Below are 144179 nucleotides of genomic sequence, written 5' to 3'. Positions count from 1 at the left end.
ACCGTATTTTTTTTAAATGTTACCAAATGTATTAAAAATAATTAACAGAAATACATTACTTACATAAGTATTCAGACCCTTTGCTTTGAGACTCGAAGCAGGTGCATCCTGTTTCCATTGATCATCCTTTAGATGTTTCTACAACTTGATTGGAGTCCACCTGTGGTCAATTAAATTGATTGGACATGATTTGGAAAAGCACACACCTGTCTATATAAGGTCCCACAGTTGACAGTACATATCAGAGCAAAATCCAAGCCATGAGGTCAAAGGAATTGTATGTAGAGCTCCAAGAAAGGATTGTGTCGAGGCACAGATCTGGGGAAGGGTAACAAAACATTTCTGCAGCATTGATGGTCCCCAAGAACACAGTGGTCTCCATCATTAAATGGAAAAAGTTTGGAACCACCAAGGCTCTTCCTAGAGCTGTCCACTCAGCCAAACTGAGCAATCGGGGGAGAAGGGCCTTAATCAGGCAGGTGACCAAGAACCCAATGGTCACTCTGACAGAGCTCTAGAGTTCCTTTGTGGAGATGGGAGAAACTTCCAGAAGGGCAACCATCTCTGCAGCACTCACCAATCAGGCCTTTATAGTAGAATGGCCAGATGGAAGCAACTCCTCCTAAAAGGCACATGACATCCCGCCAAAAGGCACCTAAAGGACTCACAGACCATGAGAAACAAGATTCTCTGGTGTGATGAAACCAAGACTGAACTCTTTGGCCTGAATGCCAATCGTCACGTCTGGAGGAAACCTGGCACCATCCCCACGGTGAGCCATGGTGGTGGCAGCACCATGCTGTGGGGATGTTTTCAGTGGCAGGGACTAGAAGACTAGTCAGGGTCGAGGCAAAGATGAACGGAGCAACGTACAGTGAGATCCTTTATGAAAACCTGCTCCAGAGCGCTCAGGACAACGACCCTAAGAACACAGCCAAGACAAGGCAGGAGTGGCTTCGGTACAAGCTTGTTGCATCATACCCAAGAAGACTTGATTCTGTAATTGCTGCCAAAGGTGCATCAACAAAGTACTGAGTAAACGGTCTGAATACTTATGTAAATGTGATATTTCCATTTTTGTAATAAATTTGCAAAAATTTGGAAAAAACATATTTTTGCTGTGTCATTGTGGGGTATTGTGTGTAGATTGATGAGGGAAATAGTGATTGAATCCATTTTAGAATACAGCTGTAACGTTACAACATTTAGAAGAAGTCAAGGGGTCTGAATACTTTCCAAAGGCACTGTATATTATATTCAATAACATCAGCCCAGTTCACAATTATAAAAGGAAACAATTGGGAGGGGTTGAGATTAAAATCAGATTGAAAATGTGAGTTGAGGGGTTGTAAGGAGGTCGTTCGATCTAACACGCACACACAATAAGAATTGACTGGAAAACGCTTCAATATTAGCAAAATGATAAACTGAATTCTAAATTCTTATCAAAACATCATTAGACATGTAAATAATGTCATCTAAAATAAAAATACCAAAATACACAGTTATTTTCGGAAAATTCTGTCAAATGAATTCTGCCATATTAAAAATATAGATTTTTCTTTTTTCCAAAGTAGAATCCACATAAGTACTATAAAGAAGATTTACCATAAGTTCATTGTTGTATCATTTAGTTTTTAGAATTTTGTTTTTAAAAACACATTTTGTTATATTTACAGTGGGGCAAAAAAGTATTTAGTCAGCCACCAATTGTGCAAGTTCTCCCACTTAAAAAGATGAGAGAGGCCTGTAAAAAAAATCCAGGAAATCACATTGTAGGATTTTTAATGAATTTATTTGCAAATTATGGTGGAAAATAAGTATTTGGTCAATAACAAAAGTTTATCTCAATACTTTGTTACATACCCTTTGTTGGCAATGACAGAGGTCAAACGGTGGCAAATAAGTATTTGGTCACCTACAAACAAGCAAGATTTCTGGCTCTCACAGACCTGTAACTTCTTATTTAAGATGAATACACACCAGTTCAGCACAGTTCACAGTTCTACCAAGTATTTATGCCATTGACAGACATTTATGAGCTGTTTTTACTGCAACTAAGCATACATCTAAGGCAATTTAGATTTTTTTATGCGATCATACTTAGTTATAACCAAAGGTGAGTACATAACATGCTCTATCTTTGCAGGTGATCTGTCTATCAGGTAGAGATCACTCCAACAGACCCCCCCCCCCCCCCCCCCCCCACACCCTCTGAGGATATGTAGAACTTAATAATATGTCTCCAAAGAAACCAGGATTCAAATAAATACGTTTTTAGATTTGCCCAAGAATAACTCGTTTTCCGAGAATACACATCGATACAGGTCTCTGTGTAGATTCAGAGCGCATTCGAGTTCTGTATTGCAGTTCTATCAATTATACAGTATATACCATTGGAAGACTTCATATACCATTGTCAGTTTTTAATATGCACAAAAATACAATAATCTTGGTTTTGTACACGATATATGGTATAGAAAAGTACATTCTTAGATGAGTACATGGGGAGCTACATCACTGCAGATGATTTAGTTGTTTTTGGCTGGGGTCGAAATTACCCCAAAATACTTGCCTTTTTTTAAAGTCCATATTGATACAGAAACACTAACCAATGATATTGATGTATTAAAAAAAAACATTGATTGACAAAGTCATGAAACATTTGAAGAATTTAATAAACTAACTTTGGGCTAAGCTAAAAAAATATTGATAGTAGTTTGAGTAGTTTGAGGGTTAACCACAGCACAATAGTCACGCTTGGGCAGTATTGCTTTCTGACTGGCAGTTTGCCAATTCATATCATATACTTTCTTCATGTGGTCAATTTGTGTGTTACACATGGGGTCCAAACATTTAAAAAAGACCCGTGTGAAAGTTATACATGTAGTTTTATGGCCCCTGGTGCCCTCTAGTAGTTGAATTATCTTAATAAAAATAGTGTAATAAGTCTGTTACATTAGCTTTCAATAATCATAGATTTCCCAAAAGCTGAAAACCCTTCAACCAGAAAAAAAATGCCTTTTGTTTTAACCAATATTCAAGCAGACTTCAATTCAAGCAGTTTTTATTTTTCTCACAAAAACTCTACTTCTCCTCCTCCTCCTCCTCCTCCTCCTCCTCCTCCCCCTCCTCTTTCTTCTCCTCATCCTTCTTCTCCTCTGCCTCCCCTTCCTTTTTCTCCTCCTCCTCTCCCTTTTTCTCCTCCTCCCCTCCCTCCTTCTCCTCCTCCCCTCCCTCCTTCTCCTCCTCATCTAGGTCCTCCTCTGCTACAACCTCTCCAGTCAGCCTCTCTATCTCAGCGATGCGTTCCCTCGTTGCCCTCTGGCTGGTGCTGTAGTCTCCCAGCAGCTTCTTCAGCTTGGTCTGCATCAACTCCAGGTTGCTGTACATGCGGTTCACCTTAAATAAAAATAATAATAATAAAATGTCACATTTAGAATGCACTTTACATTGTACAACATTTTTAAAGTCCTACAGTTTGTGCATTAAAATACTAAAAACAAGAAACAGATAACTGTACAAAAAGGCAGTTATGCAAAGGAAATGTATTTTAAGGCAAGTTTTAAAAAGTTCCAACCTTTTCCTCGATTTCTGTGGTTTCGGGGATAATTTTGGAAGGGTCCAGTTCCAGCAGGCCGTCCTTCAGCAGGATCTGACGACCTTTCTCCTCCAGCATGCCCTTGGCTTCCGGGTACTCGGTCAATGACTCCATCAGGTCATCCTTGGACAGGCAGAAGAGATCTGAGTAGCCAATGCTGCGGATGTTGGCCGTCCTCCGGTTCCCTGCCTTAGAACCCTTTATCGCTAGGATACTAATCTCCCCAAAGTAGCTGCCGTCTCCCAGCACGCAGAACTGCTTGATGCCATCGTCAGCCACCACCGCCAGCTTGCCCTCCTTGACAATATACATCTCACGGCCGATGTCACCCTTCTTACAGATGTAGTCGCCAGGGCTGAAGACCTGAGGCTGCAACTTGAGCACCAGCTCAATAAGCAGGCCTGCTTCGCAGTCAGCGAAGATGCGGACCTTCTTGAGAGTATCCAGGTGGACGTTAATGGCGATTTCGGCCCTGAGCTTGTCGGGCAGGTACCGCAGCGTCTCCCTTTCGTCCTGAGCCTTGTCGTTGGTCCACAGGTAGTCGAACCACGTGATGACTCGCAGCTCCAGTTCCTTGTCCACCTTCCACTTCTGTAGAGGTGTTATAGGGAGAAATTGACTCGTATTCATGATATATAAGACCTACCGTTGTGACGCACCACTTGCCCTTCCAACCCCACAATGGGCGTTAACATAATTTCTATAAAGTGTAATAGTGCACAAAAATTTGAGTCAACAAATCCTCAGTACTTTGATGGCTCCTTTACGAACCCCACACACGCACCTGCATGTACTGCTTGATGTTGTCGATGCGTGCCTGAAACTCGACCCGCGCGGCGCTGATGTTGGAGATCATGGAGCTGATGTTGCCCACCAGGGTGGCGAAGATAAGCACACCCACAAGGAAGTCCAGCACATGGAAGAAGAACTCTGAGTCCAGCTCCGGTGATGGCGTCTCGCCGATGGTGGTCAGCGTCAGCGTGGACCAGTAGAGGCTGAAGGAGTACTTCCTCCCCAGTTCCCCGAACTCTGGCTCTTCTGGGTCATTCAGGTCCGGGTAGACCCAGGGGTCAGAGCCGAAGCCGATGGACTAGATTAATTGATTAATTGATTACTCGATTTTTGTATAATAAATGTACACCATAAAAGCACAAAGAAATGAAAGCATTAAACAAGTACTATTGGGCATAGGACAAAACAGGTCTAAGACATGCATATGAAAAGCAGATATCGACATCACAATAAATACATCCAGCAGCTGAGAAACTCAAAGACCTTAGAGAAGGAGTAGTAGAGGCAGGCGTTCCAGTGGATGATGATGATGATGTACATGACCAGGTTGGAGATGCGGAAGAGGTTGGTGTAGTTGGTCTTGGTCTCGGTGCGGGTGAAGAACTCCATCATACGCGTGATTCGGAGGAGCTTGTTGAGGCGGATCTCGGGGTAGTTGATCCCCAGGTAGATGTAAAACACATCGGTGGGCAACATGGAGACGGCGTCCAGCTTGAACTGGAGGCTGCTGATATAACGCTCCAACAGCAGCTTCTTGTCTTTGACCAGCAGGCCTTGCTCCAGGTAGGCTGAGAAAATATATTGGAAGAAATAATCAAAGTAGCATGCGTAATAATAGAACTGTGACATGTGATGTATCAATTTGAAAGAGCGGACATAAAACATTAAATGAAAGGAAATTAAAATGCACGCGCACACACACACACACACACACACACACACACACACACACACACACACACACACACACACACCTGTCCTGGTCCTGAAGGCCATGTCAGCCAGGTAGAGGACATCAGAGATGTAATCCAGAATCATCCAGGTGACTAGGTGATTATGCTGCAGCTCCTCAAAGCAGGCCCTGACACACAGGACACAGAGCAGAGAAAACTGTTAGATGCTCAACCATGCTTTAATACAAGCATCTCTTAAACAAAATGTGACAGTCTTTAAAAGGAAATGCACTTGGTACTTGGAGTGGGAATTTACTTGCAGGTGAGTAAGAAGATAATGTGAAGTTACACAAAAGAAGAATTTACTGGAAAAGCTATTTTTGTCTTACACTTTGTTTATATAAAGTACCAGTCAAAATGTTGGACACATCTACTCATTCAAGGGTTTTTCTTTATTTTTACCATTTTCTACATTGTAGAATAATAGTGAAGACATCAAAATGATGAAATAACACATTTGGAATCATGTAGTAACCAAAACAGTGTTAAACAAATCAAAATATATTTTATATTTGAGATTCTTCAAAGTAGCCACCCTTTGCCTTGATGACAGCTTTGCACACTCTTGGCATTCTCTCAACCAGCTTCATGAGGTAGTCACCTGGAATGGATTTCACAGGTGTGCCTTGTTAAAAGTTAATTTGAGGAATTTCTTTCCTTCTTAATTAACGGATTTGAGCATATCAGTTGCGGTGTGACAAGGTAGGGGAGATATACAGAAGATAACCCTATTTGGTAAAAGACCAAGTCCATATTATGGCAAGAATAACTCAAATAATCAAAGGGAAATGACAGTCCATCATTACTTTAAGACATGAAGATCAGTCAATGCGGAAAATGTAAAGAACTTTTAAAGTTTCTTCAAGTGCAGTCACAAAAACCTTCAAGCGCTATGATGAAACTGGCTCTCATGAGGACCACCACAGAGTTACCTGTGCTGCAGAGGATAAGTTCATTAGAGTTAACTGCACATCACACCAAATAAATGCTTCACAGAGTTCAAGTAACAGACATATCACAACATCAACTGTTCAGAGGAGACTGTGTGAATCAGACCTTCATGGTCGAATTTCTGCAAAAAAACTACTACTAAAGGACACCAAAAAGAAGAAGAAACTTGCTTGGGCCAAGAAACATGAGTAATGGAAATTAGACCGGTGTAAATCTGTCCTTTGGGCCAAATTTGAGATTTTTGGTTCCAAACACTGTGTCTTTGTGAGACGCAGAGTAGGTGATCTATGCATGTGTGGTTCCTGCCATGAAGCATTGAGGAGGATGTCTGATGGTGTGGGGGTGCTTTGCTGGTGACACTGTCAGTGATTTATTTACAACTCAAGTCACACTTAACCAGCATGGCTACCACAGCATTCTTCAGCGATACACCATCCCATCTGGTTTGCGCTTAGTGGGACTATCATTTGTTTTTCAACAGGACAATGACCCAACACACCTCTAGGCTGTGACACTGACAGTGTCACCAGCAAAGCACCCCCACACCATCAGACATCCTCCTCAATGCTTGACAGTATTCTGAGAGAGCGAATTTCCCGAGACCAAGATTTACTGGCCAATGAGTGGCCATTTCCGATTACCAAGCGCTGTTCTCTTGGTTTTCTGTGCTGTAGTGGGCCCAGAAACCAAACCACTCCTGTCCCACTTCAACTCCTTGGCAACGGGCGGCAGGTAGCCTAGTGGTTAGAGCGTTGGACTAGTAACCGAAAGGTTGCAAGTTCAAACCCCCGAGCTGACAAGGTACAAATCTGTCGTTCTGCCCCTGAACAGGCAGTTAACCCACTGTTCCTAGGCCGTCATTGAAAATAAGAATTTGTTCTTAACTGACTTGCCTGGTTAAATAAAGGTAAAATAAAAATAAACCTCATTAATAGCATCGATGGTGTCTCTTTGCGTTTGCAGGACTGCATCTGTGAGGACAAGGCCTCTGGAGGGTTGTGACGCACGAGGTGCATTGGAGACACTGAGCCTGGGGGCACTCAGCTCCTGCTCAGCTGCAGCACCACCGAACACACAGTGACAATTTTTTTTTTGAAAATGTCACAATTGTTTGTGGAAATAAATGTTTAAACACCAACTTCAATGCATTTGGTTTACTCTATTCAAATAAAAAAATACTAATTGCATACCTGGCTCATCCGGTGCATCTTGCCATGTCCCCCTCCACCTCCGTCACTACTCCACTCAGGAGGGATTCCCCTATAATACTGGCAAGTCGCTCATTTAGGGGGTTGAGCTCCTGTGTCCCCTTTCCCTCACCTGTGGCACAAACACTTTGTCTGTGTAAGGCCTTTTGGCCTCCACTTTTATGTCGGACCACTTCTTATTTCTGAGAGGGTCTGACCTTCTGAGCCAGCAACGTTCATAACGCCCGCCACATGCTACCACTCTAACGCATTTTTGGCATTTGTAATGGCCACACCAAACAATGTATTTTTTCTTCACAACAACTTCCCCTACAAGAACTTCCATTTCACACTGGGTGAAATATATATTTTTTGCCTTTCTGTCGGGATTTGCCGTCATTGTCGTCATGCAGTCAGTATGGAAGAATATTAATTAGGGGTGTTTCACTGACTATTTATAGGCAACTATAAAAAGGGTGGGACAAGACGCTCGCCCACGTGCGCCAAATTTCGAGTTGATTGTGATTTATAAAGGGAAACCGGCGTGGGACGTGCGCGTGCACTGTCCCACGTGCGTGTGCACTATATTTTTGTGCATTTTTGTGCACTTTCTGTGTTTCGTCCATACGCCATCTTTTGATGTGAAACCTACGCATAGTTTCATAAATGAGGCCCCTGGCCTCCACAATCACCACACCTCAAGCCAATTGAGATGGTTTGGAATGATTTGGATCGCAGAGTGATACAAACGCAGCTCAGCATATGTGGGAACTCCTTCAAGACTGTTGGAAAAGCATTCCAAGAGAAGCTGGTTGAGAGAATGCCAAGAGTGTGCAAAGCTGTCATCAACTACTACTTTGAAAAATCTCAAATATGAAATATATTTCAATTTGTTTAACACTTTTTTGGTTACTACATTATTTCATATGTGTTATTTCATGGTGTTGATGTCTTCATTATTATTCTAAAATGTAGAACATAGTAAAAATAAAGAAAAACCCTTGAATGAGTAGGTGTGTCCAAACATTTGACTGGTACTGTATAAAAGGGGAAACTTTGTAAAAAAAAGAAAAATAATAACTTGTTTTATAGCCTCAGAATCCATTCCATGCCACTAACTAACCATATATTTTAAACAAACTACATATTTTAAACAGTAGATTTTTACCTGGCTATTATCATGGTCCAATTGTACATGACTGGTATTGTGATAATGAACAGCCAGTTGTAGTACAGACTGCCAGCTGGATTAATGAAAAACCCTTCTTTGGGCCTGCAAGGAAAGGAAGATGGAGAATTGATTACTTAATACATTATACTTAATAATAATAATATACTTCATATTTAATTTAAACATCGTCATATACAGATATCAATGCTGATATCAGTATATCGCTTCGGGTGAGATATTGCTATCATACACACCCCTCCTTTTTCTCTTTCTCCTTTTTCTCCTTTTCCTCTTTTTCCTTTTTTTCTTTTTCCTCCTTTTCTTTCTCCTCCTTTTCTTTCTCCTCCTTTTCTTTCTCCTCCTTTTCTTTCTCCTCCTGCTCTTTCTGCTTCATCTTTTCTTTCTTTTTCCTGAGAAAACAAATACAAGTTTTTGAAGCTTTTCTGCATGTAACCTCTCTTCTATCTAACTATGCAGCATTCATGGAAAAGAGGGACAAAATAGGTGTTTACTCTTTTTTCTCTTTCTTTTCTTTCTTCTCCTTTTTCTTCTTTTTCTTCTCCTCCCTGGGGTAAAAGGACACATCTTATGACACACACACACACACACACACACACACTGAGAGTTGCCATGGCAGCCGTAATGGCTAGCAGACTGTGCTGCTGTCTCTGTAAATAATTTCTGATACATTGTAACAGGCAGGAGATCCAAAAGGGTGGGCTTATTTCAGGCAAAGTGAGGGCTGCCCTTGGGGCCACCTGCTGTGGGGCCAATGTGGAGCCGATAAGCAAAGGCGCATATGTCCAATGTAGGTAGCCTATGCGGAGACAATTTTTTCACCCACATTGGTCCCACATCGTGCCATTGTGGACATTTGCTAGGTAGCTACTAGCTAGCAAACTGACTAAGTAGCAGTGTTGTATTTTTAAATGCCGTGGGTTGAGGTTGAGGAGAAGTCCGAAGCGGAAGGACAATTGAGATGGCTTGCGGTGATGGCAGAGGCTTGAGGACTGTAATAGCCTACTTTGCACTACTGATAAGGGGTGAGCTTTCTGACCCCAGCGACATCACCCAGGTGGGTGCTACTTTTTGGTAGTGGAGGTCAAGTGGCTACGCCCCCCCCCCCAGGCTGTGACTGCCATGCTTCACCCCTGTGACTGTGATGCTGCCTCCCACCACTCAGGAGGACATTTGACGCTACCAAAACTAACTGCTTCAGCTCCCATCCTGACTTCGGGGAGGCAGCCTAGTGGTTAGAACGTTGGACTATTAACCAAAAGGTTGCAAGCTCAAATCCCAGAGCTGACAAGGTAAAAATCTGTCTTTCTGACCCTGAACAAGGCAGTTAACCCACTGTTCCTAGGCTGTCATTGTAAATAAGAATTGGTTCTTTACTGACTTGCCTAGTTAAATAAAGGTAAAATAACAAATAAAGTTCCTGATTTGTTTTACTGTTTTTGCTTACTCGTATGTGCTGTGTATGAATTTAGCTTTTAGTTGCCATTTATGGCCAACATGTAATGAAATAAAACTACTACTACCACCACTACACACACACAACACACAAACACACACACAGTATATGTGGACGGACTCACTCCTCATTGTTGTTACTGTTGTTCACATTGAACAGACGCCCTGGGCCAGGAGAGGTTTTATCTCTGGAAACAACAAACAATATTTAAAATACAGCCAATAAAAACACGGCGACATCAATAAAGTTCTGTAGCAAACTACAATTGGACCAACAGGTCCAGTTTTACAGAAGTTGGAAGTTTACATACACTTCGGTTGGAGTCATTGAAACCTGTTTTTCAACCACTCCACAAATGTCTTGTTAACAAACTATAGTTTTGGCAAGTCGGTTAGGACATCTACTTTGTGCATGGCACAAGTAATTTTTCCAACAATTGTTTACAGACAGATAATTTCACTTATAATTCACTGTATCACAATTCCAGTGGGTCAGAAATGTACATACATTAAGCTGACTGTGCCTTTAAACAGCTTGGAAAATTCCAGAAAATTATGTCATGGCTTTATGTCAGAAGCTTCTTATAGGCTAATTGACATCCTTTGAGTCAATTTGGAGGTGTACCTGTGGATGTATTTCAAGGCCTACCTTCAAACTCAGTGCCTCTTTGCTTGACATCATGGGAAAATCAATAGAAATTAGCCAAGACCTCAGAAAATAAGAATTGTAGACATCCACAAGTCTGGTTCATCTTTGGGAGCAATTTCCAAATGCCTGAAGGTGCCATGTTCATCTGTACAAACAACAGAATGCAAGTATAAAAACCATTGGACCAAACAGCCGTCATACTGCTCAGGAAGGAGACGCGTTCTGTCTACCAGAGATGAACATACTTTAGTGCGAAAAGTGTAAATCAATCCCAGAACAACAGCAAAGGATCTTGTGAAGATGCTGGAGGAAACAGGTACAAAAGTATCTAGATCCACAGTAAAATGAGTCCTATATCAACATAACCTGAGAGGCCGCTCAGCAAAGAAGAAGCCACTGCTCCAAAACCTCCATAAAAAAAACAGACTACGGTTTGCAACTGCACATGGGGACAAAGATTGTACTTTTTGGAGAAATGTCCTCTGGTCTGATGAAACAAAAATATAACTGTTTGGCCATAATGACCATCGTTGTGTTTGGAGGAAAAAGGTGGAGGCTGGCAAGCCGAAGAACACCATCCCAACCGTGAAGCACGGGGGTGGCAGCATCATGTTGTGGTGGTGCTTTGCTGCAACTTCACAAAATAGATGGCATCATGAGGACGGAAAATTATGTGGATATATTGAAGCAACGTCTCAAGACATCAGTCAGGAAGTTAAAGCTTGGTCGCAAATGGGTCTTCCAAATGGAAAATGACCCAAAGCATACTTCCAAAGTTGTGGCAAAATGGCTTAAGGACAACAAATTCAAGGTATTGGAGTGGCCATCACAAAGTCACAAACTGAAAAAGCGTGTGCGAGCAAGGAGGCCTTCAAACCTGACTCAGTTACACCAGCTCTGTCAGGAGGAATGGGCCAACATTCACCCAATTTATTGTGGGAAGCTTGTGGATGTCTACCCAAAACATTTGACCCAAGTTAAACAATTTAAAGGAAATGCTACCAAATACTAATTGAGTGTATGCAAACTTTTGACCCACTGGGAATTTGATGAAATAAATACAAGCTGAAATAAATCATTCTCTTTACTATTATTCTGACATTTTACATTCTTAAAATAAGGTGGTGAAATTTATCTTATCTTTATCTTTTATGTATCTTAATTAACTGACCCAAGACAGGGAATTTTTTACGAGGATTAAATGTCAGGAATTGTGAAAAACTGAGATTAAATGTATTTGGCTAAGGTGTATGTAAACTTCCGACTTCAACTGTATGTATTGTTTACATTTCATCCTCACTGTCCTCCTCTGTGTCTGTGGCCATGTTTGGAGAAATGCGAGGCGCAACCGCCAGGAACGGACGAGTGCTTGATGTGCTGATCATGGCAGCCAATCTGGGTAGCCTGTCAAACACAAAGCAAATGGAGACATATTGTCCTTATGCCAAAAACACAAATGTTCTTGCATTGTGAAACTGCATGTTTAGATATAATGAATGTATTCAATACAACAGGGTTTACATAATGACAACAAAGTAGATTAAAAAATATATTTTGTGAATTACAGAGGCATACTCAACATCCATATATTACTGCTAATGTTGTTATGGTTTTATCTTGACAGCAGACGGAAAAAAATATCACAATTACAAGGACCACAACTTTGTTTACTGAATAAAATACTACATTCAGTTTCATGTAGCCTTACCTTTACCTCTAGTCAGCATAGTGCACTGTCCATAGTCATCACAGACCTCAAGATAAGCAGTCCTAGAGTTCCCACTCCACACTGACACTTAATCCAAGTGTAATGTAAGTATAGATGAACAGCCTTTCAGGTTATATATCACACCGATATACAGCTAATTTGATGAATGGATACAAAATAAGCATGGGTGCAGTAGTGGTGTCATTGAGTCCTCCTGACTGACCCTGAGTGGGATTTGAGGATTATGGAGCTGGATGAAAGTGGCTGTGGTGGCAAAGTCTCAGGGCGGTCACCCTCCTCCACTCCCTTTCTATGTTTAGGGCCCTTTGCGGCACCACTCCAGAATGAATGCATTTCTTTTGATAATAAATAGTAAAATACATCAAGTTGCCTCATCCATCCAACAATACACAAAAAACAGAAATTGATCTTCCCTTTCACAGCTTCTCACGCTGTCATAACGAAACATCAAGTGGGGGTGTGACGCTTTGAAACTCTGGGATTGCTGCTGATACACACGGGCCATCTCAATAGTCTAAAGTGGCTTCCTATCCCCGCCCTATTTCCTTTGTCTGAAAACACAGAGGGTAAATCTGCGTGTCGGATACCGTTGAGGAGCCTGTGCTTTTCACTCTCCCAGTTCATTTTAGGGCAGATGAAGGAAAGGAGTTAAGAGGAGGACACAAAAGTAATGAGATTAAACCACAGTCTTTACAAATGATATAAAACAGACAGTTGGGTTGCTTTTGCATGCCTGCTACTATACAACACCTGTGTGTTGGTTAGCTCACCTTGAGTCCCTGAACAGTGGGGAACAGACAGTGGAGTAGGATTTAGTCTCAGGAGGGGCCGGCTTTAACCCTCTCTCCTGCTCTGCCAGCACTTTCTATTCTATCCCCCTGATCCTATTAAAACAAGCCAGCTGGGTAGAAGTTGCCTTCAACCACAGATCTAGGATCAGATGACTCGTCCTTAAATTCTAACATACACTGAGTGCACAAAACATTAGGAACACCTTCCTAATATTACATTTCACCCCCTTTTGCCCCCAGAACAACCTCAATTAGCCGGTGCATGGACTGCAAGATTGTTACAGGGATGCTGTACAGGGATGCTGGCCCATGCTGACTCAATGCTTCCCACAGTTGTGTCAAGTTGGCTATGTGTCCTTTGGGCGGTGGACCATTCTTGATACACAGGAAAATGTGGAGTGTGGAAAGACCCAGCAGTGTTGCAGTTCTTGACACAATCAAACCGGTGCGCCTGGCACCTACTAGCATACACAGTTCAAATGTTGTCTTGCCCATTCACCCTCTGAATGGCACACATACACAATCCATGTCTCAATTTTCTCAAGGCTTGAAAATCCTTCTTTAACCTGTCTCCTCTATACTGATTGAAGTGGATTTAATAGGTGACATCAATAAGGGATCATATATTTCACCTGGATTCACCTGGTCAATCAATGTAATGGAAAGAGCGAGTGTTCCTAATTTTTGTACACAAATTATAAGGGGTTGAAAATACATATAATCCTGGGTGAGTTTTTATGGGCATCCTCTGAGTACCTGTGGATGTGTACTAATCATCCACTGTGGCCCTAGGACTCCTCTCGGTGGTCGTATTGGAGATTGATTTCCCTGTTTATTGACAGCAGGGTATTACAAAGGGCCGGGATTAAATACGATTAACAGTAAATCCACGTTAAATAGATCATGATTTGTAAATGCCATAATTTATTTATTTGTTTAGGTACAGTGCCTTGCGAAAGTATTCGGCCCCCTTGAACTTTGCGAGCTTTTGCCACATTTCAGGCTTCAAACATAAAGATATAAAACTGTATTTTTTTGTGAAGAATCAACAACAAGTGGGACACAATCATGAAGTGGAACGACATTTATTGGATATTTCAAACTTTTTTAACAAATCAAAAACGGAAAAATTGGGCGTGCAAAATTATTCAGCCCCCTTAAGTTAATACTTTGTAGCGCCACCTTTTGCTGCGATTACAGCTGTAAGTCGCTTGGGGTATGTCTCTATCAGTTTTGCACATCGAGAGACTGACATTTTTTCCCATTCCTCCTTGCAAAACAGCTCGAGCTCAGTGAGGTTGGATGGAGAGCATTTGTGAACAGCAGTTTTCAGTTCTTTCCACAGATTCTCGATTGGATTCAGGTCTTCCTCCCAACCCGCCCAGACCAAAAGTTTGGACACACCTAATCATTGAAGCGTTTTTCTTTATTTTTACTATTTTCTACATTGTAGAATAATAGTTAAGATCTCAAAACTATTAATTAACACATATGGAATCATGTAGTAACCAGAAAAGTGTTAAACAAATTTAAATATATTTTATAAAAGTAGCCACAGCTTTGCACACTCTTGGCATTCTCTCAACCAGCTTCACCTGAAATGCTTTTCCAACAGTCTTGAAGGAGTTCCCACATATGCATAGCACTTGTTGGCTGCTTTTCCTTCACTCTGTGGTCCAACACATACCAAACCATCTCAATTGCGTTGAGGTCGGGTGATTGTGGCGGCCAGCACTGATGCAGCACTCCATCACTCTCCTTCTTGGTCAAATAACCCTTACACAGCCTAGAGGTGTGTTGGGTCATTGTCCTGTTGAAAAACAAATGATAGTCCCACTAAGGGCAAACCAGATGGGATGGCGTATTTCTGCAGAATGCTGTGGTAGCCATGCTGGTTAAGTGTGCCTTGAATTCTAAATAAATCACTGACAGTGTCACCAGCAAAGCACCCCCTTACCATCACACCTCTTTCTCCATGCTTCACGGTGGGAACTACACATGCAGAGATCATTCGTTCACTTACTCTGCGTCTCACAAAGACCCAGTGGTTGGAACCAAAAATCTCAAATTTGCCATCTGTTTTGTCACCAAAGCCCCATATACCACCCACCACTGCGACCTGTATGCTCTCGTTGGCTCCAGGTCATCTATAAGTCTTTGCTAGGTAGAGCCCCGCCTTATCTCACCTCACTGGTCACCATAGCAACACCCATGAGTAGCACACTCTCCAGCAGGTGTAGTTCACTGGTCATCCCCAAAGCCAACACTTCCTTTAGCTGCCTTTCCTTCCAGTTCTCTGCTGCCAATGACTTGAACGAATTCCTCTCTAACTTTAATCATCAACTGTCAGAGCAGCTTACCTGTACCTTTTCACAGCCAATCTGGAAATAGCACACCCAACTACCTCATCCCCATATTGTTATTTATCCTCTTGCTCTTTTGCACCCCAGTATCTACTTGCACATCATCATCTGCACATCTATCACTCCAGTGTTAATGCTAAATTGTCATTATTTTGCCTCTATGGCCTATTTATTGCCAAACTTCCCTACTCTTATACATTTGCACACACTGTACATAGATTTTTCTATTGTGTTATTGACTGTACGTTTGTTTATGTGTAACTCTGTGTTGTTTTTGTCACACTGCTTTGCTTTATCTTGGCCAGGTCGCAGTTGTAAATGAGAACATGTTCTCAACTGGCCTACCTGGTTAAATAAAGGTGAAATAAAAATGAAATCAAATATAAATTAAATACAAAATTGAATTAAAGTAATGATGGACTGTCATTTCTCTTTGCTTATTTGAGCTGTTCTTGCCAGGAAGGAGCTAGTACGATGTACATTACTGTCGGTTTTAGATTTTAGTGATGTTATATATATGCAGGCCTCAGCCACTACCCTGAGAGCACTTGATTTAGTGTATCATGCAGCCCTCAGGTTCATTACAAATCAGAAACGTCTAACACATCATTCTGATCTCTACAGTGCTGTTGGCTGGTCGTCATTGACCTTGCGTAGGCTTAAACACTGGTATACACTGATTTACAAGGCCATATTGGGTCAAATTCTATCTCTGTTATTTTTTTGCCAGGTACGTAAATAAATATTCATTACGGTCCCATTCTGATTTGCTTCTAACAGTACCAAAAATTAGAACAGGTCATGGTAGAAATAGTTTTAGTTACTTCGCACCGTGGTCCTGGAATTCTCTCCTGAACATTTTAAAATGTGATGATCTAGTTTCGTTGGTGGAGTTTCAACACTTGATCGATGTTTATATCATAGAAGAGTGTAATTGTTTTTAGGCCAGCTGTTTTTAGTCAAGAAGTTTGTGTTTTTAATGTAATATGTAATTGTTGTACTGTATGTGTGTTTATAGTTTGGTTTAATGTTGTGTTAGTGTATGTAAGTTGTTTTGTCTGAAACGTTGTTCCCCCTGCTGCTATTGGACCAGGTCTCTCTTGGAAAAGAGATATTATCTCAATGAGAAAAAACCTGTATAAATAAAGGTAAAATAAAACATAAAAATAATATGGACTTGGTATTTTACCAAATAGGGCTATCTTCTGTATACCACCCCTACCTTGTCACATCTCAACTGGTATGCTAAAACGCATTAAGAAGGAAAGAAATTCCACAAATGAACTTTTATCAATGCACACCTGTTAATCGAAATGCATTCCAGGTGACTACCTACCTTGTCACAACACAACTGATTGGTTCAAACACATTAAGAAGGAAAGAAATTCCACAAATGTAACCGACCAGCTCAAATCAGTCTTATGTAGCAAAATTTGAAATGGTGATTTTTACATTGGATAAAAGTAGAGACTACATAAGCTACAAAATGGCATATCATACACTGCATTTTTTTGAGGAACAATGGGAAAGTAATTCTGCTTTGATCAACTTGTAAACTCACTTTTGAGAAAATGGCCTTTGAATGTTTTGGTACGTACTGGAGAGCTCTACTTTGTCTACACCCATTCAGCATTGTTCACACCCTCTTAAAAGCCAGCCCCACCCATCTCTTTAAGGATTCACATGTGAGGTCATGTGCTAAACAGTGAGTAGTGTAGCAAAGATTAAGAGTGGTAAAAGTGGTAAAAGTAGAAGCCTACAAGGACAAATTCCAGGGAAACAGAAAGTGTCCAGATACATTTTTAAATAAATATTAGATGACGCTTACCCAGACACACTTGTCTAAATTGATCGGTCATGTGAAAGAAATGCTAAAAACCCTAGCCACATCTAGCCAAGTGGATTAGTCTTTACAGAAGGTGTAATTGGTACAGCCCAATGGTTACTTGCATAGTAGCAATATCAGAAATAGATAGTGTCAATATAAATCAAATAATATACAGTATGTACAATAACAATATCAATAACAATAGCAGTGGTAGATGAGGAAGTTATATGCATACAATCAGGGATAAAGTGGCTGAGCAGCAGGATAAAAAAAAATGTAGCAGCAACGTGTGTTCGAGAGTCATTTGAATAGAGGCACTGCAGATAGTGCTGACTGGTCCGTCCAAGCCACGCATGAACAAGGGAACCTATATTTGGAGAGCCTGTTTCTGTCCTCCCCTTGACTTTGGTGCAGGGCATGTGATGTCCATAGCCTCTACGTCGCAAAACTCCCTGATCTTCTCTAAAACACACGTTTGTCTAGCTGTGTCCAGTCCAGGTGGTGCTTCTACAGGCAGACCATCTATGGGAGCAATGAAGTCAGCGCTGCGCAGCACCTGAAACCTGGTCCCGACTGAGTATGAACACTTCTCAAAAACACCAGGCTCTAGAGCATCGAAGCTGTAAAACAGGAAATAACAAAAAAAATTGAGAAGACATTACAACCTTGCACAACATCAATTCACCTCCCAAGTTTAGATAAGAAGGATGACCCCATACAATGCAAGTAAAATGATATTTACCTTATGTGCACTGCTTGAACTGTGGCACTGGCCTGAAGTACGGAGTCAGGTGTTGTTGACAGCCGTACCATCTTCCAGTCCAACAAGCTGTGGGATGGTGACCCCTGTCACAGTGCTGTCTTTCACAATCTCAGACAAAGTGTTCACTCTGGTCTTTCTGATGCACTGCTTGATGAGGCTGAAGCACCAGTCGGGGGTGTGGCCTGTGATCAGGAAGTGAAGGCCCAGATTGTAGTGGAGCACGTGCACGGTCCGCCAGGCACAATACCCGAGCACAAACTTGTTCTTGTTTTAGCCACTGCAGTTGCGAGAGTTAAAAAATCGATGGAACCTGGCTGCATAGGGTCAGAACGATAGTGCACCTGCAAACAACAAAATAACATTAAGTTAATGGAAAGAAAATGTAACAGGTGAAAGGTAATATCATTTTTTAATACATCATTATCAAGTAAGTTTCAATTACCTACAAATGTGCAGAGCAGCAGCACTGCATACAGACACATCATCTTGGAAACTGGAAGTTAATAACACCGAGCCCGGCTACACGTACCTCTGGAAAATATAAAATTATGTGAGATCAATAAAAGTAGAGCCAATCATGCTGGAGGTCAATTAAATAATCAAAATATGTTGTTTATGCTTTACATACCAAGTGTTGTCATCGATTCCTTGTAGAGACGCCACAATGCCACCAAAGGGTTTGTGTCCTGGGTGGTGTCCTCGTAACACTATTGCATTATTGTCTACGTAGTTGTTGATGAAATTCACAACTCGCTGCAAGTCCTCATGCTTCAGGTGTAACCTGTGCTTGCTTGGGCCAGCTCTCTTTTTGATGGGAGGCATTAGACCATTCTCCTTGTATGACTGGTGGAGGAGAGTCAGGCGTGTTCTACTGATGCTGAAAGCCAAATTCCAGATACAAATATTTTGGCATTATTATACAATAGATAGCCGTAATCACTGTCAGACACACCTGGCTAACTCGATGGGTCATGTAATCATCTGGCGAAGTGGAGTCTGTTGTTAGACATGCTAGCTAAACAACTAACCATAATCCTAATCCATAGAGTACTAGCAATACAAACCGATTGTCATAGCTAGTTAAAGTTAAGCAAATAGGTTCAATGTTAGCTAGTTAGCTAGCTAACATTAGGCTATAACTAGCAGAAACGTATAATATATGTAACTGTAGCTAGACTCTTACCCATAAGCATGGATGAATGCTTCACGGCAGACTGCAACCCCTTTCATTATATAAAATGTCCTGTGTCATTTCCGTTTTGTATGTACAGCTTGCTTGGCCCATTGTTGTGTCAAGTCACTCTGGTTGACACTGACCGTGTGCAATGCCATAAGAATCATCTTAAACTTTAGCCCCCACCCAAACTCTGACCATTTTACTCGTCCTAGCAGAGCTGGTTAGGCTGTTTTCATGTTATCCAGATCGTTGGTGACTGTAACTGTGCTCCTGGCAACAATTTCATTATGCTTTCTTGCTGAATGTTTACTGACACCGGTCATATTCAACTGGTGTTGAGCGTTTGTAAATTCATCAGTTATCCTGGGCTCTGGTACACTCAGACGAGAGCCCCTCTGAAACAGTTGTTGCAGTGACGTTCTATTGAAATGGATACTTGCACACTGGAGTCTTTTGAAACGTTTTAATACTGATACATAAAAAAAGCTGCGTTAGACAGGATTACTCTACACATACTGACCAGCTCAATTAGACAGAAAAGTGCTATATGGCAGGACAATCGCCATCGCCCAATCTTGCTGCTTTCTCTTCCTTAACTCCGTCTAATCCAGAAGTTCTGTGCATCCATGAATCCATGTCCACCGAATCTGTTAACTTTTCATCTGAACTATCTGTTGCGATCAGGAGAGCGGGCCATCAGTTATTGCTTACAGTTATTACTGCAGAGCGTGGCTTAAAGTGCACGCTTCAAACCTATTGTGTAATGTAAATGGTCAATGATCACGGCCCTACAGATCATCACAGGCCAATCATGCCATCGATATATGGTCAATATGTAATAAAGTTACATGTACAGTCGTGGCCAAAAGTTTTGAGATGACACAAATATACATTTTCACAAAGTTTGCTGCTTCAGTGTCTTTAGATATTTTTTGTCAGATGTTACTATGGAATACTGAAGTATAATTACAAGCATTTCATAAGGGTCAAAGGCTTTAATTGACAATTACATGAAGTTGATGCAAGAGTCAATATTTCCAGGATTCTGGGCCACATCCTGACTGATGGCAGCCCATTCTTGCATAATCAATGCTTGGAGTTTGCCAGAATTTGTGGGTTTTTGTTTGTCCACCCACCTCTTGAGGATTGACCACAAGTTCTCAATGGGATTAAGGTCTGGGGAGTTTCCTGGCCATGGACCCAAAATATTGATTGACTTATGGCAAAGTGCTCCATCATGCTGGAAAGGCATTGTTCGCCAACAAACTGCTCCTGTATGGTTGTGAGAAGTTGCTTTCGGAGCATGTGTTGGTACCATTCTTTATTCATGGCTGTGTTCTTAAATTGTGAGTGAGCCCACTCCATTGGCTGAGAAGCAACCCCACAAATGAATGGTCTCAGGATGCTTTACTGTTGGCATGACACAGGACTGATGGTAGTGCTCACCTTGTCTTCTCCGGACAAGATTTTTTCTGGATGCCCCAAACAATCGGAAAGGTGATTCATCAGAGAAAATGATTTTACCCCAGTCCTCAGCAGTCCAATCCCTGTACCTTTTGCAGAAAATCAGTCTGTCCCTGATGTTTATCCTGGAGAGAAGTGGCTTCTTTGCTGCCCTTCTTGACACCAGGCCATCCTCCAAAAGTCTTCACCTCACTCACACCTGCTTGCTGCCATTCCTGAGCAAGCTCTGTACTGGTGGTGCCCCGGTCCCGCAAAGAAATGATGACGGCACGTGTTTCCTTGCAGGTAACCATGGTTGACAGAGGAAGAACAATGATTCCAAGCACCACCCTCCTTTTGAAGCTTCCAGTCTGTTATTCGAACTCAATCAGCATGACAGAGTGATCTCCAGCCTTGTCCTCGTCAACACTCACACCTGTGTTAATGATAGAATCACTGGCATGATGTCAGCTGGTCCTTTTGTGGCAGGGCTGAAATGCAGTGGAAATGTTTTCTGGGTATTCAGTTCATTTGCATGGCAAAGAGGGACTTTGTAATTAATTGCAATTCATCTGATCACTCTTCATAACATTCTGGAGCATATACAAATTGCCATCATACAAACTGAGGCAGCAGCTCTGGACTGGGAATCGTTGCCGGAAGCTCTGGACTGGGGACCGTCGCCGGAAGCTCTGAACTGGGGACCGTCGCCTGAAGCTCTGGACTGGGGAGGCACACTGGAGGCCTGATGCGTGGGGCCGGCACAGGTGGCACCGGGCTGGTGACATGCACTTCAGGACGGGTGCAGGGAGCAGGCACAGGACGTACTGGGCTGTGAAGGTGCACTGGAGACCTGGTGCGTATAGCCGGCATCAAATATACCGGAACTTTAACACACTTCATACAGTGAGTACGAGGAGTTGGCACAGGACGTACTGGGCTGTGAAGGCGTACTAGAGACTTGATGCTTAGAGCTGGCACAGATGTTGCCAGGATGAGAACACGCTCTTCAAGGCAAGTGTGGAGAGCTAGCAGGACGTACAGGGCTGGGAAGGCGTACTGGAGACCTGGTGCGTGGAGCCGGCACAACTTTTAACAGACTGATAGCACGCTCCTCTGGACGAGTACGGAGAGCTGACTCAGGTGGCATTAAACCGATAACACGCTCCTTAGGGCAAATGCCGTACATCCTCCAGCAATTCAATAACTCTCTCATTTCTCTCTCCTCCAAATTCTCCCTCAACTCACTGGCGGTCTCTGATTTTCGGGCTGTTTTTTGGGCTTTCTATGTGGCCGGGAACCCCGGTGTCATCGCTGTTCTCCATCATAACCTTCCGTCTGCCGCTCCTGCCAAGGAAGGCAATCCTGTCCTGCCACGATTTCCTCCCAAGTCCAGAATCCCTTCCCATCCAGGATCTCATCCCAAGTCCAGGATACACTCTCCTCCTGGGCACGCTGCTTGGTCCTGTTGTGGTGGGATATTCTGTCATGTCCGTGTGGAGAGACGGACCAAGGCGGTTGAGGTACACATCTTTATTTCTAAGTGAAACTTAAGCAAGACAAAACAATAAAGAAACAACGAAACGTGACTAAGTGGTGCACATGCACAAAACACAAAACAATATCCCACAAACACAAGTGGGAAAAACAGCGATTACCAGCTGCCTCTAGTTGGGAATCATACAAATCACCAACATAGAAATAATAACCTAGAACCCCACATAGAAATAATAAACTAGAATACCCCCCAGTCACGCCTTGACCTACTTCACCATAGAGAAACAATGGCTCTCTATGGTCAGGGTGTGACAATCAGTCAATTTCAAGCCTTATTCATACAGTTTTGTTGAATAGGAAATACATCATAAAATATTTAATTTTCATATTTGTACTTTTGCGCTTGAGGTTGTGTCCTCAAAAATTACATTTTCGATTACATTTAGTTACATGTAACTGGTTAATGAGGCAATACAAATGTGATGTAACTAAAATAAAAGAGCATTTACTTGACTACAATGGCCAACTGTTTTTGTGATTTTGACAATAACTAGACTAAATGTTTGAATCAAAATGTTTTCCACATCCTTTCAATGAAATGAAGTTGAACCAACATGGAATAGACGTCTGTGCCCAGTGGGTAACATTTAATAATATTTTTGTCAAAATTACTCATTTAAAATGATTATTTTTTAACGAATGCCAAAATTAAAAGTGCAATATTGGAACTATTTCATATAACTCTTGACAGAGAATTTTCTCAGAAATATCCACTGGGATGCAGACACCATTCAAATGTGTGCAGACTCTTAACAACTTCAGCTTCAAGCACAAAGTTATTTCATACATCTGTGACCAAGAAAATGTGATCTTATTTCAATTCGATTAAATTAAATTATTTAGTATTTTTTCATGTTGAGAGTTCTAAATCCAGCTGAAAATATAACAGTGAGATGGCGTGAGATGGGGAGAGCAGGGAGAGCAGTGAGATTGCGTTTTCTGGCACGATAAGACACGGGACCTATGACATACACAGAGTGCATAGTACACCAAAACGTAAGTCGGAACCAGTCCAGAACCACTTAAAGTCCCCCATATTGGGGACTTAACATCTAAGAGGATGTCTTATAGGTTTAACATCTAAACCTGTTATATTAAATGAAGTGCCCTGTAATGTGAACCACATGGAAAATTTGATAAATCTCATTTCCTCTGTCCTGTTTATAGGACTTCTAGCAAGATTTTAACTCACATAACCCCAACATGTTTATACGTTTTCACCATCATTGTAAAGCCATAGTTATTTTGTTGCTTTGACAAAGCCATTTCTCAAGATTATTCTTTAGTTAAAGTGATTACTTAATTTACATCTCCCTAATTTTAAGGTCAACTCTATTACGTGAACTGAACTCTCATTTTATTATGGTGCAACTATTGCTTTTCAAAAGAAACATATTGAACATATTGAAACATATTGAAACATATTGAATAGTCAAATTATAGTGTAAGAGCCGGTGAGCTGGTTCTACTCTTTTTGGCAATTTTCTGGTGTTTTGTAGTGAAAACTGAGCACATCGAGCATAACACGTCAACCCTGTTAGATAGGAACATTTTGTTATTTACAACTTCAACAACAACAAAAAAGATGGCATTCAATTGCCACTCCCTGTTACACAGAACAAGCTTTCCTTCCCCCTGTCCACAAAGGGACTTATGGCTGATTCAAGATTAAATCCTCTACCTTGTTACTATCAACCATGTTACTTTAATTGGCCCCTAATTGACAGCTAATATAGTCTTTCTTTCTCTCTCTTGAGATGGGAAAACATGTTTTATGAAGTTGACGTTAGACAGACCAAGTACTCTTTAAGACAAAGTTAAAATTAGGTGAAATAAATAGACTACCGAATAAATAAATAAATTACAATACCCAAAAGGCCTTGTTTTTGTTTTTTGGGGAGGGTGCCCTTTTTTCACTTTGAGCACCTGCCCCCTCAACTGGTAGTTGGTATAAGCTAAAGTGAGTTTGTGTAAAGACACAATCTAGGATATAATTGATACATCTACCTAGGCTGACACTATTTGTTCATCCACATGTGGAATTTGAATTCCGTTGTTAATGTTGTCGGAAACCTTCCATACATCTGCAATGAGTACTTGTTTAATAACCTCTACTGGATTGGGCTCCCTAATCGGGACAGTTGTTGCTCAATATGCGATAATGTGACTTGAATGAAGTTGTAAACAACAGCCTACTTCCCAGGACATAGACATGTCTTATATTGGCAGAAAGCTTAAATGATTGTTAATCTAACTGCAGTGTCCAATTTATAGTAGCTATTACAGTGAAATGTAGGAACAGTCTGACCCTACTGCTGTCTCTGGCTCCACACCCGCCCGGCCCCGGCCATCTAGATGTGTGAAGGTTAGTGTCTTTTCTGTAGGGAAGCTAATGATCCATGATGTATGACATTCCTGGGAGTACTGTACACTTTAATTTTGTATTACGATAGCATTTTTGTATGTTCTCTGTAGTTGTGTAATTGAAAATGTATCAATTTACTCATTAGGCACATTTGGGCAAACTCGTGAAGGACACCTGGCAGACTTGATACAAAATATTGTGTAGTGATGTAATTCTTCAATAGACCAGTCTGAAACGTTCTACACACACTTATAACACACACCTATAATCTACACTGTTTGGCCTTTCCCTTGCATTTCAAAGATGATGTAAAAAAAAATTACATTGTTGACCAGTTTATAATAGGAATGAGGCACCTCAGAAGTTGGTGGTATATGGCCAATATACTACGGTTAAGGGCTATGTCCTAAGAACAGCCCTTAGCCGTGTGTCAAATCGGAGGGCATGTTGTCCAGTCCTCTGGCAGTCTCTATGGGGGTGCCTCAGGGTTAAATTCTCGGGCCGACTCTTTTCTCTGTATATATCAATGATGTTGCTCTTGCTGCGGGCGATTCCCTGATCCACCTCTACGCAGACGACACCATTCTGTATACTTCTGGCCCTTCCTTGGACACTGTGCTATCTAACCTCCAAACGAGCTTCAATGCCATACAACACTCCTTCCGTGGCCTCCAACTGCTCTTAAACGCTAGTAAAACCAAATGCATGCTTTTCAAATGTTCGCTGCCTGCACCCGCACACCCGACTAGCATCACCATCCTGGATGGTTCCGACCTAGAATATGTGGACATCTATAAGTACCTCGGTGTCTGGCGGTAATTAGCTCACCCAATTTACCTACCTCATTCCCATACTGTTTTTATTTATTTACTTTTCTGCTCTTTTGCACACCAGTATCTCTACCTGCACATGACCATCTGATCATTTATCACTCCAGTGTTAATCTGCTAAATTGTAATTATTCGCCTCTAATTATTCGCCCAGCTCCTCATACCTTTTGCACACAATGTATATAGACTCTTTTTTTTTCCTACTGTGTATTGACTTGTTTATTGTTTACTCCATGTGTAACTCTGTGTTGTTGTCTGTTCACACTGCTATGCTTTATCTTGTCCAGGTCACAGTTGTAAATGAGACCATATACCACACCTCCTCTGCCTTATTTCTTAATCACAGCAGTCAAAACAAGTTCAATCGACATCCATCGACGGAAAATGATCTGGAGAGTTTAATAAGGGCGAGTTATCTTTTCTCTTGCGACATATTCCTAAACTCGCAATAATTATTATATTGATGGAATATCGAATTTTGCTTCTTAGCCTACGTTGTTAAAAATGACTTATTCCTTATTGCTATATTATTCATATATTCCTTCTTAATTTGCTCGATAACATTATGGAGATGGGTTTCATGGAAAATATGTCAAATCCCCTGTTCCTTTTTGGGCTAGTTTTCAGGCCTCGTGGGTGTGTTTTCAGGGGATATTGGGATAGAAATGTTAGCTTGACCTGGCAACCCTGGTGGCTCCTCCTGCAGGCAGAAGCTACGGTTACTGACGTGTAGTAATGGCTCCCTTTTGAGTTGCGTGTGTCATCTCACAGTCAAGAACAGGGAAGGCTTCAATTTGATTGTTTGTTAGTAGGCCTAAGAGGCAGATGTATGCAGCAGAACTTCAACCACAGTTAATGACTAGTTTCAACAGCATAGCTAACAAGCTAGCTAGCTAACTAGCTGATTTACATCATCTACCTACATTCACTATGATAGCTGATAGCCCACCCCTCTTTGCCCTCTGAGCAGTAAACTATAAGCTTGCTTACAGTCGTATTTTGCAGAAAATAAAGCCCTATGCTAAACAAATACATTTTGAAAATTGGCTACAGGAGCATTAGATAATTAGCTATGAAGGTAAGAAATGTACATTACCACTATAATCTATTTGTTCATCCTCATGTGGAATTAGAATTCTGTTGTTGATGTCTTTGGAAAACCTTCCATGCCTCTGCAATTAGCCTTTGTTTAACATCCCTAAATCACACTTCTTTCATAATTCAGTTATATATTTCATAAGTTATATTCATTATTAATACATTTCTTCCAAGATTAGTGAAAATGAAAACAGTCCGGTTTATTAAACGATTCTCTTGTTTGATTTGAAATGGTAAAACATTGTATCAGGAATGAAGAGAGAGATCAGCCGGGCAAAGGGTTAATTTTGTTCCAGAGCACATGCTGTACATAAAAGTACTGGGTGGAGAGGAGCATGTCAACTAAAGTTGATAGATGTATTGGACTGTATGTTGCGCACATGAGCAAACTATGTCAAACTCTTTAGAAATGTGTCTTTATTTTTAGTTGATAATGCTGTTTAAACCACAGACAACATCAGAGGACGTACCCACACTCTCACAAGCACACACAGACAGGTGAGTTGAGATTTACAAGTACCGATTATTTTTACTGTGTTCATTCTTCTGTAGTTTCCTGTTTTTTATCTACAGTACTTATGTTTCCCTCACTTTGGTAATTTAGCAAGTTTATGCTGACTTTTATCACAACTTTATTCAAGCTGATGGGACTAAAACTATTGAGAGCTGACTCCTTCCAGGAAATGATTTACAGTTTCACTTTCTCTGTCTAGATATGGCTTCATCCAGCAGTCTCCTGTCTGAAGAGCAGTTCCTGTGCTCGATCTGCCTGGATGTGTTCAAAGAGCCAGTATCCACTTCATGTGGACACAACTTCTGCATTGCCTGTGTCACAAAGTATTGGGATAGCAATGACCTGTGTCAATGTCCACTGTGTAAGGAGACATTCTACACACGACCAGAGCTTCGTGTCAACACAGCGTTCAGAGAGGTTGTAGAACATTTTAAAAGGATGACAGACGAAGGTAAAGATTGCCCTGCCAATCCCGGAAAAGTGGCCTGTGATGTCTGCACTGGGACAAGGCTCAAGGCCCTTGCAAAGAGAGTGATAGCAGACAGCATGCAGGTATTCACTGCTCTGGTTCGATCCATTGAGAAAAGCCAGGTTGAGGTCAGTGATGTGATTGAGAAGAAGCAGAAAGCAGCTGAGAGGCAGGCTGAAGGGCTCATTAAAGAGCTGGAGCATGAAATCACTGAGCTGAAGAGGAGAAGCACTGAGCTGGAGCAACTCTCTCACACTGAGGACCACCTCCAACTTCTCCAGAGCTTCACATCTCTAGTGTGCACCCCTCCATCCACCAAGGACTGGTCTGAGATCAGTGTTCACAGTGATTTGTGTGTGGGGACTGTGAGGACAGCTGTGTCTCAGCTGGAGGAAATGCTGAATAAAGAGATGGAGAAGCTGTTGCCTGAAGTCAAACTGAAGAGGATTCAGCAGTATGCGGGGGATGTGACTCTGGACCCTGACACAGCACATCCCAATCTCATCCTGTCTGAGGATGGGAAACAAGTGAGATGTGGAGAAACAGTACGGAATCTACCGGACAATCCAAAAAGGTTTGATCGTTTTGCCATTGTCCTTGGAAAGGATTGCTTCTCCTCAGGGAGATTTTACTATGAGGTGATGGTTAAGGGGAAGACTAAGTGGACTTTAGGAGTGGCCAGAGAGTCCATAGACAGGAAGAGGAATATCTCACTGAGCCCTGAGGATGGACTCTGGACCGTGTTGCTAAGGGATGGAAATGTGCACAAAGCCAGTACCTATCCCCCTTTCCTCCTGTCCCTGAAAGAGAAGCCCCAGAAGGTGGGGGTGTTTGTGGACTATGAGGAGGGTCAGGTCTCTTTTTATGATGTGGAGGCCAGGTCTCATATCTACTCTTTCACTGGCTGCACCTTTACTGAGAAACTATATCCATTATTCAGCCCCTGCAATCATGCTGGTGGTAAAAACCTAGCCCCTCTCATCATCTCTTCTGTCAACCACACAGACTGATTAAACAATGGAGTTTTCCACAAGTCATTTGCAATTTATATCTACAAATCATTACATGTATAAATATATTTACAAATATATTTAGTCAGGTTGACATGTCATATGATTAGAATGTCCATGGAAGTCCTTTGAAATTGTATTATCAAAAAAATGGAAACTGGTGTCACGTTCTGACCTTTATTTCCTTTGTTTTGTCATTATTTAATATGGTCAGGGCGTGAGTTGGGGTGGGCAGTCTATGTTTGTTTTTCTATGATTTGGGTATTTCTATTTTTTCGGCCTAGTATGGTTCTCAATCAGAGGCAGGTGTCATTAGTTGTCTCTGATTGAGAATCATACTTAGGTAGCCTGGGTTTCACTGTGTGTTTGTGGGTGATTGTTCCTGTCTCTGTGTTTGCACCAGATAGGGCTGTTTTGGGTTTTCACATTTCTTGTTTTGTTAGTTTGTTCATGTGTAGAGTCTTTATTAAAGAACCATGAATAGAAACCACGCTGCATTTTGGTCCGCCTCTCCTTCAACTCAAGAAAACCGTTACAACTGGAAACTGTGTACATCTTAATATAAATAATTGCATTTGCTGAAAATTAATATTATCAACTGGAATGACCTTAAATAATAAGTAAAAATGTAAAATAAATGGTTGTTTTTTAATTATTCATATCCTTTATCTCTAATGCTGAACTGCCCTTGAGCAAGGCAACAACAACAGCTCCCAGGGCTCTGATGAAGTGGACATCGATTAAGGCAGCCCCCAACATCGCTTTGATTCAAAGGGGTTGTGTTAAATGAGGAAGACACATTTCGGTTGAAAGCATTCAGTTGTGCAACTGACTAGGTATCCCCTTTCCCCTTCATTGACATTGACTATCCCACAAAGTGATACTCGTTTTCTCAACCTCTTATTCTCTCTTTAAGTGAATCTGATAAAGCAAAGCACATTCTTAGCCTTTGAACTGGTTTTGGAGGTAGGTGAATGAGATAAAGAACGCACTGATACTTTATAAACAAATAAGATAAAAGTCATACTCAGCCTTTGAGCCGGTTCCACAGTTTTGGATGTAGATGAGAACAATAAACAACATACCTTCCCTTGGATCTGTGGATCTAAGACAGTGAATATAATAAAGGACACACTTTTCCTTTGAGCTGGCTGTGGATGTAGGTTATTGTGATAAAGGACTCCGCGCTGGTTGTGGATCTAAGACAGTGAATATAATAAAGGACACACTTTTCCTTTGAGCTGGCTGTGGATGTAGGTTATTGTGATAAAGGACTCCGCGCTGGTTGTTGGTTTAGGACAGTGAATAATGATCAAATGAGTCATTTTCCTTTGAGGTGGTTGTGGATGTAGGTGAGGATGAGGGAGTCATCTCCACCAGGGTGGTGATGAAGGAGCCTTTGGCCCCGGGGCCCAGGTGGTAGGGGCCCAGATGCAGCATAGACGACAGGATGGGGGACAGTTGCAGCTGAAAAGAAGAGGAAAAGAAGAATTAGAAATAGTATAAGTGGTACGAGACAGACCTGCGTTCAACTAGTATTTGTTTTCTGGGTGGGTTAAATGCGGAAGACACATTCCAGCAGGTATATCAGGTATATCTCTCTAGTCACCCCCAAAACCAATTATTTCTTTGGCCGCCTCTCCTTCCAGTTCTCTGCTGCCAATGACTGGAACGAACTACAAAAATCTCTGAAACTGGAAACACTTATCTCCCTCACTAGCTTTAAGCACCAACTGTCAGAGCAGCTCACAGATTACTGCACCTGTACATAGCCCACCTATAATTTAGCCCAAACAACTTTCTCTTTCCCAACTGTATTTAATTTTTATTTATTTATTTATTTTGCTCCTTTGCACCCCATTATTTTTATTTCTACTTTGCACATTCTTCCATTGCAAAACTACCATTCCAGTGTTTAACTTGCTATATTGTATTTACTTTGCCATCATGGCCTTTTTTGCCTTTACCTCCCTTCTCACCACATTTGCTCACATTGTATATAGACTTGTTTATACTGTATTATTGACTGTTTGTTTGTTTTACTCCATGTGTAACTCTGTGTCGTTGTATCTGTCGAACTGCTTTGCTTTATCTTGGCCAGGTCGCAATTGTAAATGAGAACTTGTTCTCAACTTGCCTACCTGGTTAAAAAAATGTAAAATATATATATTTTTTTAATTTTAAAAAATCCAGTTGAATGCATTCAGTTGTACAACTGACTAGGCATCCCCATTTCCCTTTCTTTCAGATACTTTGAGTGTTTGATTGTATAGAGTGCCAGAGTGGTGGGGTTTACACTTTTGGGACTATTTTATTGGTTTCTTTGCACCATGCAAGCTCAATCAAGTGCAGCTAACGTATTTGAAAAACAAATACTTTGATCCCTGGTCTGATACAGGACTATTTCCAAGGGAACATTTCACCACTTAGCATTTCATTACATTTACCACAACACTCTCTCCTGACCTGGTGAAGTAGTAGGTGACCACAGCTCCGGCCACATTCATCTGCTGGCAGGCCAGGATGAACTGACTGATCCAGATCTATTTATTTTTATTTAACCAGGAAAAGCCCATTGAGACAAGAGTCTCTTTGGCAAGGGAGACCTGGCCAAATAGGCAACAGCTAACACTACAAAATGTAAAACACAATACAATTAGTACAACAATGCAATCCGACCTACAGGAAACATTTACACTCCTTCTGAACAGTTTTTTTTTAACCCGAGTTTTAAACTCATTGAGAGTTACAGAAGAAGCCCATAGTGTGGTACCATAACATGTAGTGACACGGTACTACACCAGCCCTGTCTCCTCACTCTGCACTGGGCTGCCCAGAAGGGTTTACACAGCCAGGGTTAGGGGTAGCTCTGCACAGGGCACCCTATTGGGGCTCACAGCTACGGTTAGGGGTCAATCTCATTCTTTACTGGGGTCCTATTGGATAGGATGTAATAGACAGGGCTAAGGTCCGATCACACCTGAGCTGTATTAATTTTGTGACTTGAAAAAGCTCCTGGTAGAAAAAGTATTGAAACATTTTCAGTTAATTAATTGACTGGAGTCAAATGCAAATCCAAACACTTATAGCAACAATATAGCAAGGTGGTGCTATTTTACAGCTCAGCTCAGCTTCAGCTCAGATGAGTTTGGTATGGGCCCTCTCTTATTCAATCTTATCTGGTTTATCCGACGGACACAATAACGCTTTCTATTTAAAGGATGCTCTTTGTTGTTGTTGATGATGATGGATTTGGTTGAAACAAATATTTTCTTTGACTATGTGCCGGAACTGCCACCCACAGCGTTAGACTGACCCAAGAATGCAAATAAGAGTGGCTGGTTGAGTCGTGTCCGTGGCAAAGCAGGAGAAGAGCATGTCCATCACGATTTCAAAGACAAACAGAAGCAGCTGGCCACCAACAAGGTGAACAGGTAAATTATTATACGGGGCAGCAACCACACTGTGTAATCCCCTTACAGAGACTACACACAGACAGGGTTAGAGGTCGCTCTACTGGGCTCCCTATTGGAGCACACAGCTAAGGTTAGGGGTCAATTTCAATCTTTACTGGTTCTCTATGGGGGCACACCATATAAAAGTCATGGTTAGGGGCTGATACCAACCGAATTTCATTCATGGATCATGATTTTGTACCAGCTCCTGGTAGAATTTAATAGACTGGAGTCAAATGGAAATCCTGATAGTTACAATACAGCAAGGTGGCGCCATTTTGCAGCAAAAAAATACTTCAGCTCAGATGAGTTTGGTATGAACCCTCTCTTATTCAAGGTTTTCTGCTTTATCACACTGTGGGTCTGAGGAAGTGCAGCACAGCAAACTAGGACATCCAGAAGAGCATGCGGCTACGATATAAATGAATGGTACGCTGGCTATCTGAGAATAGAGAGAGGAATAAAGTTGAATGTGGTATACAGTATATTTATTCAGTGCTAGTTATCAAATGAAGATAGGGGTATGTAGGAGTGGTGGATCAGGTCATTTCTGTTTGTGTTATAGACCAAACAGTCTGAGAACATGTTTTAAGGCTATATACACAGAGTTGGTTTACAATTGCGTTGTTTACAAAGACGTAAAACAAGCTGATATGACAAAACATTTGTTTTTCCTGTTCTAATTACATAAAAAACATGAGCTAGCGCACGCTCAGAAAAATGATTTTGTGTGGAGGTGCTGACTAATGGCGAATAAACTATACAAATAAAGAGAGTCGCACACTCTATATGTAAACTCCCAGTCATTTATTGGGTAAATCCTCAACGTTTCAGCATCACTGTGCCTTCTTCAGGGTAATGTCATTAATACTTGAACCAGGTTATGTAGACAAACCATGCAATTAGTGCAACCAATGACAATATCAGGGCACAAGGCGAGACCCAGATGCAGACAGGAGGCAGATGGTTGGACTCTTAGGTGTTTATTGATACAAAAAGGGTTAGGCAAGAGAATGGTCGTGGACAGGCAAAAATATCAAAACCAGTTTAGAGTCCAGGAGGTATAGAATGGTCAGGCAGGCGGGTACAGAGTCCAGAAACAGTCAAGGGTCAAAACCAGGCGGACTAGCAAAAAGAGAACCACACTTGTTGACTTGTACATACAAGATAAACTGGCACAGAGAGGGAAGGAAACACAGGGATAAATACACTGGGGGGAAAAGCGACACCTGGAGGGAGTGGAGACAATCACAAGGACAGGTGAAACAGATCAGGGTGTGACAGACAATAGTGAGGGGTGTGTCATAATGTTAATTAGAATGAATTGAGTGAAAGTGTTAAAAAACTATAGTTTATGGCATATTAAATATATTAGGCTATTGTTATCATATGCAAACATAATTGAATATTGTACATAATATTAGCATCAACATACATCATTGTTTAATTCAATTTCACATATTTAATTGTTTCCTATTTCATTTATATTTGTTACATGTATAGAGAATTTATAGAGAATTGAAGGGCCAGAGGTCAGTCAATATTCAGAGCACCTGTTTTTAGACCGGATACCCAGTAAGCCTCCCTTTGTAGTAATAGGATCTCGATGTTACCTCCTCTCCTTGGGAGAGCAACATGCTCAGTGACTGTGTATTAGAGGAAGGAGATTAGATGGTTAGCTTCAACAAAGTGAGCTACTACTAGATAGTCAATGTTCTCACACCTGATTGAGCTATGCGTGTTCAGCTTGACGTTGTTTTAATTGTCTTTTTTGTTTGTCCTACGTAGGCTTTTCCACATGAACAGGTGATGAGATAGATTACTCCCTTGGTCTTGCATGAGATGATACCCCTTACAGGGATTTTTTTTAACCTGTATGTGGCTGTCTAAAGAAGAATGTTTTTATAGTGCTATTGGACTGCGCGCATGAGCCATGTTTGTAGTTCCCATTTGGAAAGGGTGTCAGGAGTGTCTGAGTGGGCTCAGGAGGCATGTCAGATCTCACCATGCTATCTCCAATATTGCAACCACACTTAGACCACCAGTGTGGGTACCTTGAAGAGGTGTGCGATTTTTGTTTTGTCTGATTGCAGAATATGCCAGTGCTAATTACATTGGTAACCAGTTTATAATAGCAATAAGGCACCTCAGGGGATTGTGGTGTATGGCCAATATACCAGGGCTAAGGGCTTTATCCAGGCGCTCCGCGTTGGTTCGTGCTTAAGAACAGCCCTTACTTAGCCCTGGTAAATTGGCCATATACCACACCCCTCGTGCCTTATTGCTTAGTTATTATATGTCATTGAAAAAAATGTATCAATAGGACATGGCCTCTCTGTCCCGGTCTGCGCTGCTGGCAGGCCCGGTGGCGCTACAGTGGCAAAACCGGGCAAGGTCATACATATACTATTTCTTATGTTTATGGTGAAACAAAACTGGGGTTGCACAAATTCTATCTGAGTGGGGTGGGCCCAAGCCTTTTGGAGGCCCTCCCACCTTGCTGGCAAAGCATTTTAGTCGACACCCTCTCAACGGCGGAGAGAGAAAAAAACTAGTTTAGAGTTCATTTCCTGCAATTCTCTCTGTGCTAATTTACCAATCTAAATTTTTTTTTGCTGACATTGGCAGATTGAGTAACTGTCAGTTGTTTTCCTTCCCATAACACCGGGCCTGATGAACTAAACAACCAGTAACCATCACATAATGTGACACACCTTTACAGTTGAGAACTGCTTTCTGTTTCAGCTATTCTAATAAAACGTTTGCTCAAACTCTAGAGTTCCTCACGTCAATTGTATTAGCCTATTATGAATGTGACGGACTATTTTCTGCACTGAAACATCCATGTTGCAAACTGGAGACAATGAGTTCAGTACTTTTGAACAGGCCTTAATGGGATAAGAACACAAATATAATTTGACAGTTTGTCAATCAAAGTTAATTGTTCTTACATGCCTACAAATGCCTGAATACTATGTATGTACATGTTGTATTGTAACATAAACCAGACAGGTGCAGTGAAATGTGTTGTTTTACTGGGTTAGACATAGTAGTACAGCACCCCTGGAGCAAATGAGGGTTAAGTGCCTTGCTCAAGGGCACATCAACAGATTCTTCACCTTGTCGGCTCGGGTATTCAAACCAGCAACCTTATCAGTTACCGGCCCAATGCTCTAACCACTAGGCTACCTGCCACCTGCTGTTATGAAAATGTTGACGTGCTGAGTTAAATATCTCTGAGCCCCCTTACAAACTCAAGTTAATGTACAACGCATTTGGCACAAGCACAACGGTTGTGAAAAAAATATCATTCCCCCCTACATTCTGACATTTTATTTTGGAAGTTTTATCATTGGAATGTGATATAAAACGAGGCACCGGTGTGCCTTAGGACCACGCGGACACCTCCAAGCGGTTGGGTAGGCTGTTTGGAGTGTTGACCCGACTGGATAAAAACAATAATGATTATGCCCCCCCCCACCCCCACCCCCACACACACACACTTCTAAAACCAAAGTTGCTCCACTGACTAAAACTATATCACAAACATTGTGTCAAATGTGTTTTACATTACAGGGCCTCAGATATACAGTATCTTATTCAGCAGATTCTGAATACAACAGGTGTCCCAGACCTGCACTGTATCACATTCTGTCTGAATAAATTATATGTTCTCTGTTTCAGACTCTTTACTCACTAGTCAGAGATGGTTTGGACAGCTGACCTCCTCTCCAATCAGCAGACTCACCTCTGAGAAAGCTGGACCTCAGCAATATGAAGCTGTTTACCAATAATCCTCATCCTGATTGTCATCGTCATAATGATGATGAGGAGGAGGAGGAGGAGGAGGAGGAGGAAAATGATCATGTGGATTGTGATGAAGATAGTGGTGATGGTGATGACTGAGGGTTCTCTTAACGGCATTGAAAGGTCCACTCTGTAAACTACAGACACTGAGGTCAGTATTAGTTTTTCAATAAAAAAAACACATGTTCTGACACACTGGGTGTTTCTCAATATGCATACTACCGTGCTCCACACTCTCATACACCGAGTGCATTCTCCGACCACGTTCTCTTGAGTACGTTCTTGTAAGAACAAGTGTGGAAAATGGCTAAAACAATATATTTGAGAAGCACTATCACTCCCCCTGCTGTATTACCTCACTCCCATTCACTGGACCTTCTTCCAGCCAGGTCAATGGCAACAACAGACAAAACAATATATAACCCAAGCAAACGTATTACTTCATAATTATCAGCTAGAGATCCTAATAATGTAGCTAACCAGATAGTTTAACAGGCAGAAATGACCTAAAACTAATATTAAGCAAGATAGATGTCAATAATTTGTGGGTAGCTAGCTAACAATTCTTCGTGGCTATATGGCTAGCTAACAGTACTACTAGCTAGCCAGTTAGCCGTATTGACTTATTATGGGCTTGCTATGTAGACAGGTAAACATGCCAAAATTAACACAGAATGTATTTATTAACATATCAAGATAAAATATTGTTTTCAGGCAAAATATGAGAAGTCGGAGTGTATTTTCTCTCGCTTCAGCTCAAATAATGGCCGCCAAAGATTTCATAATTTCTTACATGGTTGCTTCATATGTCTTTACATACTTTCTGTTGAAGCTTGCATTGATGCATGCCTCAAAATACAGTGCCTTCGGAAAGTATTCAGACCCCTTTACTTTTTTTATGTTACAGCCTTATTCTAAAATGGATTAAATACAAAAATGTCCTTAATAATTTACACACAATATCCCATAATAACAAAGCGAAAACAGGTTTTTAGAATTTTTTGCAAATGTATTAAAAATAAAAACAGAAATAACTTATTTATATAAGTATTCAGACCCGTTGCTATGAGACTCAAAATTGAGCTCAGGTGCATCCTGTTTCCATGAATCATCCTTGAGATGTTGCTACAAATTGATTGCAGTCCACCTGTAATAAATTGAATTGATTGGACATGATTTGGAAAGGCACACACCTGTGCCATAAGGTCCCACAGTTGAAAGTGCATGTCAGAGCAAAAACCTGAGGTTGAAGGAATTGTCTGTAAAACTCTGAGACAGGACTGTGTCGAAGGCACAGATCTCGGGAAGGGTACCAAAAAGTCTGCAGCATTGAAGGTCCCCAAGAACACAGTAGCCTCCATCACTTGGAACCACCAAGACTCTTCCTAGAGCTGGACGCTTCGCCAAACTGAGCAATCACGGGACAAGGGCCTTGGTCAGGGAGGTGACCAAGAACCCCGATGTTCATCCTGACTGACTTCCAGAGTTCCTCTGTGGAGATGGGAGAACCTTCCAGAAGGACAACCATCTCTGCAGCACTCCACCAATCAGGCCTTTATGGTAGAGTGGGCAGATGGAAGTGAAAGGCACATGACAGCCCGCTTGGATTTTGCCAAAAGGCACATAAAAACTCTCAGACCACGAGAAATAAGATGCTCTCGTGTGATGAAACCAAGATTGAACTCTTTGGCCTGAATGCCAGAAGTCACGCCTGGAGGAAACCTTGCACCATCCCTATGGTGAAACATGGTGGTGGCAGCATCATGCTGTGGGGATGTTTTTCAGCGGCAGGGACTGGGAGACTAGTCAGGATTGAAGCAAAGATGAACAGAGCAAAGTACAAAGAGATCCTTGATGAAAACCTGCTCCAGAGCGCTCAGGACCTCAGACTGGGGCGAAGGTTCGCCTTCCAACAGGGCAACGACCCTAAGCACACAGCCAAGACAACGCACGAGTCCGGACTTGAATCCGATGGAACATCTTGGGAGAGACCTGAAAATAGCTGTGCAGCAACGATCCCCATCCAACCTGACAGAGCTTGAGAGGATCTGCAGAGGAGAATGGGAGAAACTCACCAAATACGGGTGTGCCAAGCTTGTAGCGTCATACCCAAGAAGACTTGAGGCTGTAATTGCTGCCAAAGGTGATTCAACAAAGTACTGAGTGAAGGGTCTGAATACTGTAAATTTGTGTTTTTGATAAATTAGTGAACATTTTCTTTGTCATTATGGGGTATAGTGTGTAGGTTGATGAGGGGGAAAACGATATAATACATTTTAGAATAAGGCTGTAACGTATCAAAATGTGGAAAAAGTCAAGAGGTACTTGACTTTCCGAAGGCAATTTCCTCTACGTGCCCTTTTGTTTCCATGGTCTTGTCAATTATTGTTACAACGTCCATTGGTGCGTGTGAGTACCTGTGCTGTGTGTTTTGGGCTTTCATACCCTTGTGGATTGAGCAGATGATGGTCTCGTCCCGTAGGTGCGCTTGTGTTATTTATTCGAGGTACTCCTCGCTCTTTTGTTTGGCTTTCAACCCTGTGTTTATGTTATGTGTTTTTTTGGTCTTCGTCCCCGTGCCTTTACACAGCACGCCGTAAACTGGGGCTTAATAAAAAAAACTATTACGCATTCCAGAGCCTGTCTCCCAAATCTCTTCATACCAACGTGAGAATGAAGATGTTTCAACCTCCGAGCAGAAGCTAACGACTCTTCTCCTACAGCTTTTTGTCTTGTTACTTTGTGATCTATTGTCATTCTGTGTTCATCCGATAGTCTATCTGCGCAAACAGCAGAGATCAGAACGTTGGCGTTGAAACAGTCAACCATCACCCACAGAAATAGCTCATAGGAGTCTAAAAAGAAGATCTAGGAGCTGCATATGTAATTGTGTTTGTTGGAGGGAATTTGTACAGCTTGTAACAAACAACGATCACTATTAGACAAGAACATTGAAATGTCTGGGATGAAAATGAATGATTTGAACCTGTTCTGTTCTTCTCAGATGAACCCTGGATGCATTCAGAGGGACAATTTAATTTCAAAAGGGGACAATGTAATACTTCTTCAAACGTAATATGACAACCAAGTGTTAGTTTCTGAAGAAAGAAAGCAATTTAATTTATGCAATTTTTTAACAAAGGCTTCAATAAAAAATTATATTATCAAAAATTGTCTCAATATTGGTTGGCGGATGCCATTTTTATTTCTATGGGCGTATGACCTGTACGAACCCATTGTTTGTTTACCAATAGACCAAAAGAAATTAACAAGAAATCACATTCACACAATGTGGTCAGAAATGACAGATGCTGTTTCTTGAACAAAGTCTGCACAGGTATTGTAGGTTCACTCTGTCTCAAAAGTCCTGTGTCGGAACACTTAGCCCCATATATGGCTCCATTTGATTGGTCGGCCACTGAGTTTTCTTAAAATAGTGTGTGTGTGTGTGTGTGTGTGTGTGTGTGTGTGTGTGTGTGTGTGTGTGTGTGTGTGTGTGTGTGTGCGTGCATGCGTGTGTGTGTGTGCGTGTGTGTTAAAAACCGCAGCTTTTGCACTCTCCTCTATCAGCCTTGTTTGACAATCTGGGCCCCCTGTTACCACTGCCCGCTTCTGCTTTCTTACCACTGCCCACTTCTGCTTTCTTACCACTGCCCACTTCTGCTTTCTTACCACTGCCCACTTCTGCTTTCTTACCACTGCCCACTTCTGCTTTCTTACCACTGCCCACTTCTGCTTTCTTACCACTGCCCACTTCTCCTTTCTTACCACTGCCCACTTCTGCTTTCTTACCACTGCCCACTTCTGCTTTCTTACCACTGCCCACTTCTCCTTTCTTACCACTGCCCACTTCCCCTTTCTTACCACTGCCCACTTCTCCTTTCTTACCACTGCCCACTTCCCCTTTCTTACCACTGCCCAATTCCCCTTTCTTACCACTGCCCACTTCCCCTTTCTTACCACTGCCCACTTCCCCTTTCTTACCACTGCCCACTTCTCCTTTCTTACCACTGCCCACTTCTCCTTTCTTACCACTGCCCACTTCCCCTTTCTTACCACTGCCCACTTCCCCTTTCTGACCACTGCCCACTTCTCCTTTCTTACCACTGCCCACTTCTCCTTTCTTACCACTGCCCACTTCTCCTTTCTTACCACTGCCCACTTCTCCTTTCTTACCACTGTCCACTTCCCCTTTCTTACCACTGCCCACTTCCCCTTTCTTACCACTGCCCACTTCCCCTTTCTTACCACTGCCCACTTCTCCTTTCTTACCACTGCCCACTTCCCCTTTCTTACCACTGCCCACTTCCCCTTTCTTCCTCCAGATGTACAGGAGACTTGTCATGTGGCCATCATGTTGTTCACTTTCCTCCTCTACTACCCCATGAAACACACTGACCTTTACAAAACCCAGTGCATGTACACACTCTTTTAAGGAAACTCAGAGGCGGACCACTCAAGTGGAGCCATATATGGGGCTAAGTGTTCCGACACAGGGCTTTTGAGACAGAGTGAACCTACAATACCTGTGCAGACTTTGTTCAAGAAACAGCATTTCTGACCACATTGTGTGAATGTGATTTCTCGTTAATTTATTTTGGTCTATTGGTAAACGAACAAAGGGATAGTACAGTCCATATACCCATAGAAATAAAAATGGCATCCGCCAACCAACATTGAGATAATTTTCGATTACATTATTTTTTATTGAAGCCTTTGTTTAAAAAAATTGCATGAATTTAATTGCTTTCTTTCTTCAGAAACTAATCAGCTCGTTTGATAATAGCACACTTGGCTGTCACATTACGTTTGAAGAAGTATTACATTGTCACAGATTGTACCCTTTTGAAATGAAATTGTCCCTCTGAATGCATCCAGGGTTCATCTGAGAAGAACAGAACAGGTTCAAATCATTCATTTTCATCCCAAACATTTCAATGTTCTTGTCTAATAGTGATCATTGCTTGTTACAAGCTGTACAAATTCCCTCCAACAAACACAATTACATATGCAGCTCCTAGATCTGCTTTTTAAACTCCTATGAGCTATTTCTGTGGGTGATGGTTGACTGTTTCAACGCCAACGTTCTGATCTCTGCTGTTTGCGCAGACAGACTAACAGATGAACACAGAATGACAATAGATCACAAAGTAACAAGACAAAAAGCTGTAGGAGAAGAGTCGTTAGCTTCTGCTCAGAGGCTGAAACATCTTCATTGTCCCGTTGGTATGAAGAGATTTGGGAGACAGGCTCAGGAATGCGTAATAGTTTTTAAAAATTATATCCCAAATTACGGCGTGCTGTGTAAAGGCACGGGGACGAAGACCAAACAAACACGTAACAAAAACACTGGGTTGAAAGCCAAACAAAAGAGCGAGGAGTACCTCGAATAAATAACACAAGCGCACCTACGGGACGAGACCATCATCTGCTCAATCCACAAGGGCACGAAAGCCCAAAACACGCAGTTGGATTGCTATAAGAGTGGCCCGTAGTAAGGCCCTATTTTAAGTTTCTATTTTAGCTGACCGAGGAACGAAGTTGAGTCCAGAGAGAGGTTGGATGGGGATCGTTGCTGCACAGCTATTTTCAGGTCTCTCCCAAGATGTTAGATCGGGTTCAAGTCCGGACTCGTGCGTTGTCTTGGCTGTGTGCCTAGGGTCGTTGCCCTGTTGGAAGGCGAACGTTCATCCCAGTCTGAGGTCCTGAGCACTCTGGAGCAGGTTTTCCTCAAGGATCTCCCTGTAGTTTGCTCCATTCATCTTTGCCTAATTCCTGACTAGTCTCCCAGTCCCTGCCGCTGAAAAACATCCCCACAGCATGATGCTGCCACCATAGGGACGGTGCAAGGTTTCCTCCAGGCATGACTTATGGCATTCAGGCCAACGACCTCAATCTTGATTTCATCACACGAGAGTATCTTGTTTCTCGTGGTCTGAGAGTTTTTATGTGCCTTTTGGCAAAATCCAAGCGGGCTGTCATGTGCCTTTTACTTCCTTCTGCCCACTCTACCATAAAGGCCTGATTGATGGATTGCTGCAGAGATGGTTGTCCTTCTGGAAGGTTCTCCCATCTCCACAGAGGAACTCTGGAAGTCTGTCAGGGTGAACATCGGGGTTCTTGGTCACCTCCCTGACCAAGGCCCTTGTCCCGTGATTGCTCAGTTTGGCGAAGCGTCCAGCTCTAGGAAGAGTCTTGGTGGTTCCAAGTGATGGAGGCTACTGTGTTCTTGGGGACCTTCAATGCTGCAGACATTTTTTGGTACCCTTCCCGAGATCTGTGCCTTCGACACAGTCCTGTTTCAGAGTTTTACAGACAATTCCTTCAACCTGAGGCTTGGTTTTTGCTCTGACATGCACTTTCAACTGTGGGACCTTATATAGACAGGTGTGTACAAACGGAGTACGCATTCAAGAAGTGCCCTCCGTGCTCCGTTTTGCATACTTCGATTTGGACTCATACTCCGATCCCTCCCGTGCTCCAATTTGCATGCTCAGAGCACGGTAGTATGCATTTTGAGAAACATCCATTGTTATTATTTTCTGTCACAATTATTTTACTGGACAGTGGGCAGTCATAAGCTTACAGATACATATGTAGCCCTATGAATGCATACATCACATTAAAATGTTAATACCCTGATTACTGTCTAAAAGCAAAGAACATATAAGACTCTGTGTACAACAGGTACAGTATGTATAATATCAATACCACCACTATTGTATTCACTGGGCATTCACAGCCATGTAGATACAGACATACATGATTAAAAACTACCCAACTTGTTGACACTTTGTGTTGCCTTCACCAATCATTTGTCCTCATATTGACACATGCACTGCTGGGAGCAAACTTACCATAACATTTCAGATAGACAGGAGCTCCTAATTTCATTGCATTTACAGTGTGTATTGCGCTGTGTAATAATTAAACTCCTTATTAAATACAGTATAAATTATGCCGCAGATCTGCCCTATGTGAAATTGTATGATTATTATATAAACATATATATATATATATATATATATATTAAACCGGTGAAGTAAAACAACACATTTCAATTAAATGGTGCTTTCTCTGTCTTTGTAGGCTTGCTGGCTGTACACTTACAGAGGAGTCTGAGGATTTGGTCTCAGATTTCACTTCAAAACTGGATCTGAGTAACATTGACCTGCAAGATTCAGGAGTGGTGCTGCTCTCTGCTGGACTGGGGAACCTGGAAATACTGAGGTCAGGGCTTGTATAAAAAAAAAACATGTAGCTTTAAGCCTAGTCCTGGACTAAGAAGTACTTAGAGTGGTACTTTATAGGCAAAACTTGGCGGTAACATGAAGCTTATTAGGCCATAAGGATGTGCTCATTCACTTGGTAATGTTTCCTCAACATGCTATTGGCTGTTCCTCAGCATGCTATTGGCTTTTCCTCAGCATGCTATTGGCTGTTCCTCAGCATGCTATTGGCTGTTCCTCAGCATGCTATTGGCTGTTCCTCAGCATTCCGGACACATTCAATCAACGTCATTGCGTTTCCTTGACTTTAGTAGAAATTGTCATAATCATTAGCTGGAATGTAATTGCTTTAACTCTACCTGAACAGCTTCACAATATGGTCCTGGTATTTTAGTACAAATGTTGTTTTTACCGTAACTCTGAGACGTTTGATGATTAGTGACCCAGTTTTCATCACCAGAAGGAAGTTGTTGTAAAATCATGATGATCTCTCTCTATAGGCTGGCATTCTGTGGAGTCACAGAAGAAGGTAGCGCTTTCCTGGCCTCTGATCTGATCTGATGTCTTCTCCCACCTGAAATTGCTGAAACTGAGCTTCAATCACCCAGGAGATGCAGGAGTGAAGCTGCCCTCTGCTAGACTGGAAGATCTACACTTGTAGAAACTCAAGTTAGTAAAGTGACTTTTCAAAATGTTTTGTTTGGGTGTACCTTTACAACTTGTTTCACAGTAATAAGAATTCTGATTGAATTCTTGTTGTGGCAATCGTGAATTCTGACATAAATAAAGGCATCTCTCTAATATAAATAATGTAACTGGATGCTGTAGCCTAACTTATTGAACTGATATTGTGTCTAGAACTCTTACTTCCCACTGGGCACACACTGGTTGAATCAACTTTGTTTCCACATCATTTCAATGAAATGACTTTGAACCAACATGGAATAGACATTGAATTGATGTCTGTGCCCAGTGGGTTTTTCATTCTACTAAACTGCAGTTTATACACTGGCTGTGTCTGTCACTCACTGTCTGTTCTACTGCCTCTCCCACAGTATGGATAATAATGAAGAGTTCTGAGTGAGTATGTTTTTGTGTGTTTGTGTGTTTGATATAAGAATTTCAAGGCAATGAAAGCATTTAATTAATTTCATACACAGACACAGGTTCTGATCCAGCGAATTCTCTCTTCTCTAACTTATTTTCTCATCAACAGAGGCTTGTGATCTCACACTGGACTCAAACACAGCCCTTGATGGCATCTTTCTGTCTGAGGAGAACAGAATGATGGAGATGTTGTTTACATGGTGTCTGTGATATCCTGATACTGTAATCCAGAGAGATTTGACTTCTGGGCACAGGTACTGTGTAGACAGGGTCTGACTGGATGCTGCTACTGGTAAGTAGACTGTGAAGGGCCAGGGGTTGTGATAGGACTGACATGCACTATCGTTCAAAAGTTTGGGGTCACTTTGAAACGTCAGAATTTTTTTTATTTTTAAAGAACAGCTAAAAAAAGTTGTCCATTAAAATAACATCAAATTGATCAGAAATACAATGTAGACATTGTTAATGTTGTAAATGACTATTGTAGCTGGAAACGGCAGATTTTTTATGGAATATCTACATATGCGTGCAGAGGCCCATTATCAGCAACCATAACTCCTGTGTTTCAATGGCACGTTGTGCTAATCCAGGTTTATCATTTTAAAAGGCTAATTGATCATTAGAAACCCCTTTTGTAATAATGTTAGCACAGCTGAAAACTGTTGTTCTGATTAAAGAAGCAATTAAACTGGCCTTCTTTAGACTAGTTGAGTATCTGGAGCGTCAGCATTTGTGGGTTTGATTACAGGCTCAAAATGGCCAGAAATAAAGCACTTTCTTCTGAAACTCGTCAGTCTATTCTTGTTCTGAGAAATGAAGGCTATTCCATGTGAGAAATTATCAAGAAACTGAAGATCTCGTACAACGCTCCCTTCACAGAACAGAGCAAACTGGCTCTAATCAGAATAGAAAGAGGAGTGGGAGGCCCCAGTGCACACCTGAGCAAGAGGACAAGTACATTAGAGTGTCTAGTTTCCATATGACTGCGCAATCCACTGTCTCATCAGCTCAGCCAAGCAATTTATAAACTCTAGACATTATTTCACATTACTTTTAGACTAACGTTTATTTTTCAACAGCAGAGATTTGTATAAACCTTGCTGTCTGTCTCTCCAACATTTGCAACATTGTTTCAATGTTCAAATTCGATCTTCAGCTGTGCCATAGCAATGCATGTTTCGGGAGTTGGGATGAGACAGACAAGCAGGTAGGGTTTCTTAGCCAGTCAAAATCATGAATCAGCTGGCCTCATTTTTATACATATAAACAAAGAAATGTCATTTGAAAAAAGGTCAAAAGAAACGAAGTGCAGCTAGTTTGCAGTCTTTTTAGCTTCTGTTTAAAGTGACTGTGTTTGCTGTGTTGTTGGCTAGCTCCTCTGAACAACAGTGACTGAGTGAGCAGTTTCTATGCCAGGAGAAATCGTGCCTCATTAGCTCATTGTTATGAATGTTTCGAAATAAATGTCACTAGAAAACAGCTTAAACAAATGCAAATGCTACTACTTTGCTGTTATTTTGGATGCAAAAATCAATGTATGAAAATATGTGAATCATTATTTGAATATGTTGGTAACCTGTTTTATAAACGTGATAATATCTCGACTTTGTCTCGGGCCTAACAACACCCGTGCCAATATATCCTCCAAACACCGGTTTCGAGGGCATTATCGCTTAAATGACATCTCCACTGATACAATGACCCATCTGTACACATTCCAGACCATAATCACTGAGCCCCTCTACCCAGCATTTGGGGGCTGACATGATGCGTCCACAGTAGAGCTAATATTCATACTCCCTCCCTGCTTCTGTGTCCCTGTGTCAGGTAGAGTAGCCTCCTGTGTCCTGTAGAAAACACCTGAGTCTCCATGGAAACACCCTCTTGTTGTTATCCAACCGTGTGACATGATAGGGTGTTGTTGACAGTGTTGACTTCAGTTATGGACATTGTTCCAAATAAAGTTATTGAGAGTGATCATGACACCAGATATGGACATAAATAATCACAATGAGGTTGTAATGACATGAGTGATTGTTATATTCCTGGGACTGTGCATCCCTTTTCTGAGGTGAAAGGCCTTTATATCTAAGTAGGAGACATTTAATAATTGTGTTGTTGTTAAATCAGTGACACTGATCAAATCTATAGTTTGCAAATATTACTGTTTGGCAAATTACTATGTTGAATAATACAGATAACATGCAACACACTTCTCTGTCTTATTACCGCAAGAGAAAAAAAGCTTTTATGAAAGAAACTCTGTGTGTGTGTGCGTCCGTGTGTGTGTGAAATCTTCTGCCCTCTTCACCTCTTCTTAATTTCACTTGTCCAACTCTTTCAGATCTTTGTAGATCACAGGTATCAAACTAATTCCATAGAGGGCCGAGTGTCTGCCGGTTTTTGCACATCACTTGCACTTAATTGATAAATTATGGTAACTGAGCCCCTAGTTGTCAAGGTCTTAATTGGAAATAACAAAAAACAGCAGACACTCTGCCCTCCACTGAGTTTTTACACCCCTGGTGTAGATGAAGGTAAGAAACAAGGTGAGGAAGCCCCTTTTGACATGGGGGAAGATGGGTTGGGCAGGACGCCTTTTGATTGACACCTAAAGTGGCAAATAGCCGGTGTGGTGATACTGATGTTTTGTGGTGACTGATGATTTGTTGACAACTGCAGAATTTTAGCTCATCCTAACCCAGGTATGGACCGAAGTGAGTTTACGTAACATGTTAGGAGAACTAACGAGGCAGGTTAGGAGAATTAATGTAGTAGATTAGGAGAATGAGGTTATGGTCAAGGTTAAGAAAAGGGGCAGGGCTTCGAACACACCGACTGCGTCATTGCATCACTGCTGCGTAACATTTTGCACAGCTAGGCAACTATACTGATGCATATACCTTTTGCAGATAGTTGCATGCGGTTGGACACATGGAGGAGAGAATCATTTTCGCAGTATCCTCAAAACCGTGTCTTTTTGACACAACTGCTGGCAGCGATAGGGACATAAACACAAAAAAATGCTGCTTGGAGACAAGTGTCCACGATAGTAGGATTGCCAGGTCAGCTTGTGCTAGATGTGGCTAGTTAGCGTTAGCTAGCTAGCTAACCTAGCCAATGAGGTGTGTGTGTGAAATAAATAGTCAAATAAATTATGCTAGTTACTACCCCTGATAACTTTACCAAATAATCATGTTTGAAAGAGTGTGAGTGTATGCTAGATTAATATAAATTGTAGATACTACTGTACCCCTGATAATTTGGTCAGATAACCGTGTGTGTGTGTGTCTGTGTACAGTAGGTGACATGTCCATGATAGCTATCTAATAACTATAGTTATGCTAGGTAATGGTTTAGCTTATCATGTTCATGTCTATGTAGAAGAAGACTGTAAGAGGAAGTGGATAGGACTCAGGGACAGGTATCAGAGAGAGAGAGAAGGGCAGAGAAAGAGAAGAAGAGGTCTGCGTCAGCAGCCACATTCTTTCTTTTCTGGATCCATTTATTGTGCCTAGGGCAATGAGTGGCAATTTTACAGCCAGACCCTCTACTACGTCATCCACAAGTGTTGTCCCCACCGGTGCATCAAGACCCTCTACAACGTCTACATCATCCACGAGTATGACCACCATGGAAGATTATGAAATGGAGGAAGCACCTCTGGATCTAGGACCACTTGAGATTATTATGAACCTCACGGAAGTGACCGCTGAGGACCACGTTGAACAGCATGTGGCCCGTGGAGAGAAACGAAGAGGAATGTCACACCAGGTGTCGATCGGCGGTACCAGCCCCCAGATCCACTCAACTCATTTCAGCAGAGGCTCCTCCAAGCCGTCGAGAGGGATGCAGCCCAACCTGATGCTCACAGGAAGGAGGATGACGAGACCCTATTTGCCATGAGCCTGGTTCCAACGCTGAAGAGGCTGCCTCAGCAAAGAAAAGCAGCAGTCAAGGTTAAAATGTATCAGCTGCTTTTCGATGACAAGTTCAAGGGTACGTTTTTTTTTCTCTCCACATCACAGGTAGTGTCATAAGTGTTGCGACAGTAAAGTAAAGTAGGTCATTTTTACAGTATACTCATGTAGGTAATTTGTATTTCAGATCAAAGTATAAATATGAGGAACATGTATAGCTGTTGTTTCTGGGTTAGAAAATATCCTAAAACAGTTTGCTGTCTAAATATTTGCCTGTCACATTCATCTTTTGATCTGAAATACAAATTCCATGAGTAAACAGCAAGTATTACCAACTTTACCACACCGTTACTATATTTATCCCACTAACTACACTATACAAGCAGTATTTAGTTAACATAAATCTCACCTTTTATGGTGTCATATTATGGTAAGCTTGTATGTGTTGTTTTTCTCTTCCCTTTCAGAAATGGAGTCAATTTAGCCGACCAGCTCACAGGAAGGACAGGAAGAGGAGTTGTCTGGTTGTTGTTTTGACCTCCCTCATTGTACCTTTCTTTTCACACACGTCAGTTCCGTTTAAATTCAGTCAATTCATAAAGTAATTTGTTTATAATGTCTTAGGATAGCATTCATTATTAGTGTTACATAGATTTCTGAATTGACAGAATTGAAACTCACACACTGGAGAATTCACAGATGCTCTTGTTGGTCTCTTACGAGACTAAAGGTGAATATATTTATTTCATTTAAAACCACTTGAAAACCAGTGTGTTGAAACTGTTTGTGAAGTTATGTTCCATCGATTGGTCCATGACGTCCAGGGGCCATTTGTTTGTTTAGCTATGTTATGGTTACACCTTTTTTTTTTTTTTTACAGAGACACACACCTCTTCTCCACTTCTCTCTGTCCCTCAGATCTCCAGTGCCCTGCCCTCTCTTTATGGCCATGTCTGAAGTTCCCCTACTACGTCTAGTCTTTATGAGTTGTCCCTGTATCTGTCTGCAGTTGTGCCAAAAATACATGCTCTTGTTGTTCTCTTACAGATTACAGGCTACACATTCATTTTATTTATTTTTTACACGCACACACCTCTTTTAATAGATCTATTTAAAAAAAAAATTTTTTACAACACACATACCTGTCATGTTCTTTCCTGTACTTGAATACTAATTAAATAATGTTTTCATAGTCAGTTGTTTCAGTTGTTTATTAATATCTCATTTAGACTTAATATGCTTATTTCTTGATGAAAATAAAAACACATTCTCTTCCTAATTAGTTTATTTCCCACCTGTATTTTGTCAGGCCAGTGAACATGGTGGTAAACTGTACTATTTGTATGGACCCTAGGTTACCCTTTCCCTTTGTTATCATACTAACTGTATGTCGTATAACCTTAATTAGTGCTCCTGCTCACCTGGTGTACCATGCCAGGTGTGTATAATACTGACGTTAATGGGAGAGGGAAGGGGTTAAGGTGTGGTCTGTACTCCCAAATTTCACTTAAATATAACTTCCAAATGAAGAGAGACAATGATACATAATGTAATCTGGGGGAAAAATGCAACTTTATGGACAATGGTGGATGGTTCTTAAAATAACCTTTGTGGTAGGGGGGTCTTAAAAGAGCTGTTTCACTCCACGGCATACTGCCATGGGACTTCACGTGCTGGCGATGAGAAGTAGGTGGTCAGCTTCTCCATCACCTGGAGTGCCTGTCTGGGGGCGTTGTTGGCACCTGCCCTGGTGACATCAGGAAGGTGACCATTTGGCGTTCCCATCTCCATACGGAGCGGCTCCTGGAATGACCTCCGCAGGTAGTTGTGGAGAACACATGTGGCCTTCACGCAGGCATCGACATTTGAGGGGCTGAGACCAAGCACTCTCCAATACATTCTCCATCAGGCTTCCAGAATCCCAAAGGCGCATTCAACAACTAACCTTGCCCTGGACAGTCGTTTGTTAAAGATCCTTACAGGCTTTGGCAATGGCAGCTGGGGTCCAGCGTAGGGCCTCATGAGGTTGGGACTCACGTCATCGCCGACGAAGACGTGGGGAACAGGTCCCAGGTCTTCAGCCCCAGGGAGTGATGCAGGTGGTGGAATATCCAGGGTCCTGAATATATATCCTGAAGTGCCTGGCCAAAGGCAGTCCTGGAGGGTCCCGCCATCACTTCCCTTGCCGTAAGCACCAACATCGACAACACGGAAACAGTAGATGGCATCTACTACAGCCAAGAGTACAACTGAATATTGTAGTTGTAGAATTGCGAACCTGAGCACAGTGGAGCCAGGATTACTACATGTTTCCTGTCAATGGAGCCAAGACAGTTGGGGAAATTCCACCTCCCCAGGAACTCAGCAGCGATGGCCCTCCAGTCTTCCTCCTTGGGGACAGGCATGTATTCACCATCCAGACAGTCCCAAATGGCTTGTGCCACAGAGGGGACAATGCCTGCCACCGTGGACCATCCAACTCAGAAGCTGAATCCTATGGTCCTGTAGGAGTCCCCTGTTGCCAAGAATCTAAAATATAATTCAAAATAATGATCAATATTGTGTATAACTTGAATTCCACCCACATATTATATCTACTCATATAGCTACCTCATTACTGTTTATTATGCTTTACTAATTATATTGTAATACTCATCAACCATCATTAACAATGCCTTGAAACAGTACAATTCAGTCTATGACTATATCAATAAACTGTAGTCCAGGCCAACTCTTCTCTTAGAAAGAATGGTAATATCTACTTAAAAGGGTTCTCTGGCTGTCCCCATAGAAGATCCCTTTTAGGTTCCAGGTAGTACCCCTTTTGGTTCCAAGTAGAACCCTATTGGGTTCCATGTATTAAGTATTATACCTGGAACCAAAAATGGTTATCCTATGGGGAAAGCAGAAGGACACTTTTGGAACCTTTTTCTCTAAGAGTGTATGTGAGTCCAATAAGAATGTAATGAATGACTGTAACTGTCTTGAACAACAATGGGTCCTGGAGAAGACTAGCCTACCTTCATCAGGGCAGAAGGCACCTTTCTTTTCATTTGGTAACATTGCATAATAAAAAAAATCGATTATAAACCAACTTTGGGAAAAGTTATAGTCCCAATGAACATTCTGTAAAAGTACATCTGATGTCAAATAGGGACTATTAACTAGAGTCCTTTAGCTAGCTAGGTTGCACATAAAAACAATGTATCAAATATCAATCAATTATGGTATCAAAGGCTTTAAAAATGTACTAGAATGTAGCTTACCGGAGACAAATCGCCAGGCGTTCAACTGGGCTGATGGACTCCCGGTAGTTGGTATCCATCCGGGTGATCCTGGCTCCAACCATCTGGAGCAGGTGATCGAACTGGCTTCGGTCCAGACGAAAGTAACTTCGGAATTCCTGTCCAAACAGTCGAAACTCTTAAATTAGACGGTGGAACTCCCCTGCCTGCTTTCGGGACTTTAACCATCTCTGGACCCACACAGACCTGCGCTTTCGGCGGTACTGGTCCCGGCCCAACAGCGCGATCAAGACCACCTTCCTCAACGTTGGTCTCATTGTTGAAAGAGCCTACTCTGCTATCTTGACTATTTATTATTGCATTTTGCTCCAAAACTGCATTTTGGAGGGAAATTATACTATGGCTATCACAATTAATTTGTGGATGTCATCGAATAAATAATATACTTGGCAAATAAATTAATAAAAATGCAATCAAACTGTTTTGATGTAATCCCACATTTTTACTGAATATGTGTGCAAAAACAAATCTACATTCACATTTTGCTACTTTCTGTCAAGTCTACACATACAATTTGATGCATACGTTCGATTTGCAACTGCCTCTGCAACGCAATGCTGCAAGGCAAATGCAGCGTTCCATTGGAAATGAAAGTACTTCTGGTGTATCGAAACGCAAAACACAGTCGGTGTGTTCGAAGCGTTAATAAGCTTGACTAAAACGCTACAGCTGTCAACAACTGTTATCCCTGACATGACATCTAGATGGAGCTGTACTCCATCTAGACACAACCAGACAAAACATCAGTATCATAACAGGGTGCCCAAAACCAATGTCCATTCTCCAAAACACTGAAAATGATGAACTAATGATAGGCTGCTACATTGACAGGCACTGTGAAAGACATATAAGGAGAGGTATCTGCATTTTAACCCAAGTGCCATGACAGAACATATCAGTAGATATGTTCTCTACAGAAGATATATCAAGCACAAGAATATTGCTAGGTTAAGAATATTGCATCTATAACAGTAGATGACAGATTATCTTAATAATTATGATTAGACAATTATGAGCAGCAGAAATAATACGTTTAGGCCTACATTTAAGATAATACACTTCAAATGATGTGACTAATTACAGTACCATCTTTTGTGCATTAATATTACTTGCATAAGATTTTCTGGGGACTTTGACATGTTCTTTAACTTTATCTAAACACAACTTATTCAACATATTTTAATCTTATTCAATAATAGCAACAACTAACATATGTGCTGATGAATTTAACATTCCATCTGGATGTTTAAAGGTTAAATACTGTACCTCACGTGACCTAATTAGAGCTGACAGGCAGTCAAGGCCACGGACACTCGCGTCATTGAAGGTACGTGCTGCGCGCTCTAGTTGGGTTGCCGGTAGTACCAGCGCGGGTTCAGTGTGTATTCTTACCCGACGGATTTCGGGGCATTACTATTTTTCCAATATTATAAATATTTCGAGGGACCTAATCATATTACGTTAAATAAACTGTGTAACCATGTTTTACATGTTGAAGAGTGAACTATCCTCTAACCGAGCGCAAGGATGTGTTGTTACCTGTCCTCATTTCGAGTGTCTGTCTGAAACGTGAGTAACGTTTTCTTCAAGACTCACCGTGTTTGAGAGTCATTTTACACGGAAATATGTAAATTAAACTTCGGAATATAAAATGTCGAGGGCAAGAATTAGCCGTCGAAATGCGGTGACTTTATTTCAACTATTTGCTGTGTGTCTTTTGTGGGAGCGCTCATTTACTCAACAGGTGTACAACCTCAGTCTCTCAATTGAAGAGGGACTACCTGCGAGGACTATTGTTGGGGATATAAGAGCGGGGTTACAGACTCCAAGCAGTGGATTTTTTATATCTGAAAGTAGAGATTCTTATGTTTTTAAAGACTTAGAAATAGATGCAGACACTGGAATAATTTCAACAGCTGTGGTGCTGGACAGGGAGAGCAGAGATCAGTATGAATTTGTGGCAGCCACTCTCACAGGTGATGTGATTAAGGTAAAAATAGTGGTTAAAGATGTAAATGACCATTCTCCTGTATTCTCCACTGAAAAGGTGGAGTTGAATGTGTCAGAATTAAGTCCTCCAGGAACTCGCTTTGAATTTGAGGGGGCTAAAGACCAGGATGAGGGTGAGTTTGGAACTCAGGGTTACCGCATCACTGAAAGTGAGATGGGAAATATTTTTAAGGTGAAATATCGTGAGGGGGTTGGAAATCTATTCAACCTGGACCTCATCCTCACTGACAAATTGGACAGAGAAACAAGAGATTTTTATTGCCTGACCATTGAGGGATTTGATGGGGGTATCCCGCCTAAAACTGGGCTACTTAAGGTTTATATCCACGTCTCGGATGAAAATGACAACCCACCTGTGTTCAATCAGACTGAATACCAAGCTTCAGTGTGGGAGGATGCTCTGGTAATGTCACCTGTGTGTCAGGTCTACGCCACAGATCTGGACCTCGAAGACAACGGGCTCGTAACCTACGAGATCAACCGCCGCCAGAGTGACCCGAATGAATTCTTTGTCATCAACGGAACTTCTGGTGTCATCCATGTTAACAAACCCTTAGACTTTGAGACACAGCCGTTTTATGAGTTGATTGTCAGGGCGAGGGATAATGGTGCCCAGCCAGAGTATAGCAGCACCTTTGTAGCCTTGAGGGTACTAGACATCAATGACAACAGCCCCATTATCAACGTATTGTTTCTGAGTGAGACTGGGGAAGCCGAGGTGTCGGAAGGGGCAGGTATGGGGGAATACGTTGCGAGGATATCAGTCTCTGACCCCGACCTGGGAGAGGTCGGGAGGCTCAGGGTCACCCTCGAAGGTGGCGACGGGAAGTTCACCCTGAAACAGACTGATGACTTCCTGTACGCCTTGTGCGTGGACGGCGAGCTGGACAGGGAGAAAGAGGGGCTGTATGAGTTAAAAGTGGTTGCCTCTGATTTCGGTAGCCCACCATTGAAGAGTGAAAGCACATTGGTGTTGAGGGTCACCGACACCAACGATTGGCGGCCGGTTTTTGACCAGGACATCTACACTGTGTCTGTATCTGAAGATGTACCCCAGGGTAGTTCCCTACTGAGTGTGCAGGCCAGAGACTCAGACGACGGGGTCAACGCAGCCATCCTCTACTCCATCCTACAGTCAGACCAAGACCACCTGGTCAACGTCGACCCAGAATCAGGCCTCATTACCACAGCAGCCAGGTTGGACCGTGAGAGGGAGACAGAGGTGCGGTTCCTGATGGTTGCGGTCGACGGGGGGTCACCAGCCATGTCCTCCACAGCCACCATCACCGTTATGGTTGAGGACGTCAATGACAACGAGCCTGTGTTCCAGCAGCAGCTGTATAATGTGTCCGTCCCGGAACACACCCAGATTGGGAACTGCTTTTTACAGGTATGTTGGCTAGTTTAGTTTGTGTGTTGCATAAATGAATGTGAAAAAAATATTCTGGGCAATTTCCATGTAAAAGGACCCATGAGCACCAACATCAAGTTCATAGGAGCACATCAAATTTGTTGTCAAATTAAATCAAAAGCTTTAAGGTATTTGAAATGCATCAAAACACAATGATGTTCCTTGCCAACCAACATCAACATTTTATATCTAATTTTGCAAAAATGATTTGCCTAGTGTATTGTCATTCTGTTACAAAACCCCACATACAGTTGAAGTTGGAAGTTTACATGCATTTAAACTCAGTTTTTCACAATTCCTGACATTTTAATCCTAGGTAAGATTCCCTGTCTTAGGTCAGTTAGGATCTCCACTTTATTTTAAGAATGTGAAATGTCAGAATAATAGAGTGATTTATTTCAGCTTTTATTTCTTTCATCGAATTCCCAGTGGGTCAGAGGTTTACATACACTCAATTAGAATTTGGTAGCGTTGCCTTTAAACTGTTTAACTTGGGTCAAACATATTTTTGGGTAGACTTCCACAAGCTTCCCACAATAATTTGGGGGAATTTTGGCCTATTCCTCCTGACAGAGCTGGTGTAACTGAGTCAGGTTTGTAGGCCTCCTTGCTCGCACACGCTTTTTCAGTTCTGCCCACATTTCCAATAGGATTGAGGTCAGGGCTTTGTGATGGCCACTCCAATACCTTGACTTTGTCCTTAAGCCATTTTGCCAAAACTTTGGAAGTATGCTTGGGGTCATTGTCCATTTAGAAGACCCATTTGCAACCAAGCTTTAACTTGCTGACTAATGTCTTGATGTTGCTTCAATATATCCACATAATTTTCCTGCTTCATGATGCCATCTATTTTGTGAAGTGCACAAGGCCCTCCTGCAGGAAAGCACCCCCACAACATGATGCTGCCACCCCTGTGCTTCACGGTTGGGATGGTGTTCTTCGGCTTGCAAACACATTATGGCCAAACAGTTCTATTTTTGTTTCATCAGACCAGAGGAAATTTCTCCAAAAAGTGCAATCTTTGTCACCATGTGCATTGCAAACTGTAGTCTGGCTTTTTATGACGGTTTTGGAGCAGTGGATTCTTCCTTGCTGAGCGGTCTTTCAGGTTATGTCGATATAGGACTCGTTTTACTGTGGAAATATATACTTTTGTACACGTTTCCTCCAGTATCTTCACAAGGTCCTTTGCTGCTGTTCTGGGATTGATTTGCACTTTTTGCTGCGTGGTCCCACGGCTGCGTGGTCCCATGGTGTTTATACTTGCGTACTATTGTTTGTACAGATGAACGTGGTACCTTCAGGTGTTTGGAATTTGCTCCCAAAGATAAACCAGGTCTACAATTTTTTTTCTGATGTCAAGCAAAGAGGCACTGAATTTGAAGGTAGGCCTTGAAATACATCCACAGGTACACTTCCAATTGACTCAAATGATGTCAATTAGCCAATCAGAAGCTTCTAAAGCCATGACATCATTTTCTGGAAATAGATGACCTAACTGTCTTGCCAAAAGTATAGTCCCCCCCCCCCCCCCCCCCCAAGGGACTTGCTTCCATTCAACCACAATAATTAGTGAGGTCGGGCACTGATGTTGGGTGATTAGGCCTGGCTCGTAGTCGGCATTCCAATTCATCCCAAAGGAAATTTGACAAACTGAATTGTAGGAAAGGTCCTATGAGGGTGCCACGTTGCAAATCACTGAGCTTTTCAGTAAGGCCATGTTTCTTTAGACCTGACTAAAATAAATCATGGATTTATTGTGATTTGGTATATTAAATCGATTTAGACTTTTTAAATGTAGACGTGCCATCAGCCGGTTGTATGCAGGTTGTATGCTTGGAGGCCTGTCGTTACGAAGTCTTTATGTTAATTAATGGTAAATTACCATGAGACCCGAACCGACTTTTGCATGACAATAACCGGCTGAGGAAATGTCATGACCGCCACAGCCCTGTAAATACAGTGCCTTGCGAAAGTATTCGGCCCCCTTGAACTTTGCGACCTTTTGCCACATTTCAGGCTTCAAACATAAAGATATAAACTATATTGTTTTGTGAAGAATCAACAACAAGTGGTACACAATCATGAAGTGGAATGACATTTATTGGATGTTTCAAACTTTTTTAACAAATCAAAAACGGAAAAATTGGGCGTGCAAAATTATTCAGCCCCTTTCAGTGCAGCAAACTCTCTCCAGAAGTTCAGTGAGGATCTCTGAATGATCCAATGTTGACCTAAATGAATAATGATGATAAATACAATCCACCTGTGTGTAATCAAGTCTCCGTATAAATGCACCTGCACTGTGATAGTCTCAGAGGTCCGTTAAAAGCGCAGAGAGCATCATGAAGAACAAGGAACACACCAGGCAGGTCCGAGATACTGTTGTGAAGAAGTTTAAAGCCGGATTTGGATACAAAAAGATTTCCCAAGCTTTAAACATCCCAAGGTGCACTGTGCAAGCGATAATATTGAAATGGAAGGAGTATCAGACCACTGCAAATCTACCAAGACCTGGCCGTCCCTCTAAACTTTCAGCTCATACAAGGAGAAGACTGATCAGAGATGCAGCCAAGAGGCCCATGATCACTCTGGATGAACTGCAGAGATCTACAGCTGAGGTGGGAGACTCTGTCCATAGGACAACAATCAGTCGTATATTGCACAAATCTGGCCTTTATGGAAGAGTGGCAAGAAGAAAGCCATTTCTTAAAGATATCCATAAAAAGTGTTGTTTAAAGTTTGCCACAAGCCACCTGTGAGACACACCAAACATGTGGAAGAAGGTGCTCTGGTCAGATGAAACCAAAATTGAACTTTTTGGCAACAATGCAAAACGTTATGTTTGGCGTAAAAGCAACACAGCTCATCACCCTGAACACACTATCCCCAGTGTCAAACATGGTGGTGGCAGCATCATGGTTTGGGCCTGCTTTTCTTCAGCAGGGACAGGGAAGATGGTTAAAATTGATGGGAAGATGGATGGAGCCAAATACAGGACCATTCTGGAAGAAAACCTGATGGAGTCTGCAAAAGACCTGAGACTGGGACGGAGATTTGTCTTCCAACAAGACAATGATCCAAAACATAAAGCAAAATCTACAATGGAATGGTTCAAAAATAAACATATCCAGGTGTTAGAATGGCCAAGTCAAAGTCCAGACTGGAATCCAATCGAGAATCTGTGGAAAGAACTGAAAACTGCTGTTCACAAATGCTCTCCATCCAACCTCACTGAGCTCGAGCTGTTTTGCAAGGAGGAATGGGAAAATATTTCAGTCTCTCGATGTGCAAAACTGATAGAGACATACCCCAAGCGACTTACAGCTGTAATCGCAGCAAAAGGTGGCGCTACAAAGTATTAACTTAAGGGGGCTGAATAATTTTGCACGCCCAATTTTTCTGTTTTTGATTTGTTAAAAAGGTTTGAAATATCCAATAAATGTCGTTCCACTTCATGATTGTGTCCCACTTGTTGTTGATTCTTCACAAAAAAATACAGTTTTATATCTTTATGTTTGAAGCCTGAAATGTGGCAAAAGGTCGCAAAGTTCAAGGGGGCCGAATACTTTCGCAAGGAACTGTAGATCAGATATCCTTATTTATGCATTTCTATATAGTACAGATCAGGCACCCATGATCAAATCAAACTTAATTTGTCACATGCGCCGAATACAAGTGTAGACCTTACCGTTAAATGCTTACTTACAAGCCCTTAACTAACAGTGCAGTTAGAGTTAAGAAAATATTTACCAAATAAAGTAAAAAATAATTCAAGTAACATAACGAGGCTATATACAGGGAGTCAGTGTGCGGATGTACAGGTTAGAGGTAATTTGTACATATAGGTAGGGGTGAAGTGACTATGCATAGATAAACGAGTAGCAGCAGTGTACAAAACAATTGGAGGGGGGGGGTCAAGGGAAGTTAAGGAGCCTTTTGGTCCTAGATTTGGTGTTCCGCTTTTTGAAGATCTGGGGACCTATGCCAAATCTTTTCAGTCTCCTGAGGGGGAAAAGATTTTGTCGTGCCCTCTTCAGTCTTGATGTGTTTGGACCATGATAGTTCGTTGGTGATGGGGACACCAATGAACTTAAAGCTCACAACCAGCTCCACTACAGCCCAGTTGACGTTAATGGGGGCCTGTTCGGCCCGCCTTTTCCTGTAGTCCACGATCAGCTCCTTTGTTTTGCTCACATTGAGGGAGAGGTTGTTGTCCTGGCACCACACTGCCAGTTCTGACTTCCTCCCTATGGGCTGTCTCATCGTTGTCTGTGATCAGGCCGACACTTTTGCGTCGTCAGCAAACTTAATGATGGTGTTGGAGTCGTGTTATGCCACACAGTCGTGGGTGAACAGGGAGTAGAGGAGGGGACTAAGTACACACCCCTGAGGGGCCTCAGTGTTGAGGCTCAGCGTGGCAGACGTGTTGTTGTCAACCCTTACCACCTGGGGGCAGCCCATCAGGAAGTCAAGGATCCAGTTGCAGAGGGAGGTGTTTAGTCCCAGGGTTCTTAGCTTAGTGGTGAGCTTTGTGGGCACTGGTGTAGTCAATGAACAGCATTCTCTCACAGGTGTTCCTTTTGTCCAGGTGGGAAAGGGCAGTGTGGAATGCGATTGAGTTTGCATCATCTATGGCTCTGTTGGGGCGGTATGCGAATTGAAGTGGGTCTAGGGTATCCGGGAGGATGCTGTTGTGAGCCATGATCAGCCTTTCAAAGCTCTTCATGGCTACCGACTTGTGTGCTACGGTGTGGTAATGATTTAGGCAGGTTACCTTCGCTTCCTTGGACACAGGGACTATGGTGGTCTGCTTGAAACATGTTGGTATTACAGACTCAGTCAGGGACAGGTTAAAAATGTCAGTGAAGACACTTGCCAGTTTGTCCACACATGCTTTGAGTACATGTCCTAGTAATCCATCTGGCCCAGCGGGTTTGCGAATGTTTACCTGTTTAAAGGTCTTGCTACCAAGAGCGTTATCACAGTCATCCAGAACAGCTGGTGCTCTCATCCATGCTTCAGTGTTGCTTACCTCGAAGTGAGCATTAAAGGTATTTAGCTCGTCTAGTTGGCTTGCGTCACTGAGCAGCTCGCGTCTGGGTTTCCCTTTGTAGTCCGTAATAGTTTTCAAGCCCCTCCTCATCCGACGAGCATCAGAGCCGGTGTAGTAGGATTCAATCTTAATCCTGTATTGATGCTTTGCTTGTTTGATTGTTCGTCTGAGTGCATAGCGGGGTTTCTCATAGGTGTCCGGATTAGTGTCCTGCTCCTTGAAAGCGGCAGCTATAGCCTTTAGCTCAGCGTGGCTATTGCCTGCAATTCATGGCATCTAGTTGGGTTATGTACGTATGCTTACTGTAGGGATGACGTTGTCGATGCACTTATTGATGAAGCCGATGACTGAGGTGGTATACTCCTCAATGCCATTGGATGAATCCCGGGAACATATTCCAGTCTGTGCTAGCAAAACAGTCCTGTAGCATACGCGCCATTTGACCACTTCCGTATTGAGCTAGTCACTGGTACTTCCTGTTTTAGTTTTAGTTTGAAATCAGGAGGATAGAATTATGGTCGGATTTGCCAAATAGAGGGTGGAGGAGAGCTTTGTATGCATCTCTGTGTGTGGAGTAAAGGTGGTCTAGAGTGTTTTTTTTCTCCCCTCCCCCTCTGGTTGCACGTGACATGCTGGTAAAAATTTTGTAAAACTGATTTGTTTGCCTGCGTTTAAAGTCCCCGGCCACTAGGAGCTCTGCTTCTGGGTGAGCATATTCTTGTTTGCTTATGGCCTTATAGAGTTGGTTGAGTGCGCTCTTAGTGCCAGCATCGGTCTGTGGTGGTAAATAAACGGGTACGAAAATTGACAGACACACATCCCCACCCCTCATCGTACCAGACGTAGCTTCTCTGTTCTGCCGTTGCATTGAAAATCCCTCCAGCTCTATTCTCCATGTCGTTGTTCAGCCTCGACTGGGTGAAACACAGGATATTACAGTTCTTAATGTCCCGTTGGTAGGATAATCGTAGGTCATCCATTTTATTTTCCAATGATTGCATGTTAGCAAGTAGAATTGGTGGCAATGGGAGTTTACTTGCTCGCCTACGGATTCTCAAAAGGCAGCCTGATCTCTTTTCCTCCCGTCTTTTCTTCACACAAATGTCGTGGATCTGGGCCTGTTCCCGGTAGAGCAGTATCTTTCTTGTCAGACTCGTTAAAGGAAAAAGCTTCTTCCAGTCCGTGGTGAGTAATCCCAGTTCTGATGTCCAGTAGTTATTTTCGGTCATAAGAGACTGTAGCAGCAACATTATGTACAATATAAGTTACAAACAATGCAAAAAAATGAACAAAATAGCATATTTGATTACGGGCATGTAACACGTCAGCCATCCTCTTGGGTACCATTTTAAATAACTGATGTCAGTTACCATCATTCTGTTATCAGATGTTAATGCACTCGACTTGTTCAATAATAAAAGCAAGTTGTCAAATCACAACGGGGACACAATTCTTTCTGCAGACATTTAAGAGTTTTTGGAAAACTCTGTTACGAAGCTCTATATCTGCGCTGTTCAAGTATGTGTTTTTGTCAAATTCAGTGAATATTTGTAAAAAAAATTGTCCTTGTGCATAGTTGGTTGGTTTAACTTTGCAACCAATGGCTTTTGTTTAGCATGCATTTTAAAGTGAAAAACCTGAGTCTCGGTGTCACTGTTACCATGGGATTACCCTATGCACAGCAGTATAACATTCGTTTTTTAAAATTCCCACAAGTATGTTTCTATGAAATTATTGTTTAAATAATATGGCCCTTTATTTTAAAAGGTGAGGCCAATCAGCCCAAATGACAAGATTGTGGACAAATTAATCATCAACTCTTGTGGGTACGAGCGCTCGCTCTCGCTCTCTCTCTCTCTCTCGCTCTTGGGACAGTGGCATGCTTTCTCTGTGTTCACAAAGCCACCAGTGTTGTCCAGGCTGGATCCAACACACTGACCCAGTCCAGCCCAGTGTTTATGTGATATGACAGATCTGATGCTTGGTACCACCTCCTTAGCTTGGCACAAGTCAAGGGCCATGACAATGAACCATTAATCACAAAGTCTGTCTGTGTAGTTGCCAATGGGCAGGTTTGAATGGTGGAAGAAACAAGGACAACAAAATTCAGTTTCAGCAATATTGGGATGCTATTAAAAGCACCGTCCTTAATTTTTTTCCAGCCACACAGCACTTGCTATGCTGAGGAATGGGGTTGAAGAAATAGACATTAACACTCAAATTGTGTTCATAGGTTGAACAGTAAGACAGCTGTTATAAAAGGGCCACTACTGGGCATGCTGATCCTGAGCCCATTTTCTGCCGTCCCTCATTAGAATTCTTCTGAGTAGGACAATCTGTTAACAAATTAACTTCCGAAACGTAATTGCGGAAGACTAATTGCTATCAGAGGGGAAGACCATGCACAATAAGTAGAAAAACACATTGGGAAAGAAATGGCAGTGGAAAAGGGGTATTATGAAAACGAGTAAGGAGTCCGTTTTTCCTGACTCAAGGTGCACTCTGCTCATATACATACATGCATACATATACACACACACAGAGTGCCGGAAAGTATTCAGACCCATTTTTTTGTTACAGCCTTATTCTAAAATGTATAAAATAAAATCCTCAGCAATCTACACACAATACCCCAATACACCATAATAACATATCACGTCTGTTGGAAACCTGGCACCATTCCTACGGTGAAGCGTGGTAGTAGAATCATGCTGTTGGGATCTTTTTCAGTGGCAGCGACTGAGGAAACTAGTCAGGATCTAGGCAAAGATGAACGGAGCAAAGTACAGAGAGATCATTGATGAAGGACCTCAGACTGGGGCGACGGTTCACCTTCCAACAGGACAACGACCTTAAGCACCCAGCCAAGACAACACCCAGCCAAGACAACACGAGTGGCTTTTGGATTGGTCTTTGAATGCCCTTGAGCGGCCCAGCCAGAGCCCGGAATTGAACCCAATCTAATGTCTCTGGAGAGACCTGAAAATAGCTGTGCAACCAACGCTCCCCATCCAACCTGACAGAGCTTGAGAGGATCTTCAGAGAAGAATGGGAGAAACTCTCCAAATACTGGTTTGCTAAGCTTGTAGTGTCATACCCAACAAGACTCAAGCCATCGTTGCCAAAGGTGCTTCAACAAAGTACTGAGTAAAGAGTCTGAATACTCATGTAAATGTAATATTTCAGGTTATGTTTTAATAAATTAGCAAACCTTTCTAAACCTGTTTTTGCTTTGTGATTATGGGGTTGTGTGTGTGAATTAAGGGGAGGGGAAACAATTTAATACATTTTTAGAATAAGCCTGTAACCTAACAAAATGTGTAACAAGTCAAGTGGTCTGAATATGCACTGTATATTTCCACTTCCACATTGTTTTTCATTTATGATAGCACTGTCTGATACACGACTATACTCACCAGTAAATGAACAACTTTATAGCTTATATGCATTACATCAACAAAAAAGTCCCTAGAACCAGTATTAGGAAACGCTTGTAGTATTTCCCCCTCATTCCCCTCGATTCTATGTATACAGTGTCCCAGCTGTCAACTGTAATACAGCTGGACACGGTCAAAGAAAAGAGCCATGCAATGTCACACGACATGAGGCAGAACCTCTGCTTGGGATTTTCAATGTGATTGCATTGTTGTGCGTATAGTGTTAGCTGGTATGTCAAACAATGGGGTAGTTCTCGTGCCAGTGTGCCCTCTGTGTACACACACAGCAAGGGGTCATTACATTTGCATGCATATGAGTAAGCAACAACTAAAAACTGTTGCAGACCTTGACCTGTATCTAACACATCTCACAGTCAATAAAGCCCGGCATGATATCACTTTTATGGTGGGAAGGGAAGGGCACCATCAAATGGGGACGGTGAGATGAATCTGTCATATACGTTCTGAAACGTACCTGCAATCTCCCATGTTTTGCGTTGGGTGTATGTGTAAGACAAATGGTCATAAACTCCCATCAAAGAATCCCCAGGTTCAAAGGCGGTCTTTATCTAGCTTCTTGGCTCCACTTGTTATTTTACGGCCTGTATGCGGATTCACACATCTTTGCTGGTAGATATTTGCTGCAGACATTGTGCAAGTCCTTTACAAGTGAGTGAGTGTCTCACATGGTCTTTGCTTTGATCCAGGTCTTCTGCTCATACTCTTTTCCCCTGGGATAAGGATGGCTATTTATAGTCTTGTCTCACTGTCTCCAACCAGCTCACTGTGCCTAGTACCACCAGTTATGGGAGAAGAAACTTACGTACCTACAACATTTTTTAAATGCCCTCATTCAGAAATATGGTATTTGTCAACCCACTGTGTGTGTTGGTTATAATAGATGGCGCCATATCCACAGAGATGATACAATAACCTCTAAGATGAATAGGTCAAGGTGCACCAAACACCCCTGCCTTACGCCTGGGTTATATCATTAACTATCTAATGTCCAGCTCATGAGATGTGCATACTTGTAAAGGAAAGGGTATCTGTAAAGTGGAGATTAATACGACAAGGTTTATGGGGAAAGAACATCAGATTTAGGCAGACCTGCCAAGTAGACACGTCATTGTTAAAGCCCCAGGTGATATTGTCAGACTTTGTCCGAGGTAGTAACACAGTCATCATTAAAAATTAAATGTGTAACATAAGTTGCTAAAACTCTTTTGTACTATTCCTGAATCATGCTTTTCCCCCCACATAAAGGACAGTAGAAAGTGTTGCGTGTCTTCCCCTTTCAGGTAGAAGTTAGTTTATGGGATGCTAACTTGATGTGATGCCGTCCTCTGACCTCCATAATGTGACCTGACAAAACATGTTGTGATTAGGGTTTTGGCACCATTCCACCCAACTCCCTGGCTTTAGCGCTAAACCCAAACTTCAAAGCGATTTGCAGGTAGAGCTCCTGGAAAAGGTGCCCTCATCCTCTACCTAAGCAACTTACTACATTTGCCAAAACCATAGAAAGCGTATTACGCACACCTCTTGTATGGCCACAGATTACTCTAATTCCTCCGTCAGAGCCAAGTCGAGGTTCTCCTGAAGAGCTATACCGGCGTAAATACGATTTCGGTTACAACCACATGTTCAATCCCTTCACGTTTCCGCTAACGTACACTCAGACTTGGCTTAGGTAATCCTTGGTGGTCATGATCCTTAGGGTCATTATCCAATTGTTTTGTCATGTGTTTGCTGTGCCCCTTGCCACGAACCCTCCCCCATAGCTAATGTCTTAATGAGATAAAGGAAGCAGCCCAGATGGGCAACCTGGTATCTCTCGTCAACCAACACATGGCGTCAAGATTGAGCCCCATCATAAAGGTCATAGGCCACATAGGAGCTTATGGGTCAGCAGCTAAAATACTGGGCCCTGAATTCTTCCCTGGTGGTCCTGTATGGGGAAAACAACATTTATGAGAGAAACTAAAGGGCCTTACCTGGCCAACAAACACATGTGAAGTAATTTTTTTTTAAATTTATTGTGGTGTGAGTCACGCCCCACTCCCTTTTAGTTTACGACCACAAGCTGAATTGCTAGAATTGGTTACATTACTATGGATATTTTAAAATATTCCAACTACAAAGATCTATATCAACCTGTGTTTAGAACTTTGACTTACAACCCATGTGATGGAGGATGTTTCCTTACCCTCTGCAGGTTGTGGCCACTGATGTGGATGGCAGGGATTTCGGTACGGTACGCTACTCCATCTCTGACGGCTTTGATAAACAGGACACGCACCCTCTCTTCCAAATCAACCCAGACTCTGGAGAGCTTTGCATCTCACAGGATATCGACAGGGATTCAGGCCTGGCGACCTATGATTTATTAGTGAAAGCTGAGGATCAGGTGAGTTGAGAATGATCAAGTAGTTATATTAGTAGTTATACACCGTGTACAAAACATTAAGAACACCTTCCCAATAGTGTGTTGCACCTCCCCAACCCTTTTGCCCTCAACAGACTCAATTAGTCCAGCATGGGCTCTAAAAGGTGTCGAAAGCATTCTACAGGGATGCTGACCCATGCTTCCCACTGTTGTCATGTTGGCTGGATGTCCTTTGGGTGGTGGACCATTCTAATATAAACAGTACCAGTCAAAAGTTTGGACACCTACTCATTCAAGGTTTTAAATTATTTTTTTAATATTTTACATTTGTCTATGAAATAGCACACATGGAGTCATGCAATAACAAAAAGTGTTAAACAAATCCAAATGTATTTTATATTTGAGATTCTTCGAAGTAGGCACACTTTGCCTTGATGACAGCTTTGCATTCTCTGAAGCAGCTTAATGAGGTAGTCACCAGGAATGCATTTCAATTAGCAGGTGTGCCTTGTTAATTTGTGGAATTTCTTTCCTTATTGCGTTTGAGCATATCAGTTGTGTTGTGACAAGGTATGGGTGGTATACAGAATATAGCCCTGTTTGGTAAAAGCCCAAGTCCGTATTATGGCAAGAACAGCTTAAATAAGCAAAGAGGAGGAAAATAACACTGGAACATGCATGAGAGCACCAGCTTGTACCGGAAGACTGTGATCACTCTCTCCGCGGCTGATGTAAGACCTTTAAACAGGTCAACATTCACAAGGCCACAGGGCCAGATGGATTATCAGGGCGTGTACTGCGAGAATGCGCTGACCAACTAGCAAGTGTCTTCACTGATGTTTTCAACCTGTCCGAGTCTAATACCAACATGTTTTAAGCAGACCACCATAGTGCCTGTGCCCAAGAACACGAAGGTAACCTGCCTAAATGACTACCAACCCGTAGCACTCATGTCTGTAGCCATGAAGTGCTTTGAAAGGCTGGTCATGGCTCACATCAACACCATTATCCCAGAAACCCTAGACCATCTCTAATTTGCATACCGCCCCAACAGATCCACAGATGATGCAATCTCTATTGCACTCCACACTTCCCTTTCTCACCTGAACAAAAGGAACACCTATGTGAGAATGCTATTCATTGACTACAGCTCAGCGTTCCACACCATAGTTCCCTCAACTCATCAATACGCTAAGGAGCCTGGGACTAAACACCTCCCTCTGAAACTGGATCAAGGACTTCCTGACAGGCCGCCCCCAAGTGGTAAGGGTATGTAACAACACATCCGCCACGCTGATCCTCAACACATGGGCCCTCAGCGGTGCATGTTCAGCCGCCTCCTGTACTCACTGTTCACTCATGACTGCACGGCCAGGCACGATTCCAACACCATTACATTTGACTATGATACAACAGTGGTTGGCCTGATCACCGACAACAATGAGACAGCCTATAGTGAGGAGGTCAGAGACCTGGCTGTGTGGTGCCAGGACAATAACCTCTCCCTCAACGTGATCAAGACAAAGGAGATGATTGTGGACTACAGGAAAAAGAGGACCGAGCATGCCCCATTCTCAACGACTGGGCTGCAGTGGAGCAGGTTGAGAGCTTCAAGTTCCTTGGTGTCCACATCACCAACAATCTAACATGGTCCAAACACACCAAGACCGTTGTGAAGTGGGCACGACAAAACCTATTCCTCCTCAGGAGACTGAAAAGATTTGTCATGGGTCCTCAGATCCTCAAAAGGTTCTACAGCTGCACCATCGAGAACTGGTTGCATCACTGCCTGGTATGGCAACTGCTCAGCCTCCGTCCGCAAGGCACTACAGAGGGTAGTGCGAACGGCCCAGTAAATCACTGCGGCCAAGCTTCCTGCCATCTAGGACCTCTACAGCAGGTGGTGTCAGGAGGCCCTAAAATTGTCAGACTCCAGCCACCCTAGTCATAGACCGTTCTCTCTGCTACCACACGGCAAGCGGTAACGTTGCGCCAGGTCTAGGTCCAAGAGGCTTCTAAACAGCTTCTACCCCCAAGCCATAAGACTTCTGAACAACTAGTCAAATGGCTACCCAGACTATTTGCATTGCCCCCCCCCCCCCCCCCCCCCCTCACACTGCCCCGCTCTGTTGTCATCTATGCATAGTCACTTTAATAACCCTACCTACATGTACATATTACCTCAACTAACTGGTGCCCCCGCACATTGACTCTGTACCGCCCCCCCCCCCCCCCCCCCCCCCGTGTATATTATTCTTTACTGCTGCTCTTTAATGACTTGTTATCTCTTATCTGTACTTTTTTGCAACTGCACTGTTTGGTTAGGGGCTCGTAAGTAAGCATTTCACTAAGGTCTACACCTGTTGTATTCGGCGCCTGTGACTAATACATTTTTTTTATTTGAATTGCGCAAAGAAACCGCTACAGAAGGACACCAATAAGAAGAGTTGCTTGCGCCAAGAAACATGAGCAATGGACATTAGACTGGTGGGGGAAAAAAATTGGTTCCAACCGCCATGTCTGTGTGACGCCGAGTAGGTGAACGGATGATCTCTGCATGTGTGGTTCTCGCCGTGAAGCATGGAGGTGGTGGTGTGGGGGTGCTTTCCTGGTGGCGCTGTCAGTGATTTTATTTAGAATTCAAGTCCCACTTAACTAGCATTCTACAGTGATATTCCATCCCATCTGGTTTGTGCTTAGTGGGACTATTATGTTTTTCAACAGGACAATGACCCAACACACCTCCAGACCAAGAAGGAGAGTGATGGAGTGCTGCATCAGATGACCTGGGGTCTAATTTATAAATATTGTGTAGGCACAAAAGAAAGGCGTACACCACTTTCTAAGCTATCTTTGAGATTTATAAAAAACAAAACTTGACAGGAGAATGTGCGGTCCTCCACGGACACTTTGACACATACGTATGCACATAAACTGGAGAAATGAGAAACTTAAACTTCGATGGCAGAAGGATGAAACTCGAGAAACACTTTGAAATGGATACCATTGTGTAAAATAAATCAAAATATTACCTCACAAACTCAGCAAAAAAAAAATCCTCATCTCAAAGGGATGGTCAAAAGTAAGTCAGGTGTGGCCACCAGCTGCATTAAGTACTGCAGTGCATGTCCTCTTCATTGACTGCACCAGATGTGCCAGTTCTTGCTGTGAAATGTTACCCCACTCTTCCACCAAGGCACCTGCAAGTTCACAGGCATTTCTGGGGGGAATGGCCCTAGCCCTCACCCTCCAATCCAACCTGTTCCAGACATGCTCAATGGGATTTAGCTCTGTCTTGCAGGAAATCACGCACAGAACGAGCAGTATGGCTGATGGCATTGTCATGCTGGAGGGTCATGTCAGGATGAGCCTGCAGGAAGGGTACCACATGAGGGAGGAGGTCGTCCCTGTAACACACAGCGTTGATTGCCTGTAATGACAACAAGCTCAGTCTGATGATGCTGTGACACACCACCCCAGACCATGCCGGACCCTCCTCCTCCAAATGGATCCCGCTCCAGAGTACAGGCCTCGGTGTAACTTTCATTCCTTCTACGATAAACGCAAATCCGACCATCACCCTCGTGAGACAAAACCGCAACTCGTCAGTGAAGAGCACTTTTTGTCAGTCCTGTCTGGTCCAGCAACGGTGGCTTTGTGCCCATAGGCGACGCTGTGGTTGTGATGTCTGGTGAGGACCTGCCTTACAACAGGCCTACAAGCCCTCAGTCCAGTCATTCTAAGACTATTGCAGACAGTCTGAGCACTTATGGAGGGATTGTGCGTTTCTGGTGTAACTCGGGTAGTTGTTGTTGCCATCCTGTACCTGTCCCGCAGGTGTGATGTTCGGATGTACCGATCCTGTGCAGGTGTTGTTACACGTGGTCTGCCATCACTACATCACGTCCGTCCTGTCTCCCTGTAGCGCTGTCTTAGGCGTCTCACAGTACGGACATAGCAATTTTGCCATTTATTGTCCTGGCCACATTTGCAGTCCTCATGCCTCCTTGCAGCATGCCTAAGGCACGATCATGCTGATGAGCAGAGACTCTGGGCATCTTTCTTTTGGTGTTTTTCAGAGTCAGTAGAAAGGCCTCTTTAGTGTCCTAAGTTTTCATAACTGTCAGTAAGCTGTTAGTGTCTTAACGACCGTTCCACAGGTGCATGTTCATTAATTGTTTATGGTTCATTGAACACGCATGGGAAATAGTGTTTAAACCCTTTACAATGAAGATCTGTAAAGTTATTTGGATTTTTAAGAATTAATTAAGACAGGGTCCTGAAAAGGGGACGTTTCTTTTTTTTGCAGAGTTTATTATATATGAAGAGTTCCCTGGAGTGCATACAAAAAATGATATGATTTAGGACAATAAATGCAAACTGGGATCTGTTTTTGCAAAATAACTCCTCATATGTTGTACAGTTTAATCGGGATTCATATTTAATAAGGTGAACAGTAGGACAAATTGTTTAAACTGATGCCGTTTTGATGCCTCAGGCGGGCAGATACACGAGTGCACAGTTTTAATGTTTTCACATGTTCGTTAAGCAGAACTGTCAATGTGATAATGGCCATGTCATTGTCAGTTACAATCAGGGTAATTACCACACCTGAATGTGTTACGTAATTTTGTAGCTTTGACAATCAAATGGGTGGGTATTTTAAAAGGCATGCAATTACGTGTAATGACTCACAATGGCTGCTTTGGCACTGTTGGAAGATTTGGCGAATGGAAGAATTCTGAGAACGAATTTCCAGAGACCAAGATTTACTGGCCGATGATGAGTGGATTATGAGCCATTTCAGATTACCAAGCGCTGTTCTCTTGAATCTCTGTGCAGTAGTGGGCCCGGCTTTACTGAGAAGCACCAGTAAGCAATTTGTTTCGTCCGTACGCCACCTTTTGACGTGAATCCTCCGCACAGTTTTATAAATGATGCCCCTGGTCTCCACAATCACCCGACCTCAACCCAATTGAGATGGTTTGGGATGTGTTGTTCACAGTGAAGGAAAAGCAGCCAGTAAGTGCTCAGCATATGTGGGAACTCATTTAAGACTGTTGGAAAAGCATTCCAGGAGAAGCTGGTTGAGAGAATGCCAAGAGTGTGCGAAGGGTGGCTATACTTTGAAGAATCTCAAATATAAAATATATTTTCATTTTTTAACATGATTCCATATGTTTCATTAGTTTTGATATCTTTACTATTATTCTACAATGTATAAAATATGAAAAATAAAGACACCCTTTTTTGATTGGGTGTCTGTAATATACACTGCTCAAAAAAATAAAGGGAACACTTAAACAACACAATGTAACTCCAAGTCAATTTCACTTCTGTGAAATCAAGGTGGAAATTATAGGCAATTAGCAAGACACCCCCAATAAAGGAGTGGTTCTGCAGGTGGTGACCACAGACCACTTCTCAGTTCCTATGCTTCCTGGCTGATGTTTTGGTCACTTTTGAATGCTGGCGGTGCTTTCACTCTAGTGGTAGCATAAGACGGAGTCTACAACCCACACAAGTGGCTCAGGTAGTTCAGCTCATCCAGGATGGCACATCAATGCGAGCTGTGGCAAGAAGATTTGCTGTGTCTGTCAGCGTAGTGTCCAGAGCATGGAGGCGCTACCAGGAGACGTGGAGGAGGGCAACAACCCATCAGCAGGACCGCTACCTCCGCCTTTGTGCAAGGAGGAGCAGGAGGAGCACTGCCAGAGCCCTGCAAAATGACCTCCAGCAGGCCACAAATGTGCAGGTGTCTGCTCAAACGGTCAAAAACAGACTCAATGAGGGTGGTATGAGGGCCCGATGTCCACAGGTGGGGGTTGTGCTTACAGCCCAACACTGTGCAGGACGTTTGGCATTTGCCAGAGAACACCAAGATTGGCGAATTCGCCACTGTGCTCTTCACAGATGAAAGCAGGTTCACGCTGAGCACATGTGACAGACGTGACAGTCTGGAGACGCTGTAGAGAACGTTCTGCTGCCTGCAACATCCTCCAGCATGACCGGTTTGGCGGTGGGTCAGTCATGGTGTGGGGTGGCATTTCTTTGGGGGGCCGCACAGCCCTCTGTGCTCGCCAGAGGTAGCCTGACTGCCATTAGGTACCGAGATGAGATCCTCAGACCACTTGTGAGACCATATGCTGGTGCGGTTAGCCCTGGGTTCCTCCTAATGCAAGACTATGCTAGACCTCATGTGGCTGGAGTGTGTCAGCAGTTCCTGCAAGAGGAAGGCATTGATGCTATGGATGGCCCGCCCGTTCCCCAGACCTGAATCCAATTGAGCACATCTGGGACATCATGTCTCGCTCCATCCACCAATGCCACATTGCACCACAGACTGTCCAGGAGTTGGCGGATGCTTTAGTCCAGGTCTGGGAGGAGATCCCACAGGAGACCATCCGCCACCTCATCAGGAGCATGCCCAGGGATTGTAGGGAGGGTATACAGGCACGTGGAGGCCACACACTACTGAGCCTCATTTTGACTTGTTTTAAGGACATTACATCAAAGTTGGATCAGCCTGTAGTGTGGTTTTCCACTTTAATTTTGAGTGTGACTCCAAATCCAGACCTCCATGGGTTGATACATTTGATTTACATTGATAATTTGTGTGTGATTTTGTTGTCAGCACATTCAACTATGTAAAGAAAAAAGTATTTAATAAGAATATTTCATTCATTCAGATCTAGGATGTGTTATTTAAGTGTTCCCTTTATTTTTTTGAACACTGTATAAAATTGTGGACTTTTTACCCCTTTTTCTCCCCAATTTCGTGATATCCAATTGGTAATTAGTCTTGTCTCATCGTTGCAACTCCCGTACGGACTCGGGAGGGAAGAAAGTTGAGAGCCATGCGTCCTCTGAAACCCGACCGTGCCAAGCCGCACTGCTTCTTGACACACTTCTCGCTTAACCAGGAAGCCAGCCGCACCAATGTGTCGGAGGAAACACCGTACAACTGGCGACCGAAGTCAGCGTGAATGCGCCCAGTCCCACCGCAAGGAGTCGCTAGAGCGTGATGTAGTGATGCCTCAAGCAATACGAAGCAGTGGCTTAGACCCCTGCGCCACTGGCGAGGCGGTGGAAACTTAAGCAGGAAACTTAAGCGTGAAAAAACCGAGCAGCGTTGCAGTTCTTGACACAAACCAATGAGTCTGGCAGCTACTACCATACCCCGTTCAAAGTAACATTTTGTCTTGCCCATTCACCTTTTGAATGCCACACATACACAATACAAGTCTCAATTATCTCAAGGTTTAAACATTCTTATTTAAACGGTCTCCTCCACTTAATTTACACTGATTTTGAAGTGGATTTAGCAAGTGATATCAATAAGGGATCATAGCTTTCACCTGGTCAGTCTGTCATGGAAAGAGCAGGTGTTCATAATGTTTTTGTTTACTCTGTATTACGTCATATTTACAGTTTCACATATCCCTTAGATTTACTTCCTGTCACTGAATCTACAGATAGTGTCTATTTTGAAAAAGGGCCAACTTGCATTAACTGTGGTATCTGTTTTCTCTGTAAGTCACTCTGGATAAGCGGTTATGCTAAATTACAGTACATGTAAATATATTTGAATATTGTTTGTCTGATATTGAAACATGGTACAAGATTGCTGGTGTTTGTCACTGTCCTGAACGGTCTTACTGTTTGTTAATATTCTATCCTATAATATTCTTCTCTCCCTCTTTGCCCAACAGGGAGGTTTGAGTGCCCAGACGTATGTCCACATCGAGGTGGATGACTTGAACGACAACCCGCCGGTGTTCAACCCAGAGAAGTACGTGACCAGCGTCAGCAGCCACGCACAGCCCGGCACAGAGGTCCTCAACGTCATCGCCACTGACAGGGACTCTGGGGACTACGGTCACGTTACCTACCAGATCCTGGCCGGGGACCTGTCCTCCCTTTTCTCAGTGGATAAAACTACAGGTAGGATGACAGCAGAGATCTCAGGGGTAAGAATGAAACAGGGTTGTGGTCAAATATTTTTTTCAATTCAGTGAATTAAGTCCTCGTAGAAAACCGTGGGTGATTTTCAATACAGGAAGTGTATTGAAATTCACTTCTTGAATTGACTGAATTGACCACAACTCTATGTCTTGGTTGTTGTGTCGTGGAGGAACACAGTGTTAAGGGGCTGCTTATTGTAGTACTATGTTGTGTTTACGAAGTCCCCTCCCGTCCTCCACTGTATACCCAAACCACTTAGTATTCTTACTGGACTAATTGTGCCACAGCCCAACCCCACATCACAAGCACAGCACAGGTAGTTGTAGTTTTACCAAGTGCTAATCAGGTTTTGCACTGAACTGTGTATATTACATCAGGTGTCTTTAAACCCATTTTGCCCAGGGGACACATTTGGTCTTCACCATGATCTGGAGGTGAATATTATTGCCTTGCTGTCATTATCTACAAAATACCATACTCCTCTGTACATAATCTTTTGAAAAAATATTTATGCTCCCTGACTTTCTAGCTTGTGGTGATTAGCTTTCTGGACACAATGTTAACTACGATTACTGAAAGATTAAATTATTACATGGTCCAATATCATTTCGATCTTGCTTGTCATTCAATTTTAGACTGTAGTAGTTTTTTTTACTAAGACCACCACTCGCCACATTAAAATGTCTCGCAGGCTGCATCTTGCTCATGGGCTGCCAGTTTCAGATTCCTGTACTACACCTGTAATGTCAGTCTTATGTCAATGAATTCAAATCATTAATTTGTACACTACTTGTAGGTATGACTTGTGTCAACCTTCAAGCTTTCTAAACTCCACCACAATTTTTTTTTCAATACAAAATTAAGAAATACATTTGTGGATGACTTTGACAATGTAGTATTTTTCTTGCTTCATTTACTGTATTCACCTCAATGCCTTCATGTAGCTGGTCAGTCACATTGACCATGCACTAGTAACATATAACCTGCAGCTAGAAGTCTCACTTGCACCCTGGCATCATTTGATGCCAGTAGCCACATTGCGATAAACATGTGCTTACTCGGCATAAGCCCCCAGTAGTGGACATGATTGCTATAGTCACCTCACAGCAGGGATGCTGCAGATTTAGGAAGGCCTGCCCTTGAAGTCTTCAGTAGATACCATTGTCCTAAATGATGACACGCTACCATGATTAAGACAATTTAATGCATACATAATGGTACAAGCCGGTGACCTTTTTGAAAGGCACCATACAGCCGTGGTATTGTAGAGGGAGTTATTGCAGTTTGACATGTTTGTGTCATGGTGTCAGAAAGCACATGATTTTTACAGAGCCGAGTGAACTCATACACATGACATCGTTGTAATAAAAGCATTATAATAATTCTAACCAATAGTTTCCAGAACAATGTCTATTTGCCTATTACAATGACGCAGGCTCATAAAAATTGTTTGAGGGTAAATTAATTAACTACTGCTAAGCTAATTGTTACCATTGCTATTGCTCCAGCCATCTGTGCAGGCCCTGTGGGAGCCCTTTTATTAACTGAGGCTTTCCAGTACAATACTCCCTGAAATCGGTGAGATTTGAGGGTGAATTCGGGTGACAAAATTAGCTGACCCCTGACCATATGTCCTGTGTCTGTTGTGCTCCACATAGTCTACCATTCAAGAGAAGCCCAATTGTGAAGGTGCAATATGCAGAAATCATTCTGCCATTTCCTGATTGTTAAAATTCTAATAGTTTGCCTAATTTCAGTTTGTGTGACAAAGCAAGCACTCGGTGTAAAGAATCATTGTACAATCCAGACCGCTGTGAAATATCTTTTCAATAACCAAAAATACATTTTCAGCTGTTTGAAGCTGGTGTATAAACTCAATTTAAGACCAGGACGCATAGAAATAGGACACACAGAACAGATCTACCACTTCATAGACTTGCTTTTAATGAGAGTGACAGATCTATAACTCACATTTCCATGTGAATTTAGTCGGGTCGCCCAAAAAGTTACATATTGCAGTTTTAAGAGGCCCAATCATGTGAATAATCCTTCCCTACTATGGCAACAAGTTTAATATAGATTCATACCCCTGATTTAATTAATAAAGAAAATAGACATGTTGATTTAAATTATATTTTTTTCTCAAAATTTACAAAATGACAAATATAACTGATATGATTTTCCCCTATTACTTCGAACAAAAAATCCAAAATGTTGACCGTCCTCATCCTTTTGCCTCTACAGGTGTGGTCTACCTGACCTCCACCCTGACCCACCTTGGCACTGCGAGCATCAAGCTGGCTATTACCGCCCAGGACAGTGAGGGTGTGACGTCGGCCCGACCCGCGGAGGTCACGGTGAACGTCCTGCGCAGTGCCCAGGCCCCAGCAGTTTTTCAGAGGTCACGCTATGCCTTCACCGTGCCTGAGAACGCCCTGCCTGGCACCCCGGTGGGAATCGTGGAGGCCCTCAACCCTGCCAGTGAGTAGTGGATGGATGGGTGTGAGAGATGTTGATTGGGCTCTTATTGTGTGGGTTAGATCAGCGTAAACCAGATTGTAATGGCTCGTTCTTGTCCACTGGAAGACTAGGTGCAGTTCAACCATGTTGCTTACAACGATCTAATCCATTCAGATGCAAAATTAGTCTAGTGGCCCAGTCACTAGTAGGTGGAAGTAATCCATGACTTGTTTGTTTTGTCCGTTAAAGTGACAGACTTCTGTCACTCCCCCTTTTTTAACTGTCCCTCTTCTTCCTTACCAGGCTTAGTGCAGTTGTCAGCTGAGGTGGATGTAGGGTGAAGATGCTCTTAGACCCTAATCTTGGTCAGTTTAGCATTTTCCCCAATAATGGTTAAGGTTAGGATTGGGGGAGGGGAAGCTGATCAAAGATCTGTACCTAGGGGGAAACTTCACCCCGGAGCGCTTAGGTGCGTGCTGAGCAAAAGATAGTGGAGCAGGCCGCCTGCCAGGGCTGGGGGGGGGGGGGGGGGGTGTGTGTGTGTGTGTGTGTGTGTGTGTGTGTGTGTGTGTAAGTCTCTCCCTCCTGGATGATCACACAAAGGGGATTTGGTAGGCTTTGGTGCTCTTCAGCACCTGGCAGGGCCTTAGGTGAATGGGCAATGTGGAATTTTTTGCCTCCTGTTAACTTCTCTCTACCTATGGCTCACAACACCTTGCTATTAAAATATAAACAAAGGGATATTTTGTTATTACCCTTTACTGTGTTCTGCCTTGTTTTGATTTGTCTGCTAAGCAGGTGTGTTAGTGGATTGACTACAATATACAACTGGCAATGAGGTATTTGCCAACAAAGGCAATGAGTATTAGGCTGATATGAAAACCTGGTGTTTTGTCCTGTTCATGCTGCATGACCAAACTGAAGTGGACAGAATGGCACATTATCCAAAGTGAATTCCAATATACTGTAGGCTACTGCAACTTGCAACTTCTTCCCACGGACATTGTATTGTTTAAGAAAAGTTGCAACATAAATTGTAAGATGCAATGTTCAGAATCGCCTCTGATGTGATGTGTCATCACATCTTTAAAAAAAAAATTCTCATGTGACGTGATTTTTCACCTCATATCATTTAGCTGTACATGGGTAGCTGACACGGGCCCATATTCAAGTGTCTCCCTGATCTTCAATAATCCAAGTGAACTAGCTTTTCAATAAGACCTGTACTTCTCCAGGAGGAATTCCTTTGGGGATTCCCTTACTGTGGAGAGTTTCCCCACTTTTCGATTTCCCTGGTTTATCCCGTCACTGGCCACTCAGAGCAGTGTCACTCCTAGCTCTGGTCCAAGGCGTTAGTGTGGCTTGCTAACACCTGAAGGCTCAGCGTTGGCATGCACCGCACTAATGCCCTGGACCAGAGCTATGCAACTCCTTTCAGTGTATCTAAACGACTAAGCCTTTCTTCAGCAGTAGACAGTCATTTAAGGTTGTCTCGTTGGTTAACAGATTAACCCCTTGGAGATAAAACTGAAACATCAAGAATGTCTGCTTTGAGTGAGGGGAGGGAAAGCCCCCTCTTAAGCCCCCCCTCAAAGCTTTACTCTTCCCCTTGGCTGTTACGTTATAGTTACTGTTAAAACACAAGGGGGGGATATTCCCATTGTCACATTTTGAAAGTTGAATTGGTTGCTCGAGTTATCGATTATGTTAATTGATTGACTAAATAGGAATAATTATACAGGTCAGCCAAAGATACCTGATATTGTGGGGCCTAGTTTTATTTTAATATTTATATCCATCCATAAATGTTTTTCTTGTCATCCCAGACTCAGTGGACTCCTTGTCGTACCGCATCTCGTCGGGCGACCCCCACGGTCTGTTCTCTATCCACTCCAGTTCGGGCCTGATCAGTACCAGCCATCCGCTGGACCACGAGTCCCAGCCCTATGCCCTCCTGGTGCTCCAGTGCCATGCGGGCACCGCCTCGCCCGTCTACAGCAGCACCCAGGTCAACGTCACCATCGCTGACATCAACGACAACGCGCCTGTTTTCCCCAAAATGGCAGACACCGTTGCCGTGTCCCAAAACACGCCTCCCGGAACGGTTCTGTTCATTGCCCATGCCCACGACGCAGACAGTGGCGCAAACGGGAGGGTGCGGTATTTCCTGTCACGTGGTAGTGCTAGGGGGAGTGTGCCATTTTATGTGGATGCCGACCAGGGTACAGTGTACTTAAACCAAAGCTTTTCTCGGGACCCTCGACCAAAGTACACCTTCGAAATACTGGCGAAGGACATGGGTGAACCTTCGCTCACTGCCACGCTGATGCTCACGGTCAACGTGGCACGCAGTGCCACTGAAGACACCCTGGCCTTCGAGACACTAGTCTACCAGGTGGAAATGGGCGAGGGCACCCAGATAGACACCCGGGTCATCCAGGTGAGGGCGCATCAAAGCCGAGGAAGCAGCAGCCACCAACAGGGGTCCAACCCCAATCCAGTCCTCTCCTACTCCCTGGAGCCTGACCCAGACTTTCCCCCTCCACCTCTCCGAGTCCACCCCGCGAGTGGGTGGCTCTTTCTCTCCCAAAACCTTGACTACGAAACAGAGCCCATGTTTCGCTTCAAAGTCCTCGCCACTGTTCAAGACGAAACAACACTAGCTATGGCTAACACCACCGCTACAACCAATGTTATCGTGCTTGTCCTAGATGAGAATGACAATGCACCAGTGTTCACCAGCCTGGCCTACTTCTTCACGGTCCAAGAGGGACCTTCGCCCCAGGGCCTGGTAGGGACGGTGCAGGCGGTGGACCGAGACTCAAGGAAGAACGCGCAGCTGTCCTACATCCTGCTGTCGGACGGGAAACACTTCCGCATTAACACCAAAACAGGTAAGAGGCCCTTTCCAAAGACTTGTGCATACTTCCTTTCATCCCGTCATTGAAGTAATCCCTGATCTGACATGACTGGATGTGTTAAAACTATGAAGTGGGACCTTTGCTTTCACCAATCCATTTGTGATTTATTTCTCCTAGGAATGGAGCAGGTAAGGAATCATTTTAGCAGCATTTCAAACTGGGCAAAGTTATCATAGATCATGTTTAAGCCTATGATAGAAGAGGCATTAAATGGTCGTTTCCAGTCAAGTTGAAAGAGTAGCCTGCCATGGTGGTCCGGGCTGTCTAGTATGAAATCAAATTTGGTGCCCTCTGGACCACTAATACATTGATTTCACCTCAAATACACAGCTATATTCTCAGGTCTGATTTGATTTTTTTTATTCAACTAGGCAAGTCAGTTTAGAACAAATTATTATTTACAATGACTGCTCACGCCCCCCCCCCCTGCTAAATGGCATATATTATAAGATTGTTCTCCCACAAAAACATTTTGGGCTAGCTAGAGGCACATGGTTTTCAGTAAAGTAATGGTGAAACCAGGGCAGTGGCAAAGCCGTGCTTTGATTTTTTTTTCTATGGCACTCGGGCAGGGCAAGGTAGGCAAATCATTATTATATTTGATAGTTTATGACTTTGGAAAAAGTAGCTGGTTCAAAATGAGTCTGTTACAGGCTATTTGGCCGATGACCAGCACTTACGGAAAACACAGATTTTTAAAGCTGAAATCAGTAATGGTTAAATTGCCACATCTGTTTGCAATATTACAACAGAAATTACTTCAGTCAACTATTGCGGATTCCAGCTTTAAGAATCTCATACAAGATTGCAGATACTTATATTTCCCTATGCCTACCCTATCTTTGGTAATGGGGTTGCAGGTAGCCTAGTGGTTAGAGCCTAATAGTTAGAGCATAGGCGCTAGTAACTAAAAGGTTGCTAGTTCAAATCCCAAGACAACCAGGTGAATACTCTGTCAATGTGCCTTTGAGCAAGGGACTTAACCCTAATTGCTCTAGGATCGCCGTTGATTATGTCAAAAAGACAAATTTCCAATTCACACATTCATATTAATACACACTTGTACATGTAAAATAGGACAAATATAAGCACCCACCAAAATAATTATTTCTAACACTAATGCTTTCTCACTCTCTTGCCCATCCTGCTCTCCCAGGGGAGATAATCAACTGGGTGTCTCTGGACCGGGAGCAGCACGCTGGGCACACCCTGAAGGTGATGGTGACGGACCAGGGCCAGCCCCGCCTCAATGCCACTGCCACCGTTCACATCCTGGTCACCGACATCAATGACAACCCACCCCAGTTCACCCACCTGCCCGCCTCCGGCAAGGAGCTCAACGTCCAGGTAGAGAGACACACACATTTTCACCAGGCAGCATGTCACATGAGCTGAAACAAGTAACACTTAAAATCGTACTTTCTAACTATTATTATTAGATTATAAATGGCTGTGATAACCGGATGATGATGATTATATTATTATTCATTTGTATAAGTTAACTCCAGATGAATTAACAACTGACGAAAATTATAATTTTGAAATGTGATAAAGAAAAGTTACTATATAGTTTCTGTGAAGTCACGTGTACTAACTCAAAATATTCAACTTGCCTGCATGTCCATCGGTATTGTATTTTAGAATGACCCACTTTTATGAATGTTATTAATTATGCATACAGTAACATGTACATGTTTTTAGTAACACTTGTTTTGTTCATTCGTTCTCTTGTTGGTGTTCATTTAGGTTTGGGCAGGCCTGCCCACAGGCTCATTGGTGACCACCATGTTTGCCAAAGACCTCGATGCAGGGGAAAATGCAACCGTCAGGTTTTCTCTCACCACAGGTAATGTTTTCAAATCTTAACACAGAATTGTTTTACAGAAACGTCCTCTCGCTGTCAACTGCGTTTATTTTCAGCAAACTTTTTTTGTTTGTTTAGTAGCTACTATCTTGTCTCATCGCTACAACTCCCGAACGGGCTCGGGAAACTTAACGTGTAAATATTTGTATGATCATAACAAGATTCAACAACTGAGACACAAACTGAACAAGTTCCACAGACATGTGACTAACATAAATGGAATAATGTGTCCCTGAACAAAGGGGGGGTCAAAATCAAATGTAACAGTCAGTATCTGGTGTGGCCACCAGCTGCATAAAGTACTGCAGTGCATCTCCTCCTCATGGACTGCACCAGATTTGCCAGTCCTTGCTGTGAGATGTTACCCCACTCTTCCACGAAGGCACCTGCAAGTTCCCAGATTTTTCTGGGGGGAATGGCCATAGCCCTCACCCTCTGATCCAACAGGTCCCAGACGTGCTCAATGGATTTGAGATCCGGGCTCTTCGCTGGCCATGGCAGAACACTAACATTCCTGTCTTGCAGGAAATCACGCACAGAACGAGTAGTATGGCTGGTGGCATTGTCATGCTGGAGGGTAATGTCAGGATGAGCCTGCAGGAAGGGTACCACATGAGGGAGGAGGATGTCTTCTCTGTAACACACAGCGTTGAGATTGCCTGCAATGACAACAAGCTCAGTCCGATGATGCTGTGACACACCGCCTCAGACCGTGATGGACCCTCCACCTCCAAATTGATCCCGCTCCAGAGTACAGGCCTCGTTGTAATGCTCAATCCTACGACGATAAACACAAATCCGACCATCACCCCTGGTGAGACAAAACCGTGACTCGTCAGTGAAGAGCACTTTTTGCCAGTCCTGTCTGGTCCAGTTTGTGCCCATAGGCGACATTGTTGCCGGTGGTGTCTGGTGAGGACCTGCCAGACACAGGCCTACAAGCCCTCAGTCCAGCCTATTGCAGACAGTCTGAGCACTGATGGAGGGATTCTGCGTTCCTGGTGTAACTCGGGCAGTTAACTCTGTCTCCCTGTAGTGCTGTCTTATGCGTCTCACAGTACGGACATTGTAATTTATTGCACTGGCCTCATCTGCAGTCCTCATGCCTCCTTGCAGCATGCCTAAGGCACATTCACGCAGATTAGCAGGGACCCTGGGCATCTTTCTTTTGGTGTTTTTCAGAGTCAGTAGAAAGGCCTCTTTAGTGTCCTAAGTTTTCATAACTGTGACCTTACTTGCCTACCGTCTGTAAGCTGTTAGTGTCTTAGCAACTGTTCCAGAGGTGCATGTTCATTAATTGTTTATGGTTCATTGAACAAGCACGGGAAACAGTGTTTAAACCCTTTACAATGAATATCTGTGAAGTTATTTAGATTTTTACGAATTATCTTTGAAAGACAGGTTCCGAGTTTATTTGTATTGGTCTTACTCGGATACCATACCAGACTTAAAGGGACAGTTCATCAGAAAGTTAAGATTTAGGTTAGTTCAGGCCCTTAGGGTTAATGTTTTTAGAGCTGAAAGTTGGTGTTATGTTGCCATCATTCCAGGCCATTGTGTAGATCCAGCTATACCCATCAATCCAAAATAAAGGAAGATGAGCACCATATCATTTTTCTGTCTGTATGATTGTGTATTTTTCCTCTCTTTCTTTTTTCGGTCTTTTTCTCAGATGAGGAACGGGGCCACTTTGAGATAGACAGTCAGAGCGGAGACATACGGAGCACGGAGCTATTCACCCAGAACGCCAAGACCCAATACACCCTGACAGTGGTTGCCACAGACAATGGAGCTGTCCCCCTAGAGGAGACAGCCGTCATTCACCTCCAGGTGCCCTGACCTTCCTTTTGCATAATGGGATTGATATTGGCCCAGTTCTCACGGAGTACTACTATGACATGCCTCTACATGTTTGTAATTTACCTTTACCAGTTGCTCTTGTCCAGGGTATCATGCAATTAAGATACATTATCTTATAATATGTTATAGACAACTGATGGATGGTTTGGAATTCTAGTGTAATTACTATCATTTAGTAGCATTTGTAACATGATTTGCGCTACTTGAGTCTGCATTGGCAATTAGACATTTTAATGGTTTGAATTGAAGTTTAATTCAACCCATTTCCAGGTTCAAGCTGCAGAGAAACAACACGGCGGCACCCACCCCCAAAGTGTGCGACTCTTCTCCGTGAGGGAGGACACCAAACCAGGCACTGTCATCGGCTCCGTCCACCTCTCCCCATCCCCAATAACCAATGGCAGACTGCGTTACTCCATCGCCGAGGGCGACGGGGTCCTTCACTTCGGCCTGGACAGCTCGTCCGGAGACCTGTACCTCAACCAGCCGCTGGACTATGAGTCTACATCACGCTACTTTCTGGTTGTACATGGCGAGGACGCCACCAGACCAGGGACGAACGTAACTGCATTTGTGAGCGTAGCGGTGGAGGACGTGAACGACCATGTGCCCTGGTTCCCCTGCGAGGTGATCACGTTGGGGTTGCTGGAGGACGTAGAAGTCGGAACGCGTGTGATTGCCTTCAATGCCAAAGATGGCGATGGGAGCCTGGCCAACAGCGGCCTGCGTTACTCATTGGCCTTTGATCCTGAGCTGGGCAGGTCAGGAGGGTCATCGTTGTCCTCCACAACATCATCATTTCCTTTCCGCATCCACCCACTCACCGGCACTCTCACCACGACAACTCCCCTGGACCGCGAGAGGACCGTGAGCTTCACGTTCATGGTCACCGCCACCGACCAGGCAGCAAGGGCGGTCGACCGCAAGTTCGCGACTGTGACCACTCAGGTGTTCCTGCTGGACGTGAATGACAACCGTCCGGCATTTGTCTCCCAGGACACGGTCCTCGTGATGGAGGATGCAGAGGTGGGGAGCCTGGTGCATCGTGTGGTGGGTGTGGATGATGACGTTGGTGAAAGCGGCCAGGTCACCTATTGTCTTGTCTCTGGGAACAAGGAAGGGCTCTTTACTTTGGAGAAGAAAACAGGTATGCTCTTGGTAGTATTTCGATGAATGACGAAAGTATGATTCTGGAAAATGTATGAGCAATCATTTACCTCGCTACAGTCGTTCCGTAATTTAATTTCCAGGCGAAGCACAAAGGCCCCCCAAAGCAAAGCATCCAGGTAGTCTAATGAATCACACTCAATTCTTCTGCTGCTCTGTTGTTCTCTACATACTTTAGTCTGAGACTGTCATCAATGAATTTGTTTGTGGTGACAAGAGGCGTTGTACAAAGTCCTCAGAGATTGGATTGTCTCCAACCAATCAGAGTATCAAAGCCAATGATGAATTTTCAAACCACTGCTTTACCCCTGTGTCTGGCTCTGGTCTGACCAACCGAATTGGTGATTGGACCAATCATATGGCGCTGAATGTGTTTGCATTCGGTGAAGCGATACTCCGATCCAAACCCATTGTGAAGAATAAAACCAATGTCCTTGGGCGTAGCGTTTGCAAAGAGCAAGGAGTCTGGGTAGCCAGGCAAACATCCAGATCCTCTGACATCAAAAATTGTCAAATAAATCCCTGATCTACGAATCACTTTGCATCCTAAACAACTGCTCATTATGTGATCATGGCTCGATTCTGCGCCTTGCTCTAACTGATCCCTTCAGACACACTGAATCTTTTTAGGGGTAGCAGCGCTAGGTAGTGGCCCGCCCTATCAATACAATGGCAGGGGAACACTGCCACAGTACATCAGTCTCAACTCGCCTCTTCTCCCCCCGTAGGTCTGCTGTACCTAGCATCCCCTCTGGACTATGAGCTCCAGACCTCCCACTCCCTGACCATCCAGGCCTCGGACCAGGGGCTCCCCTCCCTCTCCTCTATCCAGACCCTGATACTGGAGGTAGGGGATGTGAACGACCAGCCGCCTCTGTTCCAGCAGGACGTCTACACAGCCAGCGTTGCCGAGAACAGAGAGCCTGGGGAGAGCGTGGTCACGGTGTCCGCCACAGACAAGGACTCCGGTACGTAGCACTCTGGATACTGTTATTTTTTTCAAATTGTGTTTCATTGTTCAGTTCAGATGGAGAATACAGAGCAGAAAAACAAGTTGCACAGATTTCTCTCCATTTGAAGTGCTTCAATTATTTATAGGAGATATTGTTCTGCGCTAGCTAGCGCATCATCTCAAAGGAAGAAGTAAGCTTTGTCCATGCCAAAATGGTCTATAGGGAAGGAGCCTCATGTTTCTGTACCATAAGGCAGTTTGGTGTAGAAGTACACCCCCTGGAGATCACAAGGCCTTTACCTACCCCCTTACCCCCAATCCATCTCCTCTCCTCGTGCCAAGCCGAGGCATTAGGTCCCATTTTTAGAGTTTTTATGAATCGACCCAGGATCAAACACCCAACCTAATTCTCTAGATAACCTAGAGCCCACATCACTCATTGTAGACAAACCCATCCACAGTTTAGATTTACACAGTGGTCACATGTATGTATGTCCGTTTGGCCTCTAGGTGGCAGCATCAGCATATGAATTCTGCTTTGAGAGACCTTATGCGACTCTTTTCCGTGAAGGGAGGACACCAAACACAGCACTGTTATCGGCTCCGTCCACCTCTCCCCATCCCCAACAACCAATGGCTGAGTTGTGCTGAGACAGATCCATCCTGCGATTTAGTGGTCAACAAATACTGCTGATTATCCTTTCTAACCCAAAATCCTGACCATAAAATTGCATTTGATAATATAACCAAGTTGGCTATGGTTTGGATTGCAGTTTGGGACATTTTTTTTATACTCAAATTGGATTCTTATGTTGCTCTCTCAAACTGTTCACTGTCCTATGGTAGGTAAAATTATTTTTGATATGACGTACTGTATCTACAGCAGAAAAGACCCAGGAAGCTTATGGAAACATTTGAGATCTCAAATAAGTATCAAGTAGGTGCAACTATGTGGTAAGCCACACAAGTCTACCATAAACCCCCCCCCCATTTTCCCTTTCACCCCCTGTCCATACATGGTTCATGTCAATCACCAGTATATCACACTGACAGGGGTGCCATTAACTGACAATCCTCCTCAATCTGTGAGTTTTCAGTAGAGCCCTAGAGGCCTGACAGGTCAAGAATTTCTACTTCTCTGTTGGTCCCATTCCATTTGGGTTGCTTCCCAAATGGCACTCTGTCCTCTACATAATGCACTATGGGCCCATATTTCCTATGGGCCCTGGTCAAAAGTAGTGCACTACATAGGGAACATGGTGCTATTTGGGATGCATCCTTTGGGTTTGATTGAAATTGAGGGAGAGCCGCAGTGCGCTCCCCTGATCTTGTCTTCTGTTTTCTCTCTGCACAGGCTAGTTCAAGCATACATCCCACCGAATTACACTCACGACCCAACTTAATCACGTTCGCACATCCACACGTTATCCCTTGTTTATTGTAACACTTTTCCCTGCAGTAGCCCGCCGTCCCCCAAACCACGTTTCTTAATTGCTCTCCCAAATATTGAAAGTTGAGGAAGAAGGTGAAGCAAGGGAGGGTGTGTGCTCTTTTTAAACACCAAGGTGGTGTGTGTCTGTGTCTCAGCGTGCGTCCATGTGGGTGTATGTGTGCGTGAGACATTCTTGGGGGTGAGAACAGTCTCTAAGAAAAGCAAGCAGACCGAAAGCCCCCGCTCCTCCAGGAGATGTGAAAGGTCCCACCGACGATGAGTCCATAATCCCAACCATCTGTGCTAATAGGCCTTGAGTGTTCATCTGTCTCCTCCAATCACCTCTCTCCGGAGTGGCCTGAATCTGTGGCGTCCCTCAATGGCTGTTCTCTCTCCATCTGTCCCACAATTAAGTTGAGGAAAGTTGTATTTTATATATATTTATTTATTTATTTTTGGCGTTGATCTTTGGCTTTTGCTTCAGTGTTGGAGAAATTGTGAGGAGAAAGAGCGACTGGTTGTTCAGTACTTCACTCCAAACCTTGCTTTAGGTACAGTTGAAGTCGGAAGTTTACATACACTTAGGTTGGAGTCATTAAAACGTGTTTTTCAACAACTCAACTCTTGTTAACAAACTATAGTTTTGGCAAGTCGGTTAGGACATCTACTTTGTGCATGAGACAAGTGATTTTTCCAACAATTGTTTACAGACAGATTATTTCACTTATTATTCACTGTATCACAATTCCAGTGGGTCAGAAGTTTACATACACTAAGTTGACTGTGTCTTTAAACGGCTTGGAAAATTCCATGGCTTTAGAAGCTTCTGATAGACTATTTGAGATCTGAGTCAATTGGACTTGTACCTGTGGATGTATTTCAAGGCCTACCTTCAAACTCAGTGCCTCTTTGCTTGACATCATGGCAAAATCTGTAGTCCTCCAAAAGTCTGGTTCATCCTTGGGAGCAATTTCCAAACTCCTGAAGGTACCACCTTCATCTGTACAAATAATAGTATGCAAGTATAAACACCATGGGACCACACAGCCGCCATACCTCTAAGGAAGGAGATGCGTTCTGTCTCCTAGAGATGAACGTACTTTGGTGCGAAAAGTTCAAATCAATCCCAGAACAACAGCAAAGGACCTTGTGACGATGCTGGAGGAAACGGGTGCAAAAGTTTCTATATCCACAGTAAAACTAGTCCTATATCGACATAACCTGAAAGGACACTCTCAGCAAGGAAGAAGCCACTGCTCCAAAACCACCATGTAAAAGCCAGACTACGGTTTGCAACTGCACATGGGGAAAAAGATTGCACTTTTTGGAGAAATGTCCTCTGGGCTGATAATGACTCAAACCTGACTCAGTTACACCAGCTCTGTCAGGCCAACATTCCCCCAACTTATTGTGGGAAGCTTGTGGAAGTCTACCTGAAATGTTTGACCCAAGTTAAACAATTTAAAGGCAATGCTACCAAATACTCGTGATGAAAGAAATAAAGGCTGAAATAAATCATTCTCTCCTATTATTTTGACATTTCACATTCTTAAAATAAAGTGGTGATCCTAACTGACCAAGACAGGGACATTGTACTAGGATAAAATGTCTGGAATTGTGAAACTGAGTTTAAATGTATTTGGCTAAGGTGTATGTAAACCTCTGACTTCAACTGTGCCCATCTTATATTTTTTGGTGATAAAAGTAATAACATGGTAGTTTTATTGGTGGAAAATACAAAATAATACTTTATTTTCTCCCCGAGTTTACAATCTTTTACTGACATTTTGCGTGACTGTTTTTCTTGTTTCTCTTCACTTTGTTGTACAATTTATAGTATAGCAGAAATATGTGATGTTTTTCAATATGTTCCCACAAGTATATATTTTTTATATCTCAATATCAACGGTGAAGAGGCGACTCCGGAATGCTGGCCTTCTATGCAGAGTTCCTCTGTCCAGTGTCTTTTGCCCATGTTAATCATTTATTTTTATTGGCCAGTCTGAGATATGGCTTTTTCTTTGCAACTCTGCCTAGAAGTCCAGAATCTCGCAGTCACCTCTTCACTGTTGACGTTAAGACTGTTGTTTTGCGGGTACATTTTAATGAAGCTGCCAGTTGAGGACTTGTGAGGAGTCTGTTTCTCAAACTAGACACTCTAATGTACTTGTCCTCAGTTGTGCACCGGGGCCTCCCACTCCTCTTTCTATTCTGGTTAGAGACAGTTTGCGCTGTTCTGTGAAGGTAGTAGTACACAGCATTGTACCAGATCTTCAGTTTCTTGGCAATTTCTCATGGAATAGCCTTCATTTCTCAGAACAAGAATAGACTGACGAGTTTCAGAAGAAAGGTCTTTGTTTCTAGCCATTTTGAGCCTGTAATCAAACCCACAAATGCTGATGCTCCAGATACTCAACTAGTCTAAAAGAAGGCCAGTTTTATTAATTTAATCAGGACAACAGTTTTCAGCTGTGCTAACAGAATTGCAAATGGGTTTTCTAATGATCAATTAGCCTTCGAAAATTATCAACTTGAATGAGCTAACACAAAGTGACATTGGATCACAGGAGTGATGGTTGCTGTTAATGGGCTTCTGTACGCCTATGTAGATATTCGGTATAAAATCTGCGGTTTCCAGCTACAGTAGTCATTTACAACATTAACAATGTCTACACTGTATTTCTGATCAATTTGATATTTTAATGGACAAAAAATTAGATTTTCTTTAAAAAACAAGGACATTTAAGTGACCCCGAACTTTTGTGTGTGATAACTGTACAAAACAGTCCACTGTAATCACCGGGGCCGCTAGACAGGGAAGAGAATATACCCCACAGTCACCCCTGACAATTAGTGGTTGAGTTATATTTGTCCCGTGAAAGTGTGTGGTGATGTGAACCACATGCGAAGACCTGCTCTGGCTGGTGCCTGATGGGTCTGCTCTACCACCTGACCTCTGTCGGGAGGGCGGAGGGCTATAACTAGGTCAGGGACATCAGTCTGTATCTGTTTGGTACTCTACTAGCAGCACTTTCCCTACTGCCACCTCTCCCTGTTCTTCCTCGAAACCACCAATCTGGGTTGTATTCATTAGGGCACGCCGTAGCAAAATGTTTTGCAATGGAAAACAAGTGTTTCCTATTGGACATGTACCTATCTGTTTTGTTGCCTGGGATTAGGAGGAGGCGAGTGAGATGATTGGGGGGGGGTGTTCAAGGTTGTTGTGCATGGGGGTGATCCACTTGCATTGAATCATGCCGCAGCACTTGGTGGGGCTCATGTGAAGGTTAGCTAAATATTTTCATTCGTTTTTTTTCTTCCTTTATTTAAGTGACGGATCATATCTTGAGGTGATTTACCCCTGTTAGCACTGGTTTCAATCTGGGAATCAGATAAGGCCCCTTGTCCCAAACGCCTCTTTCTCTCCAGACGGGCCCCTAAACATGGCACCGTATTCCCTGCCATTTGGGACGCGTACATGGGCTGACCTAACGAGATGCTAAATGGCGACATCAGAGCCGAATGTTTATTAATGCGCCCCTAAACTTCAAGTGTGAGTGTGTCCCAAATGGCGTAGTGCACTTCATTTGACCTATTTTGTATATAGTGCACTACTTTTGATCTGGTCAAAAGTAGTGTGCTATAAAGGGAATAGGATGCTGTTTAGGACACAACCCAAGATGTCTAAAAGGAGCCAAGTGGAATTTGCTGGGTTATCATCCATCATATTGCCAGAAGAAAAAAGTAGTTCATTGGTTTTGATGGAAAGCATGAGTGAATTTTGGTGGGAAATGTTGGAGGCTGGAGCACTAGACTAGCCGTAGCAAGGGTTGTTAATATTGAAATGGATGGTTTTTATGCGCATACCTGCCATTTATTGAACAATGTCCTATTTATTACATGTTCCTTGTTTTGAATGCCTTTGATTCAAACCATGAGCTGGACGGATGGTGCCATGGCTACGTGCCCTCAACCTTGATACTATTTTCGTGTGTGTGCCAGACCCGAGTTCAAATAATGTTTTCTTTCAAATAGTTCATTTCTGCTTGATTGAGCTTGTGTGGCACAATGGAACCAAAAGTCCAAACCCTGCCTATCTGGCACTCAAGGCAGGCTCAAGCAAACACTGGAAGTATTTGTAATATTTTATTATTTTGTGTACCATGCATCTGATATTGATGTGAACAGTACTCCACCTGTAACCAACACTGTCCATCCATCTCTCTACCACAGAAGAGAATGCTGCGGTGTGGTACAGCCTGTTGCCCGGGCCGGGCTACGACTTCTTCTCCATCGACCCCCATTCTGGAGAGCTGAGTACCACCTCCCAACTGGACAGGGAGCTGCACCAGCACTTCACCCTCAGAGGTTCTACACATTACACACAGCAACTCATTACTGTTAAATGTGCAGTTTGTCACTTTCATTTCAGGTAGCAGTGACATCCTCTGTACTTTTTTGTAAATGGCGGCATTGAGTGAATCTTGAATGATTATTTTTGTGTGTGTGAACGGACTGGCTTGTGGTTGGTTCATTGAGGCTCTGGAAAAGTTGAAGATGCACTGCACCTTTCAACAACTGTTGAATTACCATGAAAGTTACAGTATATTTCTGTAGTTCTAACAGTCATAGTGCATTTTGTCAATCAATGCTCACCCCAATACACACACTCGTGCGTATATCAGTAACATAAATAATTAGCCAAACTCAATTTAGTTGGTTGATATTTAATAAATTGTTTCTCTGCAGTGAGAAAGTTCCACCTGAAGACTGTATAAGGGTGGATTGCAGTTCAGCGATGTCCAGAGTTGGGGTGGCGGGGGGGCGCATATCTGAGAATATCAGCTAGAGTGGAATTGTAGCACCATTTTCAAATCAAATTGTATTTGTCATATGTGCCGAATACAACAGGTGTAGACCTTACAGTGAAATGCATACTTACAAAAATAAGTCTCTTATAGTATTTACTCAAATAAACTGAAGTAAAATAATTAAAGAGCCAAAATAAAATCACAGTAATGAGGCTCTATACAGGGGGAACTGGTGCAGAGTCAATGTGCGGGTTAGTCAAGGTAATTAAAGTGTACAGTACCAGTCAAATGTTTGAACACCTACTCATTCCACGGTTTTTTCTTTATGTTTTACTCTTTTCTACATTGTAGAATAATTAGTGAAGACATCAAAACTATATGAAATAACACATGTGGAATCATGTAATAAACAAAAAAAGTGCCAAACAAATCAAAATATATAATATTCTTCAAAGTTGCCACCCTTTGTCTTGATGACAGCTTTGTACTCTTGGCATGTATTTTGATTCGTTAAAAATAAATTGGTTTACTACATGATTCCATATGTGTTATTTCATTGCTTTGATGTCTGCACTATTATTCTATAATGTAGAAAATAGTAAAAATAATAAACGCTTGATTGAGTAGGTGTTCAAACTTTTGACTGGTACTGTACGTCCCCGATCATCTCCTTCTCTTCATGCAAATGACGAGGACTTTTGGGCCTTGTCTGGTGCCTGAAGTGAATCCTTTGCATCCAACTCACTAATATTTAAAAGCCCCACCATGCGATATGTGGAGACAGTTATCCCATACGGCAGTCCTCTCTCATTTAGTGCACCTCTCAGCTTGTCACATCTGTTTCCACCATAGGGCTTAATAAAATATCTAGATTTCCCCCCCCCCCCTCTTGCTCCTTCTCTCTCCCCCTCTTTATTGCTTTCTCGTGCTCACTCCTTCCTCGCTCTCTTGAGCTGTCCCTCTCTCGCGATTTGCTCACTCTCGCCTCTGCTCTCTCGCCCTCTTTCAATCTCTTTTTTGTTGTTATATGGTTCACAGCCAGAGTCATAAAGAACTCGGTCTACCCACTTTTTGAAAGCAACATTATTCACCAGATTTGATTTATGTTGAGGCTAGACGTTACAAGGGTACGTCCAAAATGGTACCTGATTCCCTACATGGTGCACTGCTTATAGGGAATAGGGTCCTATTTAAGACTCTCAGCTTTGTGGGTAGACTCATGTTCCACGGACTGTTTCATGCCTTGGACTAGGGTATTTTTCGTGTGCTCCCCAGCCCCCCCCCTCTTTACAAGAATACAATTACATCCAAAATATGCAATAATATTTTGTGATAAACTGCTTTCAGATGTTCACATGACGATATTTGTACAGTCTGGAGGGAGTTTGAACAATTAAAATCTAAGGAAATATAATCACAGGAAAGCCGTGATTTGAAGTCGTGCCAGAATCGACCCGGTGATGATTGTGAAATACCAAGAGACGTCGGGCCAATTTTCCACTGGTACGGTCAGATTAAAACAAGGGGGAAAATGAACCCTGAAAAAAATATCTGTTTCATATCAGCATTTTGGGGGGGGGAGGGGTGGGTGGGCAGTATAAGATGTTTGTACAATGTAGAGAGAAGCTGTGAAAGAGGTAGGTCTTCAGTTATGACTTTCAAAGGACAGTTTATTTTGCTAAGTTGTTGGTCTGTTAAATCTGAAGGATACAAAACGTAGAACTCATGAAATAAAGAAAATCTGTGAAGGAGCCGATGTTTGTGGGGGAAAAAAGAGCATTCGACTGAAGTGGTGAAAACCACAAAGTTGATCCCTTGCTCCCACCTTTCCAAATGTTAGTTCAGCTATCACATCAAGGAGGGGTGCCACACTGTTGCGTTTTTATTCTATTCTCACTAGTACTATCTATTCATAAAACCGCGGCTATTCTCGAGCAGTGCTTACTTGCAGTGATCGTGATATATGGCCGTCTTACCTACTTTTGTCAAATGCACTGATTGCATGTCACTCTGGATAAGTCTCCAAAATGACACAAATTTTATGAAGAAAGTTTGAACAATATTCAAACAAACAACTCAAATTCCTATTTAAAATCATCGTTCCCGTATGATTCTGGGAATCTTCCAACTGGGATTTCTGGAAAATCTAGGAATTTTGCAACCCTATTTAAACAGGACCTAAACTATCACCCTCTCCCTAACCCCTCACCTTCCTCTCCCTGTTGTCCCTCTGCATCATCTCCCTCGTCCCCCTCACCAGTCCAGGCTCGGGACAGCGGCGTCCAGCCCCTCTCCAGCACATCCACGGTGCTATGCTCTGTGCTGGACGACAACGACAATGTCCCCGAGTTCATGCAGGCCTCCTTTCAGCTTAGCCTGCCAGAGAACCTGCCCCCCGGGGTCATCCACACATCCCAGGCTTCGGACCCAGACCACGGAGCCAACGGCACCATCACCTACGCCATACAGGGTGAGATTCCTAAATGGAGCACCTCAGTGTTTCAGTGGAAAATTACTTGGTGGTTTCAACCAGATTTAATCTAACCGGAGTGTATTGACTTATCCCTCCAGGCGAGGACTACGGCGGGCGTTTCACCATCCACGCCACCACGGGCGCCGTCAGCACCATGCGGGCCCTCGACCGGGAGGAGCGGCCCAGCTACACCCTCTGCATCCAGGCCAGCGACAGCGGCCAACCCTCCCCCCTCAGCTCCTCCACCCAGCTCCTGGTGCTCCTGCTTGACCAGAACGACAACAGTCCATCGTTTCACCGCAAGAGTTATCGCTCTTCCTTGGCTGAGGGGCTCCCCGCAGGGGCCGAAGTGCTGCGTCTGGAGGCCCGAGACCCGGACCAGGGTCCCAACGGCGAGGTGACATTCTCTCTGGCCGAGGACACCCTGGGGGCCTTCTCGGTAGAGCCCACCACGGGGGTAATTCGGACCACCCGGCCCTTGGACAGGGAGAGCCGTGCTCAGTACACCTTCAGGGCCGTGGCCACCGACGGCTGCGCCAGAGGTCCACGGAGCTCCGCCACCGCGGTTACCGTGCAGGTGGAGGATGCCAACGACAACGCGCCCGTCTGCACGGAGAACCCCATTGTCGGCTGGGTCACCGTGGAGACGATCCCAAACAAGATTGTCGCCACGGTGACGGCAGTGGACGGTGACCGTGGTGCGAACGGGACTGTGTGGTTTAGCTTGGTGGAAAACAACCCTTTTTTCACCATCAACGGTAAATCGGGAGACATACGATTGAATGGTTCCATTAGTCAGAGTTTCTTGGGTGCTAACCTGCAGGTGTTGGCTGCAGACCAGGGGAGGCCAGCTCTCACCTCTACCTGCCTGGTCATTATTCACGTGAAGGTAGAGGACGAGCCACTGCACTTCACTGAGACGCTCTACGAAGCAGTTGTGGTGGAAAACAGCAAAACTGGTACGGAAGAACTGCTCTAATATCAGTATATGAACAACTATTCAAGACAAGTGCATTGATATGTACCAGATCTGGTTTCAACTAATATTTGTTTTCTATCATATCTATGTTTGATTGAACTTGGCTGCTGCAATGGAGACAATTGAATAGTCCTAAAAGTTGGATCCCAGCCTGTCTGGCTCTCTAGTCAGGCTCAATCAAACACTTTAGTCTGCTGTGTATGTTCAATACTTTATCCAAAATATTTACTGGCATCACGCTATCTATCAAACCCTTTGAGTTCAGGTTAGGGCTAAAAGCCATTGAGAGTTATCTTTTTTTCCATCTCTTCTCCTTTCACCTTCAGGCGCGTGGGTGGGAAACGTGGTGGCTCACGACCAGACCGACGACAGACGGCAAATCGAGTACAGCATTTTCAACGGCAACGAGAACGGCGCCTTCGCCATCAACCGACACACGGGTATGAACCTTTCCAATACTAAACTATATTTCTCATGTGGTCCAGTGGTTAGTGCCACCATCCCCGGCACACATATACCAGAGTCAGAATGTGTTTAAATCCACCTTTTTGATTCACAATTTCTCCCACCTTTTTTGTCTCTTCACTGTCCTAATCTTCAATAAGTACATTTAAAACCCTGAAATGACTTGTTCTCCTCACAGAACACTTCTCTGAGGCTGGAATCATAGACATAGCTTAGGCTCCAGTGTGCTTGTTGGCATAAGCCAGCTAAGATTCTTCCATTAGTTGCCTGCAGCAGGAACTTAAAACCATGCTTGTCTTTTCTTCCTTGTTCGTTTTGCAGGTAATTTTGAGACTCCAGGGACACACCAAAGCCAGAACCTCTGCCTATCCCTGCATCCATCTGTCTAGTTTTCTGTATCTCCATCCAGGCTACTAACCCCATATCTCCATCCAGGCTAATAACCCCGGCATTCCAGACTCCTCAGATCCCTTTCCCAAACAAGACTTTACTCCTTTTTCTTCCAATTAGTGCGACTAGCCTCTCAATCCCTTTGGACCATCGCTCTCTCTCTCTCGCACGCTCGTTCATTTCATTTCATTTCCGATGAACAAAGGAAGGAACTGAAGAGGACGGGGAGACCGTTGGGCAATGCGAGCTTGGACGAGGGAGCGTGAATAGGGTGTAAAAACACGAGTAAATCAGCTCAGTGACTTATTTCAGAAATCTATTCCCACGCACAAAGAGACATGATCGTATACAAGGTTTGAAATATAAATAATAGTTTTAGACAAACATATCTGTTTGCAGTCTACAAATAATTTTTTATTATCTTCTGGCCCCCCGACCATCTGCTCAAGAAACAAATCGGCCCGCAGCTGAATCTAGTTGATGATTCCTGCACTATAGTTTCCAGCCCCTACTGGATTGTCTGTAGATGCCTAGCCTGCTTGCTTGTGTAAACAATGTCACGCTGCTTAGTGAGTACCACTTCCTACTGATTCGGACCATACCTGGCACAAACTCGGGACCTCTGCCTCACACATGACTGTCCTCCCTCAAGCATCTTAGCCGATCGCGCCACCTCAAAAGCTAGCTAATGAGGCTACACAAGCGGGACTCTCAAGTCTGTGGAGTATGTGTCTCACATCCCCATGTGCTACACTAGCACGCACATGAGGGCGACGCTAGAGTGGCTATCCAAATTATCATGTGGAAATCCCCTTTTAGGATTATTGAAGGCATCGTCTACTACAGCAGTCGAGGTTGTTTTCCCATATCCCCCTGTTCAGAGAACTGGACTTGCATCCCAAATAGAACCCTATTCCCTATGTAGTGCACTACTTTTGACTAGGGCCCATAGGGCTCTGTTCAAACACAGTACACTATATAGGGAATTGTGTGTCTTGCGGGACGCATACACAGGCTTTGCTGTGGATTATGGACTGCTTGCCTTAACCAGCATGGATTCATTATGGCCCAAACTCTCCCTGAGCCCCTATATACGCAGTGTGGCTGAAGTGGAACGGGTGGGGGGGAACATCAAAGTCCAGATTACATTCTTGTTTGGATACTCAGAGGAATCAAGTTGTTAATGGAATGTGTACATATGTTTTGAATGCACAACTGCAAAACATGGATGCAACATGGTGCTAGAATAGGCGCACGCGCAACGTAACTCCCTGTGAATTCTATGAACTTTTTATCGTACATCCATCATACAATCTTTCTCATTTGCGCTCACGCTCTCCCTCCATCTCTTCTCCCACTTTCCTGTCTCTTTCTGTTCGCTCGCTCGCTAAATCCCTATCTTTCTGTTCCCTCTATTTCTCGCTTTCTTTGTCTTTCCACCCCTCTCCCAGGTGACATCACAGTGTGGGACCAGGCCAGTCTAGACTACGAGGCCAACCGGAGGGTCCACCTGGTGGTGCTGGCTGACGGCGGCCCCATGCGCACAGCCCACTGCCGGGTCACTGTCATGCTGCAGGACGTCAACGACAATGCGCCGGCCTTTGAGCAGGGCCACTACCGCACGGCCGTGTGGGAAGGCCAGGTACACAACACCTACGTCATGCAGGTATGGATTGGAGGCCAGCCAATCGAGTTGTTACTTTGTCATTTTGAGCTAAGGCAGAAACATAATTTGTCGTTACCAATCAGTTTCTTTTGAGCTATGTTCCTCTCTAGGTTTCTTCCATCTCGGGTGTTTTTCCTGGGCACTGGGCTCTTGCTTTTGCTTTAATTGATTGATTGAAACATGGCTGTAAAAAAAAAAAGCATTACAATCCATTTCATATACCAAATGCATAGCATTATTGTGTCTTTTTTTGTTGTTTTATGTATAAATAGGCTTCCTAACTCTATAATGCCTTTCTTCCTGTTGTAGGTGTTTGCCTCTGATGCGGACAGCGGTGTGAATGGTCAGATTGATTACTCCATCTTGTCTGGTAACCAAAACGAGGCATTCATCATCGACTCTGTGCGCGGGATCCTTGCCACCAACACTGTTCTAGACCGGGAAATCACTTCCTCTTACAAGTACGCTATCTTACATTACACTTTACGCTACTATTAGAGTTGTCACTTGCTATGGCAATGTATTGTGAGTTGTGTGTATCTAATCCTACATGCTAGACAAAAGATTTCAGTGCCCTTGAACGGGGTATGATAGTAGGTGTGTGTCAAGAACTGCAACGGTGCTGGTTTTTCATGCTCAACAGTTTCCTGTGTGTATCAAGAATGTTCCACCACCCAAAGGACATCCAGCCAACTTGACATAACTGTGGGAAGCATTGGCGTCAACATGGGCCAGCCTCCCTGTGGATCGCTTTCAACACCTTGTAGAGTCCATGGCCTGACGAATTGAGGTTGTTCTGAGGTCAAAAGGGGGTGCAACTCAATATTAGGAAGGTGTTTATAATGTTTGGTATACTCAGTGTTTTTCTATATTGAACAAAAATACACTGCTCAAAAAAATAAAGGGAACACTAAAATAACACATCCTAGTGAATGAAATATTCTGATTAAATACTTTTTTCTTTACATAGTTGAATGTGCTGACAACAAAATCACACAAGAATTATCAATGGAAATCAAATTTATCAACCCATGGAAGTCTGGATTTGGAGTCACACTCAAAATTAAAGTGGAAACCCACACTACAGGCTGATCCAACTTTGATGTAATGTCCTTAAAACAAGTCAAAATGAGGCTCAGTAGTGTGTATGGCCTCCACGTGCCTGTATGACCTCCCTACAACGCCTGGGCATGCTCCTGATGAGGTGGCGGATGGTCTCCTAAGGGATCTCCTCCCAGACCTGGACTAAAGCATCCGCCAACTCCTGGACAGTCTGTGGTGCAACGTGGCGTTGGTGGATGGAGCGAGACATGATGTCCCAGATGTGCTCAATTGGATTCAGGTCTGGGGAACGGGCGGGCCAGTCCATAGCATCAATGCCTTCCTCTTGCAGGAACTGCTAACATGCTCCAGCCACATGAGGTCTAGCATTGTCTTGCATTAGGAGGAACCCAGGGCCAACCGCACCAGCATATGGTCTCACAAGTGGTCTGAGGATCTCATCTCGGTACCTAATGGCAGTCAGGCTACCTCTGGCGAGCACATGGAGGGCTGTGCGGCCCCCCAAAGAAATGCCACCCCACACCATGACTGACCCACCGCCAAACCGGTCATGCTGGAGGATGTTGCAGGTAGCAGACCGTTCTCCACGGCGTCTCCAGACTCTGTCACGTCTGTCACGTGCTCAGTGTGAACCTGCTTTCATCTGTGAAGAGCACAGGTCGCCAGTGGCGAATTTGCCAATCTTGGTGTTCTCTGGCAAATGTCAAACGTCCTGCATGGTGTTGGGCTGTAAGCACAACCCCCACCTGTGGACATCGGGCCCTCATGGAGTCTGTTTCTGACCGTTTGAGCAGACACATGCACATTTGTGGCCTGCTGGAGGTCATTTTGCAGGGCTCTGGCAGAGCTCCTCCTGCTCCTCCTTGCACAAAGGCGGGGGTAGCGGTCCAGCTGCTGGGTTGCTGCTCTCCTACGACCTCCTCCACGTCTCCTGATGTACTGGCCTGTCTTCTGGTAGCGCCTCCATGCTCTGGACACTACGCTGACAGACACAGCAAACCTTCTTGCCACAGCTCGCATTGATGTGCCATCCTGGATGAGCTGCACTACCCGAGCCACTTGTGTGGGTTGTAGACTCCGTCTCATGCTAGCACTAGAGTGAAAGCACCGCCAGCATTCAAAAGTGACCAAAACATCAGCCAGGAAGCATAGGAACTGAGAAGTGGTCTGTGGTTATCACCTGCAGAACCATTCCTTTATTGGGGGTGTCTTGCTAATTGCCTGTAATTTCCATCTGTTGTCTATTTCATTTGCACAACAACATGTGAAATGTATTGTCAATCAGTGTTGCTTCCTAAGTGGACAGTTTGATTTCACAGAAATGTTATTGACTTGGAGTTACATTGTGTTGTTTAAGTGTTCCCTTTTTTTTTTTTGAGCAGTGTATAAATGCAACAATTTCAACAATTTTACTGAGTTACAGTTCATATAAGGAAATCAGTCAATTTAAATAAATTCATTAGGCCCTAATCTATGGGTTCCACATGCCTGGGCAGGGGCGCAGCCATTTGTGGGACTGGGAGGCCATAGGCCCAGCCACTTGGGAGCCAGGCCGAGTCAATCGGAGGGCATGCTGTCTGGTCCTCTGGCAGTCTCTATGGGGGTGCCACAGGGTTCAATTCTCGGGCCGACTCTTTTCTCTGTGTATATCAATGATGTTGCTCTTGCTGCGGGCGATTCCCTGATCCACCTCTACGCAGACGACACCATTCTATATACCTTCGGCCCGTCTTTGGACACTGTGCTATCTAACCTCCAAACAAGCTTCAATGCCATACAACACTCCTTCCGTGGCCTCCAACTGCTCTTAAACGCTAGTAAAACCAAATGCATGCTTTTCAACCGGTCGCTGCCTGCACCCGCATGCCCGACTAGCATCACCACCCTGGATGGTTCCGACCTAGAATATGTGGACGTCTATAAGTACCTAGGTGTCTGGCTAGACTGCAAACTCTCCTTCCAGACTCATATCAAACATCTCCAATCGAAAATCAAATCAAGAGTCGGCTTTCTATTCCGCAACAAAGCCTCCTTCACTCACGCCGCCAAGCTTACCCTAGTAAAACTGACTATCCTACCGATCCTCGACTTCGGCGATGTCATCTACAAAATGGCTTCCAACACTCTACTCAGCAAACTGGATGCAGTCTATCACAGTGCCATCCGTTTCGTCACTAAAGCACCTTATACCACCCACCACTGCGACTTGTATGCTCTAGTCGGCTGGCCCTCGCTACATATTCGTCGCCAGACCCACTGGCTCCAGGTCATCTACAAGTCCATGCTAGGTAAAGCTCCGCCTTATCTCAGCTCACTGGTCACGATGGCAACACCCATCCGTAGCACGCGCTCCAGCAGGTGTATCTCACTGATCATCCCTAAAGCCAACACCTCATTTGGTCGCCTTTCGTTCCAGTACTCTGCTGCCTGTGACTGGAACGAATTGCAAAAATCGCTGAAGTTGGAGACTTATCTCCCTCACCAACTTCAAACATCAGCTATCTGAGCGGCTAACCGATCGCTGCAGCTGTACATAGTCTATTGGTAAATAGCCCACCCTTTCTCACCTACCTCATCCCCATACTGTTTTTATTTATTTACTTTTCTGCTCTTTTGCACACCAATATCTCTACCTGTACATGACCATCTGATCATTCATCACTCCAGTGTTAATCTGCAAAATTGTAATTATTTGCCTACCTCCTCATGCCTTTTGCACACATTGTATATAGACTCCCCCTTTGGTTTCTACTGTGTTATTGACTTGTTAATTGTTTACTCCATGTGTAACTCTTTGTTGTCTGCTCACACTGCTATGCTTTATCTTGGCCAGGTCGCAGTTGCAAATGAGAACTTGTTCTCAACTAGCCTACCTGGTTAAATAAAGGTGAAATAAAAAAATAAAAAAAATTAAAAAATAATAATGAGTTTTTTACAGACAGAAATACTCCTCAGTTTCATCAGCTGTCCAGGTGGCTGGTCTTAGACGATCCCGTGGTTGAAGAAACTAGATGTGGAGGTCCTGGGCTGGCTTGGTTACACATGGTCTGTGGTTGTGAGGCCGGTTGGATGTACTGCCATAGTCTCTAAAACAATGTTGGAGGCGGATTATGGTAGAGAAATTAGCATTAAATTATCTGGCAACAGCTCTGGTGGACATTCCTGCAGTCACCATGCCAATTGCACACTCCCTCAAACATTCGACATCTGTGGCATTGTGTTGTGTTACCAAACTGCATATTTTAGTGGCCTTTTGTCCCCAGCACAATGTGCACATGTGTAATGATCGTGCTGTTTAATCAGCTCCTAGATATGCCACACCTGTCAGGTAGATGGATTATCTTGGCAAAGGAGAAATGCTCATTAGCAGAGAAGTAAACACAATGTCTCTCCTTCACTGCAGCCGAAGTGAGTAAGACATTTAAACGTGTTAACCCTCGCAAGGCTGCAGGCCCAGGCGGCATCCCCAGCCGCGCCCTCAGAGCATGCGCAGACCAGCTGGCCGGTGTGTTTACGGACATATTCAATCAATCCCTATACCAGTCTGCCGTTCCCACATGCTTCAAGAGGGCCACCATTGTTCCTGTTCCCAAGAAAGCTAAGGTAACTGAGCTAAACGACTACCGCCCCGTAGCACTCACATCCGTCATCATGAAGTGCTTTGAGAGACTAGTCAAGGACCATATCACCTCCACCCTCCCTGACACCCTAGACCCACTCCAATTTGCTTACCGCCCAAATAGGTCCACAGACGATGCAATCTCAACCACACTGCACACTGCCCTAACCCATCTGGACAAGAGGAATACCTATGTGAGAATGCTGTTCATCGACTACAGCTCGGCATTCAACACCATAGTACCCTCCAAGCTCGTCATCAAGCTCGAGACCCTGGGTCTCGACCCCGCCCTGTGCAACTGGGTACTGGACTTCCTGACGGGCCGCCCCCAGGTGGTAAGGGTAGGCAACAACATCTCCTCCCCGCTGATCCTCAACACTGGGGCCCCACAAGGGTGCGTTCTGAGCCCTCTCCTGTACTCCCTGTTCACCCACGACTGCGTGGCCACGCACGCCTCCAACTCAATCATCAAGTTTGCGGACGACACAACAGTGGTAGGCTTGATTACCAACAACGACGAGACGGCCTACAGGGAGGAGGTGAGGGCCCTCGGAGTGTGGTGTCAGGAAAATAACCTCACACTCAACGTCAACAAAACTAAGGAGATGATTGTGGACTTCAGGAAACAGCAGAGGGAACACCCCCCCCCCCCCCATCCACATCGATGGAACAGTAGTGGAGAGGGTAGCAAGTTTTAAGTTCCTCGGCATACACATCACAGACAAACTGAATTGGTCCACTCACACAGACAGCATCGTGAGGAAGGCGCAGCAGCGCCTCTTCAACCTCAGGAGGCTGAAGAAATTCGGCTTGTCACCAAAAGCACTCACAAACTTCTACAGCTGCACAATCGAGAGCATCCTGGCGGGCTGTATCACCGCCTGGTATGGCAACTGCACCGCCCTCAACCGTAAGGCTCTCCAGAGGGTAGTGAGGTCTGCACAACGCATCACCGGGGGCAAACTACCTGCCCTCCAGGACACCTACACCACCCGATGCTACAGGAAGGCCATAAAGATCATCAAGGACATCAACCACCCGAGCCACTGCCTGTTCACCCCGCTGTCATCCAGAAGGCGAGGTCAGTACAGGTGCATCAAAGCTGGGACCGAGAGACTGAAAAACAGCTTCTATCTCAAGGCCATCAGACTGTTAAACAGCCACCACTAACATTGAGTGGCTACTGCCAACACACTGTCAATGACACTGACTCTACTCCAGCCACTTTAATAATGGGAATTGATGGGAAATGATGTAAATATATCACTAGCCACTTTAAACAATGCTACCTTATATAATGTTACTTACCCTACATTATTAATCTCATATGCATACGTAGATACTGTACTCTATATCATCGACTGCATCCTTATGTAATACATGTATCACTAGCCACTTTAACTATGCCACTTGGTTTACATACTCATCTCATATGTATATACTGTACTCGATATCACCTACTGTATCTTGCCTATGCTGCTCTGTACCATCACTCATTCATATATCCTTATGTACATATTCTTTATCCCCTTACACTGTGTATAAGACAGTAGTTTTTTGGAATTGTTAGTTAGATTACTTGTTCGTTATTACTGCATTGTCGGAACTAGAAGCACAAGCATTTCGCTACACTCGCATTAACATCTGCTAACCATGTGTATGTGACAAATAAAATTTGATTTGATTTGTGCACAAAATTGGAGAGAAATAAGCTTTTTGTGCATATGGAACATTTCTGTGGTCTTTTATTTCAGCTCTTGAAACATGGGACACTTTGCATGTTGCGTTTTATATATATTTTTATATATATTTTTCAGTATATACAGTACATGTCAATCGATCTCTGTCTTCTACCTACACTGGCTAGTTGGAGTCCTAGTAATGTAATGGTGTGCGTTTCCTTGTGGTGTTGTTTTCCCAGGTTGGTACTGCAGGCGTCAGACAGGGGTAGCCCTCCCCTTAGCAGCATCACCACCGTCCGGGTCCAGGTGGTGGACATCAACGACAACAGTCCCGCTATTCCCCCCATGGAGCCTGTGGTCATGGCAGAGAGTAAGACAACACCCCTCTCAAATGGCACCCTTTTCCTGTTACAGTACACTACTTTTGACCAGGGCCAATGGGGGTAACTATTTTCGGTCTACATTTTCTAATCTAAAAGTATTTTATTTATTTAAATCATCTTCACAGTAGGCCAAGATTTGGTAGCTGGCGCTGAAAGGATGAAGTCCCTCGTAACAGTCCCACAGGCTGTTGTGCCTGAGGCAAAGCTCTATCCTTATGCCACTGTCCTGAAGGAGTGAAGATCACTTCCTGAAACAAATTGCTTGGGAGACAAGCCCACCCAATGAGCAAAATTAGTTGAAATCGGTACATCCAACCAAAATATGTATTTTTAATGTCTTTCCAATGTATTTTGCTCATAGGGCTGTTCCCAGCCCCTCACTGACACACTGATTCAGCTAGCCAAAGTTTTTATGATTAGTTGAATTAGGTGTTATAGCAGAAGATTGTATTGATTGATAGAGATTTCCAAGAGAATTGTCAACTTAAGATAATGTTTCGGTTTAATTTGTAATACTAAATACCTGTAGAGATAGGTAGATAAGTACGACCTGTACACACAATTGCTCTTCGGCTCAGGCCAGATCAGTACCCCCTAACAAGTTGTGTGTGTTTGACTATATAGACTATTTGGTACTAAATACTTCTTACACTGTTATCTTGTTGGTCACCAGACCTCCCAGTGGGCTACATGGTGACCGAGGTAAGCGCCAACGATGTGGACCTCAGCTCCACCGTGACCTACAGTTTTTTGGACAATGCCAGCACTGCCGGGAGCTTTGCCATTGACCGCTACACGGGCGTGGTGACCCTGACACAGATGCTTGACCATGAGGAACAGACGACGCACAGGCTGGTGGTGTGGGCCTCGGACTCCCTCCACCAGACCACGGCCCAGGTCCTGGTTCAAGTGCTGGATGTAAATGACAACGTGCCCGTCTTCTCACAGGACTCCTACCAGGTAGCTAGAACTGCAATCAATTTTGTATTTCACTAATGATGCGTTACAAGACAAAGTTATAGTTATGGAACACAAATCCCTCCACACACACTTCTACTTTGTGGTGAGCCTTTCCACATTAGCAAAACATGATTATATAGGAGGCAGAAATGAAGTTGTTTAAAATGTTAACATGACTGACTCACTGAGAGGATGAGGGGATTTGAATGTCAAGTTGGACAATGTCTGATCTATCCATTTGACACCATTGTACTCCCTCAGTGATGTCTTGTGACTCCAAGTTCTCCTTGAGTCCTTAATGAGATGTTTATAAATGCATGTCATTTTTCCTGGCAATTGACATGAGATTTGTTTGTTTGTTTGCACCATCAGGTGAAGTTGCCAGAACTGTCTCCTGCCAACATGTTGATCCTGACTGTGGCTGCCACGGACCGAGACTCTGGGCTTAACGGCAAACTCGGCTACAGACTCCTCTCGTCACCTCTACACGGCTTCTATATACACCCAGACAACGGTAAGCACTATTAGATTAACCAATTAGATTCAAATTAAATGAATAGCTTTCATCAGAATTAGCCAGATATAGTCAACTCGCCTGTTCTAATTACAAAATATATTTACTTTAGTGTTTTTATTGAAGAGAGAAATTATGACCGAGATTGGAGGGAGAATGTGTCATTGTGAAGAATGTGTAGGCCGGATATCACCCAATGCCGACGTGTACATACAGTATGCGTACCAGAGACTACGGCCCTAACTACTGTTCCATCCAGTCCATTCGAAATCAATTTGAATCAAATTGAAAGGTAACAATGGAAGAACTTATTTAGGCACGAAGTCTCTAAAGTGCAAACTCTTGGCAGAGGACTAGTGAAAATGTTTTTAATGGACCCAGGACCATTATCCCAATCATACCCAGAGTCCAAGGACGAGTACAAGGACGAGTCAGTCAATCAAATTCCAAGGCTGAATCTATATAGCTGCTGCTAGGTCTTGAAGAAATAGGCCTAATCCTCCCGCGAAACTACAAAATGTGCTTCTCTTAATTCCTACGATTGACTGTCAAAATGTAGTAGGAGAAGAAAAGTTACCGCCACATGCTTTCCAAGGTTCACGTCTTAAGACTGTCTGGTAGCCCAGTTTTCATATTAATCTTTTATATTCCCTTGTTTAAAATCACATTTTTCTGGCGCGACACGCTTATTTTACACATGTTGGCCAAGAAATGGGGGTTTGCGCCAACCGTAAGTATATGCCCAGTTCTGCATGGTTCTACACATCAAGGGTTATTCAGAGTATTCACACTGTCAGTAGCATCAGTTTCTCCATCCATCCTTTCTCTTTTTATGGGCTTGGATGTGTGAAGGAGTGCAGTGGAGGGGGAGAGAGAAAAAAGAAGGGGTGAGTGGGAGAGATTGCTGATGAGAGGTCACTAATATAGAGGTCTGCTTCAGAGCCGGGTCTGTCCTGTAATATCCAGTCCTCGGGAAGCAAAGTCTTCGCCCTCCCCAACCCGACAAGTGAAGAAGACTAATTGAACGCGACGAGGCTAAAAGAGAATACTACATTCTCAAACTCTTTTTTTTTTTTCTTGAAACATATTTTTTTGGGGCCACCTTATTAATGTCACTGGCCCTCGAAAGTAACATCTGAGAAATGTGTTCTCCGTGTTTTGTGGTGCAAGTAACTAATGGGATGTGAAATTTTGATTGGTGTCAATATTAGAATTGAGCCTCTCAGAATCGTGTCTTAATCCTAACTCGAACCAGAAACTAGATACTGGCTCGTTCTTTTGTGTTTCCTCATGTTTCCAGCACTCATGTTTTAACTTATGTTAATTATGTGTTTCAAGATAAGTTTCAATATTACAGGAGGCCGGGTGATATCCCAAACTGATTGACTATACAGTAGTGCTCGATTCTATGTAATGAAAAATACCAATCTTGCTCGTTTTCAGTCTCAATTTACTGTGCTCACATCAGTAAACTCATTAGATAGTTAAACATTCTCAAAAGAAACTTCAGCAAAAAGCCTACAGAATGCACTTCTATAGAGAGCATTAAAGACACAATCCTGAATTTGGATTTCAGTCAAAAGGCGGCCCCGCTACTCGGTTTGCTATAAAGCTGAGGAATGGGGCTGGAGAAATGTAATTACGCTCAGATTCCTAGACTAAGCTATGGCTGCAACTCATGAGGTAGTGAGTGATATTATTCTACTGTACAGGTTGCCAGGTCTCCCTTGTATTAAAAAAAAAAGTTTCAATCACCAGGGACTTTCCTGGTTAAAGGGGCAAACCACCAACTTTGCTCTATTTGATAGGGTGTTCTTTACCATAATAACAGCTAGAGAGCTGTGCGTTATCGACAGGCAGCATGGTAAAGCCTCCCTCATGGTAGCTGTAGACTGAGTGGACAGCTGAAACCCTACATTAGACGATGTTAAAATAGATCAGTTTGAGTGTTTGTCTAATTATAACATTTTTATTTTGAATGCGCTTTTAAATTCTGCATAGGAATAAAGCGATATCTAAAGGACCTGCAGCACTTTCAGTTGATTAAAAACACTAAGATGTTTTTCACTGTTTTCAAATCGGAGACGATGGCTAACTCCAAATCCATTTGTCTTGTAGGGTCGGTGTTCACCAACAAGCCCTTGAAGTATGTCACCAACGGTAACGTGATCCAGCTCCTGGTGGAGGCCAGAGACTGGGGCGACCCAGTCCGCTCTACAGTCACCTCCGTGGACATTGTGGTCCTGGATGCCAATGACCACACCCCGTTCTTCCAGCATGACGCTTACACGGTCAGCCCGCTTGAGGATACCCCCGTCGGCACCACCTTGCTGACCCTCTGGGCAGAGGACCTGGACTGGGAGTACGAAAACACCCACCTGGACTTTGTCATTGCCAGTGGCAACGAGGACAGGAGGTTCTGTATAGAGGTAGGTGCGGTTGAAACAGAGAGCCAGCAGAGGACTGCTGGGAGTCTGGTTCTGTGCCAACTCCTGGACCGTGAAACCACTGAGGGCTACATCTTGACAGTGATAGTTTCTGACCGTGGCTCGCCTCCGCTCAACAGCTCGGCGGTCGTGGTGGTGACCGTAGCGGATGTCAACGACAACGTGCCAGCTTTTGTCAGCGCAGAGTACCATGCTCAGGCCAGTGAGAGCAGCCCTGCAGGGACCAGGTTGGTTCAGGTGACCGCCCAGGACCCTGACCGCGGAACCAACGGTCTGGTCCGGTACGACATCATCTCAGGCAACAGCAAGGGTCACCTCAGGTTAGACCCCCACACCGGCGCCCTGGAGGTCAACCACCGTCTCGACTACGAGGAAGACTCCAAGTACGCACTGACTGTCCAGGCTTCCGACGGGGGCGAACCCGGAAACCGTAAAGTAGCTTTCACCGTGGTCTTTGTTATGGTGTTGGACGAGAATGACAACTCACCCTACTTTATCTTCCCCGTAGTCAACTGCTCGGTGCCGGAGAACCTTCCTGCCTTCACCCCCACCTGTTCAGTCCATGCCATCGACCAAGACGCTGGGCCCTATGGCCAGCTCACCTACTCCATCATGTCCTCCTGCTTCATGGACTACGGCAGTGGCAGCCCTGATAGGAAGGAGGCCTTTGCCATTGACAGCCTCACTGGGGACATCCACACCCGGCAAACCTTTGACTTCGAGCGGGAGAGCGACTACTGCTTCATAGTGGAGGCCAGGGACAAAGGCGAACAGGCGGCCACCGTGCGGGTCCAGGTGGCCATCGAAGGGGCAGACGAATTCAGTCCTGTCTTCACCCAGAGGCAGTACCGTTTCATTCTCCCAGAGAATGCCAAGGCGGGGCAGACGGTTGGTCATGTTATGGCCATGGACCATGACGGAGGCCTGGATGGCATGGTGGAGTACTCCCTTGTCAACCCCTCACAGTTGTTCTCCATCCACAAAACAACAGGCGCAGTGTTCGTCTCGGGCCCAGTGTACCGCAAGAGAGGAAGTTTTTCCAACGAAGACGTGGTGGAGCTCTTGGTGACAGCCGGCAGTCCCAGAATGGACTCCAGGTCCACCACCAGCCTGGTAACAGTCAATATCTCCAATTCGGCTGAAGCTCTGGTCGGGGTGGCCCTCGGTGTCCAGACAGTCACTCTGGGCGTGTCGCTGGCCATCTTCCTTCTCCTACTCGTCAGTTTCGTGGCCCTTGTTCTGAGGTACAAGACCAAAGAGGCCGCCATCAAGAAGGCCGCTGCCCTCGCAGCCAACCTAAACACTGGCACGTTCGGCAGGACCGGCGGTGCCCAACAGCACAACGGCATCGGCTTGCGGGAGCTGAGGGCGCCCATCACCATCCGAGTGAAGAGGGAGATATCCCTCCCTATCCGGAACTCTGACTCAAGCGGCCGCGGCTCTGCAGAAGGTGAGACGGCTGAGGACCATGAGATCAAGATGATCAATGAGTACCCGTGCCGCAAGAGGGCCGACTCGGCTAAGAGCAGAAGGGTCCCTGACTCTGGCTTGCCCAAGGACTCGGACCAGCTTTCCTGCCATTCAGAGGATGGAAACCCAGGAACGGTCATAACCACGGTCTCCAGCACATGTCTGGCCACAGGGATGCAGAGCTCCGAGAGCCTCCACACCTTCAAAGAGGAGGGAGGGGGGGAGGGGATGCTGCCGCGGGTCAGGGTGAGAGACATGGAGGAGAGCATGAGGGGCTACGTCCCTCTCTCGGATAGCCAGGCCTCTGTGGACGGCTCCTTCAGCTCGCTGTTGTGTCCGGAGGAGCAGCTCCGGGGCAGCTATGGCTGGGACTACCTGCTGGACTGGGAGCCGCGCTACCACACACTGGCCTCAGTCTTCACCGACATCAGCCTGCTGCCCGACGAGGACCTCCAGGGGGGCCACGAGGGCCTGGCGTCCGAAGCCTGCTGTCTCATGCATCCACCACCCCTCATCACGGGCGTGGCGCAGCCAGGCCTCAGAGCCGTGCCCCCCCGGATGCCCCTGAGCAGCATGCACACCCTGACCCGGAGGCCCTCCTACCCCAAGTACGCCTACGCGCCCCTGGCCAGGAACACAGGGCTCACCCCATCTGCCATGACGCCCAGTTTCTCTCCCTCGCTGTCTGTGCTCACGCTGCGGACCCCCAACGCCTCCCCGGTGGTCTCAGAGACTGGGCTGGGGGTCTTCAGGCTAGACGCTGGCAGCCTCCTGGAGGGAGAAATACAGGTGTAGACTTGTGGACCTTTTGATATTGACTTTGGAAAATATTGTATGATAGATGCCAAATACTACCATTAAATAATTTGGTTCTCAAGCTTATTTTAAATCTGATTTTAACATCACTATTCAATTAGTTTCTTCAATTAGTTTCTCAACATAAAGGATCTACAAATCAATATTGGCTCATGTTGAACATTTGGACAATATTCTGTTGATCTGTTCATCTGGCACATCTATTAGTAAGGACATTATACAATGCAGATGCATGGGTGAAATCAGACATTTATTAAATGTCTTTGTACAATGAATGATTTGCATTGTGGTGCATTTAATATTTTCATAACTTGCTTTTGTAATAAAGTTATGTATGCAAAAGCCTGAACTCTGGTTTGCATTGCAATAGCACAACGCAGCACTCTGTACACGAGTGGATGTTTGAATCCACAATTAATGAACAAATGTATGGTCGTAAAAATGTTTGCATGCTAGAGACAATGAAATGCATTTTTATTTCAGTTGGCTATAGCTTTTTGACTTGGCAAGTATGCTTGTTGTTCTGTAATTGAATTATGTCAGAATATGAGCCCATATTCTGTGAACTACAGAATAACCTACAGTATTTGAAATGTCATTAACAGCTGTACAAAGAGCCGGTGCAGTTGGTGTGGGACCAGTCTTTTGATATTGATGTGTGCTCTGATTGTGTACTATAGATACTAACGGCGGTTTTGTGTGTGTAACATTTCAAAATGAAAAGTGTTTTCTCTCAATTGTAAAATGTATATAAGCAAAGGTCATTTTAAGTAGGTAAAACAATGTCCTGCTATCTTTTAGCTCTATGGGGAAGTTCTAACTAACTTGAACAACTATTAGTGTACGATTCAATTCCACAATGGTTTGTGACTTTCTCTTCATTCATTTTCATCGTTGAACTGATTTGTTAATGTGGTTCATAAATTAAACAATTCCAAATGGAAAATGTGTTTATCTTACGGAGCAATAATTTTTCCAGACTCCCTCTGCAATTAGGACATTCTAAATAAGACTAAACTATCACATTTCAGAAACCTATTGATACCACATGGAGATCAAAACCCCCATAAGCCTGTATTGTTGTTCTTCACATGGTGGATCATGCTTGTTAAGAAACTGGAAGTCCCACTCTTTAGAAATGTCTTGGAATCACGATCGAATAGCATTTTGGTTCCATCCAACATTCTTCCACAAACCCATTTTCCACATGGCCACCCTGAATGTTTCCTTTAACCCAGTGTTGGAGAAGGTCTGATGCAAAACAATTGTTTTAATCAGTTTCAAATGGAATCCAGACCCCCCCCCCCCATTCACTGGCTAATAGAATAGTTGCATTTTTAAAGGGTGGAATAAAAACAAGGTTTGCTTGTGGCTCTCTGAAAAGGTCCAACGTGAGAATCCCAAGCTTCAGAGGCTGGTATCGTTGCTCGGAGGTTATACAGTAGAACATGTTTTCCATGACACTGGATCTCGTTCCCTGTTTTTGAGGTCTTTGTCAATTTTCCTCCTCACAGCTATGAGGAAAGTGCCAGATGAAGATACAGTATGCTTCTCTCTTTCCAAGGCAGCATAAACGGTGTCGGAGCTCGGGGGACCTAACACTCCTCTGCTTGGCTTGGCTTGAGAGCATCCTTAATGTTGATCAGCTGTTTCCTCACTTTCTGGTCACAGTGACAGAGATGATGCATCAATTGTTTTTGGTTGGAGAGTAAGAATCTATTGAAAGACCTTTGGTCTGGTGTGAAAGCTAGTGTGGTAATGAGGGGTCTCTTACTACCCCAGAGATCCTTGAAGCACCCAAACACTTCTTCAGAGCCTCTCTCTCAAGATTAACATGGATTTACTGTCGATACATTTGGCCACTGTGATGCAAAAATATGGAATTGCTTTTGGCCTTGAAACCCATTTTGGGGAAAAGTGTAAGGATTTTGAATTAGCCTTTTTCAATGTGTTTTTTTTAACTTATTTTCAACTCAAATGAGACTCCACACGATTTTACGTCGACGCTATAAAATGGCATCAGAAACTGCTGGTGAAAGACTCGTGGAGAAGTAATAGGCCCTGACATCCAAGTCTAATAAGGTCTGATGACTTTCAGCCATTTTTCCCTTGCGCCCACCCAAGCGTCCCTTACTGTCCATAACGGCCATCTGAACACCCACGCATTCCTTTGCTCCAAAAGCAATAAATAAAATGCAGGGCGATTTGACACGGCTTCACTTGGGCAGGTACTAATCCCCCCAAAAAGTGTCGGTAGAGGTCTGAGCCCTTATCGGGAAGCTTAATTAAGGATAATAAACATTTGCGTGGCTAGTCGGCTAGCTGTGCAGGCTTCATACGTTCTGAGTATAGGCCATGATAGGCATCTTATTTATTGACTCAGTTCTGGGTCACTCCTTCCTGCCAGGTTGGTTTGGACTATACAGCTCTGCTCGCTGATATTTGTGATTTTGGTGGGTATTTGGCTTTGGGAAGCACAGACGATGGAGAGATCTGGTAAAACAAGCATCTGCATGTCTCGGCACATACTGTAGCTGAGCGAGTCAGGGGACCCGGACAGGAATATAGAGCTCCTCTGAGATGTTCCATCACCACTCCTTCAACGTCTGTCAGTCAGCTGACAAGACCGGAGAGGAAGCCCGTTTTGGTAAACTTTCACCTTGTGGTATTTCTTCTGGAAATTTGACTGTTAATGGATTTTTTAGATGGTTTTATAATTATGATAAATGCTTTGCAGATGTAAAACCTATTTTCATCCTTGAGTTATCAGACATTCTAGGCCAAACAGCCTTATTATTATTAAGCACTTGTTTATCCCCCCACTACTGTCATAAATGCGCTGTTACCTGCCTAATGTCAGTACTGGTCTGCTCTCTCATATCGTAATTTGAGAAGAGGTCGAGCTTCCCCAGAGGTGCCTTGCCTTCCGAGCACAGTAAAACAATCTCCTTGCGTCAGACACGAGCAGTTCATGCTCATGATTATGCAGGTCCGATGTTTAGTTGGACGGGGATGCGTGTTGGTAAATTCAAGACAGCTGCACTCTAACCTGGCTTAGATTTCATACTACTTCGCTTGATATTGAAATATGCATTGGCTTCTAAACAAGTCCTGCATTGTCTGTTTTCTCAGCGACTGAGCTCTGTAAAGTCTCAAGGTTCGTGGGGGTAGGGGGGGCTTGAGTCATCCGCTGCAAAATCTAGATTGCGTTTGGATTTGGCGGAGGAACACTCACTGAGGAGGGGAGGGGGGGGGGGGGGGGGGGGGGGGTGTACAGTCCGGGTGACAAGTTGTTTTATAAGGATTCGGTTTCTGGAGCGCGATTAAAAAGCAGTGGTGAAATATTTAATCCAACGCTAAATCTGATAATGTTATAACAGCTCTACATATTTGAGCAGGCAGAGCAGACTTGCCTCTTTCAATGTTTTCAAGTAACAGTTGACCGCCCTCACCCTTTAAACGTGTATTCTATTTTTGGAAGCCAACAGACTTTTAATGTGTGACTCATTTGTCAGTGTTCAACAAAGACTTTAAAAGCAGATGTTCTAACAATGTGAAACACGAAAATATAATTTTCTGTGGGCCCGCATCCAAAAGGTGATGTGGCTACAGAGATAGATACTACAAAGCAGGATCAATGAGTTAGTCAGCTAACTTGCCTAAATAATCTGAAATAACTTTTTTTTAAAGACCAGCTTTAAATGGGCATCATCAATTTGACTCATCAACCAAAAACAAATTAAAATTAACTATTGATTTTCTGATTAGTTGAAAAAGTTATTTGTTTATCAAAGTTAACAGGCTAACTCGTTGATCCTAAATAAAGGTTAAATAAATTTTAAAAAATCATGCTTTGTGGTATACCCCTCTTGAGTAGCCTACACAGTGTTATGTAGCATAAACTGTGCATTACTGTTTCCTCCATACTGTAAGTATATTTTGGAAATAATTCATTTGAGTTGCCTTCAACAGGGTCTAGCTCTGTTCATTATGCAGCCATCTAAGCAGCTGGCTAGCTTTCGTAAAGAGATCGTTTGGACACTAAGGCTACATGTGTTATGTCACGATTATGGAAAATAAATATCCCCAAACTAACTTTACTGCCGATTCTAAAATAAACACGGTTACACTGCGGGCTCTTAACGTCTTTGTTTTCAAACACGGGCGACTAGAGTGAATTTTTGGGGCTAGACCATATAGAATATTTTACTCATCCTTTGGAATCAAAATGGCCACCTCAGCTCTTGCATTTTATTATTTATTTAACTAGGCAAGTCCGTTAAGAACAAATTCTTATTTGCAATGACGGCCTACCCCGGCCAAACCCGGACGACACTGGGCCAATTGTGCGCCGCCCTATGGGACTCCCAATCACGGCCGGTTGTGATACAGCCTGGAATCGAACCTGTAGTGACGCCACGAGCACTGAGATGCAGTGCCTTAGACCACTGCGCCACCCTGTGACCAATTCAATCACTTGAAACAAGCTTTTCCCCCCCTAGTTATTAAAATCTTCAACTTTAGTTATATGTTGTATTAAATCATAACTATGTAAATGTAATTATTCCATTACCTGTGGGAAAACATTGACATACACTTTAATTCATCATGGTCCCCTATACTGTAGAAATACTTCCCTGTGCAATATGAATCAGCTTTTGTCATATAGACTTCAGAAAATACAATCTTGAGTAAACTGTTGAAAATGTACACATCTGCAGTGGATTGAATATAAAATGGTAAAACACATTAAACGCAAATAAATGACAGTCTAGATTTACAGCAGACCCTGTAATCTGTTTACTGTCTTTCAACACTACTGTAGTGAGGAAAATAAATTGGGTCTGCTCGGTCATAAATCAACACTAGGCCCTTTTAACTCCAGACGCTCAGCATTTGGGCAAAGAGTCAACATCGTTGCCTTAAATCTGTAAGTTGGCCTTCCTCAGCCCTTTTGCCCTCATTGAAGACGTATATAAATATGTTATTCGGGACATGCTTTGTGCTTCATTTGTGAGCTTGCCACATTCCTAAATTTGAATGTTTTCTTTCATTTGTCTTTTTCTCTCTCTTCCTCCCCCAGCTACCAAATAAAAGCAACATGGTTGACAAACAGCTTGAGAAGAAAATGTTTACTCTGTGAGCGTGGAGTAAAAGTAAGATGTAGCGTTCTTATATCACTGAGGCATTAATGAGAGAAACATTGTATACATTTTTATTAATTTAAAAAATCTTGGAATGACATCTCATTGTTGTGCATGATTTAAATGTACCGTCTCGCAGTTACTAACTTCACCTACAAGTACTTGTAAAATATTAGATATAAAGGAGGTATTAAACCTTATTGATAACATAGCATTGTCCTTATTTGAATACAGTGTGTACTTACAGTATTTGTTCTAATCATTAAAACGGGTGACATGAAACCTGTTCAGGAAGGGCACCAGTACTGTAACAGTACCATGGAGAAATCATTAGAACAGTCGAGAGCGCTTCACTCGGTGACCATAGCTCACCTCCAGTCCTTATCGAAACCATGTGGAACATCCCCTCTATGGCTTTCAGATGTTTGACAAGTGTGTGGGGAGATGGATGCCAGAGTGCGTGGCAGTGCCCGTACCTGGGAGTCTTGAGGAAAATGAACACAGACGGGATACGAGTTGGAGAAGTTTGAAAAGAGTGAACAGGCCCCATGCTAGAGCTGGAGTTCACTGTGTTTCACAGGGCAGTCATGGCCTTTTTTCATTTTTTATCTACTGACTAAAGCTAGATGGATTTTCCAGCTTGAATAAGTGTCTGGGGGCCCAGATAGTTTGCTACTATATGCCTCGCGTGTGCCGCTCGCGTGGGGTGCAGTTTCCCTTAAGCACTGATCTGAGGTCAGTTTTGCTGGTTTACCATCTCATACTAATAATTTATTAGGTTGTATGGGGCACTGAAAAAAACATGCGTAGAGGCAACTTGTTCAATGAGCCCAGCAAATACGGCTGTGACCAATTTAAAGATGTTGCTAAAGGGACTCTCGAACAAGACTGTTTGGGAGAGGGAGTGAGAGGTGTGTGTGGATGGATGGATGAAGCATCACATTTGCATCTAATCACCCTAGTGATGTTTTTGTTGGCCACCGTATGTAAAACAGATGTACAAATAGATGGAGGAGGTTCTTCAGTATGTAGCCTCTTTTTAGAGCACAAAGCAGTTAGATGTATTGAATACCCTGGTCTCTTTTAATGATTCAGATAATATATTCTGATCCAGAAAAGTGATATTCAGTAGGATGGTTTGCTTTTTTCACACACTGTGGTATAGCAGTTGTAATCTTTTTAAATCATTTACCCTCTTCTAAGTCCCAAGTCTTTGATATTGGATCGTTTTAAGATCAAAATAGGTGAAATCTGAAGATTCATATGGATCTCTTTTGCCTTGGGTCTACAAAATGTGTGGCTTTGCGGTAACTTACCACAAACTGTCCGTTTCTCTACGCCGGCCTAATGGATTGAGCACCAAGTGAACGTGTCTTAACGTGAATGTGCCGAGTTTGGCTGACTTTGCCTCCCACCCTCCACTGTGGAGTTGCCCGACTCCCGGGCTTTACTAGAGGGGGCTGAGGCCAGGAGCAGGGGCTAGCTGAGAGGTGAGGTCCCCTTGAGGCAGGTGTTCGATCCTGGGTGTTCTCTTGACAGCTGCTCCCCCAGTGACGGATGAATCTGGCTGTGGATGCCTGGCCCCCATGTGGCGGGATCACCCAGCAGGGGAGGCCCTCATCTGGGAATAGAATGTCAAGACTGGCCCTAGAGGGAGATTTACACCCCCAAGCCCCCAAGCTCCGGTTCAAATGGCTGTCTGTGTCACACTATAGGGAGGGTGACACCGACGAACCTTACGGGCCAACCGTAGGGCCTGGTTCTCTTTCGGCTCTCTCTCTCTCTCGCTCTCTTCCACACCCCAAAAAAGAACAAAGAGGACATCCATTATTGTCTCTGGGTGCATCTGGAGGTCCACGGAGATCAAACATCTTGGGGTCAGGTTTTTCCAACCCCACTCTTTGCTACGAAGCAACAGACGTGAGCCATCAATCTATCAAGCTATAGTAGAGAGACCACTGTTTTTACATGTCTAGTGTAGCTAAATTACGCTGCTCTCTGACTATGGTTGACAGTCTAGTTGAGTCGATTTAATGGTTGTCTGATGGTGCAGTACGTAGCAAAAGTATAAGGTCAGTGCTCTGCACTGTACAGTGTCTTCAGAAAGTATTCACAACCCTTGACTTTTTCCACATTTTGTTATTACAGCCTGAATTAAAAATGGATTATATTGAGATTTTGTGCCACTGATCTACAGTACACACAATACCCCATAATGTCAAAGTGGAATTATGTTTCTTAGAAAAGTTTACAAAAGCTGAAATGTCTTGTTATGGCAAGCCTAAATAAGTTCAGGAGTAAAAATGTGCTTAACAAGTCACATAAGTTGCATGGACACTGTGTGCAATAATAGTGTTTAACATGATTTTTAAATAACTACCTCATCTCTGTACCCCACATGGTAAGGTCCCTCAATCGAGTAGTGAATTTCAAGCACAGATTCGACCACCACGACCAGGGAGGTTTTCCAATGGTTCGCAAAGGGCACCTATTGGTAGGTGGTTAAAAAATTCAAAGACATTGAATATCCCTTATTCAGTTGCCAGAGAGGAAGGAATCCGCTTAAGGATTTCACCGTGAGGCCAATGGTGATAAGAAAACTGAGGATGAATCAACAACATTGTACTTACTCCACAATACTAACAAATGACAGAATGAAAAGGAAGTGTGTGTACAAAGAAATCTACAGTTATGTTTGTGGCAAATCCAACACATCACTGAGTACCACTCTTCATATTTTCAAGCATGGTGGTGGCTGTATCATGTTATGGGTATGCTTTTCATCGGTATGGACAAGGGAGTTTTGTAGGATAAAAAGAAACAGAATAGAGCTAAGCACAGGCAAAATCCTAGAGAAACTTCGTTCAGTCTGCTTTCCAACAGACACTGGGAGACAAATTCACCGAAAACACAAAGACAAAAATACACTGGAGTTGTCTACCAAGACGATGTTGAATGTTCCTGAGTGGCTTAGTTACAGTTTTGACTTAAATCTATGGCAAGACTTAAATGGCAGTCTAACAATGATCAACAACCAACTTGACAGAGCTTGAATAATTTAATGAAAAATGGGCAAATATTGTACAATGCAGGTGTGCACCGGCTCTTAGTCTTACCCAGAAAGACTTTGGCAGCTGTATTTTTACCCCTTTTTTGTGATATCCAATCTCTAGTTACGGTTCCCGAAGGTTAAGAGCCATGGTCCTCTGAAACACAACCCTGCCAAGCAACACTGCTTCTTGACACACTGCTCGCTTAACCCAGAAGCCAGCCGCACCAATGTGTCGGAGGAAACGCCATACAACTGGTGACGGTGTCAGCGTGCATTGCGCCCGGCCCCCCATTGGAGTCGCTATAGCGCGATGGGACAAGGACATCCCGACCAACCACATCCTCCCCTAACCCGGACGATGCTGGGCCAATTGTTCCCCCCGCCACATGGGTCTCCCAGTCACGGCTGGCTGCGGTCCAGAATCTAACCAGGGTCTGTAGTGACGCCTCAAGCACTGTGGTGCAGTGCCTTAGACCACTGCGCCACTCGGGAGGCCAGCCAAAGGTTTTTCTAACATGCATTGACTCAGTGGGTTGAATACTTATCTAATCAAGACACATGAATGTTTTATTTTCCATGAATAAAATAAAAATGTCTGAACAATGATAAATGAAATGCATTGTAATCCCAATTTGTAACACAACAAAATGTGGAAAAATTTTAGGGTTGTGAATACTTTCTGAAGCCAATGTAAATGTCAACGGATGAAGAGACCTATCTGGAGACTTTCTTAACCCCCACACACACACACACACACACACATCTGAGCATAGGACCTATGCAGTGAGTGGTTGTTCCCAGAACCGTTCTCATACATTCGACAGCTTGCCTTTCCCAATCCACCCCTCCTCGACACACACCACACCCCCGTGCCAGTGATGGAAAAAACCCAGGTGGCGAGCGGCACGAGTTCAGAACCGCTGACCAATGAAATTTCCCATTGGTTAGACCATGCTAACGAGACTCTGAGGCCTCTACGGTCTTTGAAGGGCCTATTAGTGCTTTGGCTGCACTGGGAGGTTGGCGGGAGAGAGGTATCAAACAATTAGGGCCGCCGACCCAGATGTGGGTAGAGGAAGAAGGAGAGAGGGGGAGGAGGAGAGAGAGTGTTGGGGCTTCACAGGCCTGAAGAGTGGCTTATAATGGGGCTGAGAGCGTAGCTAGCTTTAGCTTCATGTGGCACTCATTTCACTCTTTCACTGTTCTCTCTCTCTCTTAGAGTATCTGCAGGCATCACATGCACAAGACCTGGGTGCTTTAACCAATGCAAATGTAGCATATACTTTCTTTGAGGCCCCAGTTTGACCCTCAGACAAGGCTGTTAAAGAGTAGAAAAGTGTGTGCTACTGTATGTGCTATTGTTACAATGAGCTAGCTACAATGTTTTGTGGGCGCTAATTGTGTTTTGATAGAACCAGTTGCGAGCTGTTTGGGAAGCCTCTTGTGACAATGTAACAAACAGAGCACTTATGTAATTAGCATTTGACCGAGAAGTCTTTTTAACTAATATTTCAGCTTTAGCTACAGAGGGATAGTAGCTACTAATAACAGTTGCCGGTAAACAAAAGGTTTTCAAAGGACCAGAAGAAAGTATTCCCTCGTCTACTTCCCCTGACGTGAACTTCCTCCTATAAAGTATTGATTTGTAAAAGTATTTGATGTACAGTACTGTTACTCACCTTTCTCACATACTCACAATACTGTATCACTTCCACTCTAAATTGACAATGAGTGGTTGAGATATCAATGAGATTAGGAGAGTTTGGAATCTTTAAAGACGACAAGTGTTCTCCCCTAAGATGAGAGACCCAAAGTGAACCATGGCTTTTTTTGTTTTTGCATGTTCCCTCGCCACACCATCTACAGAAATACAAACAATACCTCAAGATTCCTGCCTCGCTAGCAGCGAGATCGGGTTTCTGCTGAACTATGTCCACTCGTTCTTTAATATATTGTTTACGAACAGAGATACTTTCCATTGGAGTGCGACTGAGGCGTGCTTTGCGCAACAGATCATAATTCTCCCTTTGAGAATAAGGCGAATGGAAGAAAGCCCCATTGTCTTGAGACTGAGTAAGTTTGTCACTTGTTATTTTCGATTTTGAGCAGCCCTAAAATTCAGACACAGTCGTCAACATGGAATGGATTAAGATAACAACATGCTTCCAGAGCTTTCTGTAAAATGGTTATGTCATCTTGAGAGGGCAACTAGGGTCTACTGAAGGATAGTGTCAGGGAAAGTGTTTGGTTGGGGCCATCGTGATCTAAACATGATTATGATGTCCATGTATTGTACAGTAATTCCTTGGATTTGAATATAAGTCCAATGTTCTGATCATAGTCATAAGGTTTGTTTGAACACCAGTTGGAGAAAAGCGGGCCTACCACAGCCTAGTGAACACTGATCACAATGGTGCTGCTTACCTTGACTAGTGGTTACCAACCCCGGTGCAGGTTTTTGTGTGGGCCTACCCCGGGTTTGGCCAGGGTTGGCCGTCATTGTAAATAAGAATTTGATCTTAACTGACTTGCCTAGTTAAATAAAGGTGACACAACCTTGACCTTAACACTAACCTTGATTTTGTTCTGTGCTATTTCAAGTGTGTTCTTGGTTGGAACAAAAGCCTGCACGCCCTGCAGCATTACAGAATCAGGGTTGATGACCAACTAACCAAACGTCGTAATTAGACAAACAAAGACAACTTAATTGGATTTCATTTATTGTCGAAAATAAAGTGGTAAATGCAAGCAAACAGTACTTAATTGTTGTTTAGAGAAGCATAGCTACCATCCTACCTCTTTTAAAAACAAGACCAAAATATCAAACAATTAGCTCGTAGGGACTTTGGAGGTCGTCTCATCAAGGTTTTGGAAATGCCTTCAGCGTTTACAGGAGGCCATCATTTAGTTCATGTGCAGCGGCGTGTCTCCCAAATAGGTTAAGGCTAATGCCTGGTCTCTTTCTGCTGCTCCCAGCAGGACTCTGCAGGTATAATGTGCAGTGCCTTGGGCTTGTTCCATCCAAGCACAATTCCAAGTTGGCACACCCTCCTCTTGGCACGGTGGATGAATGTAAAATGAAATGTTCTGTACTGTAAGTCAATGCAAAGAAGCTGTGCGATGTATTAAGGCTAGGAATTTGGGCTATTCACCTAAAGGTCTATGCTATCTTTATACTGGAAAGCAAGTGGAATTCATTTTTGTGGTTTATCTACAATGTTCTCCACTGACTTTGAGAGGTACAAAAAATTTCTTCATGTAGTCAAATGGAGTTGAAATCAATGATGTATTACAACTCTATATCAAACGTTATTGTACTGTGGACCAGGAGGATGGTAATCTCCTTTGGAACAATATCAATGTTTCAAATGTCAATGTATCCCATGCCGGGTGAGACAAAGACCTTCTTTATCCTTTAATGTCGTGCCTTGCTTTGGTCCATAGGTGCTAAATAATGAATAATGATTCATTCCCCAAGTTTGCATTAAAAGTAAGTCTTGCAGACATGAAGACACAGGGTCTTTTTAAATCCATTTCTATTTGTTCCTAATGAAATACTCAGGCATTTGGATAAAGGTACATTTTGCCTGGCTCTATTAAAAAGTGTAAACTTGGATGGTAAAGTGTATTATAAAACTGCTACTTTTGCCATTGGAATTTTAAAAACACAGTAAAAATGGCAGGGGAAACCACTTTTAGCCATGGTTAAAAAGCCTAAGCAAGCTGCGCTATGGAAAGTTCTCTTCAATATAAAGCAACTCCCTTTCAATATAGACCGTATTCTGACATTAGGAACGCCCAACCTTTACAGCAAAACAGTACATGCGGTCCCATGAAAATGCATCTTTCCAAAATGTTTAGCTAATTCATTCTTGTGGTCACAAATGGTCCAGTTCTGTGAGGGAAAAGGACAGTACGTTCCTCAAATGAGATGATCCAACTCGCCAAGGGAATGATCACATTGGTTTCTACATGCTCTAGGACTCATTTGAAGTGGTTGCACACAGTCATCCATCAAGCATTGTCAAAATTATTGGACATCTTGGTCGAAAAAACGTCAACGTACCAGAGCATGGGTGTACTGGTGATGAACGCACACTGACTGCATAGTGCAGTTCCGTTAGCAAATGGGCAACAACAAGTGGATATTACCCTCATAATTAAATCCCCTTAACAAGGTTACATAAGAGTTAAAGGACATTTTGACATATGGACATTCTGGTGCAACCTTTTGTCATGTTAGACTGCAACACCCGATTGTCCCATTTGAAACATGGATTCTAAATGGAAATGGACCCTTTCCCTTGATCTCTTGTTGTGACTATTTGAGCACGTAGCGATAGTATACGTGAATACTTACACACACAGGTTCACGTCAATCCCCTCATGTACTATATGTAACTAAATCCATGTTAGATTAAATATTCAGAAATTATTCATCATTTGATTTGCTGCAATCACATCTTCTCAGATGTGATGTTTCTCAGATTCTTATCGGGTGGTTTGCGTTCCTACTATTTCCACGTTTCCAAGAAATCTGTGTTATACTGTATGCTCTGTTTACATACCTCATACCTCAACACAATCTGCCTCATAACAATCAATGGCATTTCAATGAAATTACCTTCAATTAACTGCTTACAACTAGAGTAATCTTATCACTGATTAATGCAACAAAATCTGGAAAATCCAAAACCATTTAAAACAGACAGAAATGGAAACAAGATCTTATCGCAAAATACATCTGCAATAGAAACAAATACAAATAATTACCTAGCGAAAATAAATGTTAGTTTGTAGGCCTACACTAGTGTTCCTTTTGGATAATTATATTTTGATAGTGACTTCAGAGACGGACTACAGGTCACTTTCACGTCTCACATTTAAGGGCTGGCGGGGGTTTTCTTTGTGATATGATGGAGGAGAGGTTCTGCGACGGTTGCTCTCACGTCTGTTTCTGCTCAAGTGAAACCTAATGGGTCTCAGCTGATCCCTGTAAACGAATTCCGGCCTTGTCGCCGTGGCTGCGACTTTCCGAGTGGGAATGCCGGAGCGTTATTTACACAAGTCTGCATCTGGTATTCCGGGGTCACTACAGGTCACTAAAAACACCCACAGTCATGTTGGCAAAAATGAAGAGGGGGTGATGAGGGTTTGTGGAAACTGTCAAATGACACACAATGTCAAATGATCCATGACTGGCGCAAGAGCAGTCATTTGTTCATGTCACTGAGGCTACCGGTGCTCGTCTTGTAGCACTTGCTTTTAGATAAATACTTTATGGTCCATATTTACGTTGTTTGGAAAAACATCCTGACTTTCTTTATGAGCTAAGAAGTATTTTTGTATTGGGAGAGTATTTGGGATTTAGTCTCATCCCTCTACAACGCATAATCATTGATAGAGCCTGGGTCATTGATATCAATAAAACATGTAGCTGAAAAAACAGCAATGGACACTCGAAAACAAGTCTAGCTAAGTAAACAGAGTGATATCGGGTCTCTAACAGCTTCAGACCAAAAAGGTACACTGTACACGTCAGAACGTATCTGAGGTCTTGAAGTTTGATAAATGTTGGTGCTCCTTGCCAACCTGGGCATGATTTCAAACTTTTTTGAGTCAGTTAATTAGATACCAAATGCAATCTCTTTATGAACCTCTTAAGCTACCTTTCTTTTTGTTCCAGCATTTTACAGATGGAGCTAAAGTCAGACCCTTTCCCTTATCGCTTATGGAGCTCTTATACAGACTCCTTGGCTTCGTCAAGCCAACAGGTTGTCCAAAATACAGTGCACAGACTACATATCGACTGATAGGCCTCTAATTTCACAGCTAGTCATCTTTCAACAAAAAGAATCAGCACAGGCCTATGCTAACTATGTACATCAACTGAAAGTGCCACTAATTTAAAAAGTTAATAGTTGGTTTCCAAGGGCATAAACATGAGCGAAATGTAAGGAAATGACCCCACCTTTGAGACCATTTTTACAGTTGGCCATAATGGACATCCGGCAGCCGCGCCATTTTGTTTAATTGGTTAACGTCTCATCTGTGTTTTTCCAAGCCTTCCTAATAACGATTTAGAGTGGTAGGTAGGTCAGTAGCCCCCTCTCTTTTTCCACAAGGACTGACTTAAGTAAACGCCTATTGGGATGGAATGCGTCTCAGTCAGGGAGGGGGTCTGGGGGGGAGGGGGTGGCAAGAACGGGATGGTGGTGCCCTTCTCCGTATGAGATGGAGATCAGGTCTGGGTCATCCAGAGACAGTGCAGTAACCCCAGGGCTGCTCATTGCTTTGGTGTGCGTCGTAAAAAGTCCCTCTAAGCCCCTCACAGTGTGAGTCTTCCAGCTCCAGTGTCGGTCAGAGGTCAAAGAGCAGGGCCATTCCGAAGCATCCGCTTGTCGTGGGTCGCGGACATCCTGTGAGAGTAAACCTGTTCGGCTCAATATTTCACGCGCTGCACTTTATGTTCTGACGCTTTTCTGACCTTTTCAAACGGCAAGCTGTTGACTTTTTTTATTTAAAAAACATACCCCTCCCTTTCGGTCGAACATTAAAGCGTGCCAAGGTCGTTCCCAGAAATATAATCATCACATGACCGTAAGGCTAGTCAGCAAAAGCATGTGGTTTGAATTTCAAAACCACAAAATGTGTTTGTTAAATTTACCAACGCAGAACATTTATGACCATTTCAATGGTAGTCATAATGGTCGACTTTTATCCGTGTGTCCCAACGTGCCTCGCTGGCGAGTTACTCATCTGCCAAAAATGTGTAGCGCCCAACACCTACGTTTATTTGATCCCAACACAAAAACACTTTCCCAGCTCGTCTGAAAGGGGAAGACCTCATGTGTACTAACACAGTCATTCATGTAGACATTGTGCCTGTTCAGTTGAAGTAGCTGAACCCTTTATGGTTCTAGGTAAAAACCCTTTCACCCATAAAGAACCATTTTGGAAGCCTTTATTCTATATATAAAATGGAACACTTTTCATCTGGGGGGGGGGTTCTCCAAAACAGTCTCCATGGAAAAAACAGCTTTAAGAGGGTTCTTTGTGGGCAAAATGTTTTTACCTAGAATCATAACGGGTTGTTCTACAGGGACAAACCTGAAGAAGCCTTTTTTTTGGACCAAGCTGCTGACTTTGTCTCACACAGTATACAAAATTAACATAATGTTTAAACATTAAAACAAATCCATGACATAGACTGACCAGGTAAAAGCCACGATCCCTTATTAATGTCACTTGCTAAATTCACTTCAAATCAGTGTGGAGGGGAGGAGACAGCTTAAATAAGGATTTTTAAGCCTTGACAAGTCAGACATGGATTGTATGTGTGCCATTCAGAGGGTGAATGGGCAAGACACAAAATGCAAGTGCCTTTGAACAGGGTATGGTAGTAGGTGTCATGCGCACCAGTTCGTGTCAAGAACTGCAACCCTGCTGGGTTTTTCATGCACAACAGTTGACTGTATGTATCAAGAATGGTCCACCACCCAAAGGACATCCAGCAAACTTGACACAACTGTGGGAAACATTGGAGTCAACATGGGCCAGCATCCCTGTGGAACTCAATATTAGGAAGGTGTTCCTAATGGTTGGTATAGTCAGTGTATATAAACTCAGCAAAAAAAGAAACGGCCCTTTTTCAGGACCCTGACTTTCAAAGATAATTCGTAAAAATCCAAATAACTTCACAGATCCTCATTGTAAAGGGTTTAAACTTGTTTCCCATGTTTGTTCAATGAACCATAAACAATTAATGAACATGCACCTGTGGAACGGTGGTTGACACTAACAGCTTACAACAGCAATTAAGGTCACAGTTATGAAAACTTAGGACACTAAAGAGGCCTTTCTACTGACTCTGAAAAACACCAAAAGAAAGATGCCCAGGGTCCCTGCTCATCAGCATGAATGTGCCTTAGGCATTCTGCAAGGAGGCATGAGGACTGCAGATGTGGCCAGGGCAATAAATTGCAATGTCCGCACTGTGAGACGCCTAAGACAGCGCTACAAGAAGACAGGACGGACAGTTGATCGTCCTCGCAGTGGCAGACCACGTGCAACAACACCTGAACAGGATTGGTACATCCTAACATCACACCTGCGGGACAGGTACAGGATGGCAACAACTGCCTGAGTTACACCAGGAATGCACAATCCCTCCATCAGTGCTCAGACTGTCCGCAATAGGCTGAGAGAGGCTGGACTGAGGGCTTGTAGGCCTGTTGTAAGGCAGGTCCTCACCAGACATCACCGGCAACAACGTCACCTACGGGCACAAACCCACCGTTGCTGGACCAGATAGGCCTGGCAAAAAGTGCTCTTCACTGACGAGTCACAGGTTTGTCTCACCAGGGGTGATGGTCAGATTCGCGTTTATCGTCGAAGGAGTGAACGTTACACCGAGGCCTGTACTCTGGAGTGCGATAGATTTGGAGGTGGAAGGTCTGTCATGGTCTGGGGCGGTGTGTCACAGCATCATCGGACTGAGCTTGTTGTCATTACAGGCAATCTCAACACTGTGCGTTACAGGGAAGACATCCTCCTCCCTCATGTGGTACCCTTCCTGCAGGCTCATCCTGACATGACCCTCCAAGCATGACAATGCCACCAGCCATACTTCTCGTTCTGTGTGTGATTTCCTGCAAGACAGGAATTTCAGTGTTCTTCCATGACCAGCGAAGAGCCCGGATCTCAATCCCATTGAGCACGTCTGGGACCTGTTGGATCAGAGGGTGAGGCCTAGGGCCATTCCCCCCAGAAATGTCCGGGAACTTGCAGGTGCCTTAGTGGAAGAGTGGGGTAACATCTCACAGCAAGAACTGGCAAATCTGGTGCAGTCCATGAGGAGAAGATGCACTGCAGTACTTAATGCAGCTGGTGGCCACACCAGATACTAACTGTTACTTTGATTTTCTCCCCCCCCCCCCCCCACACATTATTCCATTTCTGTTTGTCACATGTCTGTGGAACTTGTTCAGTTGATGTCTCAGTTGTTGAATCTTATGTTCATACAAATATTTACACATGTTAAGTTTGCTGAAAATATCCTCAGTTGACAGTGAGAGGACGTTTCTTTTTTTTGTTGCTGAGTTTATGTAGATATGGTTGAATTTTAGCATTGTACAGGTGTGTAGATCTAGTTTAAGTAGAAGCTGGACAGGGCCATAGCTCTTGGCTAGTGTTCATCTGATTATTACCCCCCCCCCCCCCCCCTTTAGCCTGAGAGTTGACTGTGTCACAGCTGCCTAAACCGCCATACTGAAGCAATTTTACCTCTCTAATGGGGGCATTTCATGAATTACACTCAGCAAGCATTATCTATATGACTCTTTGGAACTATAATGAGATTAATACATTTTAGATGTCAAAGTATGCGAAGGGATTACCGCTAACAAGCTCATTAGTACGTGTGGTCCATGTGGACTTCAGTTCATATCCTGGACTATATGTTGATTCTCTGCTGGGGGTCCCGTGGTGGGCCCTACGTGATAAGTACAGAGTAGAGGTTCTAGTGGAACAGCCTTGTTGATCTCACGAAGCATCGGTCTAACTGTCACTCAGACCATGAATCATGTCCATACAGTACACTGTGGATCTATAATGTATCTTAGATCTGCAGTGTATGATCTATCTATGATAGATTGGCACTTGCCGACCACTATGGCTGCTGGTATTTCTTACACTAATTGGTCTTCTGGCCAATCAGATCAGATCTTTTTCATAGCTGATCTGATTGGTCAGACCTGCGAAACTTAGTGCTTAAAGGATTGTTTTATTTTTTTTAAATGTTTTTTATTTACTTTTAAATGTATGATACAGTATGTACCCATTTTTTTTATTTTTTTTATTTAAGAAAATAACTTGGAAATGCCTCATGAGCTAAGTTCAACAGTCTTACTCCATCAGAACCCATAATATAAGATTGTTTTAATACATTGTTTGTAAACAATGCATTTGTAAACAAACATTGTATATCCTTAAAACATAGTTGAAACTATCATTTTGATTTCATGGATGGTCATTCTTTTCATCCATAGATCTCCATGGATCATTTCTCGAGCCACATCATTCAGCTCTTTAGCAAAACAGTGGTGTGGTGACAACTTGTTTGAACTGCCGCTTTAATGACAAGCATTTGTAACTGCTGAATTTTAAACGTCAATCAGCTTTAACAACACCCTTTATTTAGATGTGATATATTCACAATATATCACACCTTTTTGAAACCTCATTGTTTAACCAGTATCTTTGAACATGAAGTCTTTGTCAAAACTTCCACCCTTCTAAAAAGCCCTTCTCGAACGCCATCAACAATTATTTTGGAACCGTGATTACAATAGAATGTCGTACCATAACGATGAAAGAGATTGGCTTACATTGTTTCACTGACACTAATCCCAGCTACTATAATTAGAAATATGTCACTAACAACCAAATTATAGTACACATAGTCCTGACTAGTGAACTCCTTCCCAAATAGCAAACTTAAAAAAAAAAAAAAATGTTGGCGTAAAGTGCAGACGGGAAAAAAAGAGCTTTCCGATCAAGGAATAGCGACTTTGATGTAAAAACATGAAAGAGAAATCTTGTTTTACATTCGAGCGGGCCCGATGGTCCAAGCCCCCTTCACACCGCAAGGAACTTTATTGACGCTCGATGAATTGATTCCTCAAAGGCTTCCAGTGGGGTTTGGGTTTCTCTTGAACCCGAGGAAACATTCCCTCACTAATGGCTTGTGACAGTAGTCCGGCCTTGTGATTCTCAATAAAAAATGTCAAAAGAGAGGAAGGTAGGGTTTCCAGCCTACAGATGAGCGAGTCGCTCCAACAAAGCTGCGTCTCATTTTGACACAGCATCGTAATGAGAACCTGCTGGTACTTGTTCTGGGGAGATGTGGCCCCTTAAAGCGCAGGTCTAGGAGCAGCTTCCCTATTCCTGACTATAACCTCTAACCATAAAGTTGTCAAACTCCAGACTGACCTGAGATCTATGCTTTGTTAGGGAGCATCTCCCTTGGCTATGGAGGACAAATATGGGCCAACACAGATTGTGCTGATTTGTATGACATCGTTATGCTGTTTGGGGTTCTTGGTTGCAGGGTACACCACTTTACATCACGCATGTGGTGCGAATAGCAATTCTGGGGTTTTGTAAAACATTGCAATGTCGGTGACACACTCTACTTGGCACAGGGTGACAAACCAGAGACATTTTGATTACTGGCCCAACACTCTCAACTGCTAGGCTAAATTATTAAAATCCAACTACAATGTGCTTTTCCTTTCGCCTAGGTCATTTCAATCTGACATGGGCTTTGTCTCTGCTGCTTTTGATGAGGTTTAGGGTGATGTACAGGCAGTGTGTGGTGTTCTGTGCACAGTGGCGTGTATTCATAGGTGCTAAGGGAAGCCAGGCTTCCCCAAAAAATTTACCAAGAAAAAAAGGAAACACACATTATTGTTGATATCTTTCGTGTCTCTGTGTTTCATAATTTTCCTTAAATTCCCAAGAATTCTCTCGCCAGAGAAAGCATCCGAGCGAGCGAAACAGCGCCCCTCTGTCTCTGTATGTCTAGCCCATCTATCTGATGCTGTCTGGTCAAAAAGAGTATGACATTGTTGCTGTCCGTAGAATTGAACGCAAGGGAAGCCAGAGAGCATTTGGTCTCCCTTGATAATTAAAATAAAATGATAGTTTAGCTCAACGTTGATTGGCTGAGCGAGCTCAACTGTGAATGGTCTTAGCGGACCAAAAAAAAAGTTTTAAGGGAAGACAGTTTGGATTTGGCTTCACATCAATGACATCAAAAGCAAATTGTCAAAAAACATGAATCGTTGCATCTCATGGTGTCGTTGTCCTCCGGTATCTAGCTAGATAAAATTGTCCCTTTCCAAAATTAGCCATGGATGGAGATAACGATTTGGTTTTAATTCATTCTTCGCACTGGCCAGTGATTTATATAACTGCGATCCAACCAACCATAAATTCATACATTGTGCCCGTAATGTTAACATTGTTATCCATGAAGGACGTAGACTAGCGACAAGCATTTTAGCCAGGTAGCCTAGGAGGACAACAAATACTATGCATGTAACGTTACTGTATGACCAAGTCACAGACCGTTTTGGCAACATGAAGGAGAGGATGGCATTGGCGTTTCTCTGCAAGTAGGGTGAGTTAACATTTTTTCTGCTTCCGCGAGCGCACGCACGCACGCACACACATCAGTACCATGGAAAGCCACATCATATTTAGCTTGCATTGTTTGGACTAAACAGTTTTTGGTATCTTTTAATTATCACTGTATTAGGTGATTTAATCTTAATTTAATCTCTTTCTGAATTTTTTGAGAGTTGTTGGCCAATTCAAAATGTGGATGAGGCTTTTGACCCGATGCCAAATTAACTGTTAGTTACTGAAGAGTTGTCCAGTGTTTTTCTTTTTTTTAATGTTATATGAATGTTTACATTTTTTGGGGTCAAGTGTACTGTATTTGTGTTTCTGTAATAGACGTTACAGAATATAATGCAATTTAAACAGTTACTTTAGACAACTGCCTTTGTATTGGGAGATGTTTATACTCTTGTTTTATAGAATATGGAAAATAAAGAGAAAAAAACCACAATAAAAAATATTTACATTAATCAATTTTTAAAATATATATAAAACAAGTTTTTCTAATGCCCATCCCTGCACTCCCAATACCCCAGTGTTTTCCCTAGTTAGACCTCGTCTTAGGCATGGCGCATATTTTAATAAATACAAATCATGACAAAAACAAAGTGATTAACCAGTCATAACTAGCCAGATTACACAGTAATTTAATTTAATCCTGAAGTTAAAATGGTGCTGGTGTTTTCTTAGCGACTTGCGGTAACACTCCGTGGTTCGAAATCAATAGTAGTTAGAAAATGACGGAAACATTTAACTTGCTTGACCATGTTGTAGGTCATGTAACTGTTTGTTACATGCAATATGCTTCGTGGACTTCACTGGATGCTGCTCTCCGGTTTTGTGATGAAACAATTTATTCTGCCATTGTATCTTCTTATTGTCTCAGGCCTACAGTATATATCACGGTGGCAAGGCATATGACCTAATAGGTTATAGAGAAAACAACGCAATTATCATACAGGTTATAATATGGCTTTCTTTTCTGGCTTCCCCAGTGATTTTACTCACTCCCCGTGGGCCTGTGAAGCCTCAATGCATTCTACGCCCCTTGGCTTTCCCATTGAATGTGTCCACAACCATTCTCTGGGCCCGTATTCACAAAGCTTCTTAGAGTTGGAGTACACTGATCTAGAATCAGTTTTCCCTTTCAGATCATAATGGATAAGATTATATGGACAAGGGGGGACCTAATCCTAGGTCAGCACCCCTACTCTGAGATGCTTTGTGAATACAGGCCCTGGGTGTAGCGAGATGTAAAGACTCCCCAGTATAAGCCGGGCTCCCGTTTGTAGCCTTTAGATCACCCCGGTAGCCCAACAGAGGGGATTGTCACTTGAACTATCAAACCTTTGGTTTAAACCGTGTTTAAATAGCTGGGCTCGCTGCGTGGCTTTTAGCCTCAGGACCCTGAGGTTCAAGGGAAGCCCAGTAGTGGGTTAATGGGGCTGTAGTGAGTAAATACGACCTCACAGGTGTCTCCGCAGAAGCTTTTTGTGGAATTTGCTCACTACGAAGAGGAGCGAGTTTGAAGGGAGAAGCGTTGCCCCATAAAAGCATAACACTGGGGGCACCACTGGAGTCCATTGATCCTCAGACCACTGGGGGGGTAGCTAAGTTACTCTCGGTGACGTGCGCAGTGGACACTCAGCGAGGAGCGGTCAAAATGTTATTGGAGGATGGTTAAAATGGGAGTGCCTGTAGTCAGTTTCACATTGTCCCAACACACAATGGCCTTGCTTTGACAGCGAATGTATATGTTTATGCATTCTAAAATGCGCTCTAGGTGATCCGCCTTCCTGAAATGGGGGCGTAATAGGTACAATTATTCGTTACAAATCCATACAAGCCTCTATAAAGAGATGAAATGTGTGACTCGGTAGAAGGTATGCCATCTGCTCATGATTCTATGATGACTCTATGATGATTTAGAAGTATTTTATCATGGCTAGCGAACAATAAAACACCTAATTTAAGGGAATGGGAAAATGCTCAGCTATTAATTTGGACTGATAGACAGTTTACTCATGCCAAACACTCCTAGTCATTTATAAGATATAAGTTCTGTCTTGTTTTACCACAGAATAAAAATCCCAAACTTTAGGCATTTTCCCAACGGAACCATCCTCTTTATCCCTTCCCGCTGAAAAACTGGCACACATAAAGCTATAAACTTTAATGATGGGTTTAATTCAGACACTGTAAACTGCTCTCTGGTTTTCAATTGACTTCCATTCTCTTCCCTCTTTATAGCCATTTACTTATATCAACTTCTAGGGCGAACGAAGCGACTGCTGCGCAGACCTGGTTTTCCTTCGAATACTATAAGCATTTGCTTGAGCCGACTGGAGTGCCACTGTAGCAGGTGGGTGGGATTTGAACCCAGATCTGCTGCTGAGTGGTGCTGGAAGGGGGTCTCGAGAAGTGAAGTCGAGATTGCGAAACCACAGCAAAATACATATTGCACTTCCTGTCCCAGAAGAAATCTTTAGCGAGGAATCATGTTCATTGGTTTTTCCATCCAAAGGTGGTGAGGGGAGGGGGGTCAGTTCATGGCTTATTTGTCATGGATGGCACACGGCTAAAAGGCTTTATGGGCCTCGTAAAACAGCTTTAGGACGTTTGATAGATTACTCCTACAATTTTTTTCCCTTGTGTATTTTATTATCGCGGTTTTGGGTGATGCTATATCGCATCATTACAATATCACATTCTTCCCTCTGATTCTTTTTTAAATGCAGTATAATTTTTTTCTATAGTAAAAACCCATATAGTACTTGCACATAGGTTGTGTACATTATTGTCATGGTAGGTAACATGTCAACTACAAGGCAATAACATCTTTGTGGGACATAGTAGAAGGGAAGTTACAAATCCAATTTGTGCAATCTGTTACAATTCCTGGTGCTTAAGATCCCTGAGTGCATCTTTAACATATCACCCGAATTGCAAAATTCGTATGACATCATACAAATTGCAAAATCCATAAGGTATCACACGAAATGGATGACGGGGACCCGTTTTTGCCCGTGACCATCATTTTCAAAACTACTGGCTGAAATTATACAACATTTGAGGCCATCTTTAACAAGCAAGAACACATTTTTGTTGCTTTTATAAAATGTCAAATTCCATAGAACAATGCAATGCACCATGCTTCCTTATGTTCTTATTGTGTGTGGCTGAAAATCAACATTCTCCTCAGAGTACTAGCTTTCTAGTAAGGAAATGGAGACTGATCAGGTCAACTCCAGCGCTCCCTTTTTACCCATTGATCTAGCTATACTTGTCGGAGCAAAGACTCCTGCGAGCATGAACAACATCAACCTTTAAGATAAAGCTCTCACCATCCTTTTCTTTCTCTTTTTCCCCCCCCCAAGGAGAAAGTAGGGCAGGATGTCAAGGCTGAGAAGAACCATTTGGCTGTCTGCAGACCAGACTCCAGCCCAGGGGGTGTTGAGTGGGATGGGAGCCAGGCTAGAGCTGCAGCCAAGGGGGAGATGAAGTTTCACCCCTGGGTCCAATGCGCCAGGCTCTGGTTCTCTCACTGGACTATATTTCACCATGTGGTGTATAAACCTGAGGAATGGGCCAGAAGGTTTAAACCCTGGTAATGATGATAAATTAACACATGGATGAATTGAATTGTAGCACTTTCAATATAGCTCTCCTAACTCCATATTTACTCCCTAAAGACAAGCTGTAGCTTATGGGTTTTAATTAGTAAATGTATTACTATTGTTTCTGGCAGCTTACTCAAAAAAGCATAGGAGACTGGAAAGCCTAAATTTAAGTGATATAGCTCTACCTAGTAAAGAAAAGTGCAAGACATGGTTTTGTAGCGTGTGTGAGGTATTTCTCCCATTCTGCTGGCTTCAATTGCAAATAGGTGTGCTTGGTAGTGAAATAACTTACCATGTAGAGTATATTTTGCTAATATAAGAAATGAAGAACATTGTACATTAGAAAATATCCCAGTGCACTGCCAGTCGAATGTTTACCTGACACCGAGGAGTGAAACTGGACCAATGGATGAGATTACTTCGCGCCCTTGACTCCTCCCAAACATGCCCACAAGAACACCCCATGTTAAACTACTACATATTCAGAACATTGTCAGTGGTCCTCTACTGATGCTGAAGAACACCTGGATGAAGGCATTGCAGCTCGCCGTTTCGATTTTTAAAAAACTATTTAGCTAACAACTATGAATTACAACATTCTGTCCATAATATGGGCGATAACATTACCTGCGTGCATGGCAATCCACGGATTATACAATTTCGGTCAACCCGAGTTATTCTACAAAAAGAATAACTGCAAACCCATCCCGGCCAATCTTCTCCTGTGCCATGACATCGAATACACCGAGATGCGCCTCCCGAACCTTCTCGGGCACGAGACAATGAACGAGGTTTTGCAGCAAGCCTCTTCGTGGATTCCACTGGTCCAGAAGCAGTGTCACCCCGACACGAGGAAGTTTCTTTGCTCTCTCTTTGCACCGGTGTGTCTGGACGATATGGACGAGCCTATCCAGCCGTGCAGGTCGTTGTGTGAGAGCGTCAAACACGGTTGCGCACCGGTGATGTCCGCGTTCGGGTTCCCGTGGCCAGATATGCTTGACTGCGAGCGCTTCCCGCCCGACAATGACCTGTGTATCCCTCCAGCGGGCATCGATCATTTCATGCCAGTCACCAAAGAAGGTAAGGTATTTGCATTATCCGGCTAGACACTTAAAATCTTCACAGAATAAACCTCAAAATCGATTATTTTTTGTAAAACCTGTTTAATTTCCAGTTCTGAAAAGAAAATACACGGCTTTATTATGGAAACATAACAAAAAGTACAAGGTTTATCTGATATTTACATAGTACTATATAAAGCAATATTTTACACACACAAACGCGCACACGCACACACACACACACACACTACAGCTGCATTCTGTTGGCATTCACCCCCAAAAATATACTGATAAAGTCAAGGCAAAATATGTCTTAGCCTACAATAACATGACACTACTTTAAACGGGAAACGGCCAATGATACATTTGATGTAGGAGCCTAATGAGATCCAATGCGGTAATGTAACGGAGTCATTTAATAAAAAGTAATAGCCATGTTCCTGGAGCTCCATTCCCCCCTGGATTTTCATAAGCCTGAACATCAGGTTAATAGTGGGGAGTCTTGTGGAATCTCCTTTGGGCAGGACCTGTTTTTACTGGGTTGTTCCCTTAGTAAGGGGATGTGTAAACGCCACAGGTTACTCCTGAGATCACTCTCAACAGTGGAATGTGAGAAAGAATGCATTGAATAGCTTTACTATTTAAACTGTAATATGCTGCATTATGTGACAGTCGATAGAACACCTTTTGAATTTACAGTGGGAGTATAATACATCTGCTCTCGTTTCTCCTGTAGTGCCCAGAGTGTGTGACGCCTGCAAGGAAAAGGAGGAAAACGACAATGAAATAGTTGACAACCTGTGCAAAAATGACTTCGGTAAGTCCTATTCCTGAATTCTAACTAAATACAGTCGGCTTATTAGCACTCGCGTTCAAGTCCAACAAATCCAAACCTTAACCTCCACCTCTTCCTTTCACCCCTGGCTGCTTTGCGTAGCCCTGAAGATCAAGGTAAAGGAGATCTCCTACATGAACGGCGACACCAAGATCGTGCCCGAGACCAAGAGCAAGACCATCTACAAGCTGAGCGGCGTGACTGAGCGCGACCTGCGCAAGACGGTGCTCTGGCTCAAGGATGGCCTGCAGTGCGTGTGCGACGAGATGAACGACATCAACGCCTCCTACCTGGTCATGGGCCAGAAGATGGATGGCCACCTGGTGATCACCTCGCTCAAGCGCTGGCAGCGGGGCCAGCGTGAGTTCAAGAGGATCTCGCGCAGCATCCGCAAGCTGCAGTGCTAAGCGAAGCAAGACTCAGATCCAGATGAGTCTTATCTAAACTCTAAGAGCCGGATCTGGTCTGATCCGGATGCAACTAGTTCTCAGTCAGTATTGTTAAATGTCCTGTCCTTAGTACCATGTCTAGCGCTGCCATAGGCTACTTTTCAACAATTTCATGGTTTATTAGGATCTCATTTGAGCCATCAATAGTCCTTAAGACAAAGCAAATCACATACACATTACAGTAAAATCAAAGACAAACAGGCCTTACTACACATGTCATGTTGTGTGCATTTTTCAGTGTTTCTGAAAAGATTGAAAATCATTAGTTACCAGTCATTTTTTCATGATTAAATATAGTCTGTTAGGATACCACTTATCCAGACTTGATGATGAGGCTGGATACATTTTTAGTACATAGGCCTATCATCAGGTGAGAGGAGAGTGTGTGGTTTCTGTGTGCATGGTGTGATATTGTTCAGATGTGTTCTTTAAGATGATGATAGTGAGACTAAGGTATGTAATGAAATGCAGTGTAACGTGCTCTTTTTTTTACCTATTATTTTTCTCAAGCAACGAGAGATAGCTGGCTATATTCTCTGCCTTTTTAGATACTACTTCCAATGTACCCCTGGCATTGGAAGTTCAACGGGCCAGAGCAAGGCCCATATCATTGCAGTGACGACGATCAATTATTTGACCCTCTGCAGTCAATGGACGGTCAACTTTTTGTACATGAGCCTCAATGCTGCACTGTTCCTATTTCCACCACAATGATTGATTATGAAATATGCTTCTGTTTCAAGCTTTTTCATGTAAGTTCCTTTGACATGCCATTTCTGTGTTTCAATTTTTTAAGACATTTATTCTCACTATGACAGCGTGTCTTAGGTATGTTAACTAAGTATATCAGGATTGTATATTAGTGGTCGATTGTGTTTTCATTTCTTGGGCTGAATGCAAAAAAAAAATGCAGCTGTAGTGTGTGTGTGTAAAATACTGCTTTATATAGTACTCTGTAAATATCAGATAAACCTTGTATTCTTGTACATAGTTTTGGGAGACCGCAGAAGTCGAGACAAGTGTGAATTCAGATGGTGATAAGTTTTTAAAAATTCCAACACTAAACATATATTTGTATAATATTAATCTGAGAAGTGTGATTCTTATAAATGACCGGTTACTGCATCTTTTGGTCCCTCTTAATTAAAGGAAACAATTCAAGGAACCTTACATTGAATACAAATCAATGGCATGTTTATTATGTTTGGAACAGATATGAAGTGAAGACCGGAGACCCAGACGCAACCTCTTCAGAACCATTCCAGACCAAGACCCAACTTCTTGACAACCAGAGCTAGATTCAGCTTATTGACACTATGACAAGATCCGTTCAAATGTGGAAAGACAAGACCCAGACCAACCCTCTTAAAGTATCCATCTTCCTAAACATTAGCATGCCAATACGGCCTCCACATTTTAAAGCAAGGTGCCAGGGCAAGCGATGGTACTCAGTCTCATTTATTTGGTGCTACTGTAACATGCGTCCTTTCTCCTGATTTTGTCCACATCCTGATTGTGCCCACATTTGTAGACAGGTGTAGATGATCAAAAAACACATGGTGATCTGGTCTTCTTGACCCCTTGCAGAGGTAGCAGAGCACACATTGTATCTGGATATCTCACAAGTGTAGACAGATCTGGACTGTAAAAACATTTACATCATTTTCCGGGTGGCACCATTGTCTTAAAATTAATACATTCATATTATTTTGAAACAATATCTGTCCAATAATTTGCATAGAGAGTGGCATCAAAAAAATCTGTCCACAATACAGAGAAAGTGGACTGATAAAATACACATTTTAATGCCCAAGTATAGACGACAACCCCATGTGAGCACCAGGTATAAATTGGGCTAGTGATGTTCGGTATCTTGACCACATCATGAGCTGAGACCACAAAGACTAGCCAAGACCCAGACCAAACCAATACTTTGGGCACTGAGGCCCAGACCAAAATATCTCTTAGGGTAAAATGTATACAATAACGAAGAGCTCACTTGAGTAATAGCACCATCTGCTGGATATATTTCAAAAGAATACAGCGTGTACTGCATAACTACATGTAATTTCAAACAAATTATTAACGAACAGGGCCAATGTGACAGTTATGGGGATTTTAGTGTTACCACTATCAATTTACAGATATACATATTTTCAGAATATGTGACCCATGTGGGGATCAAATTCATATTAATAAGAGTTAGGGAAATGAGTATTCAGTTTAGAGAAGGGAATGGTTTAATACAAATACTGACCAATCATGCATATCCCGAAAGAATGAAATGATCTCACTACAATAAATGTTAATAGAAAGTTAGCAAAAATAGATCTTACTACCATGGAAGGAAAATACCTGTCTGTTTGTGGAAAAATCACCCTGATGAACTTTTTAGTCAAATCTTCCAGTTGACCTATTTGCTTATGGCCCTGCCTACACCTAACAACTTTTAAAAAAATTATATGAGCAAAAAATATTCCATTTAATTTGGAACAGCAAGTCAGCCAAGATTAAACAGGCCTATTTGATAGAAAGTGCATTTGGAAAGTATTAAGACACCTTGACGTTTTCCACATTTTGTTACGTTACAGCCGTATTTTAAAATGTAATAAAATACATTTTTCCTCATCAATGTACACACAATACCCCATAATTACAGAGTGAAAACAGGTTTGACATTTTTACAAATGTATTATAAATAAACATTGATCATCTTTGATGTTGCTACAACTTGATTGGAGTCCACCTGTGGTCAATTGAATTCATTGGACATGATTTGGAAAGGCACACACCTGAGACAGGATTGTGTTGAGGCACAGATCTGGGGAAGGGTATCAAAAAATGTCAGCAGCATTGAAGGTCCCCAAGAAAGCAGTGGCCTCCATCATTCTTAAATGGAAGAAGTTTGGTACCACCAAGACTCTTCTTAGAGCTGGCCGCCCAGCCAAACTGAGCAATCGGGGGAGGGCATTGGTCAGGGAGGTGACCAAGAACCCAATGGTCACTCTGAAAGAGCTCCAGAGTTCCTCTGTGGAGATGAAAGAACCTACCAGAAGGACAACCATCTCTGCAGCAGTCCACTAATCAGTCCTTTATGGTAGAGCGGCCAGACGGAAGCCACTCTTCAGTAAAAGGCACATGACAGCCCGCTTAGTGTTTGCCGAAAAGGCACCTAAAGGACTCTCAGACTATGAGAAACACTGGAGAGACGTGACAGCGGCGCTCCCCATCCAATCTGACAGAGCTTGAGAGGATTTGCAGACAAAAATGGAAGAAACTCCCCAAATACAGATGTGCCAAGCTTGTAGCATCATAGCCAAGAAGACTCAATGCTGTAATCACGGCCAAAGGTGCTTTCACAAAGTACTGAGTAAAGGGTGATATCATTTTTTTATTTACTTCTAAAAACCTGTTTTTGCTTGTCATTATGGGGTATTGTGTGTAGATTGAGGGAATAAAAAATAAATACAAATAAATATATACATTTTACAATAAGGCTGTAACGTAACAAAATGTGGAAAAAGTCAGTAATGCACTGTAATGAATATGAATTCGGAGGGCAAAAATAATTAAATATTAAAGTATTAGACCTCTCAAAGGCTTCAGTTATACAAAAACTATACCTAAATCCAAACTGGTTCTCTAGCAGATTAGTATTAAGGGCTCCCCCAGTGTTCAAGAATGTCCTTTTCCCCTTCATTCAGATTCGGTTATTTGAAGATGAAACAAGCCATAGAAAGTTGGAAACAAGCCATAGAAAGTTGGTTGCAATTTCAGTTTAATCCACCAGAAAAGACAGAGCAAATAGTACAATAAATATTATGGTTAAACTCAAATATACTAAAGGATTTAAAAAAACAGGATTTGCATTTTTTTTTTTACAGTATAATATTTGTAAATACTTAGGACTGGTGGAATTGTCACACAAGCAGCTAACAAAACTATTGAAATGTCTGCTCTATCCAAAATTACAACAAACTAATTGCAGAATTTCAGTAAAAATGGAAGAGGCAATTGGATGAGGGAGAAGAAGGTAAGGAACTTGTCAGTCAGCCCTGCATTAAAGACCAAAACAGGTTAAAGAAAATTATAAATAATTTCATTTCAGGACCCAAACATTGACGGCTGTGCCATACAGGTAGCAAAATATTGTAGTTGGGTAGACATTTTTGATGTACCGATGCAATGGTACATGGTTTAGGAACTGATACACAATATGACGCTGGATTCAAAATGTACGAGTTTTTCTATTTAAATTATACCAAATTCTTGCAACCAGTAATGTTTATATATACAGTTGAAGTTGGAAGTTTACATACACTTAGGTTGGTGTCATTAAAACTCGTTTTTCAACCACTCCACAAATTTCTTGTTAACAAACTATAGTTTTGGCAAGTCGGTTAGGATATCTACTTTGTGCATGACATGTTATTTTTCCAATAATTGTTAAGACAGATTATTTCACTTATAATTCACTGTATCACAATTCCAGTGGGTCAGAAGTTCATATAGACTAAGTTGACTGTGCCTATAAACAGCTTGGAAAATTCCAGAAAATTATGTCATGGCTTTAGAAGCTTCTGATAGGCTAATTGACATCATTTGAGTCAATTGGAGGTGTACCTGTGGATGTATTTCAAGGCCTACCTTCAAACTCTGTGCCTCTTTGCTTGACATCATGGGAAAATCAAAAGAAATCAGCCAAGACCTCAGAAAAACAATTGTAGACCTCCACAAGCCTGGTTGATCCTTGGGAGAAATTTCCAAACGCCTGAAGGTACTACGTTAATCTGTACAAATAATAGTACGCAAGTATAAACACCATGGGACCATGCAGCCATCATACCGCTCAGGAAGTAGACGCGTTTTGTCTCCTAGAGATGAACGTACTTTGGTGCGAAAAGTTCAAATCAATCCCAGAACAACAGCAAAGGACCTTGTGAAGATGCTGAAGGAAACCGGTACAAAAGTATCTATATCCACAGTACAATGAGTCCTATATCGACATAACCTGAAAGGCTGCTCAGCAAGGAAGAAGCCACTGCTCCAAAACCGCCATAAAAAAGCCAGACTACAGTTTGCAACTGCACATGGGGACAAAGATTGTACTTTTTGGAGAAATGTCCTCTGGTATTTCAACAAAATTCACCCATCTTATTGTGGGAAGCTTGTGGAAGGCGACCCAAGTTAAACAATTTAAAGGCAATGCTACCAAATACTAATTGAGTGTATGTAAACAGACCCACTGGGAATGTGATGAAAGAAATAAAAACTGAAAGAAATAATTCTCTCAACTACTTTTTTGACATTTCACATTCTTAAAATAAAGTGGTGATCCTAACTGACCTAAGACATGGAATCTTTACTAGGATTAAATGTCAGGAATTGTGAAAAAATTTGTTGAAATGTATTTGGCTAAGGTGTATGTAAACTTCCGACAATATGTATATGGGGGATACAAACATTCCAGTTCTGCAGATTTTGCTGCAAAGAGACAATCATCAGATCACTTCTTTGGTACTGCCCAGATGAAGCATGTTCAGGAATGGTTGAAGAACTGCAACATTTTCCTGGAGCTAACTCTGCAAATACCACTGCTGGGTGATTTAACAAGTCATATTCAATCAATCAATATAATACAATAAGTCTCAGAACAAAAATGTTTGCTTTAGTTACAATCTGTAGAAACTGTGAGAATAGAAAAGTTCTGAACTTTTATGAAACAGCACAGTTTAAAAATATATGGCAAATAGAAATCAAAACTGGATGGTGTTCAGAGATAGATGGGAGGGGTGAGGGGAGCGCTGAAGGGTGGGACTAAAAAGAACAAAACAAGATGACTAATGTGTCCATAAAATGTATATAGTGTGTATCAGCAGGAAGTCAAAGCCTACGTATTGTTGTCCATTAGTCTTCTCCAATTAGGGGAGGGATGGGGAGGACAGCCGAAAGGGAGGGGGTCAGAGAACTGGCAGTGTGGTGCCAGGACAACAATCTCTCCCTCAGTGTGAGCAATACAAAGGAGCTGATCGTGGACTACTGGAAACGTCAGCAGGGCTGTAGTGGAGCGGGTCGAGAGTTTCAAGTTCCTTGGTTTCCACATCACCAACGATCTATCATGGTCCAAACACACCAAGACAGTCCTGAAAAGGGCACGACAAAACCTTTTCCGCCTCAGGAGACTGAAAAGATTTGGCATGGGTCCCCCAGATCCTCAAAAAGTTCTACAGCTGCACCATCGAGAGCATCGTGACCGGTTGCATCACCGCCTGGTATGGCAACTGCTCGGCATCTGACCGTAAGGCGCTACAGAGGGTAGTGTGAATGGCCCAGTACATCACTAGGGACAAGCTTCCTGCCATCCAGGACCTATATAATAGGCGGAGTCAGAGGAAAGCCCATAAAATTGTCAGAGACTCCAGTCACCCAAGTCATAGGACTGTTTTCTCTGCTTCTGCAATTATGTTAGCACAGCTGCAAATTGTTGTCCTGATTAAAGAAGCAATAAAACTGGCCTTCTTTAGACTAGTTGAGTATCTGGAACATCAGAATTTGTTGGTTCGATTACAGGCTCAAAATGGCCAAAAACAAAGCACTTTCTTCTGAAACTCGTCAGTCTATTCTTGTTCTGAGAAATGAAGGCTATTCCATGCGAGAAATTGCCAAGAAACTGAAGATGTTGTACAATGCTGTGTACCACTCCCTTCACAGAACAGTGCAAACTGGCCCTAACCAGAATAGAAAGAGTGGGAGGCCCCGGTGCACAACTGAGCAAGAGGACAAGTACATTCGAGTGTCTAGTTTGAGAAACAGACACCTCACAAGTCCTCAACTGGCAGCTTCATTAAATAGTACCCGCAAAACACCAGTCTCAACGTCAACAGTGAAGAGGCGACTCCGGGATGCTGGACTTCTAGGCAGAGTTTCAAAGAAAAATCCCTATCTCAGACTGGCCAATAAACATAAAATATTAAGATGGGCAAAAGAACAGAGACACTGGACAGAGGAACTGCTCCTCAAGATTGCTCTAGAAAGCTTTCTTCCCATCCCTGTGTCTGTTGCTGACGTATGGGGCTGGAGAAATGTAACCACTCAAATTCAAAGACATGAAAATAAGGATTTAAAATGGTTTATTTATAAAAGTGTAACCAATTTTTTTAATTAAAATAACTAGGTTGTAAGATATAATATACAGCTAGCTATACACTCGGAGGCCAGTTTTTTTAGGTACGCCCATCTAGTACCGGGTCGGACCCCCTTTGCCTCCAGAACAGCTGGAATTCTTAAGGGCATGTACACATTGCAATGTTTTTTAATCAAGGCACCTAAAGTTTGCCAGGAAAAAACATTCCCCACCCCATTACACCACCAGCCTGTACCATTGACACCAGGCAGAATGTGGCCATGGTCTCACGCCATTTACTCCAAATCCTGACTCAACAGGAAGCGGGATTCATCAGACCAGGTAACGTTTTTCCACTCAATTGCCCAGTTGGTGATGGCGTTTTTTCTTCTTGTTTTTGATCGGAGTAGAACCCGGTGTGATCGTCTGCTGCAATAGCCCATCCGTGACAAGGACTGACGAGTTGTGCACCCCGGGATGCCATTCTGCACACCACTGTTGTACTGCGCCG

General features: G+C 43.2%; 4 protein-coding genes and 1 long non-coding RNA gene across 7 annotated transcripts; 4 read left to right on the top strand and 1 right to left on the bottom strand.

Moving 5' to 3' along the window:
- Positions 1–2206: 2206 nt before the first annotated feature.
- Positions 2207–12715, bottom strand: cnga1a (cyclic nucleotide gated channel subunit alpha 1a). Its single transcript, XM_031836668.1, has 11 exons — positions 12486–12715; positions 12065–12181; positions 10254–10316; positions 9168–9221; positions 8910–9065; positions 8653–8757; positions 5368–5474; positions 4877–5181; positions 4386–4691; positions 3581–4192; positions 2207–3402 (listed from the first exon to the last, which is right to left on the bottom strand). Exons 2-11 carry the CDS (start codon positions 12160–12162, stop codon positions 3088–3090), a joined length of 2121 nt encoding a protein of 706 aa, XP_031692528.1. The 5' UTR covers positions 12163–12181; positions 12486–12715; the 3' UTR covers positions 2207–3087.
- Positions 12716–27436: 14721 nt separating this feature from the next.
- Positions 27437–28913, top strand: LOC109900340 (E3 ubiquitin-protein ligase TRIM39-like). Its single transcript, XM_031836666.1, has one exon. The coding sequence runs from the start codon at positions 27437–27439 to the stop codon at positions 28712–28714; it is 1278 nt and encodes a 425-aa protein (XP_031692526.1). The 3' UTR covers positions 28715–28913.
- Positions 28914–47149: 18236 nt separating this feature from the next.
- LOC109901058 (uncharacterized) lies at positions 47150–49428 on the top strand. The gene is made up of 2 exons (XR_002256672.2): positions 47150–48311; positions 48700–49428. It is a non-coding gene; the product is annotated as an uncharacterized LOC109901058 (long non-coding RNA).
- A 3430-nt stretch (positions 49429–52858) lies between these two features.
- dchs2 (dachsous cadherin-related 2) lies at positions 52859–111152 on the top strand. 3 transcript variants are annotated; one of them, XM_031837620.1, is made up of 21 exons: positions 52859–54937; positions 65670–65861; positions 73553–73784; positions 76050–76286; positions 78092–79159; positions 80343–80533; positions 80933–81032; positions 82723–82880; positions 83181–84057; positions 84806–85045; positions 90695–90829; positions 93533–93742; positions 93844–94704; positions 95051–95164; positions 97031–97245; positions 97555–97706; positions 103848–103978; positions 104665–104951; positions 105324–105465; positions 107584–108295; positions 108421–108685. In XM_031837620.1, the coding sequence occupies exons 1-21, from the start codon at positions 53189–53191 to the stop codon at positions 108563–108565; spliced, it is 8148 nt and encodes a 2715-aa protein (XP_031693480.1). In that variant the 5' UTR covers positions 52859–53188; the 3' UTR covers positions 108566–108685. The 3 variants fall into 3 exon arrangements, with proteins under 3 accessions (XP_031693480.1, XP_031693479.1, XP_031693478.1); XM_031837619.1 differs by having other exon boundaries at positions 52860–54937; positions 107584–108342; positions 108421–111152; XM_031837618.1 differs by having other exon boundaries at positions 52860–54937; positions 107584–111152.
- A 23531-nt stretch (positions 111153–134683) lies between these two features.
- Positions 134684–137710, top strand: LOC109900338 (secreted frizzled-related protein 2). The gene is made up of 3 exons (XM_020496028.2): positions 134684–135280; positions 135998–136078; positions 136199–137710. Exons 1-3 carry the CDS (start codon positions 134785–134787, stop codon positions 136501–136503), a joined length of 882 nt encoding a protein of 293 aa, XP_020351617.1. The 5' UTR covers positions 134684–134784; the 3' UTR covers positions 136504–137710.
- Positions 137711–144179: the final 6469 nt, after the last annotated feature.

This window comes from Oncorhynchus kisutch, linkage group LG12 (assembly GCF_002021735.2).
Source record: "Oncorhynchus kisutch isolate 150728-3 linkage group LG12, Okis_V2, whole genome shotgun sequence".
In the NCBI taxonomy this organism is placed as follows: Eukaryota; Metazoa; Chordata; class Actinopteri; order Salmoniformes; family Salmonidae; genus Oncorhynchus; species Oncorhynchus kisutch.
Note: the sequence above shows the minus strand (reverse complement) of the source record. Positions and strands in the feature narration are given on the sequence as shown.

What these genes read in the sequence shown, in the direction of transcription:
- cnga1a (XM_031836668.1), bottom strand. Translation starts at nt 12,162, where the DNA reads ATGATCAGCACATCAAGCACTCGTCCGTTCCTGGCGGTTGCGCCTCGC. An exon ending in GGCCTTCAGGACCAGGACAG is followed by an intron (nt 5,182 to 5,367) that starts GTGTGTGTGTGT and finishes ATATTTTCTCAG; the next exon opens with CCTACCTGGAGCAAGGCCTG. An exon ending in TCTACTACTCCTTCTCTAAG is followed by an intron (nt 4,692 to 4,876) that starts GTCTTTGAGTTT and finishes CAATTAATCTAG; the next exon opens with TCCATCGGCTTCGGCTCTGA.
- LOC109900340 (XM_031836666.1), top strand. Translation starts at nt 27,437, where the DNA reads ATGGCTTCATCCAGCAGTCTCCTGTCTGAAGAGCAGTTCCTGTGCTCG.
- dchs2 (XM_031837618.1), top strand. Translation starts at nt 53,189, where the DNA reads ATGTCGAGGGCAAGAATTAGCCGTCGAAATGCGGTGACTTTATTTCAA. An exon ending in GGAGGCCCTCAACCCTGCCA is followed by an intron (nt 76,287 to 78,091) that starts GTGAGTAGTGGA and finishes TTGTCATCCCAG; the next exon opens with ACTCAGTGGACTCCTTGTCG. An exon ending in GCAAGGAGCTCAACGTCCAG is followed by an intron (nt 80,534 to 80,932) that starts GTAGAGAGACAC and finishes GTGTTCATTTAG; the next exon opens with GTTTGGGCAGGCCTGCCCAC.
- LOC109900338 (XM_020496028.2), top strand. Translation starts at nt 134,785, where the DNA reads ATGAATTACAACATTCTGTCCATAATATGGGCGATAACATTACCTGCG. An exon ending in CATGCCAGTCACCAAAGAAG is followed by an intron (nt 135,281 to 135,997) that starts GTAAGGTATTTG and finishes TTTCTCCTGTAG; the next exon opens with TGCCCAGAGTGTGTGACGCC. An exon ending in CCTGTGCAAAAATGACTTCG is followed by an intron (nt 136,079 to 136,198) that starts GTAAGTCCTATT and finishes TGCTTTGCGTAG; the next exon opens with CCCTGAAGATCAAGGTAAAG.